The sequence below is a fragment of the Pholis gunnellus genome, assembly GCF_910591455.1.
Source record: "Pholis gunnellus genome assembly, chromosome: 13".
NCBI classification, from domain to species: Eukaryota; Metazoa; Chordata; class Actinopteri; order Perciformes; family Pholidae; genus Pholis; species Pholis gunnellus.
Genome location: NC_136540.1, coordinates 13,571,717 through 13,693,612, shown reverse-complemented (window position 1 = coordinate 13,693,612; position 121,896 = coordinate 13,571,717). Strand labels below are relative to the sequence as shown.

The 121,896-nt window shown below is 41.1% G+C and overlaps 7 protein-coding genes across 7 annotated transcripts; 2 read left to right on the top strand and 5 right to left on the bottom strand.

Moving 5' to 3' along the window:
- Nucleotides 1–679: 679 nt before the first annotated feature.
- Nucleotides 680–8,525, bottom strand: lrwd1 (leucine-rich repeats and WD repeat domain containing 1). The gene is made up of 16 exons (XM_079171784.1): nt 8,479–8,525; nt 7,292–7,378; nt 6,920–7,154; nt 6,024–6,143; nt 5,719–5,865; nt 5,521–5,613; nt 4,963–5,331; nt 4,695–4,809; nt 4,470–4,576; nt 4,057–4,267; nt 3,703–3,775; nt 3,303–3,446; nt 2,731–2,834; nt 1,976–2,137; nt 1,573–1,682; nt 680–1,447 (listed from the first exon to the last, which is right to left on the bottom strand). The coding sequence occupies exons 2-16, from the start codon at nt 7,369–7,371 to the stop codon at nt 1,295–1,297; spliced, it is 2,223 nt and encodes a 740-aa protein (XP_079027910.1). The 5' UTR covers nt 7,372–7,378; nt 8,479–8,525; the 3' UTR covers nt 680–1,294.
- An 835-nt stretch (nt 8,526–9,360) lies between these two features.
- On the top strand, nt 9,361–11,156 carry alkbh4 (alkB homolog 4, lysine demthylase; the record flags this gene model as incomplete). Its single annotated transcript, XM_079171048.1, has 3 exons — nt 9,361–9,488; nt 10,334–10,522; nt 10,635–11,156. Exons 1-3 carry the CDS (start codon nt 9,363–9,365, stop codon nt 11,154–11,156), a joined length of 837 nt encoding a protein of 278 aa, XP_079027174.1. The 5' UTR covers nt 9,361–9,362.
- A 1,974-nt stretch (nt 11,157–13,130) lies between these two features.
- Nucleotides 13,131–28,424, top strand: LOC306704876 (E3 ubiquitin-protein ligase CBL-like). Its single transcript, XM_079171454.1, has 15 exons — nt 13,131–13,563; nt 14,925–15,172; nt 16,494–16,640; nt 16,756–16,912; nt 17,837–17,958; nt 18,123–18,260; nt 19,292–19,379; nt 19,630–19,761; nt 20,867–21,073; nt 21,281–21,397; nt 21,487–21,776; nt 22,073–22,240; nt 23,092–23,198; nt 23,305–23,490; nt 23,888–28,424. Exons 1-15 carry the CDS (start codon nt 13,420–13,422, stop codon nt 24,196–24,198), a joined length of 2,562 nt encoding a protein of 853 aa, XP_079027580.1. The 5' UTR covers nt 13,131–13,419; the 3' UTR covers nt 24,199–28,424.
- A 3,167-nt stretch (nt 28,425–31,591) lies between these two features.
- On the bottom strand, nt 31,592–73,720 carry mcama (melanoma cell adhesion molecule a; the record flags this gene model as incomplete). The annotated part of the gene is made up of 16 exons (XM_079172037.1): nt 31,592–31,725; nt 32,733–32,850; nt 33,194–33,323; nt 36,039–36,074; nt 37,298–37,439; nt 38,311–38,441; nt 39,143–39,284; nt 39,672–39,787; nt 40,078–40,225; nt 41,518–41,645; nt 42,555–42,734; nt 43,034–43,121; nt 43,251–43,321; nt 43,443–43,671; nt 45,288–45,421; nt 73,657–73,720. The coding sequence occupies 16 exons, from the start codon at nt 73,718–73,720 to the stop codon at nt 31,723–31,725; spliced, it is 1,860 nt and encodes a 619-aa protein (XP_079028163.1). The 3' UTR covers nt 31,592–31,722.
- Nucleotides 73,721–94,948: 21,228 nt separating this feature from the next.
- On the bottom strand, nt 94,949–101,491 carry LOC306705522 (transmembrane protein 120A-A-like). The gene is made up of 12 exons (XM_079172297.1): nt 101,347–101,491; nt 99,952–100,070; nt 99,578–99,709; nt 99,239–99,298; nt 99,045–99,140; nt 98,224–98,313; nt 97,712–97,777; nt 97,503–97,564; nt 97,012–97,104; nt 96,506–96,570; nt 96,205–96,273; nt 94,949–95,457 (listed from the first exon to the last, which is right to left on the bottom strand). The coding sequence occupies exons 1-12, from the start codon at nt 101,422–101,424 to the stop codon at nt 95,344–95,346; spliced, it is 1,044 nt and encodes a 347-aa protein (XP_079028423.1). The 5' UTR covers nt 101,425–101,491; the 3' UTR covers nt 94,949–95,343.
- Nucleotides 101,492–102,997: 1,506 nt separating this feature from the next.
- Nucleotides 102,998–105,610, bottom strand: styxl1 (serine/threonine/tyrosine interacting-like 1; the record flags this gene model as incomplete). The annotated part of the gene is made up of 8 exons (XM_079172187.1): nt 102,998–103,129; nt 103,551–103,663; nt 103,893–103,990; nt 104,081–104,223; nt 104,353–104,486; nt 104,658–104,757; nt 105,298–105,359; nt 105,508–105,610. 8 exons carry the CDS (start codon nt 105,608–105,610, stop codon nt 102,998–103,000), a joined length of 885 nt encoding a protein of 294 aa, XP_079028313.1.
- A 4,531-nt stretch (nt 105,611–110,141) lies between these two features.
- On the bottom strand, nt 110,142–113,082 carry LOC306705218 (serine/threonine-protein kinase pim-1-like; the record flags this gene model as incomplete). Its single annotated transcript, XM_079171921.1, has 7 exons — nt 110,142–110,233; nt 110,341–110,514; nt 110,630–110,810; nt 111,237–111,455; nt 111,577–111,624; nt 111,720–111,814; nt 112,998–113,082. The coding sequence occupies 7 exons, from the start codon at nt 113,080–113,082 to the stop codon at nt 110,142–110,144; spliced, it is 894 nt and encodes a 297-aa protein (XP_079028047.1).
- Between the last annotated feature and the right edge of the window lie 8,814 nt (nt 113,083–121,896).

Below are 121,896 nucleotides of genomic sequence, written 5' to 3'. Positions count from 1 at the left end.
AAATACTCAAGTACAGTACCTAGATTGTACTTAAGTAGAGTACTTGAGTAAATGTACTTAGTTGCTTTCCATCACTGGTCCATGCTTCATTGTTCACGTTAATAGAAACATTTGCGACACGGCCGGATGAACCTGATAGAGAGCCCCCCCCCCCCAATATGTTCTCAACCCAGTCTCAGAGGTATACGTTACTCTATAGTTGTAGCTACAGAACAAGCAATGCAGGACAGATGTCACACAACAGAATTTATAGTGGGTCTATTTCAGTCACACTAAAGAAAAATCTGTTTTAGTGTACGCTATATGACACATGCTCCTTTGACAAACAGTACCTTTACCCCGGAGAACACCGGTTAGTTTGAGTCATTATTGTTTGACTTTGTTTTTTAAAAGGAGGCGTTTGGACTCACCAAAGTCACACAATAACACAAACAAACTCACCAATCGAGGCAGTGGTAGTTCTGTCAAAGGAGTCCGGTACCTTTTGAAGAGCGCATAGATAACTGCTTCACTTCCGCGTTGGAAAAGGATGTCTGATGGCGAGGTAAATATAAATAAAAAGTACACGTAAAACTGATATTGATGCACACACACACAATAATGAAATAAGTCTTAAAAATGCAATAATTTGATTTATTAAATCAAGATATTTGTACAACTTCACATAAAAACACGGTGAGTTGCACACAGGAAGGCACAGTAGAAGTCCTGTAGGATTAAACACTTTACTGTATTTACTATCTCAGCAGCCAGTAACCAGGCTGCCTCTGTACTCCTCACAGCAGTGTTGACTGTTTGCATTCCTTAATGTTATCAGGACACATAAAGTTACTTTGAACAGCAAGGTCCAAAGACTGACCCTAAAAAAACAGATGAGTGGGCCATATGCTTAATCACCATTGTGTTTACTCAATCAGGGATGATGACTTTACATTTATTTAAATCAAAATCTGTCACATAGTGACAATTGACAAATCTCTTCCGTTGGCAACTATTCCCAACAGCAGCAACATTTATGTATATCAGGATACAATTATGCAAATTAAAAAAGGTTAAAACAGATTTCACTGTTGATGTCACGTCAACATAAAAGTCACTTTCCCCAAACAAATGAAGAAAACAAGTAAAATGTGATACAGGACCACTGCAGTCCGTCTCTGTTGCCTGAGACAGAGCAGCATCTTGGTGTTACGGGAAACAAACCATAGCTCTCAATTACCAAAAGTTTTTCCCGCCTAAGGATTTGTAACACCTGACTTCCGATCGTGAGTTGCAGTCACACAGCCCGTGTTGCTCAGGAGGACACCTCTCTCTTCCACACGATCACCATATTCTTGTCACTGAGGGCCACCAGGAAGTGGAGCTCAGGGTCCATTGCTACGCTGTTGATGGAGGGGCCCTCCACCTGGCCGTGGTCCTTATTTACTGGGGTCGGCCACTCCAACACCTGCCAAAACAAAAGAGATCTCTGGTAAACACAAGATCTACAGTGACATATTTAGAGGGTTCCCCGACAGTATTGTATCAAAGCAGAGTAGTATAGTTAACAGGACATTTAGAGGAGATGGATACCTCAGTGGGAAGGATGGGTTTCCCTGTGTGGAGACTGTTTTTGTGCAAGTTGGAGACGTGGTATGTCCATAGCCTGCCTTTGTCATCACCACACACTACGTAGGCTTGGCCTAAGGGAGAGGGAATGAACACGCACAGTATAATATCAGCACGACTTAAAAATCAGGTTTTTCTCCTCCGATACTGAAACACAAAGCTGAGTATAAACAGTAACTGGTCCGGCCACAAACAGACTGAAGTGGGATAAACTGGAAATGCAGCTAGAGGAGCACCAGTGTTAGACTGTACACATCAGGACTGACAAAAGTATGTTCAGAATTATTTTCTCAGGTTCGTTGAAGGACTATTAGAAAATGAAAACAAAATGAAGAATGCAGCTTCACTGATCAGGCTTGGGACTTACCTGGGCAGGTGTTGAGAGCCAGGTAGGGGATCTCCGTGTTGGCCCACTGCAGCTCAGCCAGAACCACAGCACAAACTGTCCTGTCCTTCTTGTCAGGCCGCTGGGCCTTGGTCCGGCTCCAGCTCCACAAATAAATGGAACAATGCATGTAGTTCTTGGAGGCTAGATGATGACAAGAAAAGGAGAAATTGTAAGCAAAAGTATGGACAGAAACAAGGGATTTCTGGGAGCAGGGTTTTTGCAGATCTTAGAATTTAAATTGAAGACATTCTTAATGTTCATATGGTGCTGAAATTAAGAAAACCCAGCTGGCAAACTTGAGCTAATTCTGACTGATTAGACCTAAAGTTAAAAAGCATACCAAGCAAACAACAACACTGAGATGGTTTATAGCTGGATTATGTATATACTAAATACATGGTTAGATGTAAAGACAGACATGAGGTCCGTTGGAAGAAGTCATGGTCGTACAAAACTAAATGATAGCGCCATCTAGTGGTGACCAAACAAATAACTAGTGAGGCTATTTGTTTACATCTGCATAGTTGACCAACTTCCATATTTAGTGTTAGGTACATAAAACACAATGTAAATAGGAATATGAATAAGCCTTTAGCTGGTCCTCATATATCTGCCTTTGGTTTTTGGTTGCCAGAGTGCACGGCTAAAATACCTAATAATATTCAGTATTACTTGTTGACGGTCGGTACTTTGTTTGTAATACTAGAGCGGTATACTGTAAGAGCCTCACTTACCCACTATGTCATCCGTAAGAAAACTAAGGCCATCAATGGTGTGGTAGTCGTTGTCTTTGTCTTCCTTCTTATAGATAGGGAACGTTATCTCCATCTCTTCGGTCCTGCCGAGAACAAAAAAACACACAAAATGTTGCAGGCTGGTCCAGTGTATGATTTTATATACATTGTTTTCAGACTAAAACTCAACAGAGATGGACAACAATCATATCTGACTATTACCAGTATAACGTACCGCACCACTCTCTCTCTGTTGACAAACACCCATTGTATAGTCCAATGCAACGTGAGAATTTAACTGTAGTAATTGAACTCACATTGTCACACTTTCAACCGTAAAAGCAAAAACATTTACTGAAGTTTGCTTCTTTGTGAGCTGTGTTTCCCAGAAAAGTCTGCTATCTCAAAATATGTGGTGCCAGAGGCTGACAGGATGGTATTGTTGAGCCATTTTCAGACACCTCAAGTTCCCCTTTTTGTAAGAAATGTCTGCACTCTAAAGCTCCTTGGAGCAAAATGACACTTTAATGGATACAAGAAGACAAACGCATGCACACTGTGGATGCCTTTACCTCTTTGTGGTGGTGTTGGTGCCGAGGAGTGTGTTGTAGCAGTGCAGGCCGTCCTCACAGGCAGTCAGTAGGTGTGAGCCGGGGGAAGTGGGGGGGAGGCAGATGTGCAGAGGGGTGGTGCTGATCTCCAACACAAGCAGCTGACTGGAGGGACAGAAATATTCTCAGCGTCACAAACACAACCCTGCTGGACCCATTACAAATATAAATGTACAACTGAGGGTTTTACCATTAACTGTCTATAAAATGTATGACGTGTGTAGATTTGTTTTCAGTCAAAAAGGTGTGAAAAAAAGAATCTCCACAAGACATTTGATTTCCTAAAAAAACAAACATATAGACTCATGCAAAATGTTTGTTGCGAGACATAAAAGTGACTTTCTTCAGCATAAATACTCACACAACTTTGTAGTTGTACTGGCTGTCCACTCCACCGATGTCCCACATCACTATCTTTTTATCGTATGAGCCCGCTGCAAGAGAAACTGGTGTCAGTGAAGTTGTCACACAATAGTACAAAAAGGAAAACAAAATATATAACGTATGGATACATTTGCCAGTCACTTTACTTGTCTCTTAAAAATGTGCCTCACTGTTTGTCCACCGCAAAGATATCGCTCCAATATGAAGTATTAATTAGGCAGAATGATTCTTTAATCTGTCTGATGATGCTGGACCTCTAAACCGGGTGACTGTCAGATACACAGAGCTCATACTGCTAGCTCTTAATCTAGAAACAGTAACCATGGCTCACTGAAGAGGAAGTTTCCCTGGTGGTGGTTGAAGCGGAGGACCGACAGCGCCTTGCGGCTGGCGCGGAACTCCCCGTAGGCCACGTTGTTTCTGGGGTGGATCAGTTTGACCAGTCCCCTCTTCCCTCCAGCAGCCAGAATGCTGCAGTGCTGAGCCGAGGCCCCGCCTCCTCTGGACATCAACACCGTGGACCAGGAGAGGGAAAAGAACTCCTGTGGGGCGGGAAACGACAGATGCAAAATGTCAGATCAACACTGGCAATTGCAATAATACATCTTAAAAAACAATATATGAAGCGCTTTAATGTCTGCAAAATGTCAGCTTCAAATCAAAACAATACGGTGCGACTTCAAAAATGTCCCGAGTTGTACTGTGAATGTATGTCAATGTTATGAGATGATTAATGGAGCAAACCTCTCCAGGAACTTTGTACTTCTTCATCACCATCCCGGTTTCACAGTCAATGACACAGAGAGAGTCTCCACCACAGGTAGCGACCAAACGGCTTCCTCCTGCAGCGCCTGTTAATACAGGAAAAAGACCATTTCTCCTAGTTCTCTGGTAAACAACGCCTTTCATTCTGATAATCTATGCCTTGTTTTAAAAGGCCCTGATAAATCCTAATCTGTTGAACCGTACCAGTGGAATCTGGCAGCGGCTGGAAAGCACAGGCCCACAGCTGGGTGGAGAAGTCCTCCGAACTGTCCTGTTTACTGTGACACTGGAGGACGTGGAGAGGCTTCAGACACACCGGCTGCCGGAGGAAGGGAAACATGACACAAAAGGAGGAGATTATAGCAGAGTGGTGGAGGGGGGAAAAAAGGGACTTTAATGACATGACATTCTGACAATACCAAGAGCTGGGCATTTCAATATTGCAGACACAATCTGTCTATCTGTACATTACCTGTGTCTTGCTGCAGCTCTTCATAGAGGACAGCAAGTCGGCGTCTCTCTGCGGCTCCGTTCGGCTCCTCCGTTTTATCCGAGCTCCATCGTCCTCTTTGGCTTGTCGCACTTTGGATCCTCTCCTGGGCGTCTCTGCCCTCACCGGACCTCCGGTGGGGGCGGAGGGAGGCTGACTCGTCTTGCGGGGGCTCATCCTGACGGCGCTGGTCTGGGTCGGCGTCTGAAGTTTGCGGCTGAGGCCGGATTTGCGAGGACTTGCTTCTACTGGGGGGACCGGGAGGTCCGAGCGTGGTTTCTTGCGAGGCGTCAGGCTTATGCTGGTGTCCACTAATGCCGCTTGTTTCCTCTTTGTAGGCGTTGAGACAGCCTGAAAAAAGGGAACACACGACAAGCTTTGAATCAAAGCATTCACACAACATTTCCTTTACAATCCCTAGAATATATCACCCAAAACTACTCCCATTACTTTCTGAAGTCACTGTACGGTTTCAGAATCACAACGACAGCACGTTTGGTGGAGATAACGTGTGAAAGCAGCATAACGTTGAGATCTTACACAGTCCTCTTTGGTGTCTGGAGACCCCTTGCTCTCCGACTCTTCCTTTGGTTCCGTCAGAGAGCACAGATACTCCTTAGCAATAATCTCCACCTAAGAAGCAGAGGACACAAAGAGACAGACGGTGACTGAAAATTAAAAAAGGGCAACGCAAAAATAGAAAAAGGTGCCAGAATTTCTCCAACATCATGAACTTACCCTCCATTTGGTGAAGTCACTGACTGAATTGGGTCCATATTTAACCTGCTGACGGGCAGTTTTGACAAAGTTTTTCTCCAAAGCAGACAATTTCTCTGCTGTGATGGGATCCGGGAGAGAGAAGCTCTTCTCCCACACTGCAATTATCTAAAGGACAAAAACAAAGAGCAGGAATATTTCCCTTTCAAACACTTCAGAGACTTTGTAACCACACTAGCAGTGTGACATCATACCTAGTATACAGGACAATACAGTCTCAAATCATATCATGAAATAAAGCAAAAGATAAGCGACCAGTTCCATACCCTGGTCCTCAGGTTGTCACTGTAGACGTAGCGCAAGTGGTTGGCAGTAGTACTGACATCTTTCCCGTTGTAAATCCTCAGTTTGGGCAACAACGCCATCAGCTTGTAATTATCACTCACCTGAGGAAGAGAAGCAAGATTATCAGTCAAATCTAAGACACAGTGAGGTGTCATTTTTATCCTAGTTCAGGATTGATTTTAAATAGTATTTTCATAATTTGTCAATAAAGTGAGGTCTTGGGTTATAGTAAAATAGATGTGACTGCAGAGTGCTGGGGGGCAGAATCCCCCACCCAGTTCACAAAAGTACAAAAGGTGGGGAGCAACCTAATCAGTCTCTCACAGAGCGCACATATTAAGACAACCATTCACACCTACAGGCAACTGAGAGTGCCCAGTAAACACAATCTGCATGTCTTCAAACTGTGGGAGGAAACCCACTCAGACACAGTCAGAATGTGCAAACTAGACGAGAGCAATCAAATACTGAGACGTGTTGCTGTGAGGAGACAGCCGCTGAGTTCTAGGGTGGCTTAACACGGGGAACTAGTTGCAGGTTGCAAATTGCATGCAACATTAATCTCCATGCAACTTGGCAGTTACCGGAACCATTAAAAAAAAGTGTATTTCGCTACAATTAGCTGGCTTGATTGGTCATTGGTCAAGGCTGTAGGTGAAAGACTGGCTACTCAAAAGAGAACAATGGATCCTTTGACACTCTATTCTAGGAGCTTGATCCACCTAAGCTCCGACTAGACAAAGGTGCGTGAAAGTTTCACAATGTAAAGCCAGCCGTGGAAATGATTTGATTTTTTTGTTTTTACATTTCTACTAAAAACAACCCCCCTCAAACCGGGGTACTATAAGCAAATTAAAGCCATTAGTCGCATCCTCACGGTGATGTAAAGATTGTCCTCCATCTTGAGCTCTTCCAGACTGCTGAGAGACTCCAGCGTGGTCACGTCCTCCATCTGGTTGTCGCTGAGGTCCAGGTAGCAAAGAGCAGGCAGCTCCAGGTTCTTGGGCAGCTCCTGCAGTCTGTTCCCAGAGAGGTCCCACCGCTCCAGGGACCGGAGACGGGACAGCAGACCGACTGGCAAGTTCTGAGGCTTCAGTCCCAGCCGGGATAAACTGGAAATAAGAGAACTTCATATCAGTGTTTCCACAATCAAATTAAATGTGTCGGTGCATCTGCAACAACTCTTCTTTCCAGCTCACCATAATAAACTGGTGTTAACACTTAGCAAAAAAAAAAAAAACATGCTTACTTCAGTGTCTTGATCTGCTCCAGTTTGTTGGTTTTTGGAGAGCCTTTCTCCAGTAAAAGCGTCTCTGTTATTTTCGCCATTGCTCAGCTGTTAGAAAAGACCAGAATTAAAAAATGAAGATACCAGAGAAACAACCGTAGAGTGAAGATGAAGTACTAAAGAGATTCTTCAGTGCTGTCTTCTTTTGTAAGACTCAGGTCTGTCACACCTCTGACCACACCCAGCATCACTGATGGGTGCTTCCAGGTGCTCTGCTGCACCTATGACGACACACCGGAGAGCACTAACCACACCCGGAGTGCTCTTCTGCATCGCTGCATAGATTAACTTTAGAGGAGCTGGCCGAGCCCAAATTCATGTACAGCTCTTTTTTTGTTTTGTTTACATATTTCATAGTGTTTTCCATACTTTTAGTTAACACTTTCCTATTCTACATTTATGTTTATTTACTCTTGCTTTCCTTAGTATGTTCTCCAACTTGTGTATTATTAGATACCGAAACACCAAAGCAAATTGCTTGTATGGGAAAACAACTTAATCTTACCTCATTTACTGATTCTCACCTTTATGTCTTACATACCCCCCATGGACACAAAAGTCATATACTATATATACTATAAATATACTTAAGATTGGCCTCACAACAACGTATAATGCTGTTTGTGGGGTTATGGTTCACCTAATTGCGAAAATGTGGATCAAATCATAATTTCTCAAACTGCAACTAGCGTTTTTCTTATTTTTTAATGATACAGGGTTCAGTTAAGTGTGGTTGTTTTCTTTTATAATGATCTCGTACATTGCGGATAAGTGGTGATACGTTATATCATAGTTACCACAGAGAAGGTCATTTTGCAGACACAATAACAAAACAACACTAACATGTTTGTTGAGGTTTTGTACCTCAAACAACGATGGATTTTGAGATGCATAGTCTTATCTTTTAAAAATATATATCTGCTTTTAGTTCCAGCATGATACATGTGATGTTATAAAGTGTATTAACGTGGCTAGGTACGCTAGCCACGTTGAAAGCACCATTTCTTAGTATCTTGAGGCTACTACGTCAACATTACAGACAATAAACCACTTATTCTTGAGTTTTAGTGCTGATCTCAATCGTTTATCTTCCATATGTAAACATTAGAATAATTGATCTGTTAATATTTGTGGATAAAGCTACTTACAGACACTTCTTCATCAACTTCAATGAACTCACTCCTCCTGCAGCAACTGAGCTTTCCCGGGGAAACTCTACGTACATCCGGTGGGCGTGGTTTACAGCGACATTTAGCCTGAGTCAAATTGCCCCGAACTCAGCCTTCCAGGCTGAATGTATACGCCCACAGCCCAGGGTGACAGAAGTATTTAGATCTTCTACTTGAGTAACTGAAGTACAAAGATACTCTACTACGAGTACATTATGCAGAATGTCCCATTTCTAAATATGATGCTATTGCTGGATTATACTTCGTGATGCATGAAAGTGTAGATTACTTTTAATAATGCATCTGGTAAATGTGGGGCCAATCTTAATGGTGTTTTTGTTTCTGTGTAGCTTAACCCATTACAATATATCATATTAATAAGTTGATATTTTGTACTTGTTAACTAAATCTGCAAAGTAACTACTGCTAGTGAAAAGTACAATATTGACTTCTAAAATTAAGTGGAGTAGAAGTATACAGTAGCATGATATGTAAATAAATTCAAGTAAAGTACATGAAAATTGTATTTAAGCAAAGTATATTACATTCCACTATAGGTTTTAGCTATGTATACATGTATATTTGTGTGTGCATAGGCTATGTATATAATGTTTACCTGTATATTCTAGTGCTGTGTGAAAATCCAATGGGACCTCTTATAACCCCCCCCCCCCCCCCCAAAAAAAAACTGAAGGGGGAACATTTTTTAAATAATCCTCGGAAATCTAACAATAATCCTAGTGTGTGTTGTAAATACATCATAAAGTGCATGGAATACATAGACAACACGTTTCGTTAGGTGGCGGTGTTCCCTTATTACAGGTTCGTCACCTACATAACGACAGAAGAAGAAGAAGAAGAAGATGACACAGGATGTGATGATGGCTACTGATAGCAGCGTTACTTCTTGTGCTTGTAAAGGCATCCGGCGCTGTCTCCAGTGTGACATTTTAAAGGGAAAGGGACAATTAGAGGCGAATGAAACAACGGTAAACATATCTGACTGAAAACTGTACTGTACACATTTTATCAGCAGGAAACGGACACAGCTGGTGCTAAAGCCACTAAAAATATAGCCGCTACGGAAGCCCTCACAGGACATCTTTTACCAATGGGCTCTGTTCTCGTTATAAAAAGATACTTTGAACATGTCTTTTTTCGTTATTACGGTATAATAACGTATTGACAACTACCAGCTTTTATCGTTAGAAGACGTTTCTGTGCAGCTGTCCAGTGGTGTAGTCTACTTAAGTTCAATTTTGAGGTTCTTGTTCTTATCATAACTTTAGAGACTGGTTAATCTGCAGATTTAAATTATTAGTACAAAATACATTATTATCTATTATGTATTAATGTATATACAATATTTTATTCTAAATCTATGTTTTAGCCTTATTGTTTTTATTGTAAAGTACTTTGTAACTTAGTTTTGAAAAGTGTGATATGACTTATTGCTATTATTATATAAAGTAATTGAAATAGTTTCACCTTTACCAGCTGCAGCATTAAAGCATCAACAATTACAATGCAATAATATATATAATTCTGAAATGGGCTATTCTGCATAATGAACACTAGTTTTGGTACTTTAAATATATTTTGATGCTAGTACTTCAGCAAGTTTTTGAATGCAGGACTTTTACTTCCTTACTTAAGTAAAGGATCTGAGTACTTCTTCCACCACCTCACTTATCTCTGCTTAACTTTTTGACTGTCCTGCACATTTCATACCGTCAAACTGTACTTCATCATCAGAAATGACAACACCAGGCATGCTATGTCTCATTAATCGTGAGTATACCTGACGTTGTTATTATTTTGTTTTTGTCTCAAGCCTGTGCACCATTTCCTGTACGATCCAGAGACGAGGCTTGCCGTTCACAGAGATGCAGAGGCTGCGTCCTTCCCCTTTCCTGGTGTCTTCCTGCAGGAGAACTTCATATCAGAAGAGGAGGAGAAACAGCTGACAAGCACGATGGACCAGGATGTGTGGAATGAGTCTCAGTCTGGTCGAAGGAAACAGGTTAGGTGAATGTATTTTGTGAACGGCATCAGCACGCATATTCATATATATTAATACATTATTGCTGTTATATTCAGATGAAATAAACAATTCTTTCCTCATATTGTTGCAGGACTTTGGTCCAAAAGTTAACTTCAAGAAAAGGAAAGTGCGTGTCGGTGGCTTCAGTGGACTACCTGCTTTGAGCCAAAAACTAGTGCTCCGAATGCAACAAGAGCCAAGTCTAGCTGGCTTTCAACCAGTGGAGCAGTGCAATCTGGACTACCATCCTGAGCGAGGCTCCGCCATCGATCCACACCTGGACGACTCCTGGCTGTGGGGGGAACGGCTCGTCACCCTCAACATGTTATCAAACACCACACTCACCATGTCCCTTGAACAGGGTCTGCCAGAGCTGGGACTAGCAGAGGAAGTCCACGTGGCCCTTCGTCTTCCTCGCAGGTCTTTAGTCGTGTTGTACGGCGAGGCCCGGCACAGATGGAAACATGCCATTCATAGGGACGATGTTCAGGGGCGCAGAGTTTGCAGCACCTACAGAGAGCTGTCTGCAGAGTTCCTACCTGGAGGGCAGCGGGCAGAGCTGGGAGCTCAGCTGTTGAACATTTCTTTGAGCTTCGAGGGAACTCCAGTATAGGCTCATCTGATGATGCAGAACAGAGGGGGGGGGGGGGGGGGGGGGGTCCAGACTCCTTGGGTGACTTGATACATGTACATTCAGACATACTTTTCTATCAAATAGAATTGTATAAATGTAATTATTACATGTTGTTTTTTTTACCCAGAGTATGAAATTCAGCATCACAAATTCAGTTATCATCAATTTATGAGGAACTGGACAAATGGGCTCAACACCAGCTGTCTTTAGAAGCCATATTTTCTGCAGACGTCATCCTTTTCAACTCTTTCTTGAATAAAAAATACAAATATTTATTTTTTTATTCTGCCTCACCTTGTTGTTTTTTATGGAGAGTGTGTACTTACATTTCCTACAGCAGTGACTGGAACTGGGGTGTCACAGATTTCATCCCATCGTACACCAGCTGTGCCTCTGGTGTGGTGTTCAGCTGTAATGTGAGGAGCACTCAGGTGATCGGAGCCGCTGCAGTACAGAAGCATCATGAAGATTGTGAAGAAGTAGCTGTTGATGTGAAGGTCTCCATCTCCCTGCTGTGCTGCTGCAGCTCACATGTTGCTAAACACACCTTCTAAAAAAGGATCAAACAAGTGTTTTTGTTTTGTGATTTAGCTTATTTACTACTAATATTGTATACTTTACAACTGACTGCTTTTAAAGTCATCAGTTATGGAGTTTTATATCTGTCTTTGTGTTTCATTAATTTCACTACAAATACTAAAAAGTCAAATATTTACTTAAGTAATGAACAAAAGTATTGCCACCAGAATTTACTTTAGTAGTAGTAATATGTTCCTGCGATATGCACAAACACGACCAGCCACAGTAAGAGCATACACATTGTGCAATGCCTTTTAGTTGAAAATAAATTAAACAAAAAAACAAGTACCAATAGTAAAATCACTCATGATGCAGAATGGCCTTTATTTCAGAATAATGTATATTATAATATGGAGTATAATTAGTGATTCATTAGGATGTTCAATGTTGCAGTTGGTAAAGGTGGAATGGATTTTAAATTCTTAATATTGAATTACTTATATACTGCAGAGAGGCTTAATCCATAATAAATTAATGTTTGCTTATATTTTGTATATATAACTTTAATCCGCATGGTAGCTAGCTAGTAACTACAGTTGTCAAAAGTGTAAAAATGCTTGCTCTAATGCAAGTAAAAGTCCTTCATTCAAAATCTAAGACTACAAATGTATCATCATCGAATATATACTTAAAGTACTTTAAAGTAGAGTACTGAAGCAGAATGTCCCATGTCAGAGTACATTATTTTATTGGATTATAAATGGAGGAATGTCACTGTCCAAACGAGCTCTTCTGTTTTCATTCTCACAGTTCACTGTTTGTATTTAAATTGTAAGTCCACAATTTAAATACAATACACCTTTTTTGTGGACTTACAATTTAAGCGGAAGAAAATGGATGGATTATAATTAGTGTTTCATACCCTTGTACACCACATTAATATTTCAAGTTCTGGTCTACTGCTGGGCAGCGTAGTATATAATATATTATAATGTATGTGTTGAATTATTGCAAAGAAGAAGTATTAAGAAACATAAAAAAAGCAAAGTGCAATTACCTCAACAAGTGTGGTTAAGTACAATGCTTTACATGTTATCCGCAGCTCTTGATGGAGTACTTTATTTTAGCATTGCAGTATTCTGACATAGTAGTATTGCAAAAGAAAAATGCTGCTGCATTTTCCATCGGAGTTTTGCATGTTCAATGGCCATCCCCTTTTATTTTGAAGGCTGCGGGCCGGACATCCTTGTTTATCTGCTGCCCTGTCGTTGGCTGGAACTGCTGCACAACCTGTTTGTTGATCGCTTATGTGGCTTATTAACACCCCGACTTTATTATAAGCCGGGTGGATTTCTCAGGGGGATATAAGTTGCTGTCGTCCAGAAGAGATAGCTAGCAGTCTGACAGCAGACACCTACTACACAACGAGTATGTCCTAAAGCTTTTATTTTGGCGACTGACTTAAAACTGAGAATAGGCTTTTTTTTTTCCAAATGTAGCATGCTAGCTATTAGCTGCGTCGCGCACAGAGTACACACAGCCGTTTTTGTTCTGCTCTTGCAACAGCCTCTGCATGACAAACGATCACAAGTGTTGAAGTATAGATAGGTCGCAACACAAAACCCAAACAGCGGTTGTTTTGTTGAGGAACGTGTGAGGAATAATCACTTGGTTGGCTATCCTCAGCCCCCGGGGCTAAACCCCCGGTCTGCCGACCGAATTGATGGCCGGAAATCCGAGGAGGGGCGCCGGGCTCATCGGCTTGATGAAGGACGCCTTTCAGCCGCACCAGCAGCCTCTGCAGCCGCACCAACCTGCAGTGGTCGATAAGAAAATGGTGGAGAAATGCTGGAAACTCATGGATAAGGTACTGACACTGTTTGGGTACCAAGAAAAAAAAACACAAAACAGGGAATTGAAAGCGAGTCACTTGACTTGTGTCAGTTATCAGTAACGTTAGTTAGCTTAGATCAGAAAAAACATCCACTCCTAGCTTCCCTCTTTGTTATTATCATCATGGGCAAACAACTGTATTCTTATGAGCTGGTTGTAAAACCTATTGTGCAACTGATTTTCATATTCAATAATCAGAGATTGGAGATCCATATAGGGAAGTATTTGAGCATTTAGTTGTGGGACTGTCTACATGGTCTCTATGAGCATATCAAACCCTCATAAGGGTCCCTGATGCGTTATCTAATTGGGGTAATTTATAGTGCATGAGGTCACAGTGATGCTAAGCTGTTGATGACTTTGTGGACACACTTCATAGGTCTTTGGTATTGGATTAAAAGAGGTGTGTGTGTCAGTTAGTTAGTTTCGTATCACCGACTGTCACTGCTGCTCATCTTCTCCACAATCTTAACTGAGCCAGTCAGGAGAGAAGAAAGCGGAGACGCATGAAGAGACGAGAGATTAGTTCAGAGGGGGCTGGAGCCAGAAGAGAGACAGATATCAGATAAGACGAGAGTACAATACACCGTTTGCACTGTGCTGTGCTGCCTCATTTACTCTACAGTGCGATGGGTCACGTGGCACTGTTTGATCCGTTCTGCTGTTGGTTTTAAAACTTTGTTTTCCAGTCATATGCTTCCACTTAGGACTGGGGGATAATACAGTAATGCAGTAGTGTGTATTGCCTCGCAGTGGGATTGTATTGTGGTAGAAGCTTGTAGTCAAAAACTAAGAAAATGAGTTGGATTTCTGCGTACATTTTCCGAATATTTGCATATTGATTTGTGAATTATTCTAGCTTGCCATTTCAACAACCACATCTCCCAACTCTGTTCCCTCAGAAGTAAACAATAGATTTAACAAATTGTCGAAAGCAAACATTGACACACACACACACACACACACACACACACACACAGCCTTCCTGCTGTTTCTCTCAGTTTATATATTAACACCTACTGTACACTGCGCTGTGTTCCTTCCTCTTTTTTTTACTTCCCGAGCCAAAAGTAAAGTAAAGTGCCTCCACAAATCTGTTTAACAGAAACCGCTAGATTGAGAGTCAAGTCGGTGTTCAGTGTCAAAGCCCCCGATGTGAAGTTTGCAGCACTTTCACTTTGATAACTTCAGATATTTGGACGTGTAAGGACACGATCTTGTAATAGTATGGACAGCCGGGCATGGTTCCAGCAAGCAATAACTTTCAGTCTCCACATGAGCACATAGACGTGACCTATTGTGAGCCCATCTTCTACTGCCGTGTGTGCTATCCAGGTGGTGCGTTTGTGCCAGAACCCCAAGGTGGCGTTGAAGAACAGCCCCCCCTACATCCTGGACCTGCTGCCGGACACCTACCAGCACCTGCGCACCGTTCTGTCCCGGTACGAGGGCAAAATGGAGATTCTCGGGGAGAACGAGTATTTTCGCGTGGTCATGGAGAACTTGACCAACAAGACCAAGCAGACCATGAGCCTTTTTAAAGAGGCCAAGGAGAGGATGTACGAGGAGAACTCCCAGCCCAGGTTGGCTTCTATATCCTGATGAAATGTCATGTGATGAAGAGTGTTTGGGTAATTGACAGGTGTTAAATTTCAGGCTTATCATCGTTTGAATTGGTTCCGTATCCATAAAACGAGCCCTGAAGATCACGATGGTATAAAACTGCCCCAACTAGCAGAATCTCTGCTGACTGATGCGACCTCTATCTAATCTAAAAAGTTAATTCATTACATATTACACGGCTCTACAGCACAACATTGCACGTCGTATTTCCTGATTTAGAATAGGAAGTTTCATGTAGATGCGAATGCTTTCGTCTGCAGTATTCATACACGGAAGAAGCAAACTTTTTCCAGTGAGTCCTCTTGTCTGTTACGGTGTTGTTCCCACACAACTTTGATAAACATATGAAAGTAATTCATTTAGATTGCAGCGGCCTCATTTTTTTTTTTTAAGCAGCCATTAATCTTTTCGGTTGATAGGATCATGTAAGAACTTTCTCCACACTCCATTTTTAGACTTTCCATCACTGTGATGAAATCCAACTTATGTCATTTGGCAGAAGCAGACCAGCCACGTGATCTGAAGTGGAAAAAAAAAAAAAAAAAAATCACCCAAATGAAGCACAGAGGCCTGATTAAACTGTCGCAATCAGATTCCACTTCCCGTTTCTCAGAAAGTCATCACCAAGCGAAAGTTCATCCTTCCTCTGACTCACTCAGATTTTTTGATTGAGCATTTCCTCATCGATGCTCTGCATCAACAAAGTATCGGTCACAGGGGGATTTACCAAGTACAGTCCTGTCAACGGACTTACTTCCTGTCCACCCCTCCCCTCAACAGGTGTGAGCTCACGCTACTCCATCCTCCAAAGAGTGGGGCTCCCTTCAGCTGAAAAATAGTGGCTCATTACAGAAATAAGCACATGTTTATGAACCATAAAGATATTTAAAGAAGTTTGTTTTACAAAGGGCTAGGTTTGAACGTTACTCCCATTTTTAAAAGTAGAAGAAGTGGAATATTTTGCAGCGTATTAAAGATTTTAAGCTCGCATACCGTAGTAAAGCTGAACATTTCAAAGTTTCACCGACATCTTTGTACGCGGAATTATGGGAAAGTTCCTTGTGACTAGAAAGCATTCAGCGGGCGTGGGAATAATAGTAATAATAAAGACTGTAAATACATGTGTGATTTGCCTTGTTTGATAATAGATGAGCACATTCATACATGTTTGTTGAATGGCTGTAATCTTTCCGTCTTGTGATATGACTTTGGACAAATATTAGAACTTGGTCCGATAATATCCCTGACGAACTTGTATTTGCTTTTTTCGTTCGTACTCAGGCGAAACCTCACCAAGCTGTCCCTGATCTTCAGTCACATGCTTGCAGAGCTAAAAGCCATCTTCCCCAATGGCTTATTTCAGGGAGACAACTTCAGGATCACCAAAGCTGATGCCGCCGAATTTTGGCGACGGTCATTTGGGGACAAGTGAGTTTTTACTTTAGGTTGAAAAAAAGCGATGATAAATGTTAAATTCCTACAAACCCTTTAACTTTCTGGCCCCTCCCTCCCCTCCCCTCCCCTCCCCTCCCGTGTACTGCAGGACCATAGTGCCGTGGAGGACGTTTCGTCAGGCTCTCCACGAGTTTCACCCAATCAGCTCGGGCTTGGAGGCCATGGCTCTCAAGTCCACCATCGACCTCACGTGCAACGACTACATCTCCGTCTTTGAGTTCGACATCTTCACCAGGCTCTTCCAGGTACGACTCGTGACAACAGAGCGCTCCGGGGACGTTACGGTATCGGCAGATCCACGTTAGTTATTCAGTGAAGCACCGTCTTGAGTTACGAGTCACGGTTTGGTTTAAAGCTTTAACATTTAGAGGCTTTCACTCAGTTCAGAGGCTGCTGTGCTGTAGAAATTGATGATCGATCAAGAATACATCAACAGTCATCGATTGTTAAAGGTGAATGTCTCCTGCGAGTCTGATCTAAGAGCTCACTCGTGGCCTTAGATGATTATTGATCATTGATCTGGGGGATTGTTCCATTATGGAAATTGCATTAGTGTATTTTGGATAAATTATTAAAGGTGGCCGGATAGATCTGACTACGACTACATGCGTGTATTCCGTTACGTCAATGAGTTGCCTAGATGTATTATTACAACATCTAGCCTCATTCTTTCAGCTGCAACTGTTAAATAGATTTAAGAACATGATTCAAAGCGTTAAGTAGGCTCTCTTTCATGTGGGGCTGTACCAAATAGTTTGAAGTTAACGCTGTCCAAACATCTCCGATAACTTCAATGCGTTTTAAAATCCAGAAGTCAACATTTATTGAGAAAAGAAGGACCCAGTTCATATTCTCTTATCGTGTATTCACTTATGTGCGACGGCTTCTTGAGCCGCGTGTCTCTGTGCTACGCGTCGTAGTCATGCGCTTACAGTCATGTAATGCATTGCCTTGCGTACTTTGCTTCGGGTACTTTTATGCTGTGGCGGATTATAGGATATAAAAGTAAGCCTTTTTACCACTTTTTGATTTGCTTCCAAATCTATTTTACACTGCTGGGGGTTCAGCTGAAAGAATAAGGCGAACATTGTCACACCAGCACAATTGAAACAGTTGGAATCTGTATGAACTCATCATGAATTAATTGTGTGTGTGTGTGTGTGTTGTAGCCGTGGTCGTCTCTTTTAAGGAACTGGAACAGTCTGGCAGTCACACACCCGGGTTACATGGCCTTCCTAACCTACGACGAGGTCAAGGCTCGACTGCACAGGTTCATCCACAAACCCGGCAGGTGAGACACACACACACACACACACACAAACCTTTTTAGAATGACGCCAATCATGCTTTTAAGATAAGTCTAAAGAGGGATAGATGAAGAATCAAAGTATAGGTAACTGCATTAAACAGGTTGCTGCAACACTGTTTGTTTGAGATTTGTGTCTCCTCTCTCAGCTACATCTTCAGGCTGAGCTGCACCCGGCTGGGCCAGTGGGCTATCGGCTACGTGACAGCTGACGGGAACATCCTGCAGACCATCCCCCATAACAAACCGCTCTTTCAGGCCCTCATTGATGGATACAGAGAGGGATTGTGAGTCCCCCTGCAACACAGTGTCAATGCACCAATTTATACATTTTAGGGTACATTGAGCTATACGTGCCTCTAGGGATTAGAGAAAAGATTAGAGATTGCCGTAATGACTCCAGAGTAGCTCTTTTAGTCAGCGTATTGAAGGCATGTTACTGTGTTAATATCTTTAGTTAGTTTCTTTGCATTGCTGAATGCAACCCAAATAACAAAATAGGGTATCAATGCTAGAGAGCATTAAGTCTCTCTGATAGCTGGTACAACAGGGCCAGACGGTCAGAGTTTGGGTTGAGTCTGGTGCACTTTTGATGACTTGACACAATAAGGGTTTAAAGTCATGAACTCCCAGTGCAGCTCTGCAGTTTCACTTCACTGTACTATCCACTAGGCCAAAGATCACAACAGTGGAGGCTGAAGGGTCTGAAACTAAAGGCAGAAGTAACATTACATAAAGTCAGCACATAGAGCTTTAACAATGAGTAAAATCACTTTTTTTTTTCTTCTCATCGTTTATTATAGCATGAAAGGAATGCTCCACGGGAAATGTATCTTTAAAAAGTATCAAACTTTCCTCCACTGTGGCCATGAAAAGCGTCTGTAAGAAAGAAAAGGTTTGTGCTGTAGCTTGCTCCTTGGTGGAGGACAGCAGCTGCAGGTAACTTTAGATTTATTCTAAAGAAATTAAATATCAAAATGTCCACAGAAACTCCTGCAGCACAGTCCCCTTCTTTGCTTTTGATCCATATCTTCGATATGTGGCAAACAATCATCACTTTACAAAAAAAAAGTTACTAAATATTTAGTAGCGCAACACAAAAGACGAGGTACTGTAGGAGTGTTTGGAAGCCAACATCTAGTGTCCGTGAGAGGAACTGTTCTCCATTCAGCCGAGACAGGGATTCTTGATTTTACCGCCCATCAATATCAAAAAATGAAAAATAAGGAGAAAGGGATCCTCTCGTAGTGACGAATGCACAGAGAATTATGACTAATTATTATTATTCTGTGCGTTTGTGTTTGCGGTGGATCTCCAGCTACCTGTTCCCTGATGGTCGTGCACAGAACCCAGACCTAACAGGGCTGTGTGAACCTTCTCCACAGGACCACATCAAAGTTACTCAGGTTCGTTTGTTTCTCATCTGTAAACCAATCACTCTTACTGTTGTGCCCCAGGACACTACTAGTGCAGTAGTCCCACTGCAGAAGATGCACAAAGCACATCAGTGTCTCCATCTTATGCTGCAGTACAGAGCCCAGTAACAATGAATGAGCTAAACACTCTAGGTTGCGAACGGTTTGACTCGTAAGTGTTAAACTACCATCTTCAATATGAACATGTATCAATATGTCTCTTCCCCCTTCATCCCCGCAGGAGCAGTATGAGCTGTACTGTGAGATGGGCTCCACATTCCAGCTCTGCAAGATCTGTGCAGAGAACGACAAGGATGTGAAGATCGAGCCCTGCAGACACCTGATGTGCACCTCCTGCCTCACCGCGTGGCAGGTGAGGCGATGACATTTTATTACACCGTTTTCTAGCAGCTCTGTAAATCCCGTCAGCCTGAAGGAAAGTCTCTTTCTAACTGCTGTGAACATTTATTTAAACCAAGCTCTGTGTTCCATTCGGTCTTGCTATGATTTTTTTTTTTTTTGTCTCTCTGACTGCGAATCGATATTGGACCCAAATATTGCTTGCCAGCCAAATATCTGCCTTTTCTGATGACCATCAATTCTCACACAGTGGCACTTATTTACCTCAACTGCAGGGAGAACCAGGCTTAAAGGGATAGTTCTGGTGTTTTGAAGTGGGTTTCTATGAGGCACTTATCCATAGTCGCTGTATTACCTCCAGTAAATGACTGGTAAACAACGCACAACAGCTAAGCAACGTACTGCTGTGGACAGACCGCAGCAAAAGGTATTTTAGCCACCTAAAGAAAAGAAATCATCAGTGTAAGTGTACGCTGTATTTATAAGATTTTTTGCTGGTTTACTTTGCCATGAGACAGCAGTGTCCGACAGGCAACTAGTCTGTGTTCTTGCCAAAGACAACAGACTCCATCATATTTCCTCATTTCAGTAAGAAGAATTTCAGTTTCCTGATCCGATTTCTTGTTTAAATGTGTTGTTGGAAGTTGTTTGACGTTAAAGCAAATGTCCTCGTTAATTTGTTGTCTTAATTCAGCATCATGTTAATTTCCACAACACTGATTCCATCAGTACAAGCTCTCCTGAGCAGAAACGCTGTTTTGATGCATATGTATCACCATTAGCTTCCTCATTGCCATTTGTTTTGATGGCTGTTAAGCTACCGTCAGTGCGACTCACCACTTCCTGCACACATGTTTCACAATAAAAGCTTCCAGCTGCTCAAAGGGCATAGTCCATTTACATCATCTAGAAGTTTAAGTTTTTCATTCACAATTGCTAAGTAAGTCAAATAAGTAATTGTTCATTTATAGGAAGTAATTAACTGTAAAATTAGTGTATTAGTAGGACACGATTGTTGCTGTGATGATGGAATAATTTAGAGAGATGTTTAAAGCTGTCATTTATGTTGGAGAAAATACTTCAAATTCTAAACTTTGCTTCTTGTGTTTATGTCTCAGGAGTCGGAGGGTCAAGGCTGCCCGTTTTGCCGCTGTGAGATCAAAGGTACCGAGCCCATCGTGGTGGACCCGTTCCACCCGAAGGCCAGCGGGGCTTCCTTTGCTGGTTTTCAGGGTTCCAGCAGAGCAGAAGCTGCCTGCAACGACGAGGAAGAGGATGATCGCCTGGAGGACCACCTTGTCATGAGCAGGCTGGCCTGCACCAAGGTAAGAGGATCACACACGCACATGTTATGATCCACAGACGTCCAATCAGCAGACGCTCACCGGATTTAGTCTCAGGAATCCATGTGGGCTCATTTTAGTCACTGCTGACTAAGATATAGTTATAGAACTGTCTTTATTGTATTTGTTTAGATTGTAGCAGTGCAATTTAACTTCTCTAAATGTGCGTGTGTGTGTGCATGTGTGCAGGTAGAGCGCCCGCCCTCTCCAGTGTCTCAGCTGCCTCCAGTGCCCCCCAGGCTGGACCTCCTGCAGCAGAGACCCTCCAGCTCCCACAGCACACAGACTCAGGGAGCCACAGCCAAGGTAAGTGTGTGTGAGTTTAACAGCGAGACCAAACACCTAATCTACTGCCAGTTGATAACACCGCCGTCGACCCCCTACCTCCACTGCAGATGCCGGCCACTCACAGAGACAAGCCTCTACCTCTGCCTCCATCCCTGAGAGAGCTGCCCCCTCCCCCCCCTCCGGAGCGCCCCTCCCTGGTCGGCCAGGACTCCAGACTCCAGAGGAGGCCGCTGCCCTCCACCCCGGACCAGGCCGCCTGGGCCTCCAACTACATGGTCCCGCGTCCGGCAACCAAGGCCCTGCCAGCCTTGTCCTCCACCCCTCAGAACAACGGGACCAGTGGGGAGGGAAGCAAACCCCAGGCAGCTACGAACGTCGTCTACTGCCTGGCTGCAAGGTACCGAGCTCTGCTGCTGTGAGATGGATATGTAGTTCCTGTCTTAAGTATGTTTCCATTTTAAGTCCCACCCAGTGGCTTGGCGCTGGAAACATATGTGAGGAAGTTAAGTGAGTCAGATCCTCTTAAATATAAAGCATGATGTGCACCCTGCTGGCAATATTACAAGCAAATGTACAGACATTTACATGAAATAGGAACGATGCAAGTATCACCCACAAATATGCCACACGTCTCTTTTGTGCGTTATTGCAAAAGTTATCTCACCACGCTTTGTTTTGTCTGTATTTGATCAGATCTCTGCCGGCGGCGGCGTCGGGTGGGGAGAAGCCGTTGTCTGACTGTGAGGAGAATGAGTACATGAGTCCCACCTCTCTTCCTGCTGCCGGGGCCTCCTGGGTCATAACGGGCTCCTCGGTGCCCCCGCCTCCGGTCCAGCAGGTGAACCACCACAACGACGTCAGGTAAACGAGAGAACCAGCGGTGATGCAAAGGCTCCCCGGGTCCATTCATTGTCCTGATATGATGATATAACGACACTAACACGCCCATAAGGATTTGCAGCTTTGCAGCGGTTTGGCCTTTTTTGTCTGATTGCAATTATCCACCTGGCCAAGTATAAATGTTGCCTTTGTGGGCGGAACAATGGCAGAGAGAAAAGTACTAATGTCTGCATATTAGCACAGGAGCATTCCTCCCTCTGTGGGTGCTTTGAGAAGTCTTTTTTTTTTTTTGTGTGCAGGTTTAGCCGCAATAAGTAAAACCGAACTAATTGCTGCAGTAATGTACCTGGAGTCTTTTTATTTTGGTCCACCAGAGGGCTCTGGAGCCTCACTTTTGTTTGCCCATGGAGGTCCCAGTCCTAAACCCACCAATACCTCCCTCCACTTATTTGCTGTGTTTCACCTCCTTTGTTTGAATAATTTAAAGTGGATGACGCAATATGTGACAAGAAGGCAGCGATGTAACGCACGCTTGTTGTGTTGATGAAGTGATGAAAGAGTCCTAAAGTACAGGACTTAAGGAAGAATGAATAGAGAAGCTTCTGAAATGGTAGAACCAGTGAGCTGTATGTTATGGTGCGAGGCTCAAAGTAAAATACATCCCTGATCATACGTGTTCAGACCTGTGGTGAATGTTTTATAGACTTAAATGCTTTATTCTGGTCAAGTTGCTCTTAATATTTTTTTATTTGTGGTTCATCTAGAGACCTTTGTTACTTTTTATGTTTGACTTTTTTTTACTGCACATAAAGAATGACCACTAGTAGGACTCCAAATTCAAAAATTGATTTGATTCTCTCCCCTCGTCTCAGCAGTGAGGTGGCCGACAGTGACTCTGAGGAGCCCATAGTCTACGAGTCCATGTGTAACATCCAGGCCCAGGCCGGTTCCTCTGACACGGCACAGGCCTCTGAACTGGGTAATGCTCACACCCAGTTATAGCCATTATATTACTTTACTTCTGGCCGCTCCGTATGTGTGCTGTGTGTTGTAATATTGACCAGGTGTTTTTTTTTTTTTTTCAGACCAACCTCAACATTCAGCTGCGGCTCCTCAGGACAAGGAGGAGGAGATCATTGAGGAGGATATTTACACGTACGATTGTCCCAGACCGATCATCCCTCCCGCCCCCACCAGAAGAACCCTGTCGGATATGGGCGGTCCCTCAGCGGCCTTCAGCAGTCTCAGCATCGACAGTGCAGTAGACGCCAGTATGTATTTCTACAAATTCGCTTTTTGTCTGCTGTTTTTAAGGTAGAACGCCACCAAGTGTCTGGCTGCATAGGTAAAACATAATCCATGCTAACGGGACAATATTTAGTCGGTATCTGAAGCGTTCTGGTTTCTGTTTGTAGTCTTGACCAATCGCATTCAAGCAGGCTGTGGTTGAATGCAGGTAAACAATCTGTGTGGAGAACGCTAATATAAAACATCAGGCTTATCAGTCTGAGATTGGTATTAGAATAAATCTACAATCTACTGAGGAGTATTATCCATCTGTTTTCACTTCTCTGACCACCCAAAACTTTGTATTCCCTCAGGTACTCCCCCCCCCCCCCCCCCCCCCCCTTCTTACTGACCGTTGCCTACTCACCTGTGTGTTTCCAGGTATGTTTGCAGCAGGCGCCGAACCTGAACGTCCCCCCAAACCTCTCCCACGGCGAGCCAACTCGGACCGGCGGCCTCGGCCTGTAAACCGCGAATTTCCTGCTCCATTGCCGGACCTCCCCGGTCCCTCCTCTGCTTCCCCCTCCCCTCCTCCTCCTCCTCCTGCAAGCCAGACCTTAAACGGGGAGATTGAATGCTTGGTGTCCCAGGGCTACTCCATTCAGGACATCCAGAAAGCCCTGATGATCGCCCAGAACAACCTGGAGACGGCCAAGAACATCCTGCGCGAGTTTGTCTCCATCGCCACATAGTCGCTGCAGGTGCAGGCACCCCCCCCCCCCCCCCTTTCTATCTCTGTCTCGTCTCTGTCTCACTCTGTGCCATTATCATGGATAGCATTTACCAAGCACTTTCCTGCAGGGCCACAAGTACTTTACTCTTCAGAGTGAAGTAAAGTAGCTGCGTTCACGTCATATCAGAAGACATTATCTGCAAGTTGTAGTCTTTGAAAACACCCAAAGTCATTTCTGCAGCAGGTATTACTTGCTTTTTCTAAGTGGAGTTTTGTGTTAAAATATATTATTTTGATTATCTTGGACTACTGTTATGCCAATGCCAATTGTTTTGACATTGAAGCCCTCAAAATCTCTTGTTTACTCGTAATCGCCACTTGGCGATTGAGGTTTTTTTGGCTCCCTTGAACAGAAGTATCCGACGGTCGGCCCAGTTTGGGTTCAAGGAGCAGCTCAGTCGAGTCCGATATGACCTGAACGCAGCATTCGCGGAGAATGGAAAGCCTTTTAATGTGAGCTCTCTGTAGCCAAGTTCTGACCCCGTTGTACTTCGCTGAGGTCCACTCGTGCTGTGGCATCGTCCCCCCCCCCCCTCAGTCCAGAGTAGCTTCGCTCATTAAGCTAAGTGTTTGAAGCTACAGTGATCAGTAGAAGGACCCCGCGGATAGTCGCTTCTGACTCGGTTCGGGTTGGTGCTTTTTTACGGGCTTCTTGGCAAGTTTTGTGGCGTACGAATATGTAGCGACGCTAGTTCTGTCGGAAAAATTAGTGATTAACGCTGTGGTGTGTGTGTGTGTGTGTGTGTGTGTGTGTGTGTGTGTGTGTGTGTGCGCTCAATGCTGATGAATGTGAATGTTCAGTCGCAGTGCAGTATTGCAGGGCTTCGTTTCGTACGCGTCGCTGTGGCCTCGCTCCGTTTTTGTTTCGATGGTATTCGACCACTTGAACTTGACTCCGTATTTCCTCTCAGCTCCCGGTTCAGTGATGGTTCTATAATGAAATAACAAGATTTAATGTTTAAGTACGCTCATAAATTGTTGTGCTGAGTGTAGTACTAACTGGCTGGATTTTCACAAGTTTAGTTTTGTCATTTAATTCCATGATTGCCTGCCACCGAAGGCTGGTTTATTTACCGTAACGCTTCTGTTTAATCTCATGGTGTCTTACTAACAAGCAAAAGGACTTTTAAAGGGATAGTTCAGATAGTTTGAAGTGGGGACGTATGACGTACTTATCCATAATCGGTTTATTACTTACAGTAGATGGCGATCATTATGCCCCCAGTTGGGAGAAACAGCACAGGTGCAAAGTAATGTACTCCTGAGGATGAGCACAGCAGCTACAGTTATTTATGTTTTCACTGCTTTACTTGATGTTATATATGCTACGAGACTCCATTGACAAAAACAGTCATTTTATCTTGCAAAACACAGGAGTTGCTGGTCTACCACTGCCTCCTTTGTTTAGTTAGTTTGTGTTTTTGTGTGACTTTTGTAAATCCGAAACAACCCTTTAAAACACCAAAGTCACACAATTACACAAACTAACCAACCGATCGAGGCGGCGGTAGTCCAGAAACTCCCTTTGTTCTGAGAGGTAAGATGAGAGCATAGAGAATGGCTTCAGGTCCCTGTCTGAAAGGGCTGTTGTCTGAAGATAAAGCGGTGAACATACTCTCAATATAGCGCACACTTTAACCGATTATAGGTTGTTGTCGGTGGCCAAACGTTTTGCCACAGCGGTGCGTTGCTTTGCTCCTATTTGTTCCTCTGTACTGTAGGTAATACAGCGAACATGGATAAGTACCTCCTACAAACCCCTCTTCAAAAAAAATGTGAACTATCCCTTTAACGTGTCCCGTTAGAGTTCCTCTCACATGTTGATGTGATTAAGCTCACATTATGTACAGACAGCTGAGGAATCAGATGATGGATATACATGCGAGCCCTAAAGCAAAAACACAGACGGTGGTCATGAGGACTCAGGCACTCAGTAACACGCCAGGGTAGAATGTAACGAACAGACGCTGAAGCAAACATTATTTAATGTTGGTCGTGTTTGTGGACGAGCCTTCACTAATGACACATTATTACAGAAACATTCCAATGATTGGATTTTCCTGCTTATCGTTGCAATGCCATGATGCAAAGATATTACATTACAAGATTGGCAGAAAATGTATCTGCAATTATTTTCATTACTGTGACAATATCAAAAGCTCCAGCAACTCAGTTGTGAGGATTTTGCGGTTTTTATTTTGTCTTATGCGGTAGTGACTCGATGATTTTGGGTTTTTGAAGTGTTGATTGGACAAAACTAGCACTCTGAGGACACCAACTTGGGCTTTAGGAAATTTAAACGGACATTTTCCACAAATTTAGACCCTACAAAAAGATTGATAGTAATTCACATGGTTAACATGATCAAACATCAGTGTTGTCATCGTGTGCATGTCTGCAGGCTCCACCCATAAATAACCAGTCACTGCCAGAAACGAGACCAGAGTCCACTTTCACAATTCAAACACAGACAATATGTCGGAAGCGTCTCGCACGAGGAGTACGGTTTGCTCCTTTTTTTTTCCTCCCCCCTTTCCAAAAATAGACCTTCAGTCGTCACTTCTGATTTCTGCAGTAACACGTTAATGTGCCTTCTGTCAATCGCAACCTGCACATGCCAGCAGCAGACAAACCCAAACGAAAAGAGTCCCTCACACTTACTGCTGCACCGCTTCTCTTTTCAGTGTGAGCCTTTTATTCCTGACCGTTTGTCTCATTTATCCACATTCAATCACAGAATATCAAGAGATTAGAGGTATGCACAATGGATGATTTGAGCTCTTATCAATACAGAAATATATATATCCGAGAGTTCATAAATACAATAGTTATGGATTTGGAACCAAGATATCTACAAAGCTGAACATCTTGCAGCTGAAAAATAAACCTTTTAATGTTTCCTGGTGGCGAAACGGTCGTGCACTGCATTCAAAGTAAAAGAATAACTAAAGCGCATCTCTTGCTTTGTATGACTTAGTTTTCTTGCAATTATGAGGTACTATTTACAAGTTCTAATGTATTCTATGCTATAATAACTGCCTTTTTTTTTTTTTTTTTTACTTAATGAATGCAATGTGCAACCGTACTACTACAGACTTGAAAGTTGATACTAAGGGTGGGTGGATACCGATACAAAGTCTTGTTTTGAGTAACAATACTAGCGTCAAAGGTTCATTCCAAAAGATACATCATTTCACATGAACACCTTCCTCTGTGCTGCGATATTTGCACCTCTGCTGCTGTTGTGTGCAGCGATAACTTCAGTTTGTATTCAAAAGTCCTTCGTTCAAACGTGCATGTGATTAAGTCACCAACGGAGAATAGTAAAATGAAATGCCTTGCGTGTTGCACAATTATTTTGCGGTAGTAGCTCATTAATAATGCACATACCTAATAAATCATGACATTTCTCTTACATGTTAGCACATTAGCTGCTTTTAACAATAAGAAGTGTCTGATCTAAAGCAGATATTGGGTGATCTTCCACCTCTAGTTGATACTGGCATATTTGTCGGGCTGCAGATTTTCATTTTATGCCTAAAATATGTTTGAAATATGTCGACATGGCTGTAAAAACCAGTCAGAGCCGTCTTCAGGCTCTTGGAAACAGAAGTATGCTTAATGTGATTAAAGTAGTGAGGAAACATACTGTCCATTGGTGTAAAATGAGCAAAAACTGTACATTGGTTTGGTGAATCTGAGGCTTCGGTCTCGTTGATTCCACAGAGATCGTGCAGCTTTAATAATTTGCCCCAAACCAAAAGCATCTCAAAAGCAGCATGCTGCCCCCTCAGCTCGCGCTGATTTACAGAGAATGTGTCGTCAGCTTTGTGTTCACTCGATCTAACGGGGACTAAGTCCTGACCATGAAAGTGCCGCTGTGAGGATACACTTCTGTTGAATCGCTGTCTCTCTCACACACACACGCACACACACTCCCTCCGAGTCACTGGTCAACTCAGCCGGTGTGTTGGGTCAGATCCACTGGTGAGTGCTGTGTGGCGTCATCACCATGGTAACTAACATTTTCGACAAGAACTTGCCGACTAAAAAGTTGTCTTATTTGTTTCGTTCTTGCCTTTGTAAATATGATTTTATTTATTGTCTTTTTAATATCCTCAGCATTTGTTGTGTTGCCATGTTTTCATGCCTAAGCCATTAAGATTTTTAATTAAACAGTATTTTCTTTAACATCTGATGTGTGTGGTTTGTCCGTAATCACTGCAGGCTGTTTTAGGTCTCAGAGGAACTCACTGCACAAATTCCTTAAAACTAAACACTTAAGAGAGGTCAACTTATTCGTCTCATAATAAAATAAATCAGTTTGTCTGTCAAATGATCTAAATGTCTTGGACACTTATAGTTTTCTCAGTTTCTAGTTTGTAAAGGTTTATTAATTAATCAGGTTCATTTTTAATAGTAAAATAAGTAGATGGATTATAATAGCTTTTGTGATCCTCATCCATCTAACCAACGCCAACTTCAGGTCAACATGTTGATTTGGCCAATTCTTTTGGTTTATGACAAAATTGCTGTTAAACTAACGACATTTCAGCCTCAGCTGTACTTTGTTAGAGCTAATTAGCAAACGTTAGCATGCTTACACCGTCAATTTAAAGCGGTGCACGTGGAAAACAGCATTCCTGCCAAACTCCAGCAAATCAGTTTAGCTTAAAGCACCGCCGTCTGTGCCTCAGAGAGCTAGTTATAAGGCTGTGAAATATAGAGGCTGTCAAAACACAGTAGAGGTAAAGCAGGTTGGCCACTAATTGCAGGGTTGGCGGTTCGATCCCCATGCATAGGCGTGTTAGCCTAAATGTAGAGCGCTTAAAAAGTGAATAAAATAAAAGCAAGAAGCAGTTTCATCACTTTGGCTTGTTAGTGTTTGAAAGTTCTCCGCTTTACACTAAATGAATGGTGACCAGCTGATTGGTTTTGCAGCTCTGAGGCGCTTGAATTGGTTGCAGATGTGAGCTGTGAGCTGTTTTCTGTCCCTCCAGACTCCAGCTGGAAATCCGAGCTACTGTTGGGAGTCATGTCCAGCTCGCGCTGACAGCGGTTTGGAGGCGGCGCTCCTTCCCGTCTCCTCCCCGTGGGGACTGTGCAGCGCTGACGCGGAGCACACTGAACTCACTACTGTTGTGGTTCATTTTGAAAAGTACTCTTTTCATTCCTCTGGAAAAACAACGACACAAAACACAGTCTCTCTTTAAATGAAACCTTTTTATTTGGCATTATTTTCTTGCAAAAAATATAAAAAAAACAAAAAAAACTGCAAGCATCAAAGAATCACATGTACAGCACTTAATTTACACACATTTAGGAAAAGAAAAGAACATAATTGCAATGTTCAGTTTCTAATGTTTTCCCTTAGTTGAAAAATCCCAAACATGTTTGTATTTAAAGTTGTATTAAGCTGAAAAGACGAGGTGCAGATTTACGGATCTAATAACTAATGTTTGACTGCACACCGTAGGCGGTTGGTGTTATGGCTTCGTGCAGCTTCTCTAAACTACAATGACCGCACTGCACACTTCTTGCCCGAGGACTTCCTGTACCCAGACATTTCTACAACTTCAACACCTCAACTCAGTGGGGGGAAAAAAATAAAACAGAAAACATCATTACTTTAACGTTGCAAGTCTTCTGGGCAAAATGTAGCACGCTGCAACAAAATGTATTTTTTCACAAAAAACCTACACAGTGAGCAATCAGTACATCATATTTACAAGACGGGCCACTGCGGACGCATTCCAGTGTTGTTGCATGTTTCAGATGACTTACTATTAATCAGGCAGAGCGATCATTTTACTGTAGATTACCTCCAGTTTGTGCCTCTTATCTGTTATCAAGACATTCAAATATCCATTTGGCTGAGTAATAAATCCCTGATGATCTTTAAAAACACTTACTGCTGCTCAGAAAGTATTTCAACAATTAAAAAAAAAAATGTTCCCCTCTGGCTAAAATATAAAATGTTTTTAACCAGTTTTCAATATGCAATCCCCCCCCCCCAAAAAAAAAGCATCCGGAAATGACATGTTGCGTTGGTTAATTTGTACAATGCCAAAAGAAAACAATAAACCTATTGTGTATGAAAATAGCATGAATCTTAATTAGATGTAACTTATGTTTTGAAATCGTTTTTTGTTCGTTTTTATTTTGTTTGCTTTCATTGTCTACCTTTTTATATGTTGAGTTATTTAACTCATAACTATTTTTATATTTTTGTTTGTGTGCGGACCCCAGGAGGAGTAGCGAGTACGGGGTGAAGAATAAGGTGATAGAATGGAATATTTTGTTGATCTTGATGTTTAGAAGAGTTTTTAAGGATTCTGGAGACCCCTTCAAAACAACAATAAGCGATAAACAACTTCTCTTTTTCCAAACGAAAACCTTTAATGTCACCTTTAATTCTCAAACTGGATGAAAACATACAGCTGCAGTACAGTATGGGTCATCTGTAGTAAACACATGAAACACGCACCAACACGACAACACTTCTTCAGGCCCAACGAGCTCTCAGTGGAAACACACAGAAAACACACACAGAGCAAACCGAAGAAACAAAACAAACTCAGTGTATGATGCATTCTCAAAAAACAGGCACAGCAGATCTCTAACCTTTGACCTTTTCACCATCAGTTACAGCCCAAGTCCACCACTAGCAGGTCTGCACACTACCACATATTTACAAACAGTACAAGTGCTTGACAGCAGTTTGCAAAAGAAGGCTGCCAGTGTGTCTGATTGACAGTTTTTATAGATAATTATGATTATCCTGCGTTTCAAGTGACTCTGGGGGGAAACACCTCAGTGTTTGTCATGTTTTGGAGAAATACTGGTGCCAATTAAAAAAATGAAAATGAAGCAAACACACTGGCGAACCTTCTCTCAGTGTGACTGTGAACCATCAGTGAAGAGCTGCCTCAGAGGAGCAGCTGTTTGGTCTCTGACGTCATGTCCCGTCCTAAAAACTCACCTGGACGCCATGAACACGGATCAACATGAACATGACCCAGACGCTTACATGAAACGAAAATCTGAGTGCCAAAATATCTTAAATAACAAAATATATATAATATATACACTTTCATAAAAAAAAAGAAAAAAAAAAAAAAGTTGACGATGCACATGAGACACCATCGTACAGACACGCTGAACAACAGCCAAGAGCTGAACACAGTTTGAGGAAATAGTACAAAACAAATGAACGTCAGCGAACATTCATTCAAAAGAAAATACACATCTGTACATACATACCTGTGTGTGTGTGTGTGTAATGTGTGTAAATCTACTGAATACTGCCGAGAACAAAAGCATGATGATGGGGGGGGAATGTCCGGACTGTGAGGTGGTGTTACCCTGCAGGTCTCAGATCAGTGGGAGCGTCACACACACACGCACACACACACACAGTGACTGCTGGCTTCTCTTGTGCTGCCTCCTGCTGCACAACATCACCGCTGAACCGTCAGGGACTTTACTGGAGGGACAGAGGAGGACATCAGTGTTACACAGACATACACACACACACACACATACTACTCATGACAAATGAGCTGTGATCTGCAGTTACAGGGAAATTCCTGTTTATTAAAAGGTAACATAATCCACCTACCAGCACCTCTACAGCTCGTGTTACGTCGTGTAACACGTTTTATCTGTCGAGGTGCTCGTCGGTATATTTTGTTTCTTTTTCTGACAGAGTCGGGCTAGCTGTTACCAGTCTTTGTGCTAAGCCAAGTTAGTTGGCTTTAGCTTCATATTTAACGGACAGACAAGGCCTCTCAGGGCTTTGTAAGCAATCAATAATATCTTAAAATAAATTCTAACAGCAACAGCTAGCCAGTGTAAAGAAGCCGGGATCGGTAAAATGTGGTTATGTTTCCTATTAAGAGTCAAAATCCGAGCAGCAGAGTTTTGGAGGCGGAGAGGGATTTGTTTTTGCTAATGCGAGAACGCAAGGATTTAAACTAATCTATTCGACAAGTCATGGAGGCGTGGAGAACGCTTTGTTACTAACACATTATGCCATCAGAAATAAAGATAAACGCACATAGAATTTCTACACACAATGACATGAGTATCCCTTAAAATCCCAAACACTTGTCTCTGTATCACATCCAGACATCCTCCGCATCATCAGTTTGTTTTCTGCATGCTAGCAGCTGGTGCCGGTTCATTTATATCCATTAAATAAATGATGCAAAGGCCAGTGCTATTAATCCCACATGCGCCTCATATATCCAAATTTAAAAGCAGCTTCTGTGAAGTTACTGAGAGCAGGATGTCCAACTCTCTATTTCCTGACTCGCATCCGTGATGACGCTTTTTTTTGCACTCTCCATTTGCGTTTCTCTACCGCCTCCCCTCAGGACAACTTTTACATTTGAGCTCCGCAACTTATAAACTGAAGCAGAACAAACTTTAGGCTTCGAGTCTTACATCTTGTAACAATGAACATCACATTCATCCACACACAATAGTTACCTGGTCATTAGGGCCCTTTTTGTCTCCGTTGACAGCCTTTAGGAGGACAGCTTCCTCGTTCTTTGTGTTGGTCTTCATCTCCACCACAATGTCATCTTTGGTGGTCTTCTCTTTGGTGCTGCTGACAGAAAGGACGGTTGGCTCATGTGGAATTTCACAAAAACAGGTAACTGCAGAGGGACTGGGTCTCATTACAAACTCTTCTCTTAACACAAGTTCAACATGTGAGATTGGTTTACATTGTTACTATACCCAGGTTTAAGCTTTTCTTAGGTTAGTTTGTTTTACATTTATTTCTGCATCAGCATCCTTTTTGAGTACCAGAAATGTATTGAAATGTGACCTCATTATTTTAAGATTTTTGGTTGCATGTAAGAGGGATAAGCCAAACGTATGCAGAGTATCAGACACAGATAATACTTGTAGTCATCATCATCAGATTTAAAGAAGACGGTACTCACATCTCCTGTTTCCCTGAGCGTCCACAGGGGATCTTCCCCTTCTTATGCAGGAAGTAGAGAATGCTGCCGAGGATGGCGAGCAGCAGCAGACACAGAATGATCACCACTATGATCACCCCACTGCCTTCAGCTACAGGACACAGAGAGAGAGACCACTGACATGTTAGTGTCTGTCCATCTAGCAAAGCAATACTTTGTATCTGCCAGAGTTCATTGTGTACCAATAAAGTTTCTGTTTATATCAGCGTTCACACAAAACTATTTGCTTTTGCCTGAGCATAAATTCTCAGGGGTAACATTGCACTTAAAAGAGGCACTTTGCCAATTTTACACATTAAAGTAAATTCACTGACGTCTTAAGTCTGTGAAAACATCTATGGAGGAGCTTTGTCAAGTCTTGGAAAATGACCAAAGCCAAAAGGAAACATATTTATTACAAATTTGTGCTACAAACTGGGGGTGTGAAGATGGAAAGACAAAAGATGCTGTAGGTTGCATTATGGGAAATGTATGATCCTGTGTTTTTGGAGCTTACTAGAGACTTAAAGTCAGAATGTCTCGGCGTCTGTTTTTTTCAAATCTGTCTCTTGCGATTCCCGACTTTATGCAAAAAAAATGACAATAATTAAACATCTGTTCTATACCAACAAACTGCGTTATTTAAACAGTTTTGTTTCTCAAGTGGCATATTTAACAAAGTCCGTTTCCTCATAAGAAATAATTAGCTGTGCGTGAAATTACTTTTCATCTTGTTTCTGTGTTATTAAAGTGGCAGGACTGCAGAAAAATGTCATTTATTTTGCCCAACATCTGTGACCCATTCTTTAATAACCTTTATTTTGATGACTTTATCCATCCAGAATGAAAAGTTGAGAATGCTTTCTTCCTCTTTTCTTTTAAAAAACAAAGAGGCTACACACTTTAGAGTCTGCTGGTTGGGTTTTATGAACTACTAATACTATGTCCGAGCCCTGTATAATATTTTATAAGGAATGGGGTGTATCTGGTAGGGTTTAGTGATTTTCAGTGTATTTAATAGATTTTCAATTACCTTTTTTAATTTGTAATTTCTAACAATGCAAATACCAAAACAATATTCCCATACTAGCTTGTGATATTTTCTATGTTTCATACCCTTCAATATATCTAACTAAAACTAGGAGTCTTTGTATGTCTGTCCTTCAAATTTTCTTCACAAGTGTTCATCCGATTGACTTCACACTTGCTGAGTGTATTGCTGAGGACCCATGAAAGCGCAGTGTGCAGGACGAACTCTTTAGATCTACGGGACATATTTTATGTAACCACTGTGTAGTGTATTGGTAAGGGGACCCTATTAACTGTTACACCACCGTATAGACCGCTGGGTACACCTTGCTCTCCGTCGATGCTCGTGTGAGCTTTTCCAACCAAATGACACGTATACTCTCGAATTGTTAGGGGAAGCAACCACCCACTGTACATTGGAAGTAGACGTAATCACTATGACGTCACTCATTCGTTTGTGAACTACCGTTTTGAAGCCATTCTGGCTCTGAAAAGTAGGGCCATCTTCTCATAGAGATCTATACAATCTGACTTTTTTTAATGAGAGGAGTCGCCCCCTGCTGGCTTTTTAGAAAGAATGCAGGTTTAAGCCAATTTGGCCTTCGCTTCCCCTTTTAGAACCGGAGATTGCCGCCTGGACGTATTACGCCAGGTATATTGCTCAGGACCCAACGGAGTGCAGAGTCGAGTGTGAAGTTGTTTGGATGAGCGGTTCTCGATAAAGCCGAAATAGCAACACAGGAACTGCACTAATATATATATATAGATAATATCCAATATAATATTTATATTATTAAATGCACCATATCTAACTGTCACACTGTGCAGTGGTGTATTCTGTGAGATTTAATTAGTTTATTTTGTCAACGGTGTACTATTTACTGACACAATCAAATCATCAAACATGACTTTGATTCCAGTCATGTTATCTCAGACCTAACAGTATCATTGTCAGCTTTAAGCCTATTTTCTAAATTGTATTCACTTTCGATGCATTGAATTATCCAGATCAGCATTTTGCATATGCTGAATCCACAAAAACGGAGTAAGACGGCGTCATTCTTTTAATAGTTCTCAGTGTCGTAAAACAATGATGTAATTCATTCTTAAATTAGATCTTCCACTCCTCGTTTAGTGAGTGTGTAGGAAGCTTCTATATCGAGGGCCAGCGCAAGAATAGGGCCCCAATTAAACAAATATTGATATCATGGGAGCAACACTGTTGTTTTTAATGGTTGTGGGTGAGGGAGGTGGCTCTCTGAAATGTTCTTTCTTTGCCCATTGTATTCCCCAGAGGCAAGTGAAGGTTTTAATGGCATGAAGCGACTGCTGAGATAGTCAGAAAATTGCCCCATAATAATGCCGCTCTACATATTTACTTTAATTTCATCTGGTATATAAAAAAACAAACTATAAAACACAAGACTGTCTGGAAAAAGTTAGTAAAAGTGAGACACGTAACTTATTTATGTTTGTTTAACAAATTCAGGGATGTACAAATAATGTTTTTTGCCACTGCAGATCGTTTGGTCCAAATAGCATTAGGGGTGTTGGCGTGCTTGAATTTTCTGGTGTTATGATTTTTCTCTCTGTATCAAAGAGAATATTTAATATGCCCACAGGCCATCCCAAAGATCTGCCAGCAAACTAGACAGTCCTGGTATAGAGTCCCTGTATGAAAGTCATGAATAATGCATAGAGTCCTCCAACCCATTCATTGTCACGGACAGAACTTAACGCCTGAAGAAGAAAGTGAGCAACAGCGAAACAAGAAGAGACTACAGAGCAACAATCTTACCAGGAGAGAAGGGAGCAGCTGACGTCACTCTGGCAACTGTGAACAAGTAGAACAACACTTAGAGTGGGCCCACCAATACACACACACACACACACACACACACACACACACACACACACAAACACGCACTTCTCATATTTAATTTGATCGCAGCTGCTTCAGTAATTACAAACAATCCCATATTCCTCTGGAGGTGTGAGGGGAACAGAGCAGACTGCCTGTGTAACAGAAGAGGTTACAGCACTGGCTGCTAAAACAGTGGTTTCACGGCCATGAGGTCAGGACCTCAGAAGAGTCACAAGATGATTAAAAGGAATCAAAAAAGATTTTATTAAAAAAAATAATTGATTCACCGCCTTGTGGTTGTTTGCCTCCATTAACCAGGGAAGCTGCAGTTTTTCATCATATTATCCTATTAGACGGCTGGTCCATTCAAATCTTAAATTTGGGGTTTATCTCTTACTGGATACTTTCACTACTTCAGGACTCTAACCAATTCTTCAAATGAAACAGGATTATAAACTGTGATGGCTTTCTGTCATTTAGACATACAGTAGGTGTCCTTCATGTATATTCTTCTCATGGCTTCATACAGATATGACAGTTCCATCACAATGCTGGTGCACGACGGGGAGTGGCTGAAAAGTGATGATCTGTTCTCTCACAGGCTGCATCACTGAATGCTATGTGCAGAAGGGTTGTGAACATCTGGATTGATGATTGAGCTGATACCAGATACATACTGTACTTAAAACAAGCCTGAAACCTCAGTGTGTGTGTGTGGTGAACTGTGGTTAATGTAAGAGCATTAAGCAAAACACTTAAGATACGGCTTGTGAGCGAATTGGAATAAATGAGAGTCCCAACTTATCATCTTTTCATTCTATGCTTGTACACGGTCTGACATTATGAAATAGGCAACTCTCGTGCTCATGATGGTCATTAACTAGGGCTTCAAAAGCAAAATAAGTTTCAAACTCCATCACTGATGCAGCCTGTGAGAGCAGAGATCACTCTTCTTCTTTCATGTTATCCCTTTTCAACACACCACAGCTCCCTGAATGAACCAGAAGGCACATCACATAACAGTCATTTTCCAAACTAGCACTGTTTGAATGCAAATGTTAGTGCATATTTCAGAAGGTTAAAAAAATAACGGTTTGTGAGTGTTTCAAAGCCTGAATGTGGTTCCCTCTCCGCCCCTTACAGCCACTGCACTCATACAGACTTTCTAATGCGAGCGAGCGAGAGGTTCTTACTGGCTTTGATGCTGAAAGCCTTGACTTCGGTCCCCATGTCATTGGAAGCGTTGCACTGAGCGCTGATGTCCGAGGTGACTTTGACTGACACCACGCTGTGAGTCATGTGCTCGTTTGCTTTGCTCACCACCTCCTGCCAGTTCTGTGGAGACACACACACAAACAAACGCACTTTGTTGATGACATCACATCTCTACATCAGTGAGCATAAAGTCTTTGCAAAATTAAGCATAATCCCAAAATACTGCTGGTCCTCACAAAGAACAAAACTATGAAGACTATAATCTCAGATGTGGTTGGTGTAGGTAAACAAACAGCCATTACTGCGGTGGCACCTCACTTGTCAACCTGCAAACCTTGCTTTTAAATAGTCTCTTACGTTACTCCTTGTCGTTAATCTGCTTCCATCTCTTTTTTGTTGCCGCTTGTTTATTATAAATAATCTTGTTTTCTCAGTATAACTGTACCACTATTGTTTGTTTGTGTCCGATCGTGTTGTAGCTTCATTTCCACCATTGTTGACTGAATTCTATCCTTAATCTTTATCTATTAATTTCTTTTATTTTTGTGTGTATTTTCATTGTGCTAAATAAAAAATATATTGTCAATCTGAAATTTTTATTTTTAACCGTTCAGAGAATGTTTCCTGGAGGAAATTCCACTTTCCACACACTTCATGTGTTTCAAAGATCAAACACGTTCATTTATTTATTGATGTTATTGTTATTATTGTACCTTTTATATCTTGTATTTGGATTTTATCTATTTGTATTATTTGTTTTCGTTCTATAGCCCTTTGTAAGGTGCTATATAAATTATGATTATATTATTATTTGTAATAATAGCAATCAGGAGTTAGGTTGAACTCTTTAGACATTTATTTTTGTCTGTGTTTAGCAACATGTTCATCGTTTCCCCTTTTTTTACAGCACAAACTCAGCGTTAAGAAAAATCTGCTAGTTCATTGCATGAACATTGGATGATGAATTAGTGCTGCAAGTCAGACTGGATACCTGGCTGCCGATGATGTTCCAGGAGATGCTGGGCAGCGGATGGCCCTGAGCCTCACAGCTCAGATTCACCATCCTGCCTGTTGCCTCCTCCATCTGCACCTCGTGCTCTACTCCCACCACCTGGGGACCACCTACACACACACACACACACACACACACACACACACACACACACACACACACACACACACACACACATTATTTATAAGTATAGTCCATATTTAGTTACAAGCTTGTTTTGCTCGCTCTTAATACAATTTCAACATTTCCTGCATGTTTACCCGTTTTGATAAATTCAGGAGAACATACATTTCCACAGCGCTAATCTATCAGTAGAGTAAAATATCAGAGTCATATTCACCACTCTGCTGCTGCTTTTCTTTAGCAGAAATACTGTTTTTTAATCACTAATACAGTCCAGTCACTTTTCGTTCAATGTTACACTACTGTCAAATTGAACTTGACACTTCCTGCACAGATGCTTCATATTAAAAGCCCTCCAGTGGCTTTACAGGGAAACAGTCCTCCTCTTTCCTGGTACGGTTTTGAATTGTAAAAAAGCTCACAACTCTGATGCGATTCTTTATTTCAAGCTTCAACGATCGACACAAATCCAAACTTAGCCTTAGACTGACCCTTTTAGTAACAGAGGCACGTGTTTTAAATCAGAGCTCTTGGCAGAATTGGAGTCACTACAGAAGCCCTTCATGACCAAAAAAGACCTACGACTATAACCATGGCCACATATCGAAAATGAGTGTTACTTGGAAAGCTTCCCTTGGCATCACAAGTAAAAGAGAAGTTGGTGAAGTTGGTGTTTCGGATGACTGACCTTGGACGATGATGTTGACGGAGCCGCTGGTGTGCAGGGCGGGCAGGGAGGGAACGGTCACCTCACATATGTACTCTCCTGTTGTTTCATAGGTGGCGTCCTTCAGGTGCAATGTGTTCCCCTTACCCACCTGCTTCCCATTCTACTCACACACACACATACACACACACACACACACACACACACACACACACACACACACACACACACACACACACACACACACACACACACACACACACACACACACACAATCAGTGAATGAAGACAGGTGATGCTGGATAATGATTATGATCAGTGTATCAGTCAGTGGTGTGGCTCCAAGATTGCAATGTCAGCCAGTGTTCCACTTTGGTTCAGAATACAATATCTCAGCGACTATTAGATGGATTTCCATTACATTTTGATATGATAAATGATACAACAATTCACGAGCTTTCTGCTAGTCTACACATTTTCTTTTCTGAGTGCCTAGAATATTTGAAATCTCATCTCGACAAATCCGTACTAACGTCTCATGTGTACGTACCTTATACCACACAGTGGCTGTTTTAAGGGAAGACAGAGCGTTGCAGGTTGCAGTCAGATCTTCTCCTTTGAGCATGGACTCTGAGTCTTTAGGAACCACCACAGCTGGGTCCAAGTCTGAACACAACGAACACGGACGAAACACACGATTTCACACAAGTTCAATTAAAAGAATCATTCTTATGCGTTTACTCGCTGTCTTTTTGATATTGAGATGAGATTATATCAATCTTAGCGCATTAAGTACAGAGCTGGAGTCAGAATGTGTTTAGCTTAGCATAAAGACTGGAGGCAGGGAGGAAACAGCGAGGTCCGTTCAAAAGGTCTTTGTCGTTTCTGTCTCAAAGCCTGTTTCAAATATATGTTCTGACTATGTTTCCTTGCGTGTATGTGTGATGGTTCCTCACAGTGCACAGTGAGCTGCATTTCTCCTTTCACTTCGGAGTAGTCGTCGGTGTCCACGGGGAGACACTGGTAGATGCCACTGTCTTTCCGTGACACAGGTGACAGCATCAACACATCACTGTGGTTGCTCTCCAAGTCCACATCCAGCTCCTGCAACAAATACTTTCATTTGTAATCAAGATCCGTGCTGTGATGATGTGAAAGCCATGACAGAAACTAAGGCACATTCTTTGTTTGCAACAGGTGTGCTTTTAGGGTGAAGACATACTGTATTTCAAATAGAAATGGAAATTAGCATTTGGTTTGTCACAGAGTTTATTCCTGTGGGGGACAGTTGCAGACTTGAGCATTTTATTGAAAAGATGACTGAGTTCCTTCAGTTTTATTTGGCAGAAAGAGTTTGTGGGTGAAGATCAGGTGACTAATCAGACCTGCCAACTGGTGCCGAGTTCTCTTAGTGAGAGATCAAACGCAAGCTTAGAATCCTGCTTCGGTTGCCAGTTTAAAGTTCCCCAGGTTTCCCAAACATACATGGATACATAGCTTTCAACTGTGTTAGTAAAAAGCTGACGACATCTGATTGTCAGCGGTTGATGCAGTTTACAGAATATAAAATATTATTTTTCGTCGTTTCAGCCGTCATGGTAACATCTTTACTGAGCACTTTCCCTCCTCAGATCTGAGGACACCAGCTACAAAAAGGCAGCCACGATTTACATTGGAGTCCATTAGGTCGAGAAACACGAGTGGTGAGATACAGACAGAATTTAAACAAATCCTAAATGTTTAACCGTATTATCCAAACACACTTATTTGAAAGTAAAAATGAAAGTTATATTGTTCATTGCAAAACTGAGTGTGTAAAACTATGGTGAGTATATGAAACACAAAGAAATCTATTGACATATATATATATATATACAACTTACACTTTGAGTAATCACTTTAAATTGTTTTTCTTTTTTAATGTCAATTGCTTCAGATTTCAGCAGTAAGTTAGTTAATATTGTGACATTCGATGATGGCAAAAAGTATTAAAATAAAACCTAGATTGTTAAAAAAAACAATTTTCTTTTAATGTCTTAAATAGCTTTTACCTCCCAAGTCATGTTCACAACAACCGCTAACCAAATGCCCATGACTGCCTAGTTAGTAAACAGCCAGTCAGCTGAGTTTTTGTGTTGCCCACACATACAATGGATGAGTGTCTGACATGGGAATGAGTCCTACCCATGAGCCCCGTCAGTGTGGCCTCCGGTCTCAGACCCGGGTCTGGATCTGCAGGGTCAGAGCTGACAGAGCCTTCACAGACCTTGCACACTCATGTCTACATGGGGGCCCTGTGAGCTCTGCATATCAAAAACATTCCCTACATGTCTCCTGCGTGTCACCCATTCTCTCTTGGGGACTTTAAGGGGTGAGAAAATGCCTCCTATTCTTACTTGTTCTCTGTTGAAAATGAAGGATGGCGGGGGGTTGCCATCACCCTGACAACGCAGCTCCACAGTATCCCCCTCTTTGACCAAGCCCTGGGGCGACTCCTTCCACAGCTCCACCATGGTGGTGGGGTCTGGACACACATACACACAATCAAATTAAGCAGGCGTATTCAGCGGGCTGCTGTAGTCTCTCTACAAGGCCATCTCCATAATGCTGACAGCACACACTGGGTTTGGCTCTGCCTGCCACAGTATCACTAATAAGCCGTTTCAAACAATGGACCAACAGACAAATAATGGACAGACAAGACAGAAAATGCATTATTGACAATAACATTTAAAGGGGTATTTCAGCAATTAATATATATCGGACAGATTAGTAAAAGAATCAAAATCGTGTAATTATGAATCCTACAGCATTTCCTGGCAAGACCTGCCCTGCGTAGCTGGTTGAGAGAGAGACGATTGGTTAAGATTAGGCATCGACCTTGAGGAGTTCAGGATAGCCCATTGGTCACGGCTTAGGACCCGAACAAATCAGGGTACCAGTACCTCGGCGAGCCTGGAGGCCTGGCCAATCCTAGCGCTTAAATGCTACGCAGGGCCCTTTAAAAAGACCAGCTGTAGTTATCCTGACAAGTGAAGGAGAAAGGAAGTCTCATATCAGCATATACTGTAGACACGGACATGAACCAGTGCCAACTCTTCTCCATAACTACTGCTTCAGGGACCGTAGAGAGCCCAGGGAGGTGGGCACTATATACAATTTAGATTGTTTTTGGGTGAACTATTCCTTTAACCTAAAGAGAGCCAATTTAATTTGTAACTAAACATCTGAGGAGGCTGTAACTTTATGTGGTCCACTTGGTGTCACAGCAGAGGGAACACTTAACTGACCAAGATGAGGTAGGGTGTCCCAAAGATGGAAGATTTGTGCCGCCATTATCTAATTCTACCTTTACATTCGGAGACAATTGCTGTCGACAACTGATATGAAACAAACACGACATATGTATAAAAAAGGCTCAGCGTTAACTCACAGTGAACAGTGATGTTGATGTTGTCGGACTCGACTGTCCTGATGGCTCCCGGGACAAAGAAGCTGACCTCACAGGAGAAATGTGCATCCTTGTCCTCCTTCAGCACCTTGTACTCCAGGGTGCTCTGGACGGAGAAGAAGTCACTGGACTGCTGGGTTACCAGGGTCAAGATGTTCACATCTGGACAAGACAATGTAGATATGTAACAAATGGACCACAGAGCTTACATATAGCAGATTAAATGTATTCTTAATCAATATTCAAATATATATATATTTGACTAGGGGATCAAAGTTATGACCGTTCATCATGTAGGGAACAAGAATGCCTGTTCCAAAATTCATGGCACACTATACAATATTTGTTTCACTTTGGTCCAAACCTGGTATTTATCAATCTAACACCCATCAATCATTACGTTTAAACCAAAGGAAACACTATGGTGTTACATTGCAGACCCATCTGCTGTCTGCACTTACGTCCTGGTGCAGACACCAGTGGCATGCTGTTCCTGTACCATGTGATGTTGGGTTTAGGGAAGCCGTTGCGAGCCTCACATGATGCAACCTGGAAGATGAATCACATTGAGAAATATTTATTATCTTGAAGATGGTCATTTCAGCAATATACAAATACTGTATACATTATTATTGTCGTTTTGGTTGATCTCAAGAGTCTACAATTGAAGGGACCCACCTTAGATGGATGCTCATTGGTCATTAATATTCCAGTAAAGACACCCTCGATCACTGGAGCCTCTGGAGGAGCTGAATCAGGAAAATATATTATTTGTAATACATACATCATGAAACAATCGTTTGACTTTGTATCTTCCTTTAAACAATGTTTTGTGTGACACAGAGAAAGCGTGTCGTGAGCCCGTCTTACCAAACACTCTGAGGTGGGTCTTGCCCTCAGCGTTCCCGGCAGCCAGCCCGTTCACCTGGCAGAAGAATTCCCTCTCGTCGTAGAGCTGGACATCTTGGATGGTGAGTCGAGTTCCCTGCTGGTCTGAGGTCACCTCGATGCGACCGCTGTAGTCTGTGTTGTTGTCCACCATTTGCTGACTGCCATCGCCGTAGAAGATGCGCATCCGTGCGCTGTTACCTGCAGCTCTCTGCGGGAGGACACAGTAGTTTTAGGGGTAAATCAGTGGTAACCGTTGCTCATGTATTTGGTTGATGTTGGGCAGTTTTGCTTTCAGGCATGATGGTTAAAACATACGTCCAGCAGGTATTTATCAATCCAGCATTCATCAATCAGTCACTGTCTTTCTTCAAAACCTTTCCAAAAGCAGCCTGAACTGCCTGTTGGTGTTATGTAAACGTGAACCAAAACTGTGGCCTGCGTCGGTGTGGTTGGTGACTCAAAACATTGGGAAGAAGCAACCCACGGGGTGATGCTATACTATAGAAGTTGGCTACTTATTTCTATTTCTATCAATGACCACTACATGAAAATAAAAATGAAATACATTAAATTGATATACGAGGTCCCGCCCTAAGGGAGGACAGCAGGAGCCCGTCCTCCTCTGTCCCCCACCGCCACTCTCCTGCCCGCCCTGCAGGTGTCGCTGTTGAAAAGCATTTTAATCAGAATATCCACAAAGGATTTTTTTTCCCAAAGAAGAGAGATAAAATATTTTAGAAATGATACTGAGATTTGGTAGTTGTTTATTTCAACCGATAAATCTTTTTATACTTTGATCTCCCTCTTGCCTTTCAACCTCCTGCCTCTGTGGACCAGCCTCCTCTGCAGTGAATATAGTTTTTACTCCGTCGACTAAGAGTCTAAGAGTCATGCATTTGGGTCAAGATCTTGTTATGCTGAGCCATTACAATAGTTATTATATGACTGTTTTATACAAGCACCTCACTGATTAAATAATCTATATCAATAAATAGTTTCTTCTGACGTCAGTGGAGGAGCTCGTTATTTCAGGTGATGCAGCACTCCCCCACTGTAAAATGATGCAGGAAACCCTGGCCCTATTCATATACAGGATAAGGCCTATAATAACAGCTACAACAAAAATAATCAGAATAATCATAATAGTAACAATAACAGTGACAATAATAATATAATACTTTTGATAATAAAATAATACAAATTGTAATAATAATTGTAGTTTTCAAATATTAACTACAAAAACATGGCTATGAGCTTCCTTTCTTTCACATCATTCAACCCTACTTCAATATTTACATTATTCACTTGAATATCATGGTGGTTTGTTGTCACTACACATATATGGATTTTATGGACTGTGTTGTATTGAAGACAATCTAAAAGGAATCTGATCTGAATCAGAGTCACGCTGAGTTCACTCATTTGTGTTTCCCCCTTGCTCCGCCAATATGACCTAATTGGTCCATACAATAAAAAATTGTATAAAATTATATTTCTCTTGACTGCATGACAGGCATGCATGATCATGTGAAATGTTATGAGATTTGAGTGTCACAAGTAAGGAACGAATGAAAATCATCGCTTAGAAATGAACAGAGGCAACAGTACCTACAGTCAGGAAGCCATTGCAGACGTATTTTATCCTTATTTCACCTAGTTTGACAATTCTTATTTATAATTCTTTTTTTCAGGACATAAGAAGTCAGATGCTCCCTGACCATGAAATCAAATTATTGACTTTAAGGGGGCTGTCCTCACATACATGCTCGGTTGGACAGTTAGACAGGCAGTGTCAGTTTGTGCAATGGGTCCAGCAGTACTCACCACAAACCACTGGATCATGACAAAGCTGGGCTCGTTGTCGGCATCAGTGAAGTTGTACTGGCAGGGGATCTGAGCCGAGTCACCTAGGTACACCTCAACGGCCTCATGCATAGTCAGCTCCACCTTGGCCCACGCTGAAAAACACACAGACATGCACATAAATCAACGTCATGCTTTCTGCAGGTGCTGTGCAATGGTCCTCTGTTATTCATGAGCCATTAAAGCCAGAAAATAGTATTAAACTCAACATAAAAACGACATTTCACCGTGCCTGTATTCGTATTCTAATTCTGACCCTCAAGTCTAATGCAATTCTAGACGGCATTGTGTTTGGCAGATTGACTGAATGTCTTCCCAGGCCAACCTGGAGCCACTCTGCCATGCTAGCAGAACAAAGAAGAAAAGGCTTCTTGTCCACATGGCATCATTTTCATCTCCCTTCTGCCTGGCTGACTGTAACCACAAAACCACATCTTGGCCAGAAAACCAGTTCCCTAGGCATCATTGGGGGAATGCAGTCATGAGAAGGCCAGCCAGTTTGACACTGGGCTGTTGACTCATAGAGCCAAGTGGGTTGTTTTCAGCCATTTTGGACTTGGCTGCTGTTATAGAGGGGGCCAGCTCACAACAGTGAGAAAATAGACTTGTTGTGCCATCTTGTTCTTCTTTGTCAGTTTTCATGCAAGATGGTAAAGGATACATCCCTTCCCCTCCCCTCTCCTCCCTCTTACACCGTCAGGTGTCACAGTGTGACGTTCAGTGGATTTACTCCATCACGTGTTGTCGTGGACCAAAAGGGGAACAGGTGTAGGGAAGACTACAAGTTTGGAAATACAAAAATGTGGAGGTGTGATTTTGAAAAGAGGCAATCTCACCAGACCTCTGTAGCCCGCTGCTTATCTCTGCCTGAGGCTAGCTACATTAGCCGCTACTAGCATGACACTCACAGATATCTGATCGAACTGTCGGCAGTTAGGGTTGCATTGTGGGTAACGTAGGTGCCAGGTTTTGACAAGGAAGAACAACATGTGGAATAAAAAGATCTCAGTTGTGTAGTACAGTTGAAGTACAGTACATTTACTATTTTACCACGGAATTGAAACAAGCTTCATTTTTTTAAGGCAGAGCTATTCATACACATTTTTTGCAACTGTATTGTGGTTACTGATTAATGTGGGTCAAGTGTGAGGTGCACTGTGCAGCTGTACTACGGAGAAAACATGCTCTAAATTTAGTGTAATCAGATACTTGGGTGCAAAAGAAGAAAAAAAAGAACTAGGGACATCCCAGTTTTTTTGTTTTTGACTATTCAATAGTTCTCAAAAATAAATGAAAAACAATCAGCAAGGCTAGACCTTAGTGTCCTCAGCGTTGGTTGAAACAGACCAAGCATGAAAAGAGCTTTAAGAGTCCAGTTGCCACCCTGCTGCCCCCATTCAGCCGGCTGCTCCCCCATCACCACCCCGTCTCCTCCCCCCGCCTCAGCACCAATCATTTTCACAACTCATTTTTTTTTTTCTTCTTTTTGCCCCTCCCTCCTCCGCCTATGTTCAGCCAACCATTTCTTTTAAGACAACGGGCATGCCATTGTTCCCCCACCTGGGTGGACCAGATCCCCCTCACACACACACACACACACACACACACAGACACATACCCCACCCACCAGCCAGCCAAAATATATGTTTCCATCCTTAAACCAAAGGTTAAAAACAGTTCATCACGTACTGAAGTTGTTGTTTACTCTGACAAAGATGATGTGAGACGGCTTTGAGACAAGAAGCAGATTATTGAGGCTGGAGAGCAAAGCATGTCACAGAAGTCAGTGTAAAAAATGTCGTGTCTCTTTGGGGCCCGCGCTGCTAACTTTTCAGCTAATCCGATTAGCACTGGGGGGTTGCTGGGGATTTAGCTTGCAAAGCCAACCTGGGACCGGTCTTATCTGTTCCTGTTGTGACTTTATGCGGCACGGACTAAAGCACAAGTACACATGACCCGTGATCTATGGACCCTGACAACCAAAACTGCAGCCTGTGGGTGTGTGTGTGCATACATGTGTGGCTGTCTGCAGTCTGCGTCTGGATGATACAGAGCTAATTCATTCAAGAAAAAAAACAAAAACGCACCGCTCCAGAATATTTGGATGTGTTGACAGGATCAGCCCTGTGACTGGACAACAAGACCTCAAATGACTGGTCTGTTGGAGGGATGAGCGGCAGAAGGGAGCAGGGAGAGAGACTCAGTTTAACAACAAACACAATGACATTTGAAATGGTAGAAGAACTACTCCAATCACAATTATGTCACTAGTAAAGTTTAACAGTTTGACTGTGATTAAATAAACCCATGCTGGATGTAGCTTTCATGATATGGTTAATGCCAATGTTTGAATGCTCTCTTTTCTTTTTAAATTCCTTGCCCACATCCTTCTCTCTTTTGTGATCCAGAAACAGATTTCAGTGCTGCCATCTTGTCGTCGTCACAGCAGGGCTGAGAATCGTTCTAAACTTGGGCCAGCGTAATACGTTTTGGTGCCAATACCAACTGGTTTTTGGATAACTTGCGTCGAGGAATACAGATACGTTTTCTGCAAAAGATCTCTTGTTCATTCAAAGCCAATGTTAAATGATGATGTCTGCACAAGAACTTGGCCCGGCATAACTGGATAACTGAATCTTGCAAAATCATGATTGAAGACCAAGTAAAGAAATTCAAGGTCAGCTTTCAGTACTTGTTACCTTTAGCCACGCGAGCAGCGTGGCTCTATGGATGGCAAATGTCAGTTTTGGTCCAGACTGATATTTCTCAAAAAACATTGGACGGATTTCCATTAATGTTCCACAGAGGATGAAGCATGCTGATTTTAGTCATCCCCTGACTTTCTCTCTAGCGCCATCATCGGGTTCCTTTATCCTGATATATAACTCCATGTCTACTGGTTGGATTGGCACAAAATTGTGTACAGACATTTTCCATAAATACCAATGCAACGCACAGAGGGTGTTGCCAATACTTGCACAGAAAGAGCAGCAACTTTTTCTATGCAATAAAACAATCTGCCTTCATGTTATAAAGTAATTCATCTGATTGAATGACAGATCTCACCTGCTGCCACAAATATATTATTGGGAATGATCTAATTTGCTTAGAGTGATTATTTCTAAGTATTAACATTTATTTGGTAATGTTAATGCTGTTATGTAGCACTTTTAAACCCTCTACAAAGTTTAAAAGGCACAGAGACAATTAAGACAATAAACAAATTAGTTTTCTGTCCTTCCATTCAAGGCAAATGGAGACAGACTCACACAATGCAAATCAGACAATACCAGACATAATGAGGGGGACACTTCCAGGACCGCCTCTGCATACAGTCGCTCATTATCTGCCTTACACAGAGACAATACCCTCAGACGCTAACTACAGTGGTCACCATTATTGGCTTTCCCATTCGATTAAGGCTGTCAGCTTAAGTCTCAGTAGATCTGCAGCTCCACCACTGATAAGGAGTCCAAATCACCTCTGACACAAGAAACCGGCCTCATTTACTCACCCTAATCCCTCACATGCCTGGTGGGCCATGAAATGAGACCAAATGCTTCAGAGGACATTAAAACGTCCAGTAATAAGTTATCTATAAACCCTCATGTCCGCGAAACATGTCAGGCTGATTTTTTGGAGGGATGAGCAGAAAAAAGTAGAAAAACATAATGTAATCATAGAAGCAGATACAACACATTCTGCATATACTTTCAGGGAAAGAAAATCTTTCTTTTTTTAAGCTACGTATGAGAAAATGTGAGAGCAGACCAGCGCTTCAGACTATTTCACGACTTCTCTGAATAAAAGTAGTGAGTGGACACAGAGCCCCTCAGAGAGGGGAGGGTGTGAAAAGCCAGCATGAAAATGTGGGTGACAGGCAGGAGGATTTCTCAATACGCAGCCCCGGTGTAGTGCGGAACACCTGGGGGACACAGCGTACTGCCCGACATCAAAGCATACAGACACACAGTGAAAGCACACGGCCCTACAGTGGAGACGAGAGCTCCTCGTCCTCGTCTGTGCTTTCAGAGGCAGCATCTGGCACAAATCTCCCAGCAGCCTGTTCCCTGGGTGGCAGTCAGTAGCAGTTAAGGGTCCAGGATTTCTTCTTTCACATATAGAGATAAGGAAGTGCGGCAAATCTCCTCAAAGGCACCCCTTTACGCATCAGTGCCCCCCCCCACCCCCTCACCCCTCTTTCATGCAGCAGAGCATATAACAGCTCCAGGTCAGGACCTGACACGCAGCCCTCCATGATCACGGTTGAGGTGGACTCGCTCAGGTCTCTCTCTCTCAACACTATTACAAACACATGAGGCTGACAGCGACCTTTCATTCACAACATTTTGCTTTGTGAACACTTCAGTTTTCACAGGGCAGTATTTGATTGTTGTGCACTTGCACCTTTTTTTTTGTATTTTCCAGACTCCAAACAGTCCCACATGCAGCAAGGTAGACGGAGCGGTGCAAGTGTTTATGGAGTGCAATTTTGGTACTAATTTGGCATGATTGTAACTGAGTTTTCTGCCTGCACAGACCGCCTCTTTTTGCCAAAGCAAGGGCAAAAATGCTGTTTTAGTTTAATAGTCTATAGGAAATATATTTGTACACTTAAAAACTTGGGACTTTTGAAAAGTACTGACTATTTTATCATTATATTAAGAACTTTTGTGCATACAATTATCATATCGAATTATCACCCAGGCGTAGCTACAGGCCAATTTACAGAAATAGTAATTTTTCAATCCGATCACATTGTAAAGCACTTTTAGGCAACTTTTAATGCTGCCAAAAAACACAACTTTCTGCAAAGTGAAAAAGACATGCATGCGTTTTGTTGTGCTTAAAACGTAGTTATGGCTATGCAGACATTTCTTTCAATGTTTTGGACTTGGCTTGGTTACACACACACACACATCTCTGCCTGCTTTTTATAAAGCAAGTCATCTAATAATTCTTTAAATCTTTAAATTGAATTCTGTTGAGACTGTAACTCTCCGACTGCACACACATGACACTCAAAAACATGTTATCATGCTGGGAATGTTCCTCTAATGGTTTTATGGGTTCTTCCAACCTCCGAAAAACAGTCCGCCAACACTGGCTCTTTAAAGAATTGCTAATCATCCCCGCTGGTGAGCAACTTCCTCAGCAGCTGCATTAATTTTTTATCCTCACACTCGGAGAGACTTCATTAAAAGGAGCAACATGGATGTTTTATTTATGCTTGTATCTGATGTTCGGCAGTGAGTGTGGCTTGTTCCTCTGCATCCACTCCCCATCAATAGCCCCCCCCCCCCCCCAGAGCTGCTGGGCTCAGGCATGCAGGTTGCTCCGCAGCCACAGGATAGCTAATTAAAGGTCAGTAGGCTAAACACTGTGTCTACATCAAGGGGGGGGGGGTTTCCTTTAGCTATCAGCAAAAATAAAAACAAACATGGGGAGTGAGCCTATGTTAACACATTTTCCTAAAAACTCATTAAAAGCAGGCGTGCCTGCCTAGTTGCTAGAAACTCAAAACCCCAGCTAAGAACATGGAACTACAAAATAAATGGCCGTCATTCTGCTTTCCATCCAACTATAACAGCTGAGACTTACTCCTTGTGTAGTAGCTGGATAGTGCCTGAATACAGCAACAGTCACAGAAACTAATGCTTGAATTAGGAACAGAAATCCAGAAGTACCCTCGACCACAACGCTGCAGTTCTGGGGGAAACACTCGAGTATAATTCTGTTTGGTTTCCATTTCAAACATAAATATCAATTCAAGGATACATGATTGGATTTCCTTTCAATTTCCTAGATAGATTGGTATGTTTGGACAAAATGCTAACCGCAAGCATGGAGCACGTCCTGACCCATCAAATGCAGACATCATAACCATATACAGCTTTGGAACCAGTGATTAATAGAACATTCAACATGTTGAGTGATCCCACTTCACTGACGGTGGACTAAATGACATTTGGAAGGTAAACAGAATCTGGAAACAGCAGTGATTCCTTCTCGGCCTAATATTAAAGTGTGTGAAAGACGAGACATTACGGCGAGAGGGGCCAGGTATGAGGCCTCTGCTGTTATTTTAACGCTATAAATAGAAGACCTTCTTTCCAATCAAACCTCTGACGACAGCACGCCGACTGGCTGCTGTACTCCAACAAAAGGCCTTCTTATCCCGGCCCCTGTGGTCATCATCACAGGGCTGAAAAGCCTTGAGCGCTACAAACTGGGTGCCAACAAAATCAGCTTTCCCTCAACCATCCAGCAGAAAGAGCTGGCCTGAGATAATCACTTCCATTTCAATCTCCAGACGCCACAAGCTCTGCCAACTTTAGGTTTTAAAAAAAGTCACAGTTAGAAGAGCATCAGACATATTCAGTTCCATTTTTTTGGCACTTTTACCATTTCTGAATAGTTGATAGTGTGGGTACCAACCCGTTCTCACTCCCAACTCATCAAACACCGCAGCTTGCTCAGTGCCTCTTGGCGTCTGATACCGAGGCACCCTTTGGCATCTGTACGTGACTCACCAGGGTTTCAGCTAACCTCAATATAAAGCCACCCACGTCATTATTAGAAGCTCAGAGCAAATGACTCAGTATAACGTCCACTCAGGGCGAGTGGATGGGTCCAACAAACACAGGACGTCAATCCAGGAGACGGCTGTTTGTGTTAAATTAAAAGTTAACATTGACATTTTGTAACTTGAGTCGTTAGTCTTGGACTCATTAGTATCGTCAGGTGAGTCGTTAGTCAAGTTAACATCAACTACGACCTCTTTCTAACCCTAACGGAGTAATTTTGTTTCTTCTTGTGAAAACCGAAGTGTATTTCTTAACAAACACAATGCAAGTGTCCGAGCGACGGTATTTGACGAGTTGGGAGTGAGAATGTGTTGTAGATAAACAGAGAGTGAAGGTTAGGACATGAAATAGAAATAGCTTGCCAGAATCAAACTGTTACACGATATGTGTCTTATATCTCTAGCCCCCTCAGGAGAACCGCTTAAATAGCTTCCATTTCTCTTATAACCACCAGACCACAAAAATGAACTGTATTTACAGGTTTTCGATCCATGCAAAAGAATAAAATGGACAGAATAGATATAAAGCCAGTCAGTGTTCCTGAGTAAAAACTATTCTCTCACTAGTATAGGAAACGGATGGGCCTGTGAGTGACTAATCATGACCCATAGCACACATCTGGGTTAGCTGCTGTTCCATTAGCTTCTGTAACTTAACACAATCTCTCACCGAGGGTTTGTTTCATCTGTCGTTCTAAAAAAAACATGTTTCTGGTGTTTACGTTATTTCAAGAAAGTAGCACTGCTCTAATCTTGTTAAATGTAATGATGCTCTGGGGAAAGTTAAATAAGGAATATATTTTCTCTTTCCGATCACTTCCACAAACGTCAAAGTTCTTACGTTCACAACTCTGACATCACTATATCTGACCAATTGTCTTCCTGCCGGCATTCCTTGAGCCAATCAGTCCTCGGATCATTGCAATTCTGTCATTACCTGTTTCACTATCTGCCCATCGCCACCATAAGAGTTTTGATCTTCTAGCTGCAGGCTTTAGTCATCTTTATATGGGCCTAAACTTAATGAATGTCGATGGAGTCTAACTGAGTCTAATTAAGTCTCTTTGTTTTCAAACTCAATAAATTAAAGTGAAAAATGCCAGAATTTATTTTTACAATTGATTAAAAATGTCAATGGGAGGCCACACTGAAACTGCAGCAGAGAGGAAGAAAGAAAGTCAACGAGATTCTTCTGGTCTTCAAACACAACCACAATCTATTTATGCTGAATCTATTTAGTGAGAATGATACAGCCTCACATTGTGCTTCATGAGTTGGCTGGGTTTTTACATAACAATCATACACAATTAGCTTTAATGGTGATCGTGAGCCTCTATCACACACACACACACACACAATCAGAAATCAAACACATCCATTGTTGTAAACGTGTGCATTCATATTTGTTTGAACTCTTTCACATTGTTTTGTGGGTCTGACTGTATTAGCATTCGAGCTGCGCCTGTCCCACAACAAAGGAGTATGTGTGCACTCCCTCTCCTTTTATCCCATCTACCAGACATGAGGCGAACATGCCACACCTAATTCACCGGGATCAAAATGGCGTACCCCAGCCCCCTCCCCAAATCCCCTGCTGGGAACCTTAATGCTCTCAAAGAGAATATCAGAGTGATCACAGGTGCACTGCTGTGTTAATGAGGAGGAGAGGCTACTGCCTGTGCCCAGGCCAGTCCTACTAAAGCCCCCAAAACACACAGACTACATGATTCAAAAGCAGCGCTGTTTATTATTGAATAATAACGTCAATTCTAAACCCATCTGAAACCCACGGTCCAATAACCACACCTGCTTTCCACGGCGACTAGCCAGGTGTGAAAATGGGCAGAGCTCCAATCAGCTCACAAACTGATGTCTCCACATTCCTGTTTCTACAACTGACCGTACGATCCCAACCGTGGTGGCAGCGATGAGCGACGGTGTGACAGAAACCTGGATCAGATCCAGCTGGACCTGGAAAATATTCAGGTAGAAGAATCGAGTGCAGAGAATCCATAAAACATGTTGGCGTGTGGTGAACAGCAGCTCACTATGACACGTTCTGTTTTTCAATTTTAAGATCCAACTGACTGTTTCAACTGTCAATCAACCGGCCGATTGTTTTCATCATTTATCGTTAAGGTGGAATCTTCAATCAACATAATGCCACTCTGCTTTTATCTCACTACCATCAATGCAAAAGTTCTTGCTAAAAAGGCGTTTGACTTGCGAGGACCAACTCATGTCTGAAGCTGTGTTTGAGCGGGCATGCACACAGCTGTTCTGATGGGAGAGCGAGATGAAAGGCACCGATACGTTTGTGTGGGTCAGTGAAGGTAATCCCGTACTGGATTTTTATCCGCAAGATCACTCGGCAGCAGATTCACAGGAAACACAGGAGGAGATTCTAGAATCAGATTAGACTTCTGGACGTCAATGTTGTGGCTACGTGAATGATTTGTTTTCTTTGGAGACGTTCTAAGGCTGGCTGGAGGGCAATTACACGCAGGTTAAGGAGAGTGGAAGGCATCGCAGGGTGGGGGGAGGAATACTAGTGGAGGAGGGATAGGGGAGAGAACAAAGCACATGTGGACGTCAGCTTGACAGGAACTCTGGGAAGTTATCATCATTTGATCCTCCGTCTCTATGATCGGCAGGTAAACGGCAGAAACACGGCGCTCGTGTATGAAATCGCCAACGCGGTGCATCAGCGGATTGATTTTGAATTGTGTTGCAGCAAAAGTTGAGGCAAAAATAAAATGTCTGCAGACAGACAGCTGGACACAATCAACAAAACGAAATCAAAAATTTTCATCTCCACTTATAACATATCTATTCTTAAGACAATGTTTTCAGCATTAGATCGTGTTCTCTCCCCACGCACCGGGGTCGTTGTGTGCATGTAAACACAGTCCGTGAGAGTCAAAGGTTCAAAACACGTTCACCTTCACAGCAGCCTTATTGACACGTCCCACGGATCTGAAGCACGTGTATTTTCACAACAAACTTGCCCTGTATTTCACGTGAAAACACGGCACTCGCCCCCCAGCAAGTAATAAACACTTTCTCCTTTTACTCCAACGGAGTCCCATGCCCGCCGTCGGTCAGACACAATGTCAAACACAATGACACATCTGTGTTCACAGCTCATAATCAGCTGCATTGTTTGATATGAGAGCAGCGGGCAGCTCAGCTCAGCTACTTTATCTTGATCTGTAGACTGGGAGACTCCGGTTCTCAGGGCTCATAGCAGACAATATCCGCCGCTTGTTTTATTCGCTCGGCCACGACGTGCCAAGACCTTGAGCCGAGGTTGTGGTTATGACTGGATTCCCAGTCGTCGGGTGGCACTGTGTTCTGCTGGTCTGGGGGAGGATGGAGGAGGTGGGGTTCACGTTGCCACAAGCAGCTGTGAACAATAGTAAACCCCCCCCCTCCATTCCCATGCTGTGGAGGACAGGGGCAGCTGGGGAGGGGAGTGCTCCATCAGCACCTGTGGGCGACCCATTTGTCAAGTGATTTGTGGGAAGAAGTGTAGAAGCAGAGAGAAACAGAGGGTGAATAGGGGTGTGTGTGTGTGTGTGTGTGTGGAGGAGGGGTAACTTAAAAGAGTATTATCTCGGGACCACACACAATGCAATGACTGTTGACTTCCCTCTCAAACACACCTGTGCATCTATAAAAGAAATCTTGCACTTCCTCTACCCCATCTCCCACTCATGCCATGTTCAGGAGCTGATAGAAAAGTAAGAAATTCCTAGATTCTTTTCAGTATACTGGTAAAAAAAAAAGATCATCCCACTCACAACTGGCCTGAATCTTGCCCACAACTCGTGCTGCCAACCAGTGATCTGATACTAATCTGAGTACTTCTGGGGATGTTGCGGTGTTCCCAGATCTTCCCAGAATGAACTTGTTGAGTACCGTTTAGAGCAGGGGTGTCAAACTCATTGTCGCTCTGGGGCCACATCAGCATCATGGTTGCCCCCAAAGGGCCGGTTGTCGGCGGGGGGGGGGGGTGCTGCTCCTTCTTCGTCGGCGGGGAGGGTGGCTGCTGCTGCTGCTGCTGCTGCCACATACGCTGGTGGAGGTGTGCGCGGCGCGTGCGGATCGGGGAGGAGCTCCGCCGTGCGCGATACAACGGATATTTGTAAATTGTCCGACTTTTACATTTTTTTTTTTTTGCTGGCGGATTCGCGGGCCACATAAAATGACGTGGTGGGCCGGATCCGGCCCGCGGGCCGTATGTTTGACACCCCTGGTTTAGAGGGACCACGGTGTCCCCAGTGGAGTGATTTGAACAACATTCTCACTAAACATCTACCACACAGACCAAAAAGGCTCGGTATTAGTCAACACTTGAGGCAGAGATAACAGTTTGATATATAACACACCAGCGCTCATGAGACTAAAGTGGAGATAACCCAGTTTTATGCTGAAACATGTATAAATTAACTCCCACAGACAGGCACACCGGGGAAACCCTCTGCTCAGAACACTCTTTGATTAGACGGTTGATCTTTTAACAGCGTCCAATATCAGGGCTGAGGGACTGGGGGAGGATTTGATATTTAAGCATCTCTTTATCCTCTCCCTTTTGAAATGTCAAGTTCAAAAGATCCAGACCAGCGGCCTTGATCTGTGAGCTAAGACGACCCAGAGAATTACCCGGCAGCTCCTAACCGCCGTCACACGGCAGAGACGACTGCGGCTCTGAGTCTCAGGAACGGTACACATGGAGTGTTATTAACCGTGATTCTATTAACGTCGGTAAACAGGCTTCTGATGTTTGTTCCTCGTGCTCCAGTCTGACCTGCTTAATTGAATCAAAGCAGTGTTTTCACTGTAATGAAATGCTCATTGTGCGTTTGAGCTTCTTCTAATTGAACTTATTCCATTAGGACAACTTTCCCAAGCAGTCTCTCACACCACCGCAGTGCGTTCAGTCAGTTTGTGTGATTCTTAAAAGACAAATATGAAAAGGTTTTGATGTCTATAATGAAGGGAAGTGGTGGATAGCCTGCCAGTGTCAGTGAATGAAGCGCTGCCAGTTCATTTAGAGCCAAACAGAGCCTGATGTCCCACTGAACCGGAGCCAAACATGGCAATGCACCGAAAACAACAATAATATGAGAGAGCCATTATTATATTGTTCACCTTCATGGTTATGGTAACAATTTTACACACTTTGATGTAGTTATAAGCAGATATGAGTGTTTATTAATTTGTCAAACTGTTAAACATAGGATGAGGTAGGGCTTCACAATATGTTGATTATATATCGATATTATAAGAGACTGGATATCGTCGGAGATTTGGGATATTGAAATATCACAAATAGTGTTTTACTGGTGTCAAAGGCTAAAGGTGATTGCCTATATAGGAACACACACACACAGGGATGTACAAGACAACATGGAGGCAATACGAGCCTGAAAATATCAGAGCTGAATAAATATTATTCACTCAAGTTTAAACAGTTATGAAGTAGGTTCAAGTTAAGTTTAGTCAAGTTTCAAAGTATGACCTCATTTTTTTTTTCCGTCTTCATCATCACTACGAACACGTCAGCACCTTTGACAGCATGACTGCCTCGTATTAAAAGGGGCACCCTTCTGAGTCTAACCATGAGGATCAGTTTCCTCAGCCTGTGGAAGCAGTTGTACGATGTCTTTTCTGGCTCTCAGCTTGGAGACCGTTTTTAAAGACCAGTCCGGGGGGCATTGTGGGCAGTGTCGGAGCCAGGGTTTAGAAGTCAGGATATTTCGTCCTCTACTGCTTCGATTTGTACCATGCTTTTTTCAAATCGGTTTCTTGCAGTTCCCCTAACTTCACTGCATATTAATATAGTAAAATATAGAAGAAAAAGACAGACAAATGTTAAAGGATATGTCTGGTGATAGTCAATATTTTTTCTTACCGTCAATCAATGTAATTAAAAGACTAAACCCAACGATGAATTGATCCAACTGATACTATTTTCTATGTGGCCAAATCCTAATATGGCTCATTCCTTTGTCTCTCAGACGTCAACTGTTAACCTTAAAACTACGAAAAACACATCAGTGTCTCAGTAAAAGCGACGCACACCTTTTGGAGATTTGTTAGAGGCGCAAGTAAATAAAAACTATTCCAAAATGTCGGCTTCAGAGGAACTCTCACTTCAAAAGACTAATTTCTTTTCTTTTTTTTTTGTTTAAACCTTTTTATATGCATTACGAACTACACAGTACATATCTTTCTTTTTGCTTTGTTTCTATTTCACTATTTGTGTTCCTCCAACCAGTCAAGTTGCAGTTTACATCCATGACATGAGGGGGATGGGACTTACGTACGTACAACTCCACAACATAATGCCTCTGGCAATTTCACACCATGCTGCTGAAAATACCCACTAAACCACTGTATGTGCATTAATCCACAGCTGAAGATAGTCGTCGACAAATGCACTATTTACTCCTGTTTTACTCCAGGGTTGAGTGCCACGGATAGGATAATGAAGTCTTTCATTTTACAGATAACAAGCAGGTCAACAACACGCCAAAAAAAGGTCCGAAAACATTCCTGCACAGCATTATTCAAGTGTCTTCTATCCATATGCGAGCTAATGGACATCCCAAAACAACTATTTTTAACTATTGCTAACCAAAACCTTTTCGGATTAGCCCCCCATGAAGGAATTTGTTGTGCACATGCTCGCGCTGCACGGGAATTTTAAGAACATTTTTTAGATGTTTTAGAACCTTTTTTTGCTTTTGCCTCCATCAAAGTCTGTTTACGGTGATATGCTTCCTACCATAGAAAGCCTAAGGAGCCGAGTACGATATAAACATGTTTTGGGGTTAATTACTCCTTTAATGTAAGAGGCAATTTAGTGTAATTTCAAACATTATTTTATTTTGTTCTTTTAGCCGGCGGCTAATGTCCCTCACTCTGTGTCACTCACTCTTCTCCAGCTCCGGGTTAGAATTATCTGTCAGAGAGGAACTCGCATGACATTGATCATGTACAGAGACTGCTAGCAGAAGAGGGCGGCGAGGCGATGTGAGAGATGTATGTTGTCACATTATGTCTTTGCCGCTGGGTAACAAGTGCTGCTTGGATGTGTCCCAGTCATTAAGAATCACTGATCTAAATGACAATCCCAGTAGGGGGCTGAGATAGAGACAACTGGCTTTAAACTCCACTACATAACATGACTATTTCTTGCTCCTCCGCTATTAGTTGCGTTGTGTTATGCCCCTTTAACAAGCATGGGCGTGTTTTTCAGGCCTGTCGATATCACTGTTCCTGGTCTCTGCTGGGCAGCAGATGCCATGCTGGCTGGAGGTGGAGGAAGCCTGTGGCGACGTGACTCCTCCGGCCCCGCAGGGGGCTTTGCAGAGTCACAGATCTCTTCACCAGGTTAGCTGCCCGACAACCACACGTGGGTGTTTTTGTACGTGGTTTCCAAGGAAACTCAATTAAATTTAATTTACTTAGCTTTTTTTTGACCTAATGTATGTAGCTAGCTGACGTACTGTATACAGTAACGGACACAGTGAATCAGGTGATGACTATGCAGCGCCTCAGGAGCCATCACTTATTAAATGGGACTCCGGATGGGGTCTGTTGTGTCAATAGGAGTGCATATTAGATAAGTCTGACATATGCTGCAACTTAAACAACAGGCTAATCCCTCCACTGCCGCGGTCTTACAGAATACTTCACCTCCAAAATGATCATATGTATATCGGTTACTCCCCCAGTGTTACCTTGAATTAATAATGTCTGGATGGATTGGATTATACTGCACGAGTTGTGTGAACGGATGTTTTGACAGTTTTGCTGCTGTTAACGTGGCCCTCATTTTACTTCATTTCATTGAGACTTTTCTTTTATTATTATACTTTATGTAGCTGTTACTCTTTGGGACATCTTGTACAGACTTCCAGGAAGAGTAAGCAGGAGAAAGATGAATACAGCACTTACTGCTAATTCATACCTTTAAGAGGTACTTTGTGCTTCCACTAAAACCTACTACATATAGAAGGCAACAATAAGGTAATGGAATTGATATTTTGTACTACAGCGTGGTGTAATAACCCTGAAATGTAGACTTGCTGCAATAAAGTAATTTGGTTAAAACACACTTCAGAACAAAAAACTATAAATTTCCCATTCAACATATTGACAGTATAGCAGTGTAGAGTAAATACACAACAATGTTAGCCACTCATCCGGATCCGACTCACTTTCACAACATGCAGAGCAGCCCAGACGTCTGTTTCCCCGGCAACTCCATCCAGCTCCTCCTCCAACCTCTCCATGGGTGGTTTCCATGCCAGATGCCCAAACCACCTTGAATGACACCAATCTGACACCAGGGTCTGCTTCTGTCACCCACTGATGATGTCAGAAGGACGACAGGGAGACTTCGGCTAAGATAAGATTCATGTTCTTGTCTTCGCCCTGAGGGATGCTGGGAGGTGTTGCTGCTGTTCTGCTGTCACAGCTGAGAGGTGCATTTAGGACAGCCGGAAACCACTTACCAGGACACAAAGACTACGATGGTTCACTCCACATTTTGTTGAGTTAAAAGTCACACTAGCCAACCTGCAGAGATGCCTCACTTTGGCGGTTACATAGTGTGTATTTGCTGCATAGCTCATGCAGTAATTCAGCAGAACAGCAGCCCCCATGCAAGTCCTGCTCACTGCTTTATGAGATGTCAAATTTGACATTTTGACATGAAGGTGACTCGAAAAAGAAGGTGTCCAAAATGGAAAACGGCTATCCTTAAATATCTACGCCACACAGGGCTATCTGTGCTTGGTTCGTAGGGCAGAGTGTGTGCACGTGAAGCACACGGGGCCAGATGTTTCCAACTATCTGGTTGGTTAGACTGTAGCATTAAAAAAACAAACTCTTTAATAGCTACTTTTACAACTTGAAAACTGTAGACTGTTACATCGCAATGTCGCTCTGATATTAATTAATCCTTCAGTCATAATCATTAGTAATCATGACATATTTGCGTATGATTGGACAGAAAAACGGACACAGTTACAAGTAACAATTAACCGATTATCAAAATAGATGTAAATTATTTATGTCGATCGACTTAGCGATTATTCACAAATCATTGCAGCTCTAAATAAAATCGAAATAAAAATAAAAGTGTGCCGGAGGTTTATCTTGGTCGCACGAACCATTCTGCCTGTGATAAAAACACACCAATTATAATTAGTTTGGAGCATAACGCTGGCTGCCACATAGCCAGACAATCCTCTATGGTGAGCAGGATGTCTTCATCTGGTTGTGATTCAAGTTTTTTTATTAGGTTGAGTGTTTTCCAGCAACAAAATAAGCCAATTCCTAACAAATACGGTTTTGGTCCAGCTTTATCACATTATGGTTTTCAGCAGAGAACTTTTGTGTTCGTAAAGAATTATAGACAACTAAAAACGAATTGCATGCAGGAAATACACTTAAATAATGAGCGAGGGTTGAGAGTGTTGGGTTAGTTCGTTCGGAGCCTTCACACACGTCTTTATTCGGACATTTCAGTTGTAGAAGAAGCCCCACAGGGCAGATTCCGGACCCTAAAGCTGAGCTGTAGAGGTAGATCACGTTACAGCTTTCATCGGACACGTCTTCAACAGACACAGTGTCTGGCAGCCACTAAATTGCCCCAAACGTCTACTCTGCACCATGGCTCTTTAATAAATCCTGTCTGTGACTTGGACATCACTCTTCAGTGTCTGATTCCTATCTGTGAACAAAGCCTGTAATCACATCCCACATCAGGATCTGTGACTTTTCTAAACTAAGGCCAAAACAAATCACCATGAAAACTCTATCAGCAAAGAGCTACTTGAAAGAAAATCTCTCTTTATTCCATCTGCATACTGTGGAATCCATATTAAACTCTTCCACAGTTAGAAAGGAACTTATTTGTTTGATCTTTACCCAATTAAAAATTCAGCTCATCTCTCTTCAGACTGCCAGGCATTTGTCTAAAATATCTCACACACTGTGCTAGCTGGATAGAGCGGGACAAAATGCATACAGATTTGAAAAATACAAAGTTCTCATTCTTGTTTGAAAGATCAATTTCAAAACTGTGTTTTTCCCAAATGCCAGCCCATCTGTCACAAGGTTGATACTTGCTAGCAGCTGGATCTGGAGAGAGCAGTGATCTTGTTTACTTATTCTTTGATTTTATAGATTGACATTTAAGTTATAGAATATTTTATTTAGGAAAAGACAGTTCTTGTATGCTACTTATGTTTAACAACATTTAACTTCTGAGAACTTTGGCTTCTTAAATGTATAAAAAAAAATCTTTTATACTTAAATGCTGAAACAATTAGCAAAAAACACCCAAAATTCGCTGGTTTCATCTTTAAAATTGTATATTTGGTGCTTTTTCCGTCTGTTATGATAATAAAATAAAATGGCTTTTGGGCTCTGTCAAATTGTAACATTTTCTAATCATCTTATAGACTGAACTATGGACCAAGCAATGCATTTCTTTTCATTCGAACATAATCTGCCAATAAATCAATAATGAAAACTATCAATATTTGCAGTCCTTCGAGTGTTACAGTGAGGCAGAGAACCGTCTGGAGATATTCTAGATAAATTCCACTGTCCGATCAACAGTTGCTGCTGGTTTTTCCTCCACCAGCTTATTTTCTGCCTCTCTTGCTTCTCCTGGGACACTTAAACAAAGAGACGATCACTCTGGGGAATCTGCCAAACAAACGCCCTGCAACCACTAACGGAACAACAGTAAAAGACAAAAAATAATTAGGCCCTATGAATCAGCTGAGAAGGAGAGTCCCACACAAAGCATGAAATCGGAGTCAAACCTGGCCCTGTACCATTGCACTGATGGTGGAGCCTTCGGGGGTTGGGATAACATTTACAGACAGCGCTGACACAAGACTCTCTAATCCCGCTCTGGGCATGATATCATACACAGACATCCCCTCCACTGCCTTCACACAAGGGTTATTTAAAAAGCACATTGTGTTGAGCGTTTAAACTAAAAGGAACTGGGTATTGAAATTCCTGCTGTGCAGATATCAAAATATGAAAAGTTTCAGTTATAACCAGCCCGTTTGAGAGTGAGGACAGCTAATTAAAACCTATAGCTGGTTGATTAGTGTATAGTAATGAACAGACTCATCAGGAAACAGTGCCAGATGCATGCCATATCCACGCCATGGCACAGCCCATTAGCACAAGAGGCAAACACCATGAAAGCCGCTCTCGTTAGACCCGAGGTCGTCATGAATATTCATATGCACATGTACACGCTGAACACCGAGATGTCTTTTCACCATCAAAGTCGGTCTGGATTTAAACAGACTTCGTTTTAATTTGATGACAGATGTGAATGCAAGCTCTTGTGACAGGAAACTGACTGGCACAGTGCCAGACACCACGAGATGCCGTCTGCAGTAATGTGGTGCGATAGTAAATGCATTCCATGAAATAAAAAGTTAACTTTCAGTTGCCATGCTAGCAGTGTGGCTCTGTTGGTCCACCACTCGGATATCTCAACTATTGGATGGACTGCCGTGACATTTGATGCAGATGCTCAAGGTTCCCAGAGGGTTGCTGGTCCACCGCTGCCTCAATCGGTTAGTTGGTTGTTGATTCTTCCAGTTGTTCAAAGGGAAAGGCTGGTGTTGTTCTGTACATCTATATTTAATTATTGTCCACAAAGCCAATAAAAACACCAAAACCAACCATGTTTAGGTTTTTCCTCAAAACTTTGTCTTTTCATGGGATTTGTTGACAACAAAAGCACAAAACATTGTGTGTTTTTTCCTTCAATGCTGGCTAATGTTTTAGAATACTACATTATTGTATCCCTAATATCTATATGCATGTTTCTTAATCATGTCAGACTAATTAAACAGCAAACAAATCGTGTTCAAACTTGTGAATTAGTAAATTATCCTAACTACACCTTTCGTTGTTGCTGAACGGAAACACTAGAATCCAGTCTCAAGTTGCGTTTGGTTGAAAAAGAAACGACTCTGAAACAAGTTATTTTTGGTGGCAGTCATTATAAATCACTTTCACCATCAGGTGTTAACGTGCCTTTGTGCTATTTGCTCCTTAAATGTCAGGATATTGACAGACAGTACCTGTTGCATGTACCTGTTTTGTTACTTTCGTCATATAAGAGAACTTAATCCTGGTGACGAGCTGGTTGCCACACTAAATCTATTTTTGCAGGCTCTTCAGGCATTCTCTCGGTGACACTGACACATTGGTTTGGCAGTTTGACACAAACCTTAAGAGCAAAAGAAACCAGAGGACTTGGAATTCCTCAGGACAATGACTGGGTTTTAGGGGAAGCCTTGAGCAAATACTGACAAGTCGGTGGCATCTGCATTGTTCCAGAAAGAAACGCATCTCGTATCCATTTCAAGTGAACGGACTGAAAGATACAGGGGAAATCTCTAACCAGTGACATAGTGCTGTGGTCACGTTACACACACGCCTCAGGATTTAAAGATGAATGTGCTTTCCACCCATACGGACACTTTTACACCGAAATATAACTCAACAGCCTCCCTGATTAATGGGTAACTTTACTCACTTATTTCTGTGTAATCCAACTCCATTTGGACCATGCTTGTCAAAATTAGGTATTTTAAAGGTATAGTTGAATATTTTTATCATGTTTCATCTAACATGAAAGTAAAAGCTAAGCTAAGCTAACCAGCTGCAGGCGGTGGCTTCATGTTAAGCATATAAAGACCAATCTGCAACCTCTGGTGCTGAAAATTACACCAAAGCAAAAGTGCAAACAACTGCAGTTCCTCAGATGGCCACTTGAGGCTGTCCCCAAAAAGCAAGTCAATCCCTATAGACCACCCATGCTGAAATACACAACTCTAGAGAAGAAAGAAACATATAGCTAGTTTCACTTTTAATGACAGCATCGTATCATATACCAGTACCAGCCTCCAAAAGCCATTATCCTAATATTTCTAATTATTTCAAACTGTAATATTCATTCGTTTCAATTATTCATTTCAATTACATTTTTCACAAAATGTAGAAATGTGTCGCTCACGACGATGATCTGGGTTGCATCAGCGTGGAAGTGGAAGACTAATGCAAGTCTTCCACTTTGTAAGAAAGACGGGCTTTTCATGTTTGTATACTTTTATGTGCCAACGCTTGATTAACTGACAGAAAGCTGAAAAGATATTAACTTAACATTTTACACAACGAATCTGCTTGAAAATGTAAACAGACTGAGGACGGTGCTCTCTGTCGCTGCAGCACCACCTCACACATGAATCACGTTAATCCCACTGTTTATTTGAGTACATCTCTTCCCTGTTTGCGCCTGCTCTTTCAGTCGGAACTGTTGACAACAACAAGAGCAAAGTAAATATTCCCAGGCTCCGTCCACTGCACTCAAATAGAAGAAAAAAAAAATAAGGGGGCATGAGAGAGGTGTGAGAGGACACACAGGATGGAAGGGGGGGGGGGGGCACGGCTCAGAAAAGGCGGGAAGGAGTCAAAGACCATTGTGGTGTACAATTTCTCTGTAACGTGAGCCGCCGCTTGTTGCCCCCACAGAAGAATGTCCGATGGATTGGGCGTCAGGTGTGTGCAGCTGCTGGTTTAGCTCTGTTTGCAGACCAGAGAGGCAGACAAGTGGGAGAAGGAGGACAGGCTTCTCAAGAGGGCAATACTGGAGTTTTTTTTTTTTTTGTCTCTCCCTCTGGCACTGATGGGCCTGCTGCCAACACTTGGATAGTGGCCCAAGAGAGTGCCATGTGTCCCACAGATGGGCCTTCTGAAAATGAAGGGACGTCGTGTACAGATGGCCGCTTTCGCCTGAGACGAGTTTAGAGACAAATGGCCAAAAACTGCTCAAGACTGAAATAGTACCAATGAATGTCTTATTTTAGAACAAAAACAAACAGGACTGTCTTGTTGCATTTACACGATCGCATCCATAAATATATGCATTGTTTAACATACTGCATGTGTGCATTTAAATGGGATATATTAAGCCTCATAATGAACAAAAGACCTTCACTTGGTGGTGCTATTGTTACAGCGGAAACAAAGCAAATATAAAAACACTCATCTTATAAATGATCATTCAGCCACCTGATTGCTTCTCTGTTTACATCGTTCACTCAATCCTGGTATGTACTTATCTTTTAGAGCTTTTCCTACACACTAAAAGTGATTTATTGTTGTCTAAAAACCTGAAGAGAAGAAGAGCGTAGGTGACACATCTTAACATACGCCACCATCTCATGACTACATTGATCAGGATCTATTTGATTCAGCTGAGGGGACAATGACAGATTGATCTCATCCTACACTTGCCTTATGGCAATTTATCAGTTGCATACTGTTAGTGTGGATAGTATTAATTAGAACTACTACATAGGTTTTGCTTTTTGGAAGGACTAGGTGTGAGGCTGTTTATGATCCTGTGATTCAGCTTCAACATGGTGCAAAACCCCAGATGCACTGCCAGGTGCCAGTGGTGGAAAGTATATTTACTTCAGGGACAATTTAGGCAACCTAGACAGACTGGTTGTCCACTTTACAAGTTTCTAAATGTTTTTTTAAGTATAGATATTATGGCCCAATGATATTTGGTGGACTTTCCAACCAGCAAAGAACATGCCTCTACATTCATCATACTGCTTTGACAATACTGAATAAAAAAGAATCAATCCAGTTCTAGCAGTGCAGCCAAATCCAATATTTGGGATTCAAAGAGGCTTTTAGGAAACAAGCCTCTGAGCACTCTCCCAGCGCAACCACGAAGAACTCGGATGTGAAAGCCTGCAGCACCTTCAACGCTTTTTAAAAATAAATACAAAAGGAAAAAAAAGAAAAAAACGTAAGTTTGGCACTGGATCATTGTTCAAGCTGCAGATAAAAGTTCAGCGCTCCGGCACTACCGACTGCACATGGATGTTCCTCCCTCTCATGAGTCATTTCCTACATGCCTCTTCTTGATTGAGTATGCTTGAAACAGCCGTCTCCAGCTCCTGAGACACGTCCCGTCTTCTCTCGGGCGGACTGTTCACTCTATAGATTTTTCACTCGGCTGAATGATGTGCTCTGAATAGCACAGCAGTCAAGGACGTTTTGGGCAGTTCTTCAGCTCCAGAGAGGTACTCGATAAAAGGGAGAAATTCCCTCCCAGAAGGCCAGGGATCAAACTACAGAGGCAGCTGTTGGATATAAAATCCCTCTCAAGCATCAACCATCCACTCACTGCAGAGTTACACTACACATGCAAGACAAGGCCTCTGAAAACCCTTCAATTTGGGCTTGAGGGAGGATGTCAGCTCTGCTCCTGCCAGCTAAACAGCTACAACTTTGATTTGACAACATGTCTTGGATCTTCAGAGCATGCACGGGTTTTAAATCAAAAGGACGGCAACAAACAACTCACTCATAGAAATCAATGTCTGCTTTGAATCCTGTTGCTGTTTAGTGACTAAATCAAACCTGTTGTGTTGGTGCACACCTCAACGTAGCCCGTCTCTTAAAAATCACATTCATAAACGACTAACTGGCTTTATTAGTGCATATGTTAGTTTGGCTCAAATACGATGCCCCTCAATTTACATTTTTTATAAACAAAAACGATTTTTGTTGGTGGAAGATTGTTAAGTGTTGAAGAAGTTAGTACTGACTTGTAGCCTTGACTTTTTCAGTATTCAACAAAAAAAAACATCTTTCCATAACCAAGTGCTTTAACAGCCAAAAGCTAACAACACATGGGACAAAGGATGTCAACCCTTGCCTGTTTTTTTCAAGTCTGGTTCTGAACGTGGAGACAAAAGCTCACAAGCTTGAATAATCAGTGAAAGTACTGAACAGAGTTGACTCAATGGGACGCACGGTATTTGATTGTTCACCGTGCTGACATACATGTTAGTGGAATTAGCTCACATATGTCTAATGCCACAGCGAGGCACCAGTATAATGCCACGGGGATCAAACGGCACACTCTCTTTAATGAAAACAATGAGCCAATACATTAGATTATAGGGCTGTCCTGCCTGGCTATCACTCAGCCAAATGCACTAATCCACACATGAACAACTGCAGTCCCAACAGCTGCACACTTCCTGCTGCATGCAGACGAGCCCCGCAACAGAGTGAAGGTATTCATCGGCTGAAGTAGAGGTCAGGGAGAGCAGCCATTATTTACACGAGGAGGTCGACGCGCCGGGATACCGTTATAACTCATGTTCCGATACGTCACTACTTTACTTATTACGAAAACATTTCTTATCTGGCTAATAATGAATGATTGATGACGATGTCTTAACACTGACAGCCAAGCAGGAAGTCTCCCTTAATATAATGCATGTGTATATACATAATCTGATCATAGAATGAGGGAAGGGGACAATAGAATCGGACCAAACTTTCATAGATTGACAGTTTTGGATAGTCTATGTAAACTTGGTTTAAATCACACTTATAGCTGCACAAATGTATTCGCATATTGAAGTGTAGTTTCGTCTTCAGGCAGTCTGACCTTGTGGTCAAAAACAATTTGAATATCTAAATTACTAGATTGGTAGTTCGAGGGTTTTCATTTAATTAAATGTATTGTTCTGAATATCATTCAAGAATATCAATAGGTCAATGTAAATCACAAGAATGTAATGAATTGCTCCATCAGAACTAGAACTAGTAAAAGCTAAAAATGTTAGTGTTTATTATTTGTAATTAATCAAATACTAAAATTTCACAAAAATGTGTCTTTAACATTTCCTAAAGTCCAACATTACATCTTAAAATGTGTTGATTTGACAAACCACGCAAAGATATTTAACAGATGATATATGAAGCAGCAAATTCTCACATTTGAGCAACTGAAACCAGATGTGGTTTGGCCTTTTTGCTTGATAAATGACGTGAATGATTAATCTATTATAACAATTGTTGAGGATTCATAATCTGTCAATCAGTAATTAACAATGTTACTTCTTTTTTTTTAACAACAACCGCATCAATTGTGTATTCCATCAACAAGGAAACTATGCACTCTGTGCATGAGTTCCACAGCAAAGAACTCCACACACTTGACAAGAACATAAAAACAACTTCAGTTAGAATCAGAGAGCTCTCCATCAAGGAGGAAGTGAGTTGTCTCTTAGAGGCTTCACTGAACAAAAGTGGTAAGCCACCATATCCCTTGACTCCAAGAAAAAAAACGTGTGGTCATCCATTAAGGAAAGCTGCTGAAATGTCTTCACTTGAGAGACACAATGCTTTTGTTTATGACTGACGCCAAAGCTGTGTTAAATGGCGTCAGTCCCAGCACCATTAAAACGTCAACCCGCCCCGATTTCAGTCATTCAGTGCCGGAGGTAGCTGGCTGAATTCATTTGAAAAAATACTATAGTTTTGTTAAAAAAAAAAAGTTTAGTACTTTCCTAAAACAGCTGGGTATTGTAGTTTTCAGTTACTCAAACTGGAGTAAATAGCGCCTTTGTTCGGGAATACTATCAGCAGCTGATTAATCCATATTTGGTGTTATAGTGTATGTGGCCGCAGGATAGTGTAAGAAGGATCGAGTCAAAATTAACTAGAGTGTGTTGTCACGGTAGGGATGTCAAGAGAATGGATACTTCGGTACCAAGTCGATACCAAAATTCTCTATCAGTCTATTGAAACCAAAACTTTTGTGTTTTGCAGTCCAGGAGGTTTTTCCGCAGCTGTTTCGATCTCTGCAAATTTCGGATGCCGATAAAAACAAGCCAACCAACAAAATAATGACTTTTGATCATGCTAGTGTCATAATTCTGTTCATACGGTCACACAACAATATGGATATCGATTAATCCTTTTGGTCTATAAGCATAGTGCCCAAACAAAACAAGTATTACATAGACAACGGACAAAGATTGGGATAGCAGTTGGACTAGCTTGTGATGGATTATTAGATCCATACATTTTCGATCAATTTTGCCTTTTGAACTGAGGACTGCAACTATCAATGTAACAAAACGTGCACGCTAAAGATACCAATTAGTGGATAAGTGTTTAAATTATTACACCACACAACGGGTTTGCAAGGCGCATTCCTAACCAACAACCAGAGCAGACACTGAGGACATATTGATTTCAGCCGCATTGAAAATATGATTTGGTTATTGAAAACATGTATTTTAAATGGCTGCATGTACAATGTTCAAGAGAGAGTTTTTGAATAGTCCAATAGTAGTAAACGTAACCTTCCGTTTAAACGTCAGGGAAATAAGTGGTTAGCAACATCCCTAGCGATATCCCTCGCTACGGCATTGTCACGTTTCTATCATTTCTAAACTATTTACCTCACGCTGTTAGCAGCCAGTGGGCAGCACAGACCTGTAACGGTAACAGAGGTTGCATTGAGTTTCTTTATGATCTGTTCAAGCTCTATTCAGGAAAGATCAGTATTAAGCGAAGGTAAATTATTAAGGTTATCATGACGTGTACAAATGTAATCCTGTAAAAGGAGACGTTATGCAATATGAAATAGATAACAGAGAGGGAATGATGACCTGTAACACTAGCACCAAATGTTTATTGTTTATTATTTTTTTATCTGAACATTGGTATCGAACTGGGTATTGAGAATTGTGGAATTCCACTGACATTAGCATCAACTACTAAATGTCTGGTATCGTGACATCCCAAGTTCCTGGTAATGAAGGAAGATGTCACCCAGTGCAACAGTGTGACTCACTGATGTGTTTTTGTTAATTGGGCACAAATTGCTTAGATACATCAGGCTTTACATAGACAATACTTCTTAATAGAACCAATTAAATGCTGATTCGGGGCTTTTAATGGGATTCACTGACAATAAGGAGGACACTTTAAAATATCATCAACCATTAACAAGGCAATTAGGCCATAAGCTGTTTTATTTAAATGTCCCCACATGATGATGTTGCAAGGTGGCAGCATTTCGGTGAAACACTACTCTAACAACTATAAAGTATCACTGCCCATGTCACCGGTTGGTGTGGTAGTAGACAGAGTTTCCTGGGGTATTTCTGATTGACTACTTTTTGTACTAAAAAAAACAACAAATTCAGCAGACTTGCAGATTTGAATTGAGGTGTTTTTGTGTGTCATTACAAATGTATCTGCATCATTCTTGCATCAGATTGAGAATCATGTATCTAGATATTTATTGAATTGTTTGAGATAGATAGATAGATACGTTTGTACTTTTATCGTACCATTTTGGGAACGCAGTTTTGAACAGAAAAAGGATCGGAGCTTTGAAATGCACTGAAGGATAAAATCTTGTGTATTCCATAAAGGCATGTGTATCTACTTTCTGTTGTGTAAATGTCCTTGTAAAAGCACTGCCCCTGCTCTGATTTACTGCATAACCACACTGCCTGGATCACTTGGCCATTCCTGTAACACAACATGCCCATCATACTGATGAACACTGGTCTGTGAGATCAATAAGGATGTGGGTGTACAATGCATCAGCTATGGGACATGTTCGAGTTTTTTTTTGTCATACTCAGGATGGGTTCATTTCCATGCAGGAGAGATGCTTTTAGCTACAAAGTGTATTCGAGTAAGTGCCCTTCAAGGTCCATTAGGGAGCTGGTCAGTTTTGACAGAGCCTTGTTTGGAAGCTCTTTAGAGGGCTGGGGTCTCTATCACTAACCAACGACCTAATCCCAAAACAGACAGCTTTACTCCGTCTCCAGAGGAGGTCCAGGGGAGATGAGGATTAAATAGCGGTAACCCAATTAAGACAAGGCTGATGGAGGGAAAAAAAACAGGGATTTAAGAAAAAAAGAGGTTTACGGTCGGGACACAGTGAGTGTTGTCCTGTTGCGAGATGCTACATGGAGAAGAAGGTTTACATTTAATTCTGTCTGTAGGTAATCTATCGTCATGTCAGCCTTTAAGAGTAGCAGCGGGGAAGAAACAGATTCACATAATTCTTAGTTTTAATATTCTCAAAATTGATTAAAGATTTAAAAGATCTATTTTTGTACGTCCAATTAATTTTCTGTTAACCCACTAATCTGCTGTTTGACTAATTGTCTCAGTTCTAATTAGCTGACAGTAATACGCAATAGCCTAAACCCTTAACGTTTCCTTATCTTCCGTTTCTTTGCCATTAACTATATTTAGTTGAGTTGGAACAATTAGTCGATTAATCAGTTCAATCAATCAGAAAGGTTCCAGCTCCTCAACTGTGAAGACTTACTGCATTCTCTGTTTTACATCATTGGATTTATTTGGATTTTGGGAGTCTAGGTCTGACAAAATAAGACATTTGAGGATGTGACCGTGGGCTCTCGGAGACTAGGACGCACGGTTCTCATTGTTAAAGGGACAGTCTGGAGGATTTGGTGGCATCTAGCGGGGTGGTTGCAGATTGCAACCAACTGAATACCCCTCTGCTCAGTCCTCCCTTTCTAAAACTGCGATAATGTGAGCCGCCTAGTGCAAAATGTTGGGAAAACCATTGGCCAACCCGTACCCCAACAACACTACTTTAGGGGCAACAGAAGTCAGGCGATGGCTGACGGTAACACAGTTTTGCACACTGTGGCTCACGTTACCACAGCTATACAAGCGTATCGGACAACCACGGTGGACTTCAGGTAACGTAAAGACGCAGAAGCGGCTCTAGCTAGAGCCATTGTTTGGTTTGTCTGTTCTGGGCTACTGTAGAAACATGGCGGTGCAACACGGCTGACTCCGTTAAATGGACCCGATCCCTCTGTAGATATGAAGGGTTTATTCTAGACAAAAATGATTCTTAGTTTCAGGTGATTATACACTGATGACAAGTTAATGCATCCCCCAAAATGCTACACACTGGCCCTTTAATCAAGCCAGTATTCAAATTATTTAAGAAATTATTCAATATACAACTCCTGACCCTTAAAACTCCTTGAGGGGAAACATATCCACAATCTTAAAGTGACCTCAGACTGGTTCTCCTTCTCCCACTGCTCTGTCCTGCTCTAGAAACCTGCCTCTTCTCATCACATTGCTATTACTGGCATGTTCTGGCTGATGAACAACAAAGACTCGAACCTAAACGTGTCCTGCAGAGAGAACTAAGTTTGGTCCTGCGGTCTGTGGTTCTTTAGATGTTTGTACAGCAGTCTTGTTAAACCTTTAATAACTTACCCAGACTCTGTCGCACAACAGTTTATGACACAAACCTTTAAAATAATAATAAAAAAACACCCCTCACGTGCGTTTGTATGCTCAGACGTACGGTGCAGCTACGCGTTGGTGGGTTAATTGGTCCGTTAATTACGCAGTAATTTACTACACCTTTATTTACTTTACGACTCCGACACTTTCGACTGAAAACAACTGAAAATGAGGACTAAAATGTGGGGCAAAGTCTCAAATTAGTGGAAACCCACACAAATTCAACATGCACTCATTCCACTCACGTTATAGGTAATTACGCCTTCAAATTCACTCACGACGCCAGGACCCACTAATAGGCGAACTGCTAATTAACCACAACAACAACACACACTTTTATATATAGAACACGGTGCTCTAGTTATTTAACTTAAAAATATTTAGAAAATGTCAGAAACATTTGATAGGAGCATCCAAGAAAAAAAGGCACGCGTTGTAATTGCATTCACAGTCAACGGCTGTAACACCTTAACTCAAAACTTGTCCGCAGTTTACAAAAAAAAAAAAAAATGGCGTGTTTAATTTCGAACTCACCGCTCCAGTTGAGGAGGCAGAGGTGAAGAAACAAGGTTGGAAGTGTTGCGCGCAGGAGAGCCATGTTCTTGTATAAAAGCTGCTCGTCGTATCCAGCACCGAAATAATCTGAAGTGGTGTGTCGACGAGAAGTTGAAGCCAGCAGCAGCAGCAGCCCGGGAGAGAGGAGACTGAGGGGAGAGGAGGAGGAGGAGGAGGAGGAGGAGAGGAGGGGAGGGAGCTCAATTAAAGTCTCAGTCTGGCGGGGTCCTCCTATTGTGGAGGCGTTATGTGTGGTAGAAGCAGCTTATCAGTGTTTTCTTCTGCTACTTCCAACTCCTAATTCACACAGACAGTTTTTTTTTTTCTTCCTTGGGTTAGAAAGTCCTCAAGGTCACAATAACAAGCATACCTTATCACTCCTGCACACCTTTTAGCCTAAAATCACATGGTTGAATTCAGCTTAGCTGGGACACTTTATTTGCATTTCCACAGGGGCTGAAGAAAGTGATAAATCCATTTACACAAGGGCCTGAAATTCAATTGCAACGTACTGCACTACATTTTGGGGAAATATGCTTATAATGCTCTTTAGATGAGATTGATAAAAAAAAGGTCACACATCTACAGCCAGCAGACGGTTAGTATTGCTTAGCAGTGGTGGGGGGAAGCATTCAGATCAAATCCTGAAGCTGGAACCATTAAAAAACGTTTTAAAAATGACATATACCATCAAAATAATTGCCAATACATTTTCTGTCAAGCGGCGGATTGATTAATCGACTAGACATTTTAGATGTACTTGTATAAACTGTATTATATAAACTAAACTATAAACTAATCGTTTGAACAAAACATATTCTATAAGCTGTTTGTGTTTTGCGCGCAAAAATCTTAACTTGTAAAGTAACTAGATCTCAAGCTGTTAGAAATATGTAGTGATGTAAAAGTAGAAAGTTGCATAAAAATAAAAGCCTCAAGGGTAGCACTTTATATTACAGCTCGCTAATAGCTGTTAAAGAGCTCAGATTAAACAGACGATGCTAGATTCAGGGGGCCTTGACGCTCCAGTAAGTGAAGGCCAAACAATAGCCTTGATAAAGGCCCTGAGAAAACACAGAACCAGGAGAAGAAATGGGATGGATGGAAAGTACCGAGAAGGCCAAGCGGACGCAGATGGCAGGTAATACGGGAATTACCTAAATTAATTCAGTTGTTTGGATTAATAGATCAGCAACCTATTTAACAGATCGGCAGAACATTGGTTCATGACCGAGGTTGTCCTGAGGGGAGGACCTAAGGCGTTAAGAGAACTGGGGTTGATGTCCAGGTCAAGTGACTTGTGTGTGTTAGCAAAGGTGATCATGTCACCTGATCTTCCTCGTGCCTATTGGTGAACTAATGCAGGACGTCCAAATAATAGTGAGAGAGGTATACGAACCTAGATTTTAGAGAAGTAGGAAACACTCCATCAAGAGCTGGGACACTATGCTGCTCTTAACTGTGAGTGACGATTGAAGATTGAGTTTTCCATCCGAGGAACAACTTTGATAAACCAAGATTTCCTCAGCACTCAAACGCTCGCTCCCTGGAAGGAGCTGGAATTGGGGTTCGGCCGCTGGTGCTTTGAGCACCACAAGCCAAATGCCACTCAGTTCCTTTATATTGGAGAGACGGCAGACATCTCTATGGCTGATACCTCAAAAACTAGGCAACTTACACAAGAAAGATGTAGATTGATAAATAGTACAACCTGTAACATGGAAAAATGTGTATTTTTGATTTAGTGGTGGGCTGTCCTTAAGTACAGTACTTGACTACATTTCCTTAGTTATGTTTCACCACTGTAGCTTAGCATAAAGACTGGAAACAGGGGTAAATGGCTAGCTCTGCAGCCGACCAAGAAATAATCAGACAAACATAGTGAAATGGGAAGTATAAGCTTTTAATTAGCGGGATTTGGAGGTGCTGCTGGCAGATTTTGTTACTTTCAGACAGAGCCAGACTTGGTGCGTTCCCCTCTTTGTGCTAAGCTAAGATAACTGGCTGCGGCTTCATAATCCTGCAAAAATGAATGATATCAATCTCATCTAGTTCAGCTTCAGGCAGAAAAGCAAATAAGTTTTTCCTAAAATGTCAAATTATCGCTTTAAGTACAATTATGACATACTTCTTTTTTTTAAATGGGCTACTTTCATTTTTGTCGACATTGTTTTACATCTACAGTTACAAGTATTCTTCAACATCCAAACAGTGCATTGCAGCTACTGCAGACCTGTTTCAGCAGTTGGTCCAGCATTTAAAGGCTTCTACACTTTGGACTAAAGATATGTGGACATGCCTTTGCTTAGTTTTTATTCATTTGTATCTCTAATATATATATTATCAAACTCATACGGTAAGTTATAAATCAGCAAGCCACCACATTGGATCCTCTAGCAGTGATAAACACCTTAGTAACCATCTAAATGTGTTTTTTTCCCCTGATACTTCCAGATGTTTATAGCTCGCCCACACATGCTCTCCTGGAAATATATGGTCTAATTAGTATTCTTCTTCTCACACAGCAACCAGGATAATATTATCATATGCATATCTTTCAACACAGGCATGAATGAGGAATCAAATAAGCTGTCATGATGCACACAACACAGTGTTCAGAGTGAGGGTTGAGCAAAAGGTTACGTACACTGGACTTCCTCCAGTAAAGTGAGCAGGCTCCTGGTGTTTTCGTCGCCAACTGTGGAGTCACCTAGGCCAACAGCTGCAGCGAAAAAGCTTCCTGGCGTCGGTCACCCAGCTGTCCAGTCTCATCATACATGAGCTTACAGCTATGGACACAGCACAGGTATTAGACATGGAGATGGACATCTTGTGGTTACACAACACTTATAGCCGACTATAGTTTTACCAGATAGAGCTTCCAAACATGCTGCTACAAACTCAAAATATCAGGCAAGGTTTTATGATCACTTTACACATTACTAAAAGGTAAAGCACCGACACCTGGAATCAATATTAAATTAATTTCATGGAATCATGAAAGTGATCAGCATTATTATTGGACATTCAATTATATTGAGGACAGCTGTGATGGAAAACCATCTTGAATATGATTTGAATTGAAAATGTGTTGCAGATTTATGAAAGTAGTGGTAGAAAGTATGTTTACTCAAGAGCTGTGCTAAAGAACAACTTTGAGATACTTCACAGCAAAAAAGGACAAAAATGAGAGAAAAGTAAAAAAAATATATATATATTTTGTGACTGAGCAGTACTAAACATTCCAGTCTGACCCATATTTCTTGATCTTATACGTTACACCTGAATGAAAAATTAAACAATCAACTTTAAATAAACCTAATAGGAGCTTCATGCTGAAAGGATTACAGCAACAGCTGCACACATGTGTAAAAGTGTATCTTGCACATCATATCAGGGAATATTTAGTTTGGATTTGAGCCAAATTCTCTCTCCATTCAAGAGGAAACCATCTCTCACTGTGTAATCTATCCACCTATTATTCGTTAGACGTGATTCTAACCAGGCTTCTCCTACAACTGTTTTTTCACCTCACGAGTTGGCCCACACATTCAACTCCTTTGTTAATATACCTTGTAGCTCACTGTCCACTGGCTCTTTCCCCCTCAGCCCGAAGAAGGACCTAGTTACCCCGTTACTAAAGAATCCAGAGTGAATAGATCGAAAAACACAGTTCCCAGGTGTTCTATTGCAGTAATGTTAAGAAGCCACTGTAACTCTGATTCCTAAATATCTTTACTATTTAAATTGTTTATTATTTATACTATTTAAATTTCTCCCCTATTTTCTCTTACATTTAGAGTGCCTGATTTCCCCCCCTCTCTACAGTTAGTTCACTGCTAACTCTACTGCTGTCCTGGGGAGGGTGTGGACAGGCATGTGCTACATCCATGACAGATGGTTCGGGCAGCCTCTTCTACTCTTCACCTGCCACATGCAGTAGGAGAGGAGCTTCCCCAGGACGGCACAACATGCCGGAAATTCATGCTACGCCCTCAGAAATTGCACGACCCCCATCTGTGCAGGCGCCCTGAGAAGCCATGAGCTCTCATAACTCAATTTTGACTGGACTGTTTCCAGTCAGAGCTCCTAAACTTCAGAACCAGATGATCAAACCAATGTCTCCCAAAAACCCCGTCTCTGACCTACTTCTTGAATTGTTTTGAAACAATTTAGTACCTCTATTTTTTATTATTTATTGTCCTCAATTTATCCTATCTCACTTTTCTAACACTATATTATACTATGGTACAACCAAAATCATTATTATTAGTCATACAGTCAGAGTCAATAAACTTACTTCAATAAAAACAGCAATACAGTGTAAAATTATAAGTAAAAGTATTTGCACAAAAATATAAGGTACCAAAAGTAAAATGACTCAGGCATAATGGCCCTCTTTAGTTTCATATACATTATATAAATAACGATATATTTAATAATGTGTACATCCATGGTAAAGGTGGGGTTAATTTGAATGACTTTACTGCTGGGTAGCTTCATTGATCTCGTCATAACTTTAGTTGATTTATGTCTTTGTATTAATCGACATTCGCAGAGTAACAAGCAACTGAAGCTGTCCTATAAATAAGTAAAAAGTACAATATTTGCATCTGAAATGTAGTGTATAAAGTATAATAAAAATGCTCAAGTTAACTACAGTACTTGAGCAAATTTAACCTACTTATTTACTTTGCAACAACGGTCATAATAGTAGTATAAGTATCTGTATCATTATCAGTATTATGTCAAATGAAGGCACCCATGTTGAAAGTTTCAAATGATATATACAGAAAATAAAACATGCAGCAGAATAAAGTAATGTAAAAAGTGATGGTGTCATGTTTTAGGAGCCGTTATTTTATGCTCTTTAAAAATCACGAGACAAGAAAATAAATATGAATCCTTCTATACTCAAGAACTGAAGAAAATAATCCTCACACAGAGTTCTGAAAAATGCTACATGTAACGCAAAAGTCAAAAACAGCATTGGAGTCATGATGATTGACAGTGATAGCACTGGCTGTGAAATTGTAGTAAAAATCTATATTTGTCTCTTCAATTCTTGGCTCACAGACGTGAAAGTTGGGCCACAAAAATATCGCTGGCCTTTGGAAATGAAGTCTGTTTTATATGAGTGGAAAGAAAGTAAGAAGCTTGTGTGAAAAAGTCTTTGAAGTGGGCAGAAATCCCAGACCCCATCTGAAATCCCTCTTTTCCCCTGTAATGGATGAGAGGCCGGGAAAAAAAAGATGATTCCCTTATGCCAAATCTTCCTTCTACTGTATTTTTAAATCAGCTGTGCCTCTTTGTTAAATCCCGTCCCCTCACCTTTTTCTTGCTTCTTATTTCTCTTCATGTCAGCCATCTCTCGTGCTTTTGTGTTGCTGGAAAGCAAACGAGAGAGAGAGAGAGAGAGAGAGAGAGAGAGAGAGGCAGAGAGAGAGAGAGAGAGAGAGAGAGAGAGAGAGAGAGAGAGGCAGAGATGGGTGAGAGAAATAACTGAAGATTTGATGGTCAGACTCAATCAAAATGCATAGATGTTAAATATGATCAGACCTGGCAGATGCCAGGTGTCAGTGGAGATGATATACTCACTATCCTTTCAATTTAATAAGGTTTCCAAACAAGAAGTTTTTTTTTTTTAAATATACATTTACATGATATGACTTTCTGCCATGCACAGATTAACCTGTTGGGGGACAAAGCTTTGTTGTTTTACCAAGATGCCAAACAGTGCTTATAATCACTCATTTAGTTTTGAGCTTGTACTGAGCTAAGAATATAATGATGTGTTTTTTGTGATCTTGACTTAAAGTTTTAATCCTCAATATTTTCATGAAATCAACGGCCATTTTAAATACGATTCACTGGAAACGCAATGTATTTGCCACCAACTTTAGCCCTGACAGCTATCTCTCATTAACAATGCATCTATGAAGCAGGGCATGCTCACTGCTGGAATTTGTTCACATCAGATCAGTTTTAAATATTGCAGGGCGGAGAGGAACAAGAAGGACCAGACATGGTGAGCTGTTTCAATGACACGCTGCAGGCGATGCACACCTCCACACTTCAAACAGCAAGGAAAAAAACTCATTTTACTGTGCTCTGCATGGCATAATTAGAAAACACCCAATTATTGACTTCATTAAAAACAACGTGGGATTGTTTGGCTGCAATGTCAAAAAAAAAAAGAACAAAAAGTTTCTGACAAAAGTGGCTGCTCAAGGAATCATTCTCTCCCCAATAATTCTGGAAAATGTAGTATTAAACCACACTTTCTGTTACCACCGATGTCACAAAAACAACCTGGACTGAAATCGTAAAGATTATAACTTTCAATCTTGTTACTTAGTGTGAGACAGCAAGTGTCCTAAAGGGGTTACTCCAAGGGTTTACTGTTGCTGGAGACAATTCAAACAGAAAGGAAAGAGTCTGCAAAATTGATGCAGCAGAGACATCCTGACTCTTAGACCTGGATCACACTCCAGAAGCACTAGATCTGTCAGGCAGGTGAGTGCAGGGTAACACAGAGTGGACCCACATTCACACAATCCAGACAGACAGGAACACTTCAGCTATTTGTTAAGGAAGATCAGATTCATTAGATTCATTAGCTTACAGGCAGGCCGGTGGAGGTCCAGGTCCAGGTCCAGGTCCAGCAGGAAGCAGCACTGACAATCTGGCAGCTGATGAGGGGAAGTGGAAACAGGTGAGAGCGAGAGTCAGGTGACTGAGATAGGTGGAAAAAGTCCGAGGGCGTCTGGTGGATGGATGGAGAACAACAATGCAGGGGCCCTGAGGGAAGTCAAAAGTGGCTGGAGACACTGGACTCTTTTCATTTCTCAGTCTGTGAATCCTTAATTCCTTTCCGCCTCTCCTTTCTTCACGCCTTCCCACCTGAGATGCAAGCAAAGGAGTCAAGAAGGAAGAGACTCGCAAAGAGTGGAGTCAACAGACGTGCGTGTGGCACAGCTGCATCATCTGTCCATTGCTTTGTTATACGACTGTATTTATCTGACAGATGAGCATAAAGACAACAAGAATCTTTTATACATCACAGGTGCTAAGAAGACTTCCTTAAAGGAAACACCAGTGGATTCCTCGCCGATAGCGCCTCCGGCAAGCCTCCTCGCTCCGGGTTCGATTTCAGGGTCACAGGAGGAGAGCGGCAGGCACAGAATTGAGAAATGAGATGATACATTTCCCATGACAGACCCTCCCTGCCTGACCGATATGTGTCAAATCGAGTGTCTCTTTAACCTCACTACTATCATTTCAATGATGGCAGTCCAAATGGCTTTTCTTCTTACTTTTGGCCTCTGCAACTGTGAAAATCAAACATGAGCCTTTTGCAATCTACTCCTCAGGTAAGGATTTATTGTATGTGAGATCTATCATGTACATAAATACTACACATCTGTAATTGTAGAAGGGCTTTTGCGCAGTTCAAAGAAGAAAAAGGAATGAAAACTGTGCTCTCATGTTGGCCAACATTGAGGAGATCATCCATCACGGCATAAAGAAATATTTGAAGTAGTCACAGGACATTGTACTCGAGCTCGTCATCATCATCATACATGTCTTTGTAGACTGAAGTGAGCCCACACACCGGCTGCTCTGCTCACACAGATTGGGGGCAGAGTGTGTCACCACAGGGATGCCAGACAAAGTCAAGGACCAATGGTTTGAACAGACTCTGTCAGAGGAAGGGGTGGGAATGTAAGATGGGACACCATTTAAAAAACAATCAAAAAAAAAAATGCCAGGGGGCTTCAAGAGGCATTTGAGAAACAGAATTGTAATAACTTGTTTATTCTGATCAAGAAAAAAAGATTTATGTCTACAACGTTTAAGAAAATTACAGCAATTACACTAACAAGCCTCTAAATGGGAACAGGAGGATTGCTCTGCCAGAAACTAACTATTGGATAGATCATTGTGTGTGTTTACTGCTTAAATGGTTATTCAGACTGAAAATAGCATTGGCCAAAAAGAAAAAGCTTTAGTTGTAGCTCAATGAGTTTCAGGTATGGGGGTATTAGGAGAGCTGGAGGCGATGCAAAGAGTCAGCCTTCTGTAACGCTGTTGACAGGACAGTGGCAGTATAAGGACATTTTGAGATGCAGCCAGCGTAATATTCATAAACTTTATTGCAGTTCTATGAGTCAAAGAGTGTACTTCATGCATCCATATCCCTTTTACCGCAGTATGAATACGGCAACTGTATCCTTTTGATTAGACTCTCCCTTATCGGGTCTACAATGTTTTGCTGAGGCCACATTTCCAAATCGTGCAAGCAAAGCTCATCTTGTTGCAGCACAGAGCTGCCTGACTGGGTCTTTGATTATACAGTATATTACCATCCCATTTACTGCTGCAGTGATTATAGCAAAGTAAAAAGACCCATTGATGTGGTAGCCTCATCACTGTTATATTATAACACTGTTAAATTGTGTTTTTATTGCTGAAAATTGGCCATGACACAAGAGGGAAAATCCAATTCAACTTTAAGACAAACTCCAATGAAGTTGTGCATTATTTAACAGTGGCTGCATGCAATGAGTTATGCCCTTCAGAAAAGCTTCTAATGAGACGAGCATTTCTTTTCTTTTTCACAGTTTATTTTGTGTTTCATTATAAGCTTTATGTGTGTACCTCGGAAAACAGGAAAAGAATAAATGAGGTAATTTAACAATATCAATTTTGTAATGTATAGAATTCCGCTACAACAACCAATAAAAGCAATTTGAATGCACAAATTAAGAAATTCAAGGTAGAAATTATTAACTTGTAAGAGATCATAGAAAGAATCACCTGTAACACCTTTCAGGCTCTGTATTTGTATTATTCTGTCTCAGTTTTTCATCCTGATGTCTGTTAAGAATAGTTTGTCTCCACAGATAGGGTCTAGTCTGTGTGTTCTGTATTAAACTCTAAAATCGTCAAACATTGTTTTTCATAAATACATTTCCATATTAAGTAACATAACATGTGAGCATACTCTATCCCAGCATGTAATGGATAAAATGCCCCCAACTGTTGTTGAAGAAATTAACACGTCAGGATTTTACTTCACGAGTTTAAACAAATAAAATAGAATATGCCTTTCGTGAGATAGTAAATATAGTAAATAGTGGGACATTGAGAAATTGCCTTATTACTTAATGCATTAACTTGAGTATGAAATGATTGATTTGTTTGTTTTGGTAAAAACAAACATAATGGTCATTATTAAAAAACAACAACATATATATTTTTGTTTAAATGCCGGCATTGCTTTTTCTCTTCGGCTAACGTAACTTAATAGAGTGAACTCTTATACTGCACCCAGCAGCATAAGCAGCAGATGCTGAATAAATTGAGCATACAGTCAGAATCGATCCCGCGGAATACAGAAAAAAGAAACCATGTGCCTTCACCTCTTGTTAGCAGAGGTGAAGTTTGCTGAGCTGGAGGCTTACTGGAACAAGAATCATCAGATATACTACCCAGAATTTTCTAAATAGATTATAGCTTATAGGAGCATTGTGGAGGTGTGTGTGTGTGTGTGTGTGTGTGTGTTTGTGTGCACATTTGTGTGTGTTTTTGTAAGGCAGAGAGGGCATAAATGGGTTATGGGACCTCTAGATGTTTTGGGGGAGGGGTAACTGATGGGACCTCCTGCCATTGCTCAGATCCTGTGACAGGGTTTGCCCTGAAGGGGACTGTCATGTTACCATTGACCCCGTGGAAAGATTGTTGCCATGGCCACAAGACGCCTTAATGAACTAATGAATCATTCTGGCACACCTCAGCTCAGACACATCAGTGTCTTGTTAAGGGCACAGAGGGAGGGAGGGACGGGGGCGGGGTCAGGACTCCATATAGACACAAAGCAGGGTTTGGTTTAAAGCAGTCTAAGGGACCCAGGTGGCCAATTGTTCCCAAATGTAGTGAATCCAAATTTGGTCAGGGCAGCTCTTAATCACCCGCAGACAGCACACTTCACATCCATTCTTCTCTGATTACATTAACAAGACGTCTAGGACTGTGCCATATCTACTCACTTAATGGAGAGGCTGTAAACCACCTTTGTGTTTTCTGCGCTGTGGTATGTGGAAATCTTCCATGACTCGTAAGATCCAACAATTAAGAAAACAGTTTTTGGGAAATAAGCTTGTTTGCTTTTTTTTCTGAGAGTAAGAAAAATGAAAGGATCGATACCGCTCTCTTGTCTGTGCTGCTTTCAGGGTTGTGGTTAGCCTAGATTAGCATCAAGTCTGAAAGCAGAGATAAGCAGCCAGCTTGTTTCTGTTAAAAGTGAATATAAAAAGCCTTTCAACACCTTTAAAGCTCACTCATTACCTTGCTGTTTATAAATTACTTTAATCTGAAAAAAAACAACAATTTGTGATTTTTCGGAACTATTTCTTGGTGGCCGGGTGCAGTGACTGTGTATCCTGAAGTTTCGTCATCACAGCAAGCTCGACAGGTTTGGTACCATCATGCCCAAGACATCCTGAAAGCTGTGCTTACAAACCGTATCTGGCAACGCACATGATAGCTAGAGAAGCTGCAAAGAATTACTCGACCCCTTTAGCTGGCTTGCTCTCCACTACCTCCACCTATTTGCATTCTGAAATACAACAACAAAGCTGGCAGAATTCAGATAACAAGAAAAAGCTTCTTAATACCGAGTGTAAATGCAAAGGCCTTCCAGATAACATCGATACAGATCACGTGTTATTATCCCGGTGGAAATGGGGTCCTAAAGTGTCACCTCAAGATAGTGCTACAGACCAGTGGGAAGGGATTTACATTGTTTTACATATGTTGTAAACAGAGTTGGACGTTAATTCCCAGCGGGTTCAGCACTACAGTCATCATTTGTTTCAATGTTATTATCAAAGATATCACTTTATGAGGGTGTAACACATTTTATTTTACACAAGTTTTTTTCTCAGTGTTTCTCGCCCACAGCCGAATCATCCTACAGAACATAGACCGTTATAGTTCAGATCTTTGTGACCATTTCTCACTAACAATAAACAGAGCATCTTTACTGATGTGGCTCTTGAACGTTTACATGTGTTCAGTAATCCCGGTGAAATTTGATTCAGAAAAAAAGCCGGAGCCTTCAGGCAGCTCAGATAAGGCAGCTTTAAACTCCCCCTACTCGGCCACATGATGACGGCAGCCCTTTCAGCTGTTTACAGCTCCGCAGAGAAGATATAAGAGCTTCACTGCACTTAAAATTAGAGTTTACAAAATGTAAGCAACGTCTTCAACAGACCTGTTGACAGACCTTTCAACTTCTCACATACTAATGTGAGATACTGTTTCTTGTTTATGCGTTATGCGGTATATCACAGAGGGTCGAGATTGGCCCCTTGAAACGGGCCCCCTGCAACTTGACTGACAACTGCAAGTGCAGCGGCTAACACTATTAACCTTAACCCATTCAATCATCCAATAACATAAAAAAGTCAAGTGTGAGGTATTCCCAACGGTGTTAACTATTTGCTGTGTACACACTTGCAGCATTTTAAAATCAGGGGGGGTCAATCTCAGGGTGTAGGGTTCCTCTCAAAGTGCACAACAAAACAGTATTAAACACATTCAACCATGTTTTTCTATATATTCTTCTATTGGTGGTCCTGCGACAAGCAAACATTTTCTTTAGCCCAAGCTAAAAGAAGCTTTACTTTTATTCCAAGTGAAACCATTGTTTTGTGATGTTTTATTGTTTAACTGTGGTGCTATCGGTTCAGTGTTGCAGCACTTTTTTGTTACCCCTCCTGTGCACAGACCACAGACAGCCATGACAGAGCACTGGCCCCATGGTTGCATTGTCCATTGTGGTTTTTATAGTGGGACACATCTTGCAGCTGCCAGCTTTTTTTTTCTTCACTGTTTAGTGTTTTAGTTATGGGGAGGGAGCAATGCTTTAGCTGCATAAGGTAATTTTATGTACTTTTGTTATGTTAGATAGATTTCCTATTTTTTTGCAAGCAGTTGACCTTAAAAAATAGTGACAGACAAATCCCTGGGAATCACATCCCTGCACTTCATGATTTACGAGCAGAACCAACTTTCAGTGCCAATACGAGAAGTCGTGGATCCTTTATGCAGCGAGGCGAAAAGGTGTGGAGGCCGTCTGACTTTCAAGCAGGAGAGCAGAGTTTGCTTCGCAAAACCTGCAGTTTGCCTTTTTATTGACCGCCACAATCTTCCCTGAACTTTTACCTTACACATTTATTGAAACCATAATCTTTCCCTTGCCTCTATAATACTAGTTTTCAGTTGAAAATGTTGAAGCATGTGAGAATTTTAAAAACATTGGCAATTGACGTGAAGAAAAGTTGTCTCATGTAATGTAGGGTTTTGCAGAGTTGTCAAATACTGACGTTCGTGTCCTTAAATAGGCTTGCTCTCTTTTCAATACCTTAATCCAGAGCAAGATAACTAAGCAAATACTGACAACACCGCCTTTAAATTTGCTGCGGTAATCATATTTCTCCCCCAAGAGGATAACTCCTGATGTTTCTGGTGACGTGCTGGCCTTTCCTGACCCGTCCTCAGGACAAAGAATCCACTTGGACAAGAAATATTGGATTCTAATGGGCGGATTGCCATTAGATTAACTGACACAAATTTATGTTCCTCCCATTGTTTCCAACTTGAACACTCTTTCCAGTGATCCCTTCCTGAAGACAAAATGTCATCTGTGCATGCAAGTTATCTCTTAATGTAATATATAGGTTTCCATTAAAATTCGTAAACATTTCCTAGAACTTTTTTAATTTGGCACTAATCAGCAAAAATATAGTATTTTTCTCCCTGTAAGAACATTCACATCTAAACCGTAGTAAATATTAATTCATGTATTCATGATGTGAAATGTAATTCTTCATATATGTTGAGTTCTTTGCTGCATGGGCTATAAAACTTCAGCTTTCCTGCTGTGCACTAACTAAACAACTCTCTACACTGTGTAGGCAGTTAATTGCGATTCAACAAGTCCTGTCTCCACCTTAGCAGAGTGAACTCAGGTATAAGCTCTGTAATAGTAGAAAGAACCTGAAGCGTCATCTGTATACTCACTGCAGGTTTGTCTTATTTGCTTGTTTACACCTCAGCTCAGTGGGGGGGGGGGGCACATGATGATTTAAAAGGGAAATGGTAACCAGGGGAAACTGGAAATAGCAGTGACCAGCGCTCACCAACAATAGCTGCAGTGAAAGTAACAAAGGAGTAAGAAGCCTTTTTTTACTCTGTTTTGTGCTGAAAAGATGGAAACAAAGGCAATAAACTGGATGTTGGGAAGAAAAGCTTTTCCTGAAGGCAGCACAAGCAGTCATGTGATATTTTAAACCTGTCACAGTGGGGGGCTTGTGCGTGAACAATATGAGTATTTCATGAGTATCCTGTGCAATGCCCTGCAGCCCCTTGTTCTCTTAGAGTCCTCAGTATTGTAAGTACCTGCTCCAATGTTGTTTCTACAGTAAGTATATGACCAACTTCTTAGCTTCTCAGCTTCAGTGCGTTGTAAAACTACCACTCCATCCTAATTACAGATGTGTGATGTACTGGTCACCACTGTAACCCCTTGAGGTCATGTCCTTTGTGTTGTTCCTGGGAAGTTGGGGGTTAAATGACCTCAAGATGAGTTAAGATGTTTTTGACTGATTTCTTTTAGATTACTGTACGTACCATCAGATTTTGCTGTCTTCAGGTAAAGACTGTTAGACTAAAATAAAGTTGGATAAAGTGGCTCTCCACCACAATTATATTCCTGGTAGTGTGGAGGCAACTTTGAACAAGCAATAACATTTACAGAATAGCTAATTGAACAGTTAAATGAATAAATGCAAATGCTGAATCGTTGCCAAAGAGCACTGAAGCTGTTCTGGAGGCTCATGGTGGGGCAAATTGGATTAGTTCAAAGATTAAGTTTTCAGTTTTACATCCCATTATTTCATATTGGATGTCTTTCTGGGCCAGACATTGTCTCTCGACCTGCTGCTGTACATGTACAATGTTGATTGTCACAACAAATTCAGGCATAAGCTGCCTTTGAAAATGAAATATAATTATACATGAGCCACGTTTATGGAAATTTAGTACACACACTCATACAAAATAAATTATAACACTTCATACAAAAATGACAGCTGTGTTACATTGACAATGAAAGTGTTTCCTCCTGTGATTCACTACGGACCACCGTGTATACATGTTCAATGAATGTGCTGCACCTGACATGCTGCCTGTGCTCTGCAGGAGGCTGCAGGGTGTTTATTCTGCACGGCGCAGGGTGATTGTATTCAGGACAAAATGTGTTGTGATTAATTTTCTCTTGGCTCAGACTAAATTGGCCATCTGGTTTACAAGAGCACACAGTGTGTGTGGGAGTGGGCCTACTGACCCACTTCATTGTTCATGCTTTGGCCCCTCAGGGCCAAATATTACCTACATGTGGGTCAAGGACTATGCAGGATGCAGTTGTGTATGGTTGTATGTGTAAATGTAGATATATTTATATGGATATATGGGACTGCAATCTTTGTAATTGTTGCTGTGGGATATTGAATTGTCTTTGTTGCCCGGCTTAAATTAATTTGTCCACTTTGATTTTAAAAATGCAATTTTGACAGCTCCGAGGATGATTTGTGGTCACACTGAAGAGGACATAAAAAGTGTTCAATGAAGAACCCTCTCAGAATGCTTTTGGATAATGTCCAACATGCACTTTCATCCCCAACATTTTTTTTTTCTAAAAGGAGTTGTTCAACATTTGGGAAAATAAATTTCTTTGCTTTCTTTAGAAAGCTGGTGAGCTGAAGTCAGCACTTGTTTAGTCTAGAAGCAGGGGTCACAGGCAGTCAATCAACCCCTCCGAAGCTCACTATTTGACACGCTGTATCTTGTTTATTTCATCTGTACATAAATGCCAGGTGACACCATTGTGCTCGTACAGAGACCAAAACCAAAACCTGCTCCGTTCGACTGTATCTGTAGCCGGAGACGCTGCCCAGAAGTGCTGGGTGGACGGACAAACTGTGGAATGTAGACACAGCTGCCACACAGATATCAAAGCTTGCATGTCTCTAAACTCCCTGCCGCTCAATGGCAGGTAAAAGTGTTGCTAATGTGCCTTCACCGCTCTGCCCAGTACATGCAGTTTTTTGTGTTTCTCAGTTGATCCGAATTGAAGATATCATCATTATCCTCTTCTGTTTAGGAAGATTATTGATTAACACACCTTAATTGGCATCAGAAAACTGCAGCTTTATGTGTTCCTGCATCAGTCAGACACAACTCCTACACGACCAGCTTGTCCAAAACACAACTGATAGATTCCTTCTATTTCCTTGTGAACATAAGTGTGGCCTCAGGACAGTCTGCTCTTGCTGGTCACCGGTCCAGAGTCTACCTGCGAAACCTTGGGACTCACACACTTCTCAGAGTCTGTTACTCTGGATACTCCACAGTGAATCCTGAGTGTGAGCATTGGGACTATATTTTGGTTAAACAAATTAAAAAAGGTTCCAATAAAAACTGTTTAGAGTCAGCTCTGTGGATTATGCAGAGTAAGACACTGTTTCTGGAAAGATATGTTGCTGCTGAATATTTAAATGCAACTCTTCGATGCTTAGAGCAAATTAAGCACAAATGCAAAACCACAAACTAAATGCTTGCGGAGGCAGAAATCTCAAATCTTGGACGAATAAAACTAATTGGATGGACGCCACTAAGGGGAAGTGAGAAAATATGTTAGTCTGGTTGTTGGTAATTTGGGTGAGCCAACCTTTAAAAGTCAGTTTCACTGTCCAAACACATACTGTGTTACTGTTACATTTGAGCAAATTGTAACCTTTTTTTCTAGAAAGTGCTATAACCATTAAGTTATTAGCTTTATAAATAGTAGCATTACATAAAATGTATGCATGTGTTTTAAGCCATGCTAGCGGTGTCGATTGGATGGATTGATATGAAATTTGGTTCGGACATTCATGTTACCCAGAGGATGAATCCTGCAGACTTTGAATCGAGCGCCAGCATCAGGAAAAAACATTTAACGTGTCGAATGCTTAAGTTTATGACCAAATATCAGCCTGAGCTGTAATTTGTGTTTAATGCTAATAGCAAACATTACCATGCTAGCACGCTGAACTAAGATGGTGAACATGGTAAGCATTACACCTGCAAAACATGAGCATGTTAGCCTTGTCATCGTGAGCATGCTGATGTCGCGTTTAGCTCAAATCACTGCTGTGCCTATAATTACAGCCTCGCAAAGCTGCTAGCATGGCTTTAGACTGTTCAGTCTATTCAAAATTGGACATGCTTTGAATGGAATGAGTGACACAATAAAAGGGTTGTCGCCCTAATTCATCATCTTCATGTAAAGAGCTGCATTGCCGTTTTTCGTCCAGCTTTGTATCACCATCATCAAATACTTCTTTAAATTATGTTATAATATGAAAATAAAGATCAGAGAGTTATTTATGACACAGAATAAAAGATCATGGCATCATAAAAGGAGAAGTATATCTCTACGTTATCTTCTTTTCATCAGCACTGCACTGGTTGGATTTCATGGTTTGGCTTGAATCTGACAAAGAAATACTTTGAGGAGCACAAGAAGACACATGGCAGCGCATAGCCTGTTCCAAAATGCTGTTTGATGGTTGAAGAAGAAGGTAAAATTGTTGAGGCGCATGGCAAGCAAGTCTACTCCTTACAGTCTGCTTTTTGTGGTTGCTATAGGAACCCGCAGTCCAAAACCCCCAGAACGCCAGAATGTGTGTAATCAGCGCTACAGAGTGGGGGGAAGTCCTGCTAGGGTTACTCCCAAAGAGATGTGTTAAAATAAAGATGAATTCCCTTTTTTCTTTCAAACTCTGCAGGCCATGAAGATCTCTCTCTCTCTCTGTCTCTCTGTCTCTCTGTCTCTCTCTCTCTCTCTCTCAGATTTCCTCATTGCTCATGCTCATTTAACAAGTGGATGTAATCACATTCCCCTCTTATTAAATATGCATTTTTAATTTGCCACTCAGTTCATATTTCCAAGAGGTGAAGGAGTGGCTGTCGTGGGACTCAATTTGCTAATGAGGAGGGGAAAGATCTGAACACCATAGCTGCGAGAGCACAGAGCTGTGTTTTCTTCATGACTCTTATTTTGTTGAATCATTTAATTCAGTTGGATGCATTTATTTCACTTCCTCCCCGCCGATTGGCGAGATACACTGTTGGCTGCTGTTGGTCTGGATTGCAGCTCTAACTCTCCGCTAAAGAGAGACTGCAGGATATGTAAAAGTTGATGAGCTATATTTCTGTTACGGTGAGGGCCTGAAGACCTTTCCAGACTAGCTTGGTTTTATCCAAACCTCTCAGGATGTACGCCTTAGGTTTTCATCATTTGTGCAGATGAGGACTCAAGTCCACACCAAAATAGCATCAGTATGGTCTAATTTTGAAAGATTGAACTGTGCCCTGGTGAAGAATAAACTCATTTGAACTCAGCATGATTTGTAAACATCCGTCACTAGAATACACTTTGATGTCCTGTGCAAACAGGATCTCCGTGTTTCAGGATGACTGACTGACTTCTCTGTCAGTACATGTGACTTATTTTGCAGCTTGTAATAGGGCACACTAATATACCTGGAGCAGGCAGCCGGCAGCACAAATCATGGAATAACGTAAGATAAAATAACCTACCCAAATAACTAACATTGTCCATATGTTAGCTGACAATAAACAACCAAATATGGTGTATTCTCACCGGCTTCCACTGGGATCTACTGAATTTAACCCTTTAACATCTAGTTTTCCCTTTTATCTCACGTTACACCTGCATCAACAGTTTTTAGCCACTTGGGGGCCACAGAAACAAAATGTAAACACAACATTGACACATTATCGGCTTTAAAGTGGGTTAAGAACCAGTGACCCAGCCATATACCACCCCCCCCCCCCCAAAACAAAAAAAAGCCAAATTCAACCCCAAAACCATTTTAGATTTCCTGAGAAAAAAATATTAAAACCTAAACAATGCTTGCAAGCTTTGATTTTATTGAACAATAACTCTGAATGTTGGAACAATTTAGAAAAAACACCACAAAAAACAGACTACCACCAACATAAATCCAAAGACGTCAGCATAGCGTTCCACTCCTGGATCAGCCTCTTCCGTCAGAATCCCATCTCCTCTATCATCAGCTACTTCCTCTCCTCGCCTCCCTTTTAATCACTCTGTCCCAGATGGAAGCTGCCTTTCTTTTTCATATATGCACTCTGAGACAAAGCTTGTGTATTTCGGCCCTACTCAAGCAGAGAAACACCCCCCCCCCCTCTCTCTCTCGCCCTCCCTACTGCCGCTCAGAGTCTTTCCCAGGCAGGGAGGGAAGGTGAGTACAGATAAGAGGTCTTTATCTGGGTCCCAGAGGGAAGGTGGGTTAAGTTTAAGGTGAAGGTTTGACAATGGCGGCCCGGGCTGCTTGCTGTGGCTGTTCCCTCCTTCCCTTCTCCACCTCCTGATGCGAGGCTCAGACTCAGTCCCCGATCCCCATGTCCTTGGGCTCATTCTTGACAGCCCCCACTGCTCCATGCTTTAATGAGAAAGATGAAAGAGGTGCAGGCTGGGAGAATACCCAGCCCTCCTCCTCCCCTTCCACCACCCCATTCACTTTGCTCTTCGTCCCGTTTGTTCAGCCCTGCCTCGCTCTCACTGGCCCTGCAGCACTAACTCATCCAAGACTTTTTGCCGGGGTGGGGGAAGTTCTACTGTGATAAATTAAGAGTGAGGGTGGTTTCCTTTTTACATTTTTCAGGTATTATTCCCTCTGATCTTGTGCGCACATTTCTTTCCATTTCTTTGTGTTCTACTGTAGGTATTTAAATCATAAAGCATCATAAAGAACAAGCTTTCTTGACATCTTTCAATCTTTTCTTATAAGTTACAATGATAACAGTGTTCATGAAGATTGTATCATTGTGTCTTGCATATGAATATGACCACATGCACTTAAAAGACACCACAGATACATGAAATAGATCACCTATCTTCTATTCCAGGCTTTTGACACAAAGCAATATATTAAAACTTAGAAGCCATTTCAGTTTGTATTTCAGATTTCTCTGCACGCAGAATAAAAAGTAAAGGTGAGGGTGTGAGCACATCTGTACACGTACAGTAAATGAACTGTGATGTCATATTGTTGTTATTGGATTTGTGTACTAATGTGATGATTTATCAGATATTTGATTTGCTGTATTATACAAAAACAGACATTCCTGCCTCATTATTTTATTAATTGAATTTTCATTAAACTAATACACACCAGGGCGACTGTTGGCAGAATGGTTTATATAAAATATAACTCTCTCTTTCTCTCTCTCTCTCAAATGCAAATTTACACAACAGAAACTTTAATATATTATTAGACATGTGTTTTCTATTCATTGATTCATGTGCTTTTGAGTTAACAAATATTTCAAGAGCAAACATGCAAAAAAACACAACACAAAGATACCCTATCACAAAAAGCAAAGAAGAAAACTAATGAAATAACAAGCATAGAGTGTCCACAATGATTGTAGATATGGAACAATAGAGACCTAGAGACCATCTTGCGATGGGATCAAACCAACCGTTACAGGGGGAAAAGTGCGGGGGCCAATGGCCCCTTCCCCACTTCCACACCACCCTACTTCCGACGCCCTCGCTTGGACACACCCATCTTCGAACTCAACCTCTATTTTGATCTCAGCTGCACACCTGTAAAGTTTCGTGAGTGCTTCTTGCACAGTTGCGACGCCCTCATGGTGACAAAAGCTGTCTAATAAACAGTAGGTGTCTCGAGGACCACATTACCAGCATCACTGTCGCAGCTGGAAAGCAGGCCACTAAACGTTACAATTAGTCACTTAGATGTTCCATAATCCCTTTTAACCACAGAAACCCCAAAGGGTGCTGCAACCACAGTGGGACCACAGCACTTCCTAAAACTGTACATTACATAATCAAAACCCTGCAGAGACCAGCAACAGTGCCTCCACCAGGGTCACAAGCTCCAAAAGCATCATTTTTTTGTGCAGATAGTTGTTTAGTTCTTTTAATTTTACAGTACATTGGGAGGGCAAAACTAGCAAGTAATCTGCTACGGTTCACTAGTAGTCATTTATTTAAGAAAAGAGGCCAGATTGACATTAAAAAAGGGGGTCTACCAGTACCGACTCTCGATGTGGCCATTGAGCCGTGGGTCCAGCATTCCCACTGACGCCTTTTAATTGTCTCGTTCAAACTACAGCAGAACCACTCACTGATTAGTAACATTCACTCAGTGAAATTGATGATTGATCTTGTTGGCGTGTGAACAATAAGCACCACACCTCCTCATCCTCCTTAGAGTCCTGCAGCACCAGATGGCGGACTGTGATCACCCTTAAGAGATGTGATCCAGCCGAGAGATTCTGTGACTGAATCCTTGTTAAAAATAAACACGAGACCTTAGATGAAGAAAAGTGTGATGATGTTTGTCCAAAAATAAAGACAGTCTAGTCTGTGTGTTTACATAAACAGCAGAACCCGGTTTGTGTTCCCTGTCAGCTGTTGTAGTTCAATGTCTCCACCTTGGGGTCATTTTGATGTAATGCAACAATGAACAAAATGCTTGAGATAGTTTTCAAACACTCTTATATGGAACAAGGATTGTAGATTTTGTCCACCATCACTTAATGCTTGAAGCATGTTAGGACGGGATCTGTTTACTGCCAGTGTGAACAGAATGATTACAGCAGGTAAAACACCAGCCTTTTGTTTTAGGCTTTAAAGGAATACTTCACCCCCAAAATGATCACTTCAATATCAACTACTCCTCTTGGTGTTTCCTTGAATCTGTGAAGAAAACATTGTTTTTCTCACATGCCTCCAGGGTGAAACAAGTAATTTTAAAAAATCTGAAAACGGATGCTTTGATTTTTTTTGTTCACCGTGGATGCATGCAAGAAATAACTTTTTTCCCCCCAAGAATTCAAGGTAACACACGGTAAGTAAATGATACACAAATGATCATTTTGGGGGTGAAGTATTCTTTTAAATCGTGTAACTATTCTTTAAATGTACTTCGAAACGTAAAGTGAGACAATGTAGGCAGGAAATACACCTCAACAGTGAGTTAGGATGAGGCTATACTAAAGACACATTATAGATACAGATGTAGATTAGGAGATCTCGTAACCTTAAATAGTGGCAGTAAAAACAAAAACACACGGGGGCTTGGAGTGTTTTATTGGCACTTTTTGTAAGAATAAAATACAGTGCAGCTGCTGAGAAACAAAATATAGTTTTCTCCAAATGATCATGATGCAAATAGCTTCGTTATTTCCATATTCAGTAACATTTCCTAATCGGAGTTGTACAATTCTATGACAGAAAATCCTGCTGAAACATCCTTACGGTGTATTTTATTGACAGGTCAATGAGATAATATCTATGACCTACCCGTAAAACATATTGCACTTTAAAAATGAATTTAAAAGGATATTGCTAACAGTAGCAGTACATGTAAATGGTCCACAAGGACAACAATTATGCCATCGATAAAGAGCTCTAAGGAGAATATTAGAGCTAATGGTAACACAAACAGGAGGGTTTTTTGGTTTTTCTCTTCCTTATAAGATCTTGGACTTGTCCTGGTTGTTCATGTACTTCTGGTAAACCACTCCCAGTGTGGTGAAGAAGTTTCCCATGAAGAGCACCACGTAAGAGCAGCAGCACATCACAACCTGCACCACAGCAAGAAAAAAGAAAAGAAAAAAAGGAAGCTCAGAAGAAGACATTTTCATCGAACTTTTAGAAAATATTTACTTCTTCAATATTTACTTCACTTTAATGTTTACTTCACCAAAATATCTAATTAATAATCTGCATTCAGGATTTATACCAGAAGTTGTTCAGTCTCCTTAAAGTCTAAATAAAACCTGTGATTGTTACTGGTGGAAGGTGGAAAATACAAGCCGGAATTTTTCTTTTAAAAAAAAATGCAGGATGTGTGTTTTTGTAAAGTTGGTCGTAAGTGCTTGTGATATAAAAAGAAAAACATAACGTAACATCATAGCTCCGATAGGGCCATGTTGCACAATGACGGTTGTGCATGCAATTGGAGAAGTTTGCACAACTATATTAGGGCCTATGTCAGTAAAAAAACTCAAGAATATACGAGAAGAAAACTTGGATATTGTCTGAGGAAAAACTCATACTGCTTTGACTCTGAGCTGTTCCTGTGTTTGCACTGTACAGATAGTAGTTGGGAGTATTTTTACAAAAGAAAAAAATCTGAATCTGATGATTATGACAAAGTCATAGGGCCCATTTCTGATTTCTAAAACAGATTTCTGGACGTTTATCCTCAATAGATATGAGCCATTCTTCCATTACTGACAAGAATGGGATCTATGACTCCAAGAAGAACTGGTATGATATTTCTGCGAGTAAATAAACAAGAGAACGTAAAATCTCTCCGGTGTACAAACCTGCCACTCTTTACACTCCGGGAGCTGAAACATCCTGAACAGTGTTATGCTGTTGTAGAGCTGCCAGAACTGTCAGAGGAGGAAACAGTCAACAGTCAACCCTCATAAAAGTAAAAAAAACGTCCACGTTTTTAATTTGGTATTTCTAAACTGAGATGTTCACACAGACTTTTTTTCAGCAGTTTTTAATCTTCAGAACAGGCAATGATTAATATCAACATGTGTTTGGTTTATAAAATGCTAATTAATGAGCCCTAGATGTAATTAGGCAGTGAGCACTACTACGAGAGAAGCTACTCACATGACCAAAGAACAAGAAAGGAAGCAGGAAGGTCAGTCCTCTCCACATCCAGGACTGGAAACCCTCTGAACACCAGGAGAGGAGAGGAATATATCATTATCAATAGAGGATGATCATGACCCATATGTAAAGTAGACATTCGAGAAATGAAATCATTATTATGATTATGATTATTGGAATCAAGAAATATTATTAATTTTTTTGACAAGGGTCCCTTTGAAATAAATAAAAAAAGAATGGTGACCAACATCTGTACTGAGCGAAAACATTGTGCAGTGAACAAGAGTCTACAGCCTGTGAGGCTGTACTTGGCAGAGAGCTAAATGTATGATATGAAGTCAGAGAAACTCCAAGATCATTCTGATTCATCATCTCAGAAAAATGAATGTCTGTATCAAATTTCCTAGCAGGATCATGTGTGCCCCTTCTTCTTGAATTATTTCAGTCATTTATAACAAACATAAACTCACAAGCTGGTGACTGACGGCGGTTCGGAGTGCACTCACCGACTGTAACATCCATGTTGTGTTTTTCTCCCAGAGCTCGGAGTCTGTACAAACAGCCACTCTGGTAGTAGTACTGGAGAAACTGGACAAAGCCTACATTGCAAACAGAACAGAGAACAATAAAGGAAGTTGATAATTGATGGCCAATATATCACTTAAAATAAATACAGAATGTTTTTCGTCTCAGAGAACAGACACATTGTGTGTCCACACTTGATACTACACACAACACCTGCTCTCCTTTTAAAACTGATGGTATCTTTCCATCTTTTGGTCCAAGCCTTGTACATTTCAACCGTTCAAAGGTTTGTATTCTCCTGCTGCAAAAGCTTGATTGTGCCTAGTCAGATGTCTGAGAGGAGTACTCTACATGTCTGAGGACATGTAGAGTATCTTTATACTTAGAGCATCTTTATACTTAGAAGTTATTTTGTATATATAAACGGTTTGCAAAAAAATAAAAAAGTCATGACACAGTTTGAATCTCTTACTTTGGTATAGACAGTTTGTTAGGAACTGATTCCTAAACATCTGGTAGAGAGCGCCTTCGGGCCTGCCAACAAACACATCTGGTTAGAATGGAGCACAAACCAAAACATTTATCACATTTAAGCTGAAAGTCACAAAAGCCAATGTATCATTATATTTTGTACAGGTTTGGTGATAGCGTAAAAAACCCAAAGTGGATAACATCACTCACCAAGTGAGCATGACTCCTGACTGGAAGGTTGACACATAGTGATGGAAAACCCACCAACCTTTGATCCTGAAACAACACGGAGGACTGAAACTGAACAGGACTGTACGTAGAACTGCTAGACCAACAGGATGCGATGCTCGGTGTAGCGTCTGTCCACGACTAATCTGGCATACCGCTGGACCCATCGGCCGTATATCATTTGTGCTTATTTGCGCCTGTATGGATCGCATCTTCTTATGTTTGTCGGAGGAGAGATAGCTGTTAGCAGTTTGCTAATAGAGCTAATGATGGTTTGTGTTCAGAGGGAGCACAGTTACACAGTGAACATCTGTTACATGGGTGAAACACAGGTCTGATGCCTTTGCGGCCTGGACAGGGGGGGCAATTGTGGTTTGTATTTATTCAATCAAACATTACAGCAGTGGTCGTAGCAGACACGCCTGGTGAAAATCTGCACTTTTCTAGTTATCATTATAATAAAAAACAGTAAATATAGTAAATTTGTCGCTGACCGTGAGCCGTTGCTGATGAGGACACTCTCCCGGATGGTGAGTGTGCAGTAGTACCACACCAACAGGAAGTTGAACAGGGCATCTAGGGCTCTGAAACAAAAACAGAAAAAAGGCACATAAAGAAGTTAAACACAACCAGAATTACATATAGGACGTCATTCAACAAACTCACTCATTCATCTATTTGGAGAGACTTAACTACATACACACATATTCAGTTTATTATAATAAAAATATAAATGTATTCCCTCGAATATATGATGAAACTATGAGCTCTTTGGACACGATACAAGACAAGCAGACGGGGAGGAAGAGAAATCACTCAACTGTTACTGTAACTTTGAGTGATTTCTTTGACGTTCTTTTCCAAATAATCCAGCCATGTAACAGAAGTAATCCCGGGCAGTCATAAACCACAGAACATCACGGCACCCATTTAAAATAAATAGAACATATTCCAACGATGTAATCCACGGCCAGAGTATTGTTATTATTATATAGGCCTTTATAAAAATCAGTCGACCTCTAATAAATCTATAGAAATAGAAAAGATCCACAACGACACACAACCCTGTATCAGTCAGACTCTGGCATGCATGTACCAGGAGTTATCTTGTTGACTTAATTAGGAAATGGTCCATACATCAATCATTTTGTTTGGACATTCCTTTAGTTACAATAAATTAACTATATTGTTGCACTATGAGACATGTTCCTTCATCACGATAAACGTTGAGCACTGTAGTTCCTTTTCTGTCTATCACACAAACTGTCCCGCTGAAAGCTTCTGCAAACATAAACAAGGTGTTGGGAACTCTTACCTGTAGCTGAACAAAAAGCGGCATGTGAAGGAGAACACAAAGAGGATGACCGTGAGGACCAGTTTGAATTTCTCGTATTCATCTTTGTAGGCAAATCTGAAACGATGAAACGATGTTAATGTGATGTTGACATGACTTTACTTTTTTTTAAAGATATTGTTTTGGGGTTGTAAGAAGTGGAACGTCCAACTTACTTTGACTGTTTGTTGAGGAGTGTTACGTTGACGTTTCCTAAAACAAGATTGAGGTATAACCTAAACAGGGACAGATGTCAGTCATTCACAACGCAGACATCGGAAATATTGTGACTGTTTTGTGGTTTTATATTGTGAATATATTCAAATCAAATGTGGTGCTTCATTAGCTGGTATAACAAATGTACTATGCTAGTACTACAATGCTACTACTACTTCAACTACTTTGAACAATTTGACATTTTCCATGTTTGCTGGAGAAAAAAAATACTGACAATTAAAGTGAAACTCCTCTTTGTCATCCAAGTACACGCAGTAAATCATATGACAAAATCACACCCGTTCTTCTTTGGCAGAAAAGCCTCCATCTCAGAGAAAGTATCCGTTCTCTCTTTGATGGAGTCCTCCATTTCAGCGATGGCATCCACGTCCTCTGGATTTAATTTGGGGGTTGGATGATTTTCTTTGCATCTAAAAATGGAAGAAAAACATTATGACATGGTTATAACACAGCACAGACTCGCCTACATACATAAAGTATATCAGGGTATTCAGAAAAAAAAGAAATTGCCAAAAATAAACTATTGCCAGATTTTGAATGAACTCAAAGAAGCATATCAGATACATTATCGGAGCCCTTTAGGTTCTGGCTGAGAAGAATGCACAAATACTCCCAACAAATTCTCCTCAATGAATCTCTGATCAATACTTACTCTTCTAGTGACGCAGTGAGCTCTTTCAGTTTCTTCCTCTGGCGAGCTATGGCACCGGAGCAGTTGTCTTGCAGTTTCGCCACTTCCTCAAGTTTCTGTTTGTATAAACGATGGGTGTCCTGAAGGGGAAAAAAAAAAGGAATACACAAAGTTGTGTTGTGCAGTGCCAATGTTTACATTTTTTACACATTTAAATTCAAAATACTGTTTGGAAACCTGTTGTCACATAAAGAAGCCAGAATAGATGTTGATATTGGGGTAACAGAGGCAAAATACCAGAATGTTTTTCATTATTGCGTCATGCATAAATAATATGTCCAAACAGGCTTACAAGAATCATAATCATTCAAAGTTCTGTAGCCCATGAAGAATCCACGCTTTACTCTTCTTACTGACCCTTTATTGACAAATTAAGCAAACGATTCCACAGTCTCATCATTCCCCTTTGTACAGTCTTACTTACCTTCCCCAAAAAAACAATCTTTCCCAATTCTTGGAATACCTTTTCTTCCTGAAATAAACAATTTCTGTCATACTATGATTTATTGACGATGTTGTAAATCATTATCAGATTTAACCGGCAGAGCAATAGCATCTGTGTACACACAAACACTGAAATCAAGTTCCTCAATTTCAAGAACAAAGTCATTTCCATATCTTGCAAACAGGAGAGGAGAAGGAACATGACCTTGTTTAACACCAAAGGAAGAAGTAAACCAATCAACTTGTATATTATTTACTTCTATACAAGCACCAAAACAATGCTTTTAAAACTTTAAGAAAACCATCTACCCTTGCTTTTAAAAGTTTAAAAGTGGGTTAATCTCTATAAATCCAATCAAAAGCCAAAACATACAAAATGTACTTTTCGCTATTTCTGCTCTTATACTTCAAAACGAGTGAATATAATCAATGCACAATGATTAATAAGGATGCAGCTCGATCATATTTTTTGTTATTGTTTTGTCTTTTGTCACCTGACTTTATTGTATTGAGACTTACACTCATAAACTACCTCTTTCTCCCCACGGATTTAATCCCGTCAGTGCGTGTTATTTATGAATGGTGGGACTGTTGTTAGGTATATGCATAGAAAAAGGCTTATTGTTGTCCACTACGCATGTGACCTACGGTGACAAGTTGCAGCACAATTAGCTGTGTGGTCACAGTGATCACGTGGAGGGCAGCACCCGAATATTGGACACATATATGTAGCTAGTGGAGTAAAAAGTACTTTTGTTTACCTCTGAAATGTAACATTGGTGGAGTTGTAGAAGTCTACAAGTAGCATGATCCCACTGTCACCACCTCCCACCTTACCGCGCCACTGTTCCCCTGAGCAGGGCTCACTCCCCTGGGTGCAGCTGAGGAAAGTGTCGCTGCCGTGTGACTCACCTGCATTTGTTGGTGGTTCTTCTCTAAATCCTCCCATTCGCGCAAGCATTCGGTGAAACCCGTTGGATTGAACAACATTTTCTACACTGACATTAGGAAAAAACAATTCCTCCTGGTGCTGGGTTAACATTCAACCTCTGCTGTGCAACAGTTGTGCTGCTGTCAGTGTCAAAAAGATAAACCTACTTCCTGTAGTGCCCTTCACGATAAAAGCCTGAGGTGGGGCTACAGTTGGAGTTGGAGATGAGGGGCCATTTCCCGGTAAACTTTATGATTACTCCCTGATTATTTCTGTTTCTATTTTAGGAAGATATAGGGCCAGAAAATGACTGTTCTTTTAGTTTACTTGCGTTTTAAAAGTGTGAAAGTTGTTTTTGACAGCGGTGGAAAGCAAACACATTCACTCAATTACTGTAGACTATACTTTAGTAAAATGTAGAGGTACTTGTACTTTACTTCAAGTAATTTCATTTTCTGCTAATTCTCTACTCCACTACTTGTACTTAAAAAAAAAAATAGACATTAGTTCCTTTACAAATTCAGATTAATAATACAAAATTATACCAACAAGTAATTTATGAAACTGTTTTTCTGGGGGACCGTTTAAAAAAACAAAAGACATACTATTGCAACCCAATTCACAATAGGCCCAATCTATAAATCAGGAGACTGCGCACTGTGTTAAACTTTATAAATTAGACCAAATAAAACTATTGAGGAGTTAGCTAAAGGAGTTAGCTAAAACGTTAGCCTCTCCTTTTAGAGTCAATGTCATAAGTAAGCTGCAATTATCGGAACAATACAAACATTCAGCCTCTCTCGTGTGTCTCAAAAGTATACTCCAGATGTAAATGTTGACTAAAAGACGTTTATGCTTTTATTTTTTAAGGCCTCGTAAAAACGTCCGGTTTTATCCTAGCTAACGATAACACCCTTTACAAAACTCCACATCCATTCCTGCATGCGTCGTGCGCGTTAGACGTGCATATTTGCAACTGGTTGCCAATCAGATGGCATGTTGGTGAGCTCTAAGACTTTGGTTCCCCGTTTCAGCCAATCACCACCAAGACCTTTAAACACCCGCTTATGTGATTTCAAAACATTTTGCTTTGAGTGTAGAAATATTATCTCTTATAGTTTTATTTGCAGGGTTTAGTCATATAACTCCAAACTATGACCCTGACTGCAGCACCCCATTATAGAAATAAAGACATTTCAGTGACATGGGTGTTGTCGGTTCTCTGTCCCTTGCCAGGAAAGTTTCAGCGCAATATATTTATCTCTGATTGGCATGTGGGCTGTATTTTTAGAGCTGATGTTGCGTAACTCTAGAGGGTGGAACCTATACCCTATATTGTAAGCACTTCTAGCAGAGCCATGTAAGGACTGGACTGCAGCTAATGACATTTAAATGGCACTAAATAACATTTTTCCATAAATAACTTTGTTTATGAATACAAAACAGGAGAAGACGTTCAAAGAAGTTTTAAGTACAAACAAACCCCACTAGATGTCACTGTCCAATCTTCTGTCTTTTATTTTGAGCTATATTACCTTCCATCATAAGGGTTTATTTATGGGTTATCTGGACCAGATACACAACCTCTTTCCCCTTAATTTCACCTACAAAATAACATGACATCATCCTTTGTTAAAAATTAGGTGCAGAGATGTCAGTCACTTTCGTTCCCATGACGTGAAGCTCCCAGTCAGACAGCTGCTGTAGAAACCCTGTGTTTGGCCTCATGTTGGGTTTACATTTGAGCACGTACTTCCAGGCCTCCTGAAAAATAAGTCACACCAATAAAATTCTATATACTGCAAATATTATGTTATATTTCATATGCATATGCTCTGTTTCCATGATCAATATCTCATGCCTGTGTGTGCAAAGACTTTGTCCTTTTGAGAAGATTGATACCGCTCTCACATCTGTGTGCTAAACTGGAGCCAGCAGTAAAATCACTTTCACTTTTTGTTTTGCATGTATTAAACACAAATTGTCTTTTTTACGTAACAAACAAGATGCTGACTGGTTGCATGTCCGGGGCTTTGAAAAATGCTCTGCCTCTTATCCTGATTTGGAACAAAAGCACTTAAATGCATTTGAAGACACTCTTAGCAGAGAACTACAGGACTACAATTTGCACAGCACCTACTGCAGTCAGCACAGTCTAATACCAAACTGAATGAACCCCACTTGCCTCCAGTGTGTATTTGAGGTGGTGCATGAGAAAGGCAATGGCGACAGCACTGCAGCGGCTTCTGCCGTTCCTGGAAACTATCAGGACACAAGAGCCCATGTTGATGTGTGAACCTGAAAACAAGAGGATAGATTTATGTAAACACAAAACCTCTGCAGCATCAAGCCAATCCATGTACACTAATAGCAACTACAACTCCCCCCACTGAAAAACAAATTCAGATTTTCATTTGATGCATTTAGATTTTCCATTAACATCAAATCAATCACTTGCTGGTACAAATATTTGCGTATGTTCACCGATTGTAGAATAAAGGATTTGATTAAGTAAATCACAACTTACCAATAAGACTGCAAATCCTTTTAAGACTTGAATATAAATCAGACATCACTGAGTCAGCCACAGGGACCTTAGTGACGGTCTGGTTCCCATTTATGGATCTGGACCGAAAAGAAATTCAGAACAAATTGAACAACCATGATACTCAGAGTTTGCTCTAATGATATTTCAAACATCCGATCCTGTCTTACTCCAGAGTGTTACTCTCCGAGATGTCGATGACAGCTCTGACTTTCAGGTCTTTGAGGATGCTGGAGTCCATGCTTTGTTTCTCATCACCCATGTACAGCAGCGTTATGATCTCCACTGGATAGGGCTGCAGGTTTTCCAGCTCCTGAGAAAGTCCAGAAATATACTAAATTGTATCAAAATTAAACTCAATAAGACTTGATTGAAATAACCCCCACGGACTTCAACATGTGTGTACAAAGCCCCCAGGTGTATCAGGTGCGTTTTGTCTTACCATGATGGTGTAGATGATTTTCTCAGTGCATAAAAAAGGGTACAGAGCTGAGAACCTCTGAAAGCCTCCTTTCACTATGTGGACCGGACAGAGGCTAGCTTTGGCCAGTTCCTGGGCACATTTAACCGCTCTGTCTGCAATCACATTCAGAAGCAAACTGATGAACATCAATGTACATATTAGAGGCTGAAATGCACACTGGAAGCACTGCCTGAAGAGAACTACTAGCTTAGTAGTACTCGTTTAGGCGGGTCGTGGAAAATACAGATGCCCCAGTGCTCCTTTAAAGAAACATGTCCAGTTACCTTGTTGATGTAAAAATCTTGTGTTGCTGTCATATACCACCACGTGCTGCATACTGTCAACCTCCACAGCCTCTGGCAGGAGAAACGTACTCTCTGAACCCTGGAAAGAGGCACACAGAAGGTTTTGATATACTTGACGCAACAAAATGAGAAGAAATGAAGCTGCACTGCAAGGCTTGTATTTTAGTTTGTTTGTTTAGAAACCCCGTTACATATCGTAACAACGATCTCTACTTCTCTTGGATCCTTTTGTAAAATATATATTTTATTCACACATACTGTTTTTTGTTGTCTACTGTACTGTTGTGTTAAACAACTTTATAATATTTAGTAACACATCCTATTCTTTACAAAACAAACTATATTCATTCCCCTTGCTCCTTTTTTAAAACAAAAATGGTTGCAAATAACTCTCCGCGCACTATTTAGTCTGGACAGTTCAAGGCCATGAGAGGTGCTTTAAATTTAAACACTATGAGCGATAATACTAATGCTTGTTTTAACCATTTGCTAAGCGCAGATTTCTTACGACATTTTACAGCAACCAACCTTCTGCCCAATTACACTTATTTGTACCAATCAGACACAGACTGTTTGGACAGACAGACAGGAATCACTGTGCATACGATGACTTCCATACCATTTTGGCATTTTTAGCTGTCATGATGTGACTCAATCTGTAGTTATAGGTTTCTCCAGCATCTAGAATGGAGACATAAAACACACAAGTACATAACAACTAAAAGGTAAATTCAATTAAAGCAGAGCAATCAAGCAAAATCCAACTCATATCAAGTGTTCAGAGACTCCAGCATTACAAACTGAGCTAGCGTAGGAGTCCATTTCCCACCAATCAAACAGAGGAAGTTGATCTCTGCCAGCCTTAACACTGAGCTGCACTGGTTGAGGAGGTTAAAGAGCTCAAACGGCTCACACATCCTGATTTCAGCCATCGCGGGGAAGGAACAATTAGCCAGAAACCAATATCAATAAATAGCTAAGCTAGTTTTCAAAGAGCCTGGTTGCTATGTTTGGGCTCTGTTGTTAAGCAACCGAGGGACTTCCCTCATTGGTGGCTGGCGATGATGTTGAATTCTTAAAGTCACATGTACCCATTTTCTCCATGTATATAACTAATTCATTTTTCATCAACACATGTAGATAAACGTGTTAGTTACATTTATTTCATTTGGCTGATTCAGTATATCGAGCAGCTGATAGAGAGCTGTCTGACTGGCTGTAAACAAGTCGTCTCACACACGTACGTCTGCTTTTACTCATTTATACCACTTTCAGCAGGCTGGTGGTTACACAAACAAATACACAAATTGTCTTCGGGTCATTTTTTATTTAAACAGTTTGTAACTTTGGAAGATACACACTTGATTTGTCTAACTCACACTGCTGAAAACTATTATCAACTTCGGAAACAATTAGACTTTATTTTTACAGAATAATGATTGTGGATTTAACTAAGTACATTTACTCAAGTACTGTACTTCAATTTCAGGTACTTATACTGTACTTGAGTATTTATGATCACGTCAATATCTACTTCTACTCCCCGACAGCTCAGAGGGATTTATTGTACATTTTTACTTCACTACATCACGACAGCTTTAGTTGTACAGTTGAAACGATTATTTGATTAATCAATTAATTGGAAACCATTTTGATAATCTTTTTAGATGTTGAAACATTTTGTGGTTCAAGCTTCACAAACGTGAAGATTTGCTGCCTTTCCTTTTAATATTACTTGTAATGTATTAGTAATAATGTTGAGGTTTGGACTGTTGGTTGAAAAAAATAAACTAATTGTAAAGGTGTCACTTTGCGCACTGGGTAATTGTGATACCATTTCTCACTATTTTCACTATTTTTACAAACCAAACAATCAGTCGATTAATGGAGAAAAAATCAGCAGATTTATCCATAATGAAAATAATCATTAGTTCAACAAGAGCTCCACCTCATCCAACTACAACAATAAAATCCTACTTTTACTTTAGAAATAATCGAATGATGTATTATTTAATAATATAAAGTCACAGGGGACAATTTCATACTTTATTTATGTCATTATACTGACATACTCTTACTTAAATAACATATTCAATGCAGGAGTTTTACCAATAACAAAGTATTTTACAGTGTAGTAATAGTACTTTTACTGAAGTTTTCAGACTCAAAACAAGTTGCTAGGCTTTTAAAAAATTCAAGTTTCTGTCATGCCTCTTTTGCTGAATTACCTGTTTTAGAGTTGACAAATATTGAGATTATAGTGATAATGTTTAAAACACCTAATGGGAATGGCTGCTCCTACTTACGAACACACTGTTGCATCAGAGGCAGGACTCTCTGGGTGCTCCTCAATCCTGGATCAAGACCACAGTCGACCAGGGTCTCAGCTGTCAGGGCCTCTCAGCTCTGGAGATTCCTTTGGGGGCATTTTTGCATTTATTTGACAGTACAGCTGAAACACTATTAATCAGGCCAAATGCTCAATGAAAAGTAAACAACACTGTGTCCTTTATCTACAAATCCTGATTCACTTATAATTTCTTTTTTCAAGATCATTGCTGTCAATATTATTTATTCGTATACCATGTGTCTTTCACTATTATAGAGGACAGAGCTAAAAAGTTAATTTACAACTCAAGTTTATTTTCGTTGTTCAGTGTTAAATGTCACATTATATACATAATAATTTGACCCAGCGGCCACCTAAGGATACCTGCATATTTTCTACATCAGCCTACAGTCCTCCGCTCTACCAACTGAGCTATCCAAGGGAGCCAGAGACTCACACTTTTTCAGCGTATGTATCGAGGCTGAAACTGATGCCGAACCAAAGTTTGTTTTGCAAACACTCAACAATGCAAAGAGTCAAACATGAGAAAAAGCCACATCCCTTTGTCTCCGTACATGCTTTTTTAAAACTCTTGCAAAGTTACAAAGAAGATAATTCAATTATTGTCAATCAACTGGACTTGATTACTGATAATAAGGCCCATCTATCCCGTCCGAACTGACAACAACAATAAGTACATCCTTCGAGCTGGAATTGAACCAGCGACCTAAGGATACCTGCATATTTTCTACTGGGAAACATCAGCCTACAGTCCTCCACTCTACCAACTAAGCTATCGAAGGGAGCCAGAGATTGACACTTTTTCAGCGTATGTATCGAGGCTGAAACTGATGCCGAACCAAAGTTTGTTTTGCAAACACTCAACAATGCAAAGAGTAAAACATGAGAAAAAGCCACATCCCTTTGTCTCCGTACATGCTTGTTTAAAACTCTTGCAAAGTTACAAAGAAGATAATTCAATTATTGCCGAGCAACTGCACATGATTACTGATAATAAGGCCCATCTATCGAGTCCGAACAGACAACAACAAGCTAGCTGCACCCTATTTTGATCAGTTCCTTTTTACACAGGTTTTCAGATAGATGGAGCAGGAGAATAAGAGAGAGAGGGTTCATTCGTGACACTCTGTGGCTCTGCTGACACACTGGGGACACATATTTACGTTTAAAAAACATGAAAAAGTGCCTTTTGCATAAAAGGTGAACTTTAAGACTCTCAACAATTGCACGCCTCCTGATACAAAATGCAGTTGCTCGGTGTTTTGTTTACAAATTCAAAGAGACAAGATCACATTTCTCATATCTTGCCTCTATTGATTGGTTGCCGGTCAGTTTTAGGGTTGATTGATTTTTATATTTTTCTGACGATGTTTAAAACATCTACAGGGAATTTCTGCTCCCCTACATACTAACACACTGTTGCCTCAGAGGCAGGACTCTCTGGCTGCTCCTAAATCCTGGATCGAGACCACAGTCCAGGGTCTCAGCAGTCAGGGCCTCTCAGCTCTGGAGCTCCCTGCTTGAAGATCTGAGTATTTTAAATCACACTTTTACATTAACCCCATGTTTTATTGGTTTCCTGCTCTATAGTGTCTTATCCATTTTGTTTGTTGAGTTCTCATTTTTTATTTATTTTTTTTGTAGTTTTTTTAGTAATTCCCTGAACTTATTTTAAAATATAATCATGTTTTGATCATGATTATTGTGTAAAGCTCCTTGTACCTTTGCTTTGAAAGATCTTTTTGAAGGCTTTTTTGCCTTTATTTGACCGTACAGCTGAAACACTTTTAATCAGGCCGAAAATGCTCATTGAAAAGTAAACAACACTCTATGTGTCCTTTATCTACAAATCCTGATTCACTTATAATTTATTTTTTCAAGATCATTGCTGTCAATATTATTTATTCGTATACCATGTGTCTTTCACTATAATGGAGGAAAGAGCTTAAAAGTTCATTTAAAAGTCAAATTTATTTTCATTGTTCAGTGTTAAATATCAGATTATATACTGAATAATTTGGCCCAGCCCAAGCTCTCTAAGAAAACGAGGAAAAACTCCCCAAAATCCTGATTGCAGGAAAATGAGAAGAAACCTCGGGAAAGGCAATTCAGAGAGAGATCCCCTCTCCTCGGACGGCTGGGTGTGCTACAATATCTGGAAAAGCAGGAGTTCCTCACGTTCTCCTTCCTGTCAAAGAGAGAGAGCAGCATTAGTATTTGAATCACACTTATACATGACATTAAATAATATTAATATAATAATTCCAAATTTGGATGACAAGTTTGGGTTGGTGTGCGTTTGTGTGTGTCTGTGTGTAGTGTTAGTTTTTTTTAGCCATGGGTGAATTCTGAGCTGCTCCAGGGTAGGACGCTGATTGGGGTCTTTGGTAAAACATCTTCTCAAGAAATCCTGGCAATCTGGAGAGAAAGAAGGAGAAGAAAGGTGAGGGCGATGGCTACAGTGATCCATCAGAATGTCAACAGATATGTTTCTGCTGACATGTTCGTGAGTATGTTTTTCTTACTCATCCTCATCCTCACCGTCTTATTATGTCTGTATATTCTAGCATAACCCTGTCCTGCAGAATGACGATGAAGGAGTTCCTCACGTTCTCCTTCCTGTCAAAGAGGCAGAGCAGTGTTAGAATTTGGATGACAAATTTGGGTTGGTGTGCGTGCGTGTGTGTCTGTGTGTAGTGTTCTAACATGTTCGTGAGTATGTTTTTCTTACTTTTGGACAGCGTCTCGCTGATTCTCACACGGGTTCTCAAGAACTCGGTGGTCTCAAAATCTACATCACTGTAGAGTGTTTCAAATAGGACCACGCCAATTTGCCACACTGTGGTGGGTCCGGCTCTGTATCTACAACGACAAAACCACTCTGGGGGGATGAAAGTACCTAGAATATACAGACATAATAAGACGGTGAGGATGAGGATGAGTATAATAATGCCAATTACTAACAGGATGTTCTTTTGTCGCATAACCTTGTCCTGCAGAATGATGAGGAAGGAGTTCATCACGTTCTCCTTCCTGTCAAAGAGGCAGAGCAGGGTTAAAATTTGGATGACAAGTTTGGGTTGGTGTGCGTGTGTCCGTGTGTAGTGTTCGGTTTATTTTAGCCATGGGTGAATTCTCAGCTGCTCCAGGGTAGGACGCTGTTTGGGGTCTTCGGTGAAACATCCTCTCAAGAAATCCTGGCAACCTGGAGAGAAAGAAGGAGAAGAAAGGTGAGGGCGATGGCTACAGTGATCCATCAGAATGTCAACAGATATGTTTCTGCTGACATGTTCATGAGTATGTTTTTCTTACTTTTGGACAGCGTCTCGCTGATTCTCACACGGTTGCTCAAGAACTCGGTGGTCTGAAAATCTGCATCACTGTGGAGTGTTTCAAAGAGGACCACTCCCATCTGCCACACTGTGGTGGGTCCGGCTGTGTATCTATGATGATAAAACCACTCTGGGGGGATGAAAGCAGGAGTACCTAGAATATACAGACATAATAAGACGGTGAGGATGAGGATGAGGAGCTGTGTCTAAATGTAAAAGTTACAGATGGGTAAGTTATTGAAGAGCAGGTGTAAAGCCAGACATCTTACCATAGAAGACGCGATAACAGGCTCTTCTCTTGACGAAGCAGCTCAGACCAAAGTCAATGAGGCGAACTCGCGGGACGTCCGAGCTCGTCTCAATCAAGATGTTTTCAACCTTAATGTCCCGGTGAAAAATCTTTTGCTTCTCTAGGTCAATTGCTGCATCTATCAGCTGTTTCAGTATGATCTGACAGACAAAAAGAGAGCGATGAGGGATCACAGAGGAGGATGGTTTGACATGTTTTCATGGCTGTGACTCTGAGCTGACTACAAATACAAAACACAAAGTTTCTAAAAGCATCTTTAAGCCATAGAAATTGAAATGCACGAGAGATTTTCAGTAGCTTGGGTAAAAACCTCATCCGTTTATTTTCTCCTCCAAATAACTTTAGTTGACCTGGAGCTTTGTCTACAACCTGTTTGACTGCCTCCACTACTGTTTCTTGATCCATCAGAACAATTGCTTTGGTGAATACAATGTTACCATGATCAACAGAAACAATGATCTAAAGACTAGGAAAATAAACCTTAAATTTAAAAAATAAAACCTTTAGGTATAGCCTCCCAGTTCCTGTAAAAGTTAAAGATACACAAGGATCCTTCAGCAGCTTACCTTGGCCTCCTGCTCTTGTAAGGAGCCTCCGTTGCCGTTGATGTAGGCGAGTAGGTCCTTGGCGGGGATCGGTCTCTCCATTACCAGGATCAGCTCCTGGTCAAGATCGTACCAGTCCAATAGAGACACGGGTGCTGACGTCCCCACTGATCCACTTGTTTTGTCCGCCAGTTTCAACATGACGGCAACCTCCACGGACAGCTGCTTCCCAGTTTTATTCTGAAACATCACAACAGAGTGGAGGATGAGAGAGAACCATGATTCATCCATAATACATTCAGAAAAAGAGTGCAGTGTTGAATACAGAAGATTTTAACAGCAGCAGGTGTTGCTCTCTCACCACGTGTTTGCAGTAAATTTTGTCCTTGGGAATGTGTTTGATGGCAACCTATGAGATACAAACAAGACTTGTGTTAGCACTCCCTGACCATATTGTGTGTGTGTGTGTGTGCAAGATTGTGTGTGTGTGTGTGTAACACTTACAGGTATATTATCTGCTTTGCGATAGCCAGCAAACACAGTTCCACATCCTCCTTCACCAAGCTGATCCTGCTGTTTGTATTTGGCCTCAAATTCAGCTGAACAGACCAACACATATTATGATTTTAATACAGTTGTGAGTAACACCAATTATATGCTACCTAAGCACTAATATGAATCCCTCCTCTGTTATACTTATAAATCCTAATCTTACACTAAAATGAAGTCAAACCTTACATTTAATAATAATAACGTTATTTATATAGCACCTTTAAAAACAGAGTTTACAAAGTGCTTTGACAGACAAAGCAGCAAAAGCGAGGCAATAGTAACAACACTATACTGACCTCTTAAGACATCTACAGACGGTCTGGTGTTCTTCAGGTATGGCCTCCTTTTACTTTTTGTCTTTGGTCCACCATCGGCGGCGGCCTTCCTCTCACCGACTCTCACATCCTTCACAGATGTATTGCAGTGTTCTACAGAGGAGAAAAACACCCAGAGGAACATCAGCTTGACCGTCATAGGCACTAACGTGGACAATAGACATCCTCCATACGAAATGACAAAATGGGCAGATTCAAAAATAGTTTGCCTGCCAAAACCTCAATAAAAATAACATTTCTCACTGTCCTCCAGTGGAATCCATCCAAGCAGGTCATTTTATTTGTCCAGTTTTTGACATATCTGTCTCCAGCCCAATACAATTAAGGTGAATGCAATTTAGTTTGTGGTGCTCACAGCAATGAAACATTTAACAGCAACATCTATTTCCAAAAACAGGCTCCTTGTTACTCTGGATAATCTACAAGCCTCAATGTAATCAGTATCTATTGGACCAATCTTCTACCAAAGAAATAGTCCAAATGAAACTATAGTGTGTTCGATAGATTATCCATCCAGGGCACCTTTTTGGAAAGAGATGTTGCTTTTGAATTTTAAAATGTCAATTGTTGATGCTGTGAGCACCAAAAATGAAATTCCTCTTTCACACCTGAGTGAAATCAAAAATCTCAGACACAGATCTTTTAAAACCTGAGGAAACCTGGGAGAAATTATCCAAACTATCTGCATAAATAGATACCATTAGAGGGAAGGGATAATTTGTTTTCTTTGTAATCTAGGTGAACTGAAGTCTATTTAGATCAATATACCAACACCCCAGTTGATGTACATTTCTGTAAGAGATCTGAGTACATCTTCCACCACTGTCTGAACCCCGTGTTTAGTAAACTGATGATTGGATACACTCCCAACAGCAGATTCACATGATCAGCTTACCTTTCCCAGACTCCACTGAGGAGGATGCCGACTCCTTGCCAAACAGGTTGTGGTCAAGTCTTCCCCTTTTCTCCTTCTTCTTCATTGGTTCTCCCTCCAAAGGTTCTGTGGTGTTCCTCTTCACTCCTCTCGCACTGAAGTATTCCTCAGAGGTGGTTGAGTCGTCACTTTCTGAAAGCCTTGTCCTTTTGAAAAGGGGTTCACTTTCCGGACTGGTCTTTCTTTTAACCCCTCTAGTCGTGTCATCCTCTCCGGGAAGTGAACTTTTTGCTGATATATATGCTAAACTCATGCTGATATAGTTGTGAACTATTTATATATATATAGGTATACGCGATAACTTCAGAGCAACGAGTGTGTCGAACCAATGCTTGAACTGAATGAATTTGACAATGTGTGTGTTCTTAATATGTGGTGAACAGAATGTGGAACACAATGAGTTGTTCTGTATCATGAGGTCATGATAGAACCGTCAAATTTCCTTAATATGCAAATTAGTGTTTAGTGCATTATTTGAATTGTGTGTATATTTGTATAGGTGGCACTGAAACAATTCATACAATGCATAAAATACACAAGCATACAATGCTTGATATTGACTCCCTCTCAGTCATCTGGATGATTTTACCTATTGAAATGCCCTTAGGTTGTTTTTATGAACTATTCATATTGATCTAAAGTCAAACATTTTAAGGAATAAATGCAAAACTATTCTTTGCTTTCTGGTTGGCAATGTTGTTCTGTCTGTCAAGCCACCATTTTGGTCCAGACTGAAATATCTCAACAACTGTTGGATGGATTGAACTTTGGTCCTATCTATCCTACTGACTTTAGGTGATCACCTCATTTTTATCTAGCAACGCCATGCGGTTGACATTTGTGGTTTTTGCATGTGACGAAATACACATTCCTGCCAATGTTATAACATAGTTCCACTGATCATGAGATAACAGTAATATGCCCAACACATTATAATGCTGCACTGTGCCAGCAAAAGGCAGGGAAGAACACAGTTAGACAGTGAAAATGGAGAAACATTAACAATGCATTTTTTTAAATAAATAAAAAAAAACATTGCCAAGAGGAACGTGGAAGTCCAGGACATGCTCTACCAGTCCCTCAAGCTAACCAACGGCATCTGGATCTTAGCTGAGCTCCGCATTCAGCCCGGCAACCCAAACTACACGGTAGAGTATTATTACACTATTGGGCCTTCAGCTGTGCTTCATGCTTGTTTGATGAATATCTGTGTCCAGGTGACATCTACAAGGTTTAATGTAGAATTCCAATGCAGCTCAGTTGGTAAGAAAGGGAAAGAAAATAACAAAGAATTTCAAGTTTTTGTTGTTATTTTTATTCATCACAATTAAACCTGGACAAACATTTTTGAGTGATTCGTGGTTGTATTTGGTGAAGTGCCTGCATGTAGTAGATTATAGCTGCGTCTCTGATAGGTAGTGAAACAGGTTTTTAGGTTTTATATACATATATTTAGTGTTTAATGGCTTTTTAATGTAAAGGAGATTGAGTTCACTTGTGCTATATAATGAGAAGAGTTGGAACCAGAATTTATTCCACAAAGGACAACAACAAACATTTATTTATTTAATTTTCGATTTATTTATCAATGCTGTTTTTGATTAATAGGTTGTTAGTCTATAAAACAACAGAAAGTAGTAAAAATTAATATTCATACTTTCCCAAAGTCCACAGTGACGTCTTCCAATGTCTTGTTCTGTCCTGAGTCAGTCAAAAACCCAAATATATTAATTTAAATGTGATGTAATACAGAGATAAACAACCGGTCTTCACATTGAAGAAGGTAGAACCAGAGGATAATTGGCTTTTTTCGCTTGAAAAATGGCTAAAACGATTAATAGATTATCAAAATAGCTGCAGCTTATTTTTCTTACATTCAAACTAATCGATTAATCGACTAATTGTTTGAAGCTTTGAATCCATGTTATGTAAAACTCTATAAACCCTCCTTCAGCTGTCTACTTAATTGTTTCTGCACTACACACACTCACAGTCGATGATCATCCAGAACAGTGATTACTTTTATTGGTTTTAGTATCTACCTAAAGATGCTGCAGTTTACTCTATTGTGTTGATCAAAAATGAGTCCTCTCATAACTTCTTAGACGATATGTTCTTGTTATTATTGGTTCAGCACGTCAGCTAGCTAATCTTTCTTTATTCTGTGTTAACAAAGATTGTCAAATGCTCTCCCTGGAGTAGAAGGCACAGCCTGCTGCAAACTTTGACTTTTTCTCCCATATTTGAATGGTGGTTCAAATTGTGTGATGGCTCTAATGACCCATGGGTTTTCTTGGGAAAGGTTATGATTAAATACAGAATCAAACGTGTATAGAACCGTCATTACTGTTTACCCCCTGTGCGATCCTGCAAAACCTTCAAAAGTACAGGAAGCTGTTTCACGACAGCTTTGACGAGGCTCTTGAATGATCCTATTTCTGAGTAAAAGGGTTCTCCTATTGTTACTCTGTGTTCTCTCTCTGTTTACACAGCTGTCTCTCAAGTGTCGGGCTCCAGAGGTTTCTCAGTACGTCTACCTGACGTACGACTCTGTGCTGAAGACCTGAGCTGCTTCAACACTAAGCAGCTCTGCTTCGTCCTGATGACAAACTGCAGTGTTATATCATGTTCTGCCATTCGCAGCTAACTGCCAAAACAACGGAATCCAAACAGTAGATGATGGGAGACTAAATAGTCTGGGGGTTTCTTCTGAAGTGATCAACAAGGCAAATGTCAGTCAAAAGTATATTGTACTGAAGTTGAGTCTAAACCTGGGGCAAGTCAGGCTGAACCAATCTCACAGGACCAAGCATTCACGCTAACGCAATGCCCAAGCTTATGTTTTAGTACCCTAGTGTCAATATAACCCTCTGATGTTGGCTTTGTGTGTGCTAATAGAACATAGGGTGCATATGCTCTAAGGCCAAGAGTTGCGCTAGTACAGTGTAGTCAAGTGATGGTGTAGTTTATGTAGCTAATACATTTAAATGTTTTGGTATTACCCTACAAAGGAAATAAAGCCTTGCCTCTATCTATTCCACAGAAAAGACGTTTTTGTGTTGGTGACACTATTTTCCTACATGGTAATGTAGAAATATATTTTGAAATGTGCCTGCATGAGAGTCCACTGTCGATTTTATCCTTTTTCATTTAGGCTGTAGCTTTGCTCCATTTAAAATCTAATCTCCCAACTTCATGTCTCTGTTGTTTTAAGCAGCATCGTCTCGAGCACTCCCACACATTGAAGTATATATCCAAATCATTTGCCAGCAACACAGAATGTATGGCGAGAGCTATCATAACATCCTTGCTGTGTAACCCTGTTGTAAATTATTTGTCATTGTCACAGTACCACATCTTATGTCATTAAACTGCCAAACACATGATGCATTACTGTGTCGAATGTGTGTGTGTGTGTGTGTGTGTGTGTGTGTGTGTGTGTGTATAAACAAAGCAGAGACGGGTCACATTACAGTGGATGATAAGAAAAGCTAGTGAAAATAGATTAACACCACTAACACAAATCACCAGGGGCCTGTATTACAAAGCAAGATTAGTGGGTCAGCCAAGTAAAATCACTTCATTATTTTAGCTTAAATCAGTTTATACTGTGCTCACAATGAAATGAGCACTAGCTAACTGTGGTTCAGAACCCTGGGGCCAGGTAGTGTGCTGGTATAAAAGTGCTGATTTGCTTTTTGGGTCTCTGGTCAAATGAAGTTGTCATTTAATAGCTACAATTATTTGCAACATTGTTATTGTATTAGTTTGTGTCATTACCTTGCCCCCCTCACTATTATTTTCTAGTTATTATAATTTAAAACGCTATGTGTGACTTTTAAACTCACCTACTTTCACCTAAAGTAGCTGCAGGGCGATACTCATTTTCGCCAATAGGTGGCAGTAGCGGGTTTTGGTATGACTGGCGCTGTAATTCTTGTCTAAGATAAACGAGCTAGACCAGCCTTAAGAATGAACAGTCGAGATCACAGAAGCAGATATTCATCTGAGACTGTCTTGTTGTTTTATTCACAGGTGAGAGAAGTACACAAGTTTGCATGCTTTTGCAGTGCCATGTTTTGATGTTCATGAAGTGTTTAATACTGAAACGTAGGGCGGCTAACTAAGGCTAGCATAATTAGCTAAACGAGGCCATTCGCGCGCTAGCGGTTTAGCGCCATTGTAACATCAGTAACCTGTGCTGATAATTGTATTGTTGCCATGTATTGTTCCCACACACACACAATTAAAGTGCTTTTTTTCAATTTGAGCTGTGTGCCATCTTCATTTAGTATTAACCAGTAACATATACACTGATATGTACACATCTGAAAAACTCTCACAAGTGTTTCTGTTATTATAACATCAACATTATTCAAATAGACCTTGTAGTTAGAGAGATGCAGTCTTTTGAGTATGGGTATGCAATTTTCGAGCAGAGGCCTACAAATAGGGCTAGGGATAAAGAGGCTAAGATAAGCGCGCTGGACCAGAAAGGACAGTCGAGATCGCAGAAGCAGATATTCATCTGAGACTGTCTTGTTGTATTCACAGCACAATAAATTCATCTGGAAAACTGAATCAACATCATCATCATCATTCAGTGTGTAACATTTGCACGAAACCAATGCAAGATAAACTGTTTGTAAAAACTTTCAGAACGTCGATGTAAATTGGCATTACCTATATCGTTGATCCAGCGATCCGAAGACAAATGATGGTGGGACCTGGTTTTAAAAGGGAGCACAGTTTGATGACCACGAGATGACCAGCTTTGTGAAGTCAGGTAGGCCCAACGTCACATACCTTCACTCACCTCATCTGAGGATTAGTAGCTATGCACATATAACCACCTGAACCTGTGTAAAGTTAGTATGCGTTTGTTTGTATGGAGGCGTGGGTTCAAATCTCACTTCTGACTGCCGGTAATTTTAATTCAGTGCCGCTGTTATTCTATAAACTGCGTCTGAACAGCAGATCAACTACTACAGTATACTAATTGATACACAATTTTATGTATATATATTTACAGTATACGATACCTACGTTTTTAAATGTACGTATGTAAACACATGAATGTGTAAATAAACACAGTAATAAATAAATACATGAAAAATACAAATAAACAAATAGAGATACAAGGATCTGACTTTTTCCGTCCGTATACCGATAATGAAACCTAAATAATTTGACCCAGCGGCGACCTAAGGATACCTGCATATTTTCTACATCAGCCTACAGTCCTCTGCTCTACCAACTGAGCTATCGAAGGGAGCCGGAGATTCACACTTTTTCAGCGTATGTATCGAGGCTGAAACTGATGCCGAACCAAAGTTTGTTTTGCAAACACTCAACAATGCAAAGAGTCAAACATGACAAAAAGTCACCTCCCTTTGTCTCCGTACATGCTTGTTTAAAATTCTTGCAAAGTTACAAAGAAGTTAATTCAATTATTGCCAATCAACTGCACTTGATTACTGATAATAAGGCCCATCTATCGAGTCCGAACAGACAACAACAATAAGTACTTCCTTCGAGCCGGAATTGAACCAGCGACCTAAGGATACCTAAATATTTTCTACTGGGAAACATCAGCCTACAGTCCTCCGCTCTACACTCACCAAACACTCAACAATGCAAAGAGTCAAACATGACAAAAAGCCACTTCATTTTGGCTACGTACATGCTTGTTTAAAACTCTTGCAAAGTTACAAAGAAGCTAATTAAATTATTGCCAAGCAACTGCACTTGATTACTGATAATAAGGCCCATCTATCGAGTCCGAACAGACAACAACAATAAGTACTTCCTTCGAGCCAGAATTGAACCAGCGACCTAAGGATACCTGCATATTTTCTACTGGGAAACATCAGCCTACAGTCCTCCGCTCTACCAACTGAGCTATCGAAGGGAGCCAGAGACTCACACTTTTTCAGCGTATGTATCGAGGCTGAAACTGATGCCGAACCAAAGTTTGTTTTGCAAACACTCAACAATGCAAAGAGTCAAACATGACAAAAAGCCACCTCCTTTTGTCTACGTACATGCTTGTTTAAAACTTTTGCAAAGTTACAATGAAGATAATTCAATTATTTCTGATCAACTGCACTTGATTACTGATAATAAGGCCCATCTATCCAGTCCGAACAGACAACAACAATAAGTACATCCTTCGAGCTGGAATTGAACCAGCAACCTAAGGATACCTGCATATTTTCTACAGTGAAACATCAGCCTACAGTCCTCCGCTCTACCAACTGAGCTATCGAAGGGAGCCAGAGACCCACACTTTTTCAGCGTATGTATTGAGGCTGAAACTGATGCCGAACCAAAGCCAGTCTGGTAAAACAATAATGAATGTGGATTTAAAGTTGTTGTGGTCAAGACTAGAAGGGGGGGCTGGTTGGACACCATGTCAAACTCCCCAGAGTGGACGAGCAAGACCAGGTCTGCACTGATTTATGCAAAGGATCTTCCTGAAAAAGAAACTCATGATCAGTTCGAACAGTGTTGGTTCTTCTATTCATTGCAAACAAAAGCTATGTTTATATTCGGTGTTTGTTACCAAAACAAATTGGAGGACCAATTAGTCCTTCGTTCATTACAGTGTGGAGTTCTCCTGCTAATAAATAAGAGTTCTGAATATGTGTTCTTACCAAAATTCTCAAAACTCAGTTAAAATCTCAATAGAACCTGATTTAAAGCAGGGTTGAAGGTGACAGGCTTCTGTCTCAGAAAGATAAATATATTGGTTCACGATGGTCAGGATGGCTGAGCGGCCCAGGGTGCTGAGTTCAAGGTTCATGCTCCTCTGGAGCCGTAGGTTTGAAATCGACTCCTGACAGTCGATGTTTTTAACTAATGTGGTCATGACGAAACTGTGACGAGTAGTCAGTCACAACCAGTGTGCATTAAGCAATGTGTTTGTGTGGCACCCTGGACATTTTAAAGAATGCTGTGCACATAATGGGGCCTTTGAGGTTACCTTGTACACACACAATGCACAGGGCTCAGGTGGTCAATAGGGGGCCCCTAAAAGATAAATCCAGCCTTGTGTGCAGTTATGAGGGACAGGAGGCAACAAGCACAGAGCAACATCTTTATAGTGGACATATAATTATAGGTGGTAACACTTAAAGACTGGATGAATAAAGAACTGGGAAAACCTGTCTCCTGTCATTTAAGGCACAATAACAGTGCCCTGCAGATTTACATTTTAATGACTCAGCTTTCCATAATAATAAGAACGGAGGTGTTCGGTGTTTGTGGCACAAGCATTTGACAGATCTCAATGGTTGTGCTCCAGCAACTTAATGTACAACTGAATGTGGACAAGCCTTCTTTTTGTCTGAAGTCATCAAACAATGAAACCCATGGCTTTGAAAATGAGTCTCTTCACATCTTTCGATTCTGAGTTGAAACTCATTAAGCACCAATTAAAAGTACAGCTACAAAGACGAAGTTGAACCAGCAACCTAAGCATAACTGCTATTAACAACCTACAGTCCTCTGCTGGATTTAAATGTTGGAAAATACCAATAAGTCAGGAAAGATGTGGAGGCATTGTAAGGTTTAAATGAAGTTTCTAACTGACAACATTAATAAATAGAGAAGTCCTGAGTGCTTTCATGTCAGCTCTGTCACACTGCACTAATTAGCTCGGTTTTCACGGTGATGGTTAGTGCTAAACACAGCACACGTTCCAACAACAATCTGATCCGAATCGGAGAGAAATAAACATCTGCAAGCTAGATTAAAGCTTTCTCTGACGCTTTTGTTCCGGTAAATATTTGCTATTTACTTTACTAATATAATCTCTCTCTTTTTAAGCTAACGTTACTACATTACTTCAGCCTGTGGACCTACAATTGAAACTAGCTGCACCCTATTTTGATCAGTTCCTTTTTACACAGGTTTTCAGATAGATGGAGCAGGAGAATAAGAGAGAGGGTTAATTTGTGACACTCTGGGGCTCTGCTGACACACTGGGGACACATATTTATGTTTAAAAAACATGAAAAAGTGCCTTTTGCATAAAAGGTAAACTTTAAGACTCTCAGAGGCAGGACTCTCTGGCTGCTCCTAAATCCTGGATCGAGACCACAGTCCAGGGTCTCAGCAGTCAGGGCCTCTCAGCTCTGGAGCTCCCTGCTTGAAGATCTGAGTATTTTAAATCACACTTTTACATTAACCCCATGTTTTAGTGGTTTCCTGCTCTATAGTGTCTTATCCATTTTGTTTGTTGAGTTCTCATTTTTTATTTATTTTTTTTGTAGTTTTTTTAGTAATTCCCTGAACTTATTTTAAAATATAATCATGTTTTGATCATGATTATTGTGTAAAGCTCCTTGTACCTTTGCTTTGAAAGATCTTTTTTAAGGCTTTTTTGCCTTTATTTGACCGTACAGCTGAAACACTTTTAATCAGGCCGAAAATGTTCAATGAAAAGTAAACAACACTCTATGTGTCCTTTATCTACAAATCCTGATTCACTTCTAATTTATTTTTTCAAGATCATTGCTGTCAATATTATTTATTCGTATACCATGTGTCTTTCACTATAATGGAGGAAAGAGCTTAAAAGTTAATTTAAAACTCCAATTTATTTTCATTGTTCAGTGTTAAATATCAGATTATATACTGAATAATTTGGCCCAGCCCAAGCTCTCTAAGAAAACGAGGAAAAACTCCCCAAATTCCTGATTGCAGGAAAATGAGAAGAAACCTCGGGAAAGGCAATTCAGAGAGAGATCCCCTCTCCTCGGACGGCTGGGTGTGCTACAATATCTGCAAAAGCAGGAGTTCCTCACGTTCTCCTTCCTGTCAAAGAGAGAGAGCAGCATTAGTATTTGAATCACAC

Coding starts and splice junctions, on each gene's coding strand:
- LOC306705522 (XM_079172297.1), bottom strand. CDS start 101,424: ATGTTGTTCAATCCAACGGGTTTCACCGAATGCTTGCGCGAATGGGAG. Junction 99,141..99,238: donor CTCCTCAACAAACAGTCAAA/GTAAGTTGGACG, acceptor TCATCGTTTCAG/ATTTGCCTACAAAGATGAAT. Junction 96,571..97,011: donor CAACATGGATGTTACAGTCG/GTGAGTGCACTC, acceptor CCTGGTGTTCAG/AGGGTTTCCAGTCCTGGATG.
- LOC306704876 (XM_079171454.1), top strand. CDS start 13,420: ATGGCCGGAAATCCGAGGAGGGGCGCCGGGCTCATCGGCTTGATGAAG. Junction 15,173..16,493: donor GAGGAGAACTCCCAGCCCAG/GTTGGCTTCTAT, acceptor GTTCGTACTCAG/GCGAAACCTCACCAAGCTGT. Junction 22,241..23,091: donor AACCACCACAACGACGTCAG/GTAAACGAGAGA, acceptor CCCTCGTCTCAG/CAGTGAGGTGGCCGACAGTG.
- lrwd1 (XM_079171784.1), bottom strand. CDS start 7,371: ATGGCGAAAATAACAGAGACGCTTTTACTGGAGAAAGGCTCTCCAAAA. Junction 5,866..6,023: donor GTGACAACCTGAGGACCAGG/GTATGGAACTGG, acceptor TTTGTCCTTTAG/ATAATTGCAGTGTGGGAGAA. Junction 5,614..5,718: donor GTGACTTCACCAAATGGAGG/GTAAGTTCATGA, acceptor TCTGCTTCTTAG/GTGGAGATTATTGCTAAGGA.